The sequence below is a fragment of the Typha latifolia genome, chromosome 5 (genome assembly GCF_019914945.1).
Source record: "Typha latifolia isolate L0001 chromosome 5, TyphaL0001v2, whole genome shotgun sequence".
Taxonomy (NCBI): domain Eukaryota; kingdom Viridiplantae; phylum Streptophyta; class Magnoliopsida; order Poales; family Typhaceae; genus Typha; species Typha latifolia.
In genome coordinates this window covers 2,151,466-2,256,401 of record NC_133090.1, presented here as the reverse complement: position 1 = coordinate 2,256,401, position 104,936 = coordinate 2,151,466, and the positions used below count along the sequence as shown (strand labels likewise).

Below are 104,936 nucleotides of genomic sequence, written 5' to 3'. Positions count from 1 at the left end.
AATTGTTAGCCTCACGATAGATATAGTAAACAAACAAAAAATGTTAAGCAGATAACAACTGTCTACAATCATCGATGATGGAAGATATGGACCATGGTGCATCATGCACACTATTAATAATATTAACCAGAACTAAGAGTCTATCTTGATCTATAAGTGAGTGATCCAACGATTCTAAATACAAACCAAAGCCTCTCTGAGGCCGCAGCTTCAACAACGAACAATTAAGAATATTCTCTTCAACGATTGTCGGTTATAATTGGGGAGCCTAGTGGAGAGAGCAAGATGAAGCCCACCTCATCAAGCTCGTTGGGGCCTAAATATGAACCGTTAGTGTTTAGTTTGAGGAAGCCCAACGTAGGGGGCTCCCAATGAATAAAGCGGAGGCTATAGGGGTTTGTTTGCTTCGGTGGTGCCAGTTACTCAAAATACTCATAGGCTAATGACTTTTTTTCCATATGATCTTCGACTATTCTTTTATAGAGTTAAAGAGAATGCTATTTCAATAGTTCCATATTTTCCACAGTAAAACAACAATTGTCGTAAAAATAAGATGTCGATTTTGGAGCAATAGCAAAGCTTTCTTGGTGAGCTAGGACCTCTCAGCCCAGTTGGGATCCGGCGGTACAATAGGCCAAAGGTCACCAAGACCACTCCAAAGGGTCTGAGCGAATGAGCACATGAAAAATAAGTGGTAGCTGGATTCAACCTCTCTCCCATAGATGGGGCAATTCTTATGGGAACCCTATCCCAGCCGACTTAGAGTGAGTCTAATTAGGAGTCTATTCTAACAGAATTTTCATAGGGACTCTTAGCTTCTAGAATGCTTTCTAACCCTTTCGTCGTGGTAGAGGGGGTTGCTATGCGCATGAGTAATGGTCGTCACAATTTAGATATAGAACAAAATTTTAGTCAAACTAAGAGACAATAAAATACTTCATTTTAATCTCCATCTCCTCTCTCCTCTCTCTCTCTCTCTCTCTCTCTCTCTCTCTCTATATATATATATATATATATATATAAACAGAAGCGAGGGAGGGCAATCATTTGGTTGTCATGACATAATTGAACTATTTCCGAGTACGGCTACAATCTATTGGAATGGCGGCTGTCCCTCTCTCACCCCCTAATAAAAGATCCAAATAAATCCTATCACTAAAAAAAAAGAGAAGGAAAAAAAGAACAAGAAAAGAAACAAAAGAAAAAAAAAATTAAAGCCGACCATAAATGTGATGCACGAGTTGGGCGCATTAAATGGTCATGCCGTCCATATACACGTGTGCTCCAACTTCAGCAGTAGATGGGTGTTTAGTGCCCAAATTCCACTTTGCGAGCACTAAATGTGATGTTCTTTCTTGCCTAATATTTTTGCTCTCATTTGATTTGATGTAACACATTAGATTTTCTTTAAAACTATAACATGATTAGAGAGAAAATATTATAAGTTTGTAGGTTTAGTGACAAAAGTTACACTTTATCCTCTATAATCTTCTTCCTCTTTATTTTCTTTCTTCTTCTTCGATCATGAGATTGAGATTGAGATTAAGATTGAGATTGATTTGCTGTTTTATAATGAGTACATATAATCTCTTTATTTTCTTTCTCTTCTTTTCGATCACGAGATTAAAATTGATTTGTTGTCTTATAACGAGTTCATATAATCTCTTTATTTTCTCTCTTCTTCTTCTTACGATCATGAGATTGAGATTGAGATTGAGATTGATTTGCTGTTCTATAACAGAGTCCAAATTATACGAACGACAATGATACACCAATAACTGCGTACTAACAATTTTACTTTTGCTACCAAACTCAAGAGCTATCATTGACATTAATGCGAGGGGCGGCAGCAATCTTGGTATATCGTTATTTGGCAATGAAGATGACGTGCATTAATGAATAGTATTAATGACAAGAATGTCTCTTTTATTTTAACAATAATCACATCAGTGCATTTGAATCTTATCTTCAGTGATGATTGCGAAGACCACTGAAAAGAGTATTGTAGACCTTTTGTGTAGAATATTTTTTTTATAGGACTAAGAACTTTTTATATTAAGGAGATGACTGATTTAAGATGGTAAACGTATTGATCGACAAATATTTGTTGAGTAAAGTCTTGAGAGAATTGACTCCAGACCCAACTTGCAGTCTTCGTGGGCCAAACTATCCACTCCTTTGATCCCCCACAAATATATATATTTTTTTTTTTTAAAATTTTGTATGCTTTTTTGTTTATTTAAAGGTGGAAAAAAGCATGAAAGATGTGAAAGGCCTCAGAGAGTGGAGGCTTAGATTCCCCCTTTCTTTTAGTGCTTTCCTCGTAAAGAATGCCTTTTGACTTTTATATTTTTTTATTAGAAAAAAAAAGCCTATAGGATGATCATTAATTTTATTTTAAATGAGAGATATTTTAAAAAATGTTCGTTACTAACACTATATAAACAAAACATCTTACTCCAAAGAATATACATATGCACCGCTTGTTAGCTAACATTAGTTTCATCTCCATAGAAACTTAAAATAAATAAAGGTGACGAGATTAATTTTAACAAGAAGGACAACAAGGGCGGCACGGGGGAGCAGCAATGTATATAATTCTCTAATAGATAAGAAGAAGAAAGCCTGTCGTAGTTAAATTCTCTAATAGATAAGAAGAAAAAAGTCTGTCGTAGTTAGTAGGAAAGAAACTCTCTAAGATGGGGAGGGAAAAAAAACGTCCATATTGGAAAACATAGATCAATCATGTATATAATTAGAATTGCATAATAAAATTCGCTTAAAGTTGAGCTAACGATAACCCTAATAACTTAATTGTCACAGTCCTAATCCTGTCAGATACTATTTAGCATGCATACGTTATAATTTTAAGTCATTAGCCTGATTCTACGGGAAGAGGTTGACTTAAATACAATAATAATAATAAATAGAACAATAATAGGATATAATAAATGTGTGGGTGCAAACGTGGAGTCAAGTGAAATTTGAGAACAAACCCTAGATTTCCCATCTGCCGACACATGATACTCTAAAATAACTTGGAAAAAGTAGTGCATTGGAAATGTTGAAATTCTTCCTATTCTTTTGACGGAATATTATTCCTACTTAGAAATGTCTTGTTGTAGTCTCATATTAATAAGTTTTTATTTTATTTTTATTTTTATTTTTTACAAAACGTGATAACGTAAATAATATCATAATTAAATCGATGTCTGAAATTTGAACTCGAAAACGCACATAAAATAAACGTTCTCTAGTCCTATCCTGGCATCTTATAAGATTTCTAATTAAGGTCAATATTGTATCAATATATATGTTAGACATGGAATATAAGGGTGACAATTTTTTACTTTCTGGGTATACAAAGTTAAAGATTTATAATTAAAGTCAATATTCTTGTAAATCTGAGTACTTATTATAACTCATTTAATCCCTTTTATCCTATTCATTCAACGAGTTACGCAACCATTTAATTAATAAATAAGTTATATTCATGTTAACTTGACTCAGATATTATTATTATTGATATAAAGATCGTTAAACCAATTAAACCGTTGACTTCTTGTGAGATAATATGGTGCCATAATGTTGGATAAGGTCGATCTATTCCCACCTGGTATCTCTTAGAAAGTAAAAGTAGTAGGTGTGCAACGGAAGAGTTCAAAAAGGTTACAAGAACAATCAACACAAGCCTTTTTTTTTTCCCCAGCTAAATTTAATTCAAGAGGCCAAATGGCTCCACGTAAGTACGTACAAGAATCAAATATATTGATCGAACCATTTCAAGCCTTAAACAGACCCTTATTTTCCAAAATAAATTCGAACGAAATCTTTGGCTCCTCGAATCTCAAATTGGTAAGATTAGATATTTCTTGTTTGATAAAAATAATTTATCCTCTATGAACTAAATTATACCGAAGGGCAAAATGGTAATTTTCGGCACGAGTATATCTATCTATCTATCTATCTATCTATCTATCTATCTATCTACTTATATATAATATATATTGCATGCCACGTACTCCTATTGGGGGAACCACTAAGTTGGACCCACCTATGACTTTGGTCCTCGTCTCTTGACGTCATGGCTTTTGCCATAATAACAATATGTGATTACATTACTAATTAATGGTCGGAGACCATTCAAATATGAATTTATATGGCTAATAGCCCAATACCAATTCCGGCTATCTCCACCTCCAATATTCCGGCTTCGAATATTATTTTTATTTTTCCACTACTTTCTTTGGTCAAATTGCGAATGGCCTATATCTTTGAACAAGACCAAACCACTACTACATCATCTCCCTCTCTATATATATAGACTATCGATCCCTCACCCAGTATAATTAATCAAACCTCCCTCCTCTTCATTCTTACCTTTCATCGTCTCTCTCTCTCTCTCTCTCTCCATGCAAGGTTTGAGTTGGCTCATGGGGATCCTCCTCGCTCTCCTCCCCCTCTTCCTCTACTTCTCCATCTCTATCCTTTGGCAATCTCCCATTAGTTTGCGGCGCCGCCTTCGGGCGAACGGCTTCTATGGCCCCCCTCCTTCTTTTCCGTTAGGTAATCTGATTGAGATGAGCAGCTGTTACAAGCAAGATGAAGGAGCTGCATCTTGTTCATCGGGCATTAGCCATGATATCCACTCCTCGGTGTTCCCCTACTTCGCTCGATGGCGGAAAAGTTTCGGTAAGTATCGTATGTTTCGTTCGTCGACATGGCCAGATGTAAAGGAAGTAGTGTTGCATAACTTGTGCAATATAAATATATCTATATCTATATATATGCAGGAAAGATCTTTGTCTACTGGCTGGGAACCGAGCCATTCTTGTACATCGCCGACCCCGAGTTTCTGAAAATGATAAGTTCGTCGGTTACCGCTAAGAGATGGGGGAAGCCCGAGGTGTTCAAGCGCGATCGCAAGCCGATGTTCGGAAAAGGGCTTGTGATGGTTGAAGGTGATGACTGGCATCACCATAGACACATCATTGCACCTGCATTCTCTATGACAAATTTGAACGTACGTAAGCCCCTCATTAATTAATTACCTAGTGATCAATGGGAAGACTAAGTTTAGATGCATAACATGCATGCATGCAGGCCATGATATCCCTAATGGAGGAATCCACCACCAAGATGCTGGATGGGTGGAGCAAGAATGCAGCATTAGGGCAAAATGAAGTAGATGTGGAGAGAGACATCATCAAGAATGCAGCTGAGATCATCGCCAAGACTAGCTTTGGCATCAACGAGGATAAGGGGAAGAAGGTGTATGAGAAGCTACAGGCCATGCAAGCCATGCTCTTCAAGACCAATCGCTTGGTTGGAGTTCCTTTCAGCAAGTTTCTGTACGCTAAGCAAACTTACAAAGCGTGGAAGCTCGGCGAAGAGATCGACGGGCTTCTCCTCGCGATCATCGAGTCCAGGAAACAAGGAGATAGCAGCAGCATACAGCAGCAAGACCTCCTCGGCTTCCTCCTCGCCGGAAATCAAGAGAAGCTGACGACTCGCGAGCTCGTCGACGAGTGCAAGACCTTCTTCTTCGGCGGCCACGAGACCACCGGTCTCGCCCTGTCGTGGACGCTTCTCATGTTAGCCCTTCACCCAGAATGGCAAACAGCTCTCAGGGAGGAGATCATTGAGATAACAAAAGATGAAGGAGCTCTCAACACCACCACCATGCTATCGAAACTTACTAAGGTAACGTAAGACACATATGATGTCAATTTAATTCAGTTACCAATCACTCTCTCTCTCTCTCTCTCTCTCTCTCTCTCTCTCTCTCTCTCTCTCTCTCTCTCTCTCTTCTCTCTCTCTCTCTCTCTCTCTCTCTCTCTCTCTCTCTCTCTCTCTCTCTCTCTCTCTCTCTCTCTCTCTCTCTCTCTCTCTCTCTCTCTCTCTCTCTCTCTCTCTCTCTCTCTCTCTCTCTCTATATATATATATATATATATATATATCATCAATTTATGATAAAATTAATCAATCATCCAGATGGGGTGGGTGCTGAACGAAATGCTGCGATTGTACTCCCCTGCACCAAACGCACAACGGCAGGCAAGAGAAGCGATCAAGATCGGAGAAGACATAGTGATACCCAAGGGGACGAACATATGGGTCGATGTGGTCGGCATGCACCATGACCCGGAGTTATGGGGTGAGGACGCGAACGAGTTCAAGCCTGAGAGGTGGTTCAAAGAAGGGCTCTACGGAGGGTGCAAGCATAGGATGGGATTCTTGCCGTTTGGATTTGGAGGAAGGATGTGCGTGGGGAAAAACCTAACCTTGATCGAGTACAAGGTCGTGCTTAGCTTAATCCTTCGCCGCTTCGCCTTGTCGGTGTCGCCGCACTACAAGCATTCGCCGAGAATCATGTTGTCCCTTAGGCCTTCAAGTGGAATTCAGCTTGTCCTTCATCCTATTGAAGGCTAGGGTTTAGGCTTTAAATGGTCATCACATATCTACCTATCTATCCACCTATCTATCTATATGCTGATGGTCTATATATATATATATAGAGAGAGAGAGAGAGAGAGAGAGAGAGAGAGAGAGAGAGAGAGAGAGAGAAGCTTGGTAAGATAATTAATGTGGCTGATATGGCTGACCTTGTATATATATATATATATATAGATGGGGTGTCTTGTGTATACGATCGACAGAGAGCAAATAATAATACATGCATGAGTTAGATAAATTAAACAAAACTTTGTATATTATTCGCTTAAAAGAATCGTCTATAACTTCTGATTATTTTGCCAATTCTACCTATCAACTTTACAATGGGATGGTCCAGTGAACAGTGTGTTGCAAAATTCCAATTAAAGCAGTGACCCAGACCCAGGTGGCTAATCTAACATCATCTCAGACGTGATGATCCATTCGTTAGGCTAATATTACAATGCTCAGATGGTTAAAAAGACACGTATTGTACCCTCTTCTGTCGTAAGCCTCGATATGACTCCGATCTTGTCAGATGTAAAGTCTATGCCAACCTATTCTTCGCACATAATTATCACTCTCGTAAAATTATCGGATTGCAAATTTATATTTGGGTATTTACAAATCACATCCCCCCGTTCACACTCGTTATTGGCTATTTTATAATCTGATCGATTATTTTTTTTTTCTATAGTTCTTGTATAATACTCTTTTATTATTTTAACTAACTAATATTAATTAAATTACTAAAATATCTACACTATTATTTTTACTTTTCTCTCCTCTTGTCTTTGTCTCGAAGAAGGGATAAATAATTTAAGTATTTATAAATTATTTTATATTATTATAACGAAATATTCTAATGATGGTATACATTTAAATTAACGGAGAGTGTAAATAAAAATTATAAAAATAAAGTAGAAATAAGGTTATAAAAACCTTAAAAACAAAATGTAAATTATAAAATAAATAAAATATACCATATGATTTGTAAAATATCATTAATATTGTAAGCATGCAGTTGATGAAGGTTTGCCAAATATCAACCCTAGTATTCTGACGTACCGTAGGCCAATAAAATCATGTGATGATATATATTAATATACCCTAACGAAGATTTTATGGGCGGCTTGCTGATCACACCAACTCAATTCAAATTCTCTCAGCCTTAGTCTCATAGACTTTGAGGTCATATATATCTGGCGCGCGCGCGTGTGCTGTGAACCGTTCCGTCCTAATCTTTTTCTCATGGTCAACGATTTATTTCCGAGGGAATAAATTAGACCTGATTGTCATCTGGCGAAAGTCGAGAGGAAGAAGGAATGTTTCAGGACGCGTGCATCTTATGCTCATTACTAGCTTTGATTATATTCTTTGTATGGTTTCTTCTCCAAGTTTAGAAGGATTGACGACCAAAATTAAGTGAGGTAACCCAAGAAGATTGTTATATTTATCCTTTCACATTATTTCGTTGCCACTTTCCAATGGACCATGCCAATTTTCCAAACTGTTGTTTCCTTCTCTCTTCCTTTGTTTGTCGGCTCTTCTTCTTCTCAGATATATATATATATAATATGACTTCAGCAGTACCTCCATTTAAAACTGTTTTTTCCTTGTTTAGTTCAAAAGCAAGAAGATTAATCTTACCCGTAAACAAATATATAAAAGTATATTATACACACAATATACATATATATATATATAGTAAACTAGGAAATTCTTCAAAAATAGTAAACGACTAAACCCAGATAAACCAATTCGAGCCAATGAACTCCCGTGAGGCGATCTGATCAGTAGCTTCCCTCCACCTGAACAACTAATGATTGGTTTTTTTTGGGGTAATGGCACCAACACACTATTCATCTAAATAAGTTCTCTTTCGTGTTACGATAGATGTACATAATTAGAGATTGATCTCCTACTCTTCCACCTCGAAAACCTGATCTTTTATAAGAGGATCTGATTCTGAGTCGAGGTTAAAGAGTCTCCCAAATCGTCCTCAGCCTCCTTCACTTTGAGTTCATGCACAATGAGGCTCCCAGCACCGAGCTTGATAAGCTCATGCACAACCTTAAAACTGTCGACCCCCTGAGCTTCACCGAATTCATCTGCAGATAGGCCGCGGTCGACCGCCCTGCGTCATGCACATCTTGCTCATCTCTTATCAGGTAACATGTGCTTGGAAAGGAGAGGAATGAAGAAATTTTATTTAGAATATTAGAGCAGAAAGCAATGAAGGATTTATTGAAAAATAATAAAAAATCTAATATTAGTTAAGTTATCCCATCATTATAAGTGGGGATGATAAGATCATCAACTATGTCAGCCGATGAAGTATTATTCTTATAATTTAGGAGGTTAATGTGTACTAAAAAAATTCATGAAGTCATTGTAAAAATAGGTGATAATTCAAGAGGGTGAAAAAAATTTATCCCTATTAAATAACCATATTTTAAGAAAAACAAGTATTAGATGTCAAAACCAAGTTAGTATGCATTTTTTTATTAGAAAACTCAAAACACAAGTCAAAGGTAAATTAAATAATATTATGTAGGTGTACTTCATCTACTAAAATGTATTTTGGTTCATTGATATATTTTCTCATAAGTTCCCAAAGCAATTTGTACTTTAAGAACCACTTTAATTTAAAATTCAACCTATCTAATCATAATATCACTAAACCGATTTACAACCAAACAACAGGTTTTTAACTCTGTTCAAGCTTAAGAAATGAACATAGCTAACCAGAGTTAAGAGTTATACCACATCCAAATGTCACCTAAAGAAAAATAAATGGAATACAAACACCAACACCTTTCAACTCAATGGCTTCACAAATCATTGAGAGAATCGATTCAGAACAGTAAGCAACTCAATGGCTTCACAAATCATTCATCAGACGGATACAGCTAGTCCATCTATAGGTCCACAAGTCACGATCTTTAAGAATGAATGCTACAACCGTCAATTAAGAAAAATTCCAATAAAGATTAACAGATGAAACCGAAAACCACACCCATAAATTGAATCATTCAAATGCTGTACAAGCTTATGTCTACCAGCAAAGATGATGTATACCTCAGATGCCTGTGTAAAGGAAAACATCTTACAGGACAGAGGAAGAAGCTTTTTTCCAATTCTCTTGCCAGATAGACTTATTACGGTTGCTGCAACCGCCTCTTCAATATATACATCCATATGAAGGCTGTGATGAAGATTACAAAGCTGAGACATCCATCGCTTGAAGATTTAGTGTCAGGTAATAAGGTAAACAAGAAAGATGAATTTCAAAAGATGACAAAAATAACTTATATGATGATTTTTCAAACTTTCTGTTTCATCAGAGCAATCAATCACCTTGGTTTTACCCCAACCCGTAAGATGATTTCTCTGTTTTTATCGTCCCCCACTCTTTTTTGTTTCTAGCGCTGAACCATCTTTAAGTGCTTCTCGAGCTTCATTTTCCATTCCTTGGGCAAAAAGGGCAGCAGCCTGGAGATAAAATGCAGTTGGCCAAGTTGGAGAAATGACTAGTGCCTGCGTGGCATCAGTCAGTGCTAGCTGTGGCATATCATTCATCAAGTAAGACAAGCAGCGGCGAGCAAAAATAGTTGGAGATACCATAGTTCCGACTTCAATGAACTGCCAGTCACAAAAACCATCAAACCACCAAATTAGAAAAATGTTTAAGATAACATGTCAAAGTGCAGATAATGCATAAGCACACAGATATATAGCTTATTGATGCCAAATGAATAATAGCAAAAAGAACTAAACAGTCCATTGAGTCCAGTCAAGAACTATTAGTTCAGTGTCACAATTAATAATAAACCCAAGAACTTGTTTGAAACAATATATGCATGAAAAGGTAAGAACATGATAATGTAGAGGCAAAAGCTTAAAATTGTTAGAAGTTAAAATTATCAAGTATAATAGTTCACCAGGATGCCACAAAATACGGTACTTCATGGCACTTCCCAAGTTGACAAGTCTGCAACATTACATAATGCAGGTACCATTTCCCATTTCAATAGTTATTTCAAGTTTCTAGCAGCAACTCATCTCCAAGGAGAAAAAGAAGTTATAATACAAGAGTCAAAATGCACCTCCTGTCTAATTTCAAACTAGGCGAGGAAATGGATTAACATGGACAAGTGGAAGGCACAAGATATAAATCTAACACTAGGTTCAACATATAACTTATAGTCAAAAGACTCAAAAGTAGCTTCATTTTGACAATGACGACCTCGAGTCAACTATGTGGAAAAACAACTTTTATGGTAAAGTTGATGACTTCCTAGTAGGGTATGTAATAGTTATTTATTAAAGGTATGATCCACATAACAATCAATATAAGCAAGAATCACTGAACATAAGGTGACCTGGGAGTAGCACTCAATTGCAGTACTAAAATCTTTCTGCCTAAATGAAGTATCACCCTTCTTCTTTGAGTTCAATGTTTCTTGCATTTGACTGGTCCACATCTGAAAAGACAGCTGCAAAATGACAAAGGAAGTATCAATAATTCAATATATGAAGACAGGTGACCACTACTTAAATGCATTTGTTACATCCTAGCAGATGGTCAGAAAATCAATTGTACAAGTACAAAATGGCAATATGATTATGCTCCTTGAATGATTTGAAAAAGGTACTTAAATTTCCTGCATGAGTGGAACTTTGAAATGCGTCCCAATATTCTTAATTTTGTCTAATATACTCGGGAACCTTCTCATGTCACCTTGAAGCTTACAGTAGACCAAGCATCATTGTAGGCCATGTCAAATCACAATTTAAAGTGCAACATAATCCAAGTTAAGGAATAGAAAAGGAGGGAAATTTTTGGTTCCTTTTCTTGAAAGTCAGTAGAAACATGAGAGGATAATGTATGTAGGATCTAAGAAGGGCCAGGTACAGATGCAACATGAATAAGAGAAACAACTGAAGCGAATTCTGGTCTTTATCACCAAATGATTCATAAAGGTTAAGTTCCTAATTCCTTGGAGGTAAGTTCATAAGAAAATCCATGCATATACATGCAGAATTTTCAGCTTATATAGAAAGATATTGCATCTACAGAGGCCTCAAGATGGAAGATTATTCACAAACCTCATTTGCTGTCCCTTCATCATCTTTATAACCAACCTTCTCTAGAATCTCATGTATAGCTGTTAAATCCATTCTAGAACAAGCTTCACCAAGTGGAGAAAGAGAGAGCGACTCCAATGAGAGCGCATTGCCATGTGGCATATCCATCAAAACATAAGAAGGAACCTACACAGTCACACCAATTGCTTTTGAAGTTAACAAGCAGAAAGATGCAATTGTAAATAATTCATTGTCTCAATATTTCATTAAAAAAGGAAATAGTCAAGTAGTGCTGGTAGCTTTATTATCATATAGAAATCTGATATAACGTGGAATTTAAAAAGAAATGTCGTTAAAAAAAATCACTGGTGATGAATAATCCAATAACAGTGGGCTTTATTCTAAAGGATACACTGTTGCCATGTTACAAGCTAAGGACATAGTGGTCATCTCACCACATAGGATAGGTAAATGAGGTAACTCCTGTTTAGAAGAGGGGTTCGAAAAGCAATACCAACAGTGATTTGCAAAGGGAACCCTCTAAACAAACAAGAATTGTATGGAAGCAGATGTGGAACCACATGGAACTTACATCAAAGTAACGGAGAAACCAGCTTGTAGTAGCTATCTTCTCTTATTTAAAGCACAGACTAAATTTCCACTATTCTAAGGTTTCTATTTCCATCTACCCTTTTTTACTTTGTGACTTCTGAGCAATTTCTTCAAAATCTCCCAATATTCATATGATGAGAGAGACTCAGAGGTGATCTACAACAAGAGTGCTTGAAGATCATAACTTGATATGTCTCATATTTCTAGCCTCAGATTAGCGGCCATGAGAACAGAAATTTAGTTGAAGATGAGAAGCTCAGTTCGATTTGTGGTTTTGATGTTGTCAGTTATAATAAATCTCATTCTATATTTTGGTTCTAGATTTTTATCAACAGAGTGGATTCTCAAATTATAGTTCAGATAGATTTCTGGATCCAATTTCCAACTATACTGATAGGATCTCTCTTTAATTTGTTTCTGGATTTCTGCCTTCACAACTGTGTAGCATGATGACAGCATGCAATTAGCGTTTTAATATCAAAATGAGGTAAATGCACTGCAAAATTTTGTAATCAGCGCCCGATTATCGTTGATACAGGGGTAAGGACCACTATAATCTATGGATACTATATGGAGTCCGGAATCTGGTCATTTACTGCTAACTCTGGTGAGTGTGGAATATAAATAAAGCCGTTGGTGGCAAGAATCACATATTACATGGATCAGCGATAACTATTACATTGAAGTAAGACTGTCAACTACACAAGCCAGAACGACCAATCCTGATTCCAGTTTGGCGCATATTATGAGCCATATCTGCCTGAATCATCAATTGTTCTCCGTTATCAGTTCTTTGAGCTTCTGATCCTTGACTAACTGCCTCTATAAGTAATGTTCTATACACATGAAATTCTGATAATTAAATATTAGAATGGTTATATCATAGCTAAGGAGTAGGCAATTAATTAACAAGTTATCCACTCCAAAGAATGAATAGAACAAGTAAAAGAAGGTACAAGTGCATAAAGCTACACATTTGGGGACTGTGTAGGCTGCCTACACTGTCAAGCTGAAAAAGGGAGGATAAACTCACCTCAAGCTCCTTCTGCAGGGAAGTCAAAGCAAGCACCAAGGACCTTACATTAGGCCGTTCTCTCTGCTCATACTGCAGGCACCTTGAAGCTAAGCGTACTAGTTCTGTTCCATCCTCATTTGAAAACTGTCCTTCCAAGCAGGAGTCTGTCAGCATATTGAAATTGCGATTTCTTATCAAGTCAAGGGCCTGCAAAGAAATAGTAAGTGCATTAGGTGCATGAATAATGCAGGCAGACAAAATATATTCCTGTAGGAAGTCCAAAACAAGAAAGTTCACAGTGGTAATTACCACAATGAATGCATTATTTCTCTTGGGAAGAGAGAGAATGTCTCAACAATAACCAGGACAATGACAGCATTTATATACTCCTAATTCAAATTGCAGCCCTTGCCTGAATAGAATGATATGAAGCACTCCAAAGCACCCACCACCACTACTATGCACACTCACTAGTCACTCCATCTGTTATTGACTAACAAGACACAGACATCCTATACTTGGTTTGATCCATGAATCATGAGTAAAGAAAACCAAACAAACTTACATGACTAGGAGGAATATGCTTTCCACTAAGAACGTCAAGCAACAATGTACCAAAGCTGTATATGACGCTTTCAGGTGTAACCCTTCCTATAAGAGAAGAAAAGAGCCAAAGACACCACAGTAGAAAGTAAGTAGTGTCCACCAATTTTAAGCAAATGCATATGCTTCCTCAATGCACAAGATCTTTCTTTTCAAAAGATACTTACCAGTCCTCATATATTCAGGTGGTGTAAATGCCAAGTTTGTGCTATAACTTTTTCCATCGCGACTGTTCTTCATTAAGCCAAAACACGAAAGCCTAGGATTACATTCCTGCAGAACATAACTCCCACTAAGACAAGGTAAAATGCAACAAGAACAACAACAACAACAAAACGATAAGATGATACTGATAACTGGCATCCAACTCACATCATCGAATAAAACTCTATAAGCATTAAGGTCGTGATAGAGAGCCCGCCCCTTGCTAGTGCAATATTCCAACGCCTCTGCCAGATAGAGCACCACCCTTAGTCTCATAGGCCATTTCATTGGTTGAGTTTCCCCTGCAAAATGAAGAATATCAATGCATAAAACAATGAAGTCATGCCTTAAGTGCATGTGTAGGGTGAGGACTGAGGAACAAAAGGGATGCTACACATCAGATAGTTACACCGATATCTGAGAATAAGAAACATTGGCCAAAGAACAAAGCAGACATAGTGGTTTCAGGAGATGTGCATGTAAACAAACATACATACATAATACACGCATACATAAGAGACTTGCTGTGCTTTTCCAAAGTCAAAAAACTTCACAATTATACAGTACCGCATGGCTTCAAACCTTGAATATCAGTAAGTTTAAAGAACTCAACTATAATCATGTACTAAATAAGAAGAATAAAGGTATTCTTTTACGGACATTGGGTTTGACGTTATTAACTTATATTGACGGATTTGAGCAAACAATTAGGCCCCGAAAATAGTATTCATTCAAGTCTTGAAGCATGGCTTTATTTCCAGAAAAACATGCCATTTCCAGATTAAAGGATGAAAAAGCACACTGTATAAAAGATTACGGCTGGAATAGTTCATTTTTTTCGGAGCCAGTGCTCAGCTTGGTTTGAGTACAGCAGAGACCAACACTTGAGTTGGATTTTAAGACTCAGCTCCTAAATGAGCGAAACTTGAACAGGTGGTCTAGACCGTTTGCATAGGCTAGTTAAATTGGCTCGCTTTAACAAGACAAGCTAGTACTCTGATGTCCCAGCCCAAGCTAGGGTGTTGAGCAAAGTTGAGTGAACTTCTATTTGCCAAGCAGATCTTGAGCAGCATAGTTTTTCAGTCGACTTTGCTCATTTGCAGCCACATGAAAGATCTAACTTTTTTGAAGAAAAGATGGCATATTATTCGGCTTTTGGAATTTAGGATGATTGAAGTAGCATAAGAAGTATATCAATTATATCAGCCTTTAACAGTTTAACTTACAGTGGAAAAGGTGCTTCGCAAGTGTGTCATTGGGCATATATTCTGCCACAAGCAACCTCTCTTCACCTTCACAGCAACAGCCAAGTAAGTTTGACAATCTATAATTCCGAAGCTGACCCACAGATTTTGCTTCTTCCTACATTAAGAAAGCAAGCCAGTACACAAGTGTTAGTTTTAACACATGTGAAAAACCAGTTTATGATCAAAATGATCCTCCATCTCCAATAAATTATGCAATGATTTTCAATAGGGAGCAAATATACTATTAATATGTGCTCCCTTTGGTTTCAGAAGAAAGCCCTTTGCCATTTTGTGGCATGTCAGTAATTACACAAATCTCTTCTCACCCCAACAAGAAGAACATGTTAATTAAGTGAATGAGACCAACAAGGGAAAAAAATCAACACCAACTCAGGATAACTCAAATCCCCACTCAATCATAGCATCTTTCATATTTAGGCCAATTATTAAGAACTTACTGATAGTCAATAAAGAAACTTACATGGAAGTTGATCTTCTTTAATTCGAACTTCTAGTAGCAATATGACACCAATTAATATTTTCTATTCTTTTCCTAATTTGTCTAAATCTTATTCCTACTTCCATGCTGCACTGACATATACTAACATAGTTACACATACTACCCAAGCCAAAGGATTAAGAACTTACTGATAGTCAATAAAGAAACTTACGTGGAAGTTGATCTTCTTTAATTCAAACTTCTAGTAGCAATAGGACACCAATTAATATTTTCTATTCTTTTCCTAATTTGTCTAAATCTGATTCCTACTTCTATGCTGCACTGACATATACTAACATAGTTACACATACTACCCAAGCCAAAGGATTAAGAACTTACTGATAGTCAATAAAGAAACTTATGTGGAAGTTGATCTTCTTTAATTCGAACTTCTAGTAGCAATATGACACCAATTAATATTTTCTATTCTTTTCCTAATTAAATCTGATTCCTACTTCTATGCTACACATACTACCCAAGCCAAAGGTGTAGCAGTTTGGCATTTGATATGATGCCATCTCATATTTAGCATTATTAACCTTTATTTCCAAATTAGAACGAAAGAACCTTTTGCCTACTCACTGCTAGAAAGCATGATTCACAATTAAAAATGACAAAATTTACCATAAAAAGCAGTTGTTATCTTTTCTCCATATAAACTCGTAGACAATAAGTGACAATACTAACTTCAAGCATTCATTGTTAGAACAAACCAATGCTACTTTCCAGTAAAGGGATTTCCAAAAATAATTTAACAAGTGATAAGCAAACATTATACCAAGAACTGGCGCGAATCAGGCCACGCCATCCTATTAAACCGCTTCACGGCTATCCTCCTCTGCGCGTCCAATTTCCCTTTGTAAACGACATTTGGGGCCTTCTCCCCGTGCTCCGACACTATATTCTCGACAGCGAAACCCGAAGTAGCCAATTTGAGCTGCTCAAGAGAGAATTCCTGGAAGGATGGCAAGTCGTACGTCTCACCCTTCTCCTCTATCTCTACAAAAAGATACCACCATCAACTCCCACAGATTTTTTTTTTACCTATTAATTCCCCATCAATAGTAACTCCCAAGTTCCAATTACTCACCAACATCAGGAGCTTCAAGAACTGACCCCTTGAACTGTGATCCCCAACAGCAAGAAGTGATCTTTGACACCCGAGAACCCATCCCGTCCAGATCCAAGCTCCGCTAGATCTCCAGCTCGATAGATTGCTACCAAGGAACGAAGCCAACGAGATTTACCTCGTCACGCTGCTCGATCGAATCGAAGAAGACGTTGTTTCAGGATCCGAAGGAACCCTAGAGTGACAGATCGGATCTGGCCTTGGGCATTCATCAGCGTTATTCTGGAAAAAGAGGGAAAAAAAAAGAATTACTCGGTAGAGTTATTTTATACCGACATGCCGTCCTTTCGAGCCCTAGAATTATCATTAATCCATTATTCTACCCGGCTATTGGTTGTCATCTTTAGTTTAATCGATTTCGTATTCGCACCGCTGTAGGATAGTGGAGATCTTATTCAGGAACAGTGGAATGAGAGAGGTTTAAGAAATGCTTTGGACTGGAGCCTGGAGGACTCGGAGTCGTCCTCGCGCCGCCGTTGCGGTGACTCGGTGGAGTGGTTAGGGGACTTGGTGGTGTTCGACTCCGAGTCGTCGCAGCGAGTTTTACGGGGTTTATTCTGGTATAATTTATTGTTCTCGTTATTTATCCGTGGGGTTTATTCCCATTTTACCGACACTATGCAATTAATAGTAGTTAATGATCGACGGGCCCATGCCAACAGCTGGCTGGATTTTCTTTTTACTTATTCCAACGCTATATTTTGAGTTTAATCATAATAAACACTTGTTAAATTTAAAGCAGATATAATAGAGAATATTTTTTATTCAAAAAAATAAAAATAAAATATCTAAATTATCCCTCCTTTCTATGAGGAATGAGGATACTTGTCTACTCTCTCTTTCATATCTCTCTCTTGCTTTTGTCATTTTCCTCTCATTCTTACAAATGCCTCTCCTCTATTCCTCTCTCTCCCGCTTTCACATTCTCTAGTCTTAGTCTCAGCCTTTCTTTGCAAGCATGCTATCTTCACCTTTTCCTTCTCCTTCCTTTCATCTTTTTTTTTTAACTTCCTTCCTCTTCTTTCCTCCAATAGAGGAGGAAATATCTCTCTTATTTTGAGTGGTAATACAACATTACCGCGCTATTGTGATGACAGCCATGCTCGTGGAGTAAAGGTCAGAGTGAGAGGAGAGGTCGATAAGAGGTTAGACAGCACTATCGACTATGATTGATCTCTAAGTGTTTTGATTGGAGAATGATCGAAGAATGAGAGGAGGCAATAGAGGGCTGACGACGATGACGAGGTTCGCGCCGATGGTTAGGGCACATGGCGTCCCATGGCACCTAATTAAACCATGTCAGCCCTAATTTTTCTTTTGTTTGATAGTAAAAGCATTTTAATTTTTATATCTACAATTAACTTAGCTAACGTCTATAATTAACTTCTTTTATAAGTACATATAAGGTAAACTGTAAATGATAATAAAAGTAAAATACATGATATTTTGATTAAATTTTTTAGATAATAAGTTGGTAAGCTAAACATAACCTAAATAAAAAGGCCTAGTATTTTTAATAAAAAATATTGAATAACTCAATAATTATATAAGAATTCAAATCCATGAACTCAGTGATGAGCTAATCAAATCACCACTAATTCTCTACATTTTATTCAATAGAGAGTGTTAAATTTAATAAGAGGACAACTCATACCTTTTTCTTTTAATTCTTGCTGCATAGGAATCAGTTTAGTATTTCTCACTCATTCTCTCTCTCTTTATAATTATATCATATTCATTTCTGTATATCTATTTTATTAGATTAATGTGGATCTAAAAATACCAACACGATATGGCTATAATATTTTTCAGTCTATAAACTGAACAATCTTCTCTCGTATTCTTAATTTTTCACGAGGTGTCTATTCTTCAATGAATTAATTATTATTTCAATAGATATATGGTTATTTGCAATAAATTTGTTAGTTAGTGATTTAAAAAAATCTAAAAAGTCTAGAAAAAATAAATAAATATAGTTTAATTACACTGTCTTTGTACTTGGGACTCAATATCACTTTGTCCTCTATACTATAAAAACGTATAATATCTTCCTAGACTTTTAACAAGCTATAATCCCTTAGATATCATTAGCAGATGTCCTAAAATGATATTTCTATTCCTTTATTGTTAGAGAAAATATTATGGAATTACCTATCTACCCTTATTTGCTACCGAATTCTTCGTATTTTCTTCCTTATCATCCAATCTTCTACTTCCTATCTCATCCCATCTTCCTTTCTTCCCCTACTTCCTCTCATTTTCTTCTTCTTCTTCTTCTTTAATCCGCCACTTTATCCTCCATATAGAACTTCCCTCTTAATTTGAAGGATGTCAAGGTATAACTCATGCATCAAAGAATACACAAGATGCTAGATATGTGAGATATTTGGTGTTACTGTTGCCTTGTTATAATTCACGTGGAGAAATGGATTGGGAAAGAAGAGTAAAATACCTCTTAAGAAAGGAGATGAGGGGAAAATTATCTTAAAAATATATGTTAATCTTTATAAGGATAAATTCATCTATCTAAAATAATATAATGTTCACATGCTTTAGAGTATTTCTATGATTTTATTGTACATAGGGCAAAATGTAATTAAGCCTTTATTTTTTTTAAACAAAGGAATAGAAGAATGTTTAGATAAACCAGACTAAAACAGCACCAAGAAGTATTAAAAATGAACAAAGTCCACTTAGTTTGGCCATATTCTTAGCCGAGTTAGCAGCTACATTGTATACTTCACAAAAAGCATCTACATTCATATATGAATAAAGGAATGTTAGTAGTAAGTAAGGTTAATTAAAATAACCATGTCTATTGAATCAAGCTCCACTCTTGTTGCCATCCTAAGCGGCTCCAAAGCTCGAACTGCACAAAGAGGGACTCCATCAGAAGATACCTCGCTCCACTTTGTTGGGCCAGTGGATCAAAGGATCTATCAGCATTTGCCATTAGAAGATAGCTTTTGAAAGCTATTCTAGAATAAGTCAATGAAGTCTCGAATAAGTCGCCGTTGCATGAGAGGTCACCGACTTCACTAGCACGTGGGCTCGTCACATTCACGTGCTCTTTCTATTAGCAGAGGAAAGAAAATATCCTTCCGGTGATAGTATCCTTCTCTCTACTTCTTCCTCTTCTTCTTCTTCTTCTTCTTCCTCTTCCCGGTTCCAAACCCTAATCAAGAACTCCTCCTTCAATGGGGAAATCCCTTCCTCGCGCCGTCGAGAAGGGCATCACACCAAACCCCTCCTCCTCCTCGTCCTCTGTCGTCCCCCAAGCTCCCGTCTTCCACCCCACGGAAGCTGAATTCAGGGACCCCCTCCTCTACATCTCGCAAATCCGCCCTATGGCGGAGCCGTTCGGCCTCTGCCTCATCGTCCCCCCGGAATCTTGGTCCCCTCCCTTCTCCCTCGATCTCTCCTCCTTCTCCTTCCCCACGAAGTCCCAACCCATCCACCGCCTCCAGTCCCGGCCCCCCTCCTGCGACCCAGACACCTTCCGCCTCGACTACGCCCGCTTCCTTGGCCGGCGGGGAGACCTCAAGCGCCGCGGCAACGTCGTCTTCGACGGCGCCCCCCTCGATCTGTGCCGCCTCTTCCATGCTGTCAAGCGCTTCGGTGGTTATGATTCCGTCTCCAATGCCAAGCGGTGGGGCGACGTTTCCCTCCTCGTGCGCCCGGGGAAGAATAGAAAGATCTCCGAGTGCTCGAAACACGTTTTGTCCCAGCTCTATTGGGAGCATCTCTATGACTACGAGGCATATATCAAGAATATGCCTGCTAGGAAGAGGAGAAAGAAGAGATCTCATAGGCTGCATAAGGCAGTAGATGTAATTAATGAAGAGGAATTGGATCAGATTTGTGAGCAGTGCAAGAGTGGATTGCATGGGGATGTCATGCTTCTTTGCGATAGGTGCGACAGGGGGTGGCATTTGTACTGTTTGTCACCGCCGTTGGACAGCGTGCCAGCAGGGAATTGGTACTGCTTAGAGTGTGTGAATTCTGACAAGGATAGCTTTGGCTTTGTGCCACGGAAGAGCTGCTCATTGGAGTTATTTAGGCGAATGGATGAGAGGGCAAGGAGGAAGTGGTTCGGGCAGAAGAGGGCCACACGGGTTCAGATTGAGAAGCAGTTTTGGGAGATTGTGGAAGGGAGGGCTGGCGAAGTGGAGGTTATGTATGGGAGTGATTTGGATACTTCGGTGTTTGGAAGTGGGTTTCCTCATTTGGATAAGTCGGTGCCATCCTCAGTTGATTCCAAGGTGTGGAGAGAGTATTGTGATAGCCCGTGGAATCTCAATAACCTGCCAAAATTACCAGGGTCAATGCTTAGGGCTGTTAAAGAGAATATTGCTGGTGTCATGGTTCCTTGGCTTTATGTTGGAATGCTGTTTTCATCCTTTTGTTGGCATGTCGAGGATCATTGTTTTTATTCAATGAATTATTTACACTGGTACGCTGTCTACACTCATATGCTATTTCTTGTTCTATTTGCTCTTAACAATTGGCTACATTATAAACATTACCTTGCGATGACTAATTCCTTGAGGTCGTAAGAACCTGTTGTTTACAGAAGATAGTTCTATGCACTAAGAACTTTAAACCTTAATTCTTCTTTCTAGCACAATATTTGGTGAGGCCTTTGTATTATGCATTATTAGTTGCCTACAAATTATATGGGTGGATGAAGACGTTTTGTTGGAAAATTTTCCTACCATTGCTAACCACAAAATATTTCGGTCTTTGGAGCAATACCTGAGTTAGAAATTTCTTTTAGATTTTCTGCATACTCTATATGAACTAGTTTCCAATAACATCAATAGACTGCCACAAGGATTGTGGATCAGAAGTTCTTGAGTCAGTAATTTTTCTTTGATGTTCAGTCATTGACCTCCACATATTTAAAAAAGGGATACACTGGCCACTTGCATGACACATGCCACTAGCCCTCAAGATAGCATCCCTCCATCACTGATCCCATGCAGGGAGGGAGGGAGGGAGGGAGGGAAAGGGAGGCTACTCACCATGCCGCGGAGCCACCACCACCGATGACCTCTTATCGTCAAGCTGTCATCGTTGCCATTGCTCTCTTCTCATTGTTGTGCCTATGCTCATGCCTTAGCAACAGATGGAAAAGACAATAGGTTAAACGGGTTGAAACAGTTAGATCTGCAAAGCGGATGCAACTTAAAGCAGCAGATATCATCTTCTCTATTTTTTTTTACTAGGGCATGGTTGGTGATGAGGAAAGATCGGTTGATGATGAGGAAAGATCGGTTGATGATGAGAACAAAAGTAGTTGGCGATGAGGAGAGAGGAGCGGTGACACCTAGGACCGCTACACACTGATGGTTCTCTGATAGGAGGGGTGCTGTGCAATAATCCTCGTGCACATGGCGGTTAAGTGCCACACAACAATTCTCAACAATGCTTAAGCTAATCGGTTCTGTTAAGAATGCAATCACCAAGCTTATAAGGATATATTGTGTAAGGTTTTACAAAACTGTAGGCGATAGATGGGCGAACAAGGGATCATATAATTAGAGAAGAAGTTAAAACTAATATGTACAATCTAATAATATACTAATGCATTCTTGTTAAGAACTATAGTAAGCTATTAGAATCTACTAATTAATCAACATGTATAGTATTTTTGAATTTCAGAGTCAATCTATACACTAAAATATAATACGAGATGCTAAGACAGTCACATAAGACGGACCTACGTGAAGCCTATTTATATTCCATCTAAGACGGGAGCCAAGGCGTTAAGGTGGTAGTTTTTAAAAATAAAGACAACATGTTATAGATGACTGCATAGGTGATAATACTAATTTCATCTTAGATATCTCAAGATGGTTGAAGAACTTAGCTTTCCATTTCATATTTAATGTGTCATTTTTTGTTTCACCAAGATATTTCCTTAGGAATAGTTGATTCTAGGGTTGTATTTTGAAGTGATATGAAATATAGTGACAACAAGAAATTCTTTCTCTCTTTGAATTAAAAAAGTTCAGCCATACTAGATAACTTAGCTAATAAATTCATTGAAATAAGCTAACTTGTGATTAAGACTGCTTCAAGTGTTAGGGATCCTCTTCTGGTGGCTTCTTGTGTACTTTTTTTTCCTGAATATGAGAAGTAAGAGTACCTTTCTTGACACATTTAAGATTTTGATTGATATTTTGAAAGATGGTTATGGATTGCGGGCAGTTACCTCACCGCATAGCGCCTAGGTGGAAGGTGGGCCAAGGCGGTCTAGTATCTTTAATTTATAAATATTAAAATTAATCATAAATAGAATATATAATAAATTATTAATATAGTATATTTACAAGTTTTAATAGTGCACTACACGAATATAGTATACTAATGTAGTATATAAAAATTACTAATATAATATATATATATATTTTAATATATACTATTATATATACAAAAAGTAAAAAATAATACCTTCACTTGCTCTTTCCTCTCCCCTATGTCTCAGTACTCTTTTCTTTCTACTAATGATGAGACAAACCTATTTAGTCCATGTGACACCTTCTCTCACATCCCCATTTTCTTTTCACTTACATGTCATACTCTTTCTCCCAACTCTTCCTCATGGCAAAAAACCACCATGAGAACTTTCATATATTTCCCCTCTTCCTTCTTTTCCGCTTCACTTCCTCTCTTAAACCAAGAATGCCTCCACCTCTACTAGTGAGAAACAAGCTCTTGACCTCACTGAAGGAAGTATAAAGAGAGACAGAGAAGAGTGAGAGTGAAATAATGAGAGAGAGAGAAAGTCATAGGCGGTGACTGTCAGTTGGGGTGTGAAAAGAGAGTGAGATTGTGCGTGTGAGAGAGAAATCGTACCTTCTTTATATTGTCGCTGCTTCGCCGTCGCTTGCTGCCGATTGAGAGAGGAGGTTGGGTTAGGGTTCAAATCATGGGAAGAGGAACATATGGGGGATTAGGAATTTTTTTCAAAGGTTAGTTATCAAACTTGCCACCCGTACTAGACCTGCTAGCCTGGTTAGATCCAAGTATCTAACTTGTTTATTCCATCAAAGCGAGTTGCTTAGCCTGCCAAGGATGCCAAGTCAGTCCAAATGTTGTTACATCGCCTCATTGCGTTATGCAGGGCTATCGGTGCTCTCTGCCCCGCCAAGGCAGCTGTGATGGCTGCCTTTTAATACACTGATCTGATTATGCTTAATGTACTATGATATGGATATATCATTGATACAAAGTATTAAGTGTTATATGCTTCTTTCATTTTTCACTTATTTATAATAAAAAGTAAAATAATGCAGGGACTATTCCTTTTGTGGACAATTGGTGTTATATATATTGGCTATAGTTCCTACTTCCTACTTACCTTGTATCCTCAAACCAATTTTAAAGTCTGAATTGTTCTGAGAAAATTCATTTGTATTCAATGGATCATAAAAACAGTGTTTTGAAAGGCGCCTAAGGTGGGCAGCCGTCTGAGCGGGTGGTGTGCCAATAGCTTGCAAACCTGGAATATGGCCGGGAAATGGTGGATGGGCTTCCCACTAAAGATTCCGAGAGAGGTTGAGGTGGGTGAGAGAGGAATAGGGAAGTAAAGGAGAAGAAGTGAGAGAGGTTTGATGTAGTTGAAGAGAGAAAAGCACGAGAGGATGGGAGATGGAGTAAAGCACCAAAGTGAAAGAAATGGAGATTAGAGAGAGGGGTGGCAGGTGTGGAGAAAGGGAGTAGGTATGGAGAAGAGGGTAGGTGGGGAGAAGATGTGTCATCTATCTCTATCACTAGTGAAAAGAAAAGAGTTTTGAGATATGATGGGACATGAGAGAGTAAGTGGGCAAGTTATCTTCTAAAAGGACATTTTTATTTTACTCTTGTACTAATGTTTGATTTCACCTCACTACCTATCGTCTTTTCTATTTTTTTGATAATCATCTAGACATCTACTATTGTTCTAATATCCTTGATGAGCATATTAGTATATTATCATACTGTTACACATTATGGTTGTGAGTTTTATATAGTTGTAAATTGATCATATTATTTATTATTTTGGTATAGTGCATTATTAAAAAAAATTATATATATATTCTATTAATATATATTATATATAATTATTTTTAACTTTTATATATTAAAAATATTAGACTATCTTGCATTATATTATATATTATATATAATTATTTTTAATTTTTTATTATTTAATTATTAGACTGTCTGCTCGCTTTCTGTTTGAGGGTTGTGTGGTGGGGTGACTGCTTGCAATCCGCGGCCGCTTTTCAAAACATAGAACAAAAATATAACAGCTAAGTTTTTTTTTCCCAGGGAAATCTAAAAGATATCTTAGTAAACTTGAAGGTATGTAAACTTAAAATTTTCAAATTAAAGCAATTACCTATATTGTAGAAATTTTCCTATTTCCATGTAAATTGGGACTGCGAATTAAGTGTTAGACCATAACGTGGACTTTTGTCATTATACAAGATGTAACTTGTAACTGAATGTGACTCAACCAAGTTTCGAGTTTTCTTTAACCTAGATCCTATTGATTATCCTAATCTTTACCCCTATATTGTTGATAGCAAGAAATAAGGAGAACAAGAAAACCCTAGTTTCATCATCTGATTCTGCTTTAATTATAAAGAAGTAGAGAATTTATCATTTTTGCATCATTTTTCCTGCTGAATTCGAAGTGTTCCAATTTTATTGCATAGACTTTGTACTGGTAATTTCAGCATCAATCCAAAGATTTATTTCATTTTCCATGACTTTGCCTTCTTCTAATCTCGTTATTGCTACTGTATAGTTTTCAGACTACTTTGGTGCGTTATTATTAGTTTTAATCATATTCCAGTCTTTTTAACAAGATGTCCGCATCTGTTATCAAAAGGTGTAACAGGCTGGTGAATTTTAACTTTATCTGTGTGCCAGTGGTACTGTTATTTTTAAGATTCACTTAATTGGTTGACATCTACAAGAAAAGATATATTTGTTAGATTATTGTATACTATTTTTCTTGAAATTTTCTATGAATTGGTTGGAACTTGTAGTAATGTACTGATCTTCTGAAAAAGCTTCTTATAAATTTGTAAAAATAGCATGATATTTCTGGGCACCTATTCATCTAGTAGTAAGAGTTCACATTGAAGGACGAATTCCGACCTTCCATTATTGTGATGCAACTTGTAAAGGAATTGAAACCCTAGGGGTGTTTTTTCTTTGCAAGAACTGTAGTCTCTCTGGTAATATTTTTTCTGCAGTATAACCTTTTGTTTTAATATTTGCAGCTAATATAGCATTCCTTTTGTTAACCTTGGTGTTCATAGATTTGCTCTGGGTATTTGTGATAAGCTTGAATTATGTCTGTAGTGCTAACTAGTAGTTTATGGTGGCATAGAGTGGATACCACATAAATTGTTGATCCACATGCATCGATCACTTGGCTCATGAAGGTTCTCTTGTTATAACAAGGAATAGACACACCAAATGATTTTTCCAAATGCTGAATCAATCACTGCTTTTCAAGCAACCTAATTGCCTTTGTCTTCTGTTCTCTAAGTGAACAAAAGCTATTTCTAGCTGTTAGTAACTGCTTTACGTAGTTACCACTCATGATGGCCGTACTGCTGAAGAAACAAGGATTTAAGTGGTGCTGATGCACCTTGCATTGGTGGTTTGTCGTGGCATCACATGAAGAATACTAGGCCATGCTGGTCTTCTTATTTCATGCCGATACCTTGCTGACGCAGTTTGTGCAAGGCGGAACATTTATCCATGGAGTACAGTACTCTAATATCTATAATAGTACAGCTGACCTGAGATGTGTCCATCTACAAGTGGCAGATCATCATATGTACTTAGAAAGGAAGCTGTTGTGCTCCCACAAATTGGTTTGATTTTGCTTTAATTTTTTATTTTTGGAGATGTTCAGAAATCATAATTGAAGTTGATCATAATTATTTATGTCTTCTCCTCTTGATTCACGCCCTCTACTGTTGGTATTCTGGCTTGTAACTTTGTATTGCCTGATTGTTCTTGGAGTGGTTGATGTGATAGCTGCAACTTTTGTCAGTATCTTCTGGCCATGTTATGTGATTGTTCAGGGCTTGCAGATATGTATGTTGGAGGTTTTTTATGTAGTGTGAATAGCCGAATGTTCACCTTCATTGTTCATTATGTAATTTCAGGGGTGAGCCAAAGTGTTGGTACGGGGTACCTGGTAGTGAAGCGAATGCTTTTGAGCAGGTATTTTGTTTATATATATTAGTTTAATACTTTAATATCGATACTCTCCTTCATACATACATATATACACACATACATACATATACACACACACACACACACACACACATATATATATATATATATATATATATATATACAGGCATTGAAGCCAATGCTTCTGGATGTGGGTGTAGAAAGTTATTAGATGATCAGTAGGTATTATAGTCGCAGATCATCCGAATTTATGATTGAGGACTAATTCTGGCTTTGCTTTACTGTTGGCACTTTTGCTTGCTAGAACATGACTGAGAACTTCATTTGAATTTTTGTTTCATCTTTCTAGGTGATGCGAAATGCCCTTCCGGATCTATTTGATGCTCAACCGGATTTACTCTTTCAGCTTGTCACAATGCTTAATCCATCTGTTTTTCAAGAACATGGCGTTCCAGTTTATAACCTTCTGCAGGTTAATAGCAAGTTTGTAGTGTTTTAAAGCATTTCTGTTATATATATATATATACATATGTATATATTTTTCAGTTGTGAGCTGTTTGTAAAATGACGAGTTCAATTGAAATTCTTTTGATGCCCCACTAAAAGAATTTAGTGGATATTGTTATGCAGTCTCTTACAGACTAATACAGAATCATTATCAAATCAGATGCAGTTATTCTATGCTTTACTTTTTGTGGGAGTATCTGAGTGGTTGATCCAGACTTGAAGTTTCAGATGTTGAGATACATTATCTGTTATGATTAATTAAGTGTCTTTCTTTCTCAGGAGCCTGGCAACTTTGTGATTACTTTTCCTAGATCCTTCCATTGCGGTTTCAACTTTGGTAGTTATTTTCTTTGAGCATACTTCCTTTAATATATACCTTCTACTTCATGCTGAGAAGGCTTAAGATCTCTTGCTGATTTTCAGGTTTAAATTGTGCTGAGGCTGTCAATTTTGCTCCTGCTGATTGGCTTCCTCATGGTGGAGTTGGAGCTGAATTATACCGTCAGTATCACAAGGCGCCTGTTTTGTCCCATGAAGAGCTTCTTCTTGTGGTTGCAAAGGTTCATAACTTACTATTATTGTTTGAATATCATTCTCCTTTTTGCCAGTATTGGTGAGTACTAAGACTTATTATCTTGGGGGGTATTTGGTGACCCAAAAATTTACGAGAGTAACCGATTAAAACTCTAGTAATTAGGTTTTCAGAGTTTGCAATTTCCAAGACCTGTTTGGTGACAAAATAGAGTAACAGAAAACTCTATTTTTACCCAAAAAAATGCTGAAATTTTAGGGTTAAAAAATAATCTGTTATGATCTGTGCAGTTCTTTACAAAACTCATTGAGAAGAACTCTCCGCCGAATACTCCTCTCTGGCTCTCCCTGATACTCCACCGCACTCCACCATAACTCCCACCCATCATCTACTTTGTCGGGCGTAGGTTGTGGTAAACTTCAGCTTTGAGATGATTGCGTTTATTATTTGCTTCATCGTCCTTGTTGTCCCCTCTCCTCCCTCAACTTTCTCACAGGCATTGAGCCTTTGCTCTCGTCCTTTGCTACCCATAACTCTGCCTTCGATTCACTCGGGAAACCCACCACTTACCTCTTCTCTCACATTCCCAAATCCAATTAACTCATCCACAACTTCGCTTTCCATCGACATCCCCATCTCCGCAAGTCGGCAATCCTTATAGCCTCTAACTATGAGGGTAACTGAAAGCCCTCTCTTTTCCGTCCAATATTTTTTTCCACTGCTATGAGTTCTGAGAGATAGTCAATGCCAAGATCTAGGATGCCTCAACCATGAAGGTTGTTGCCTGGTGGAAAGCAATACAAAGGCACTAAAAGTTTCCGGTGCTCTAGAGCTGCTGGTTTAGATGGCAAATGGATGTGAAATTATCCAATAATTTATGAAAAACAGGTCCTCCGAATTGACCTTCTTCTTCCAACGATTTGAACTAAAGCAAAACTCCTTTTGATTTTTTTACGGGCAATAAGGTGACATTAATTGCTGAGCTCTACCATGAGCTCGTCTGATAGAATTATTGGCCTACCTATCTTTTAAGAATCTTTAAAGATTTTAAAGAGTGCAAGTGACCAAGTCTTAATGTCAGTTGTGATGGAGAACAAGGGCTTAGAAAGAATGGGGTGGGGTTGGGATGTGAGCGAAGGTGGAGTGTTGAGGGGTGGAGACTCATTGGGTTCTCTGAAATTGCCAAACATCTATTAAAGTGATTACTTTATGAATTATTCCTAGCGTACTCACTTAGATGGACATTCAAATTCTGTAGTTTTTGGATACTCTGGACTCTAAATGCAGAGCATCCAAATAGGCCCTTGTTTGCTTTTGAGAGTAATTTCTTTGGTACTTGTATTAGTCAGATTTAAGTCACTTTAGTCCATCAGGCTAAAGTGCGGAAATACGTATACTTAAGAGCACTCATGTCCTGTATAATTTGTATGCCTAAGATTGATAGAACAAGACGAAAGAACATATAAATGAATATGTGAAAGAAATGTTTATGGATAATTACTGATTAGAAGTTATTAACCCTATATCGGCTCATGAGTTCTGACATATCAGTAAGGGTTGAAGGCGACATATTGCCTAACTTTCTCATCTGAGAATGTTGAAAAGAAGAAAATGATAGAGGTAGCTGTTCCTCCCAGATTCCTCTTTCCTAAAACAGTAGTTTACAAATATATTTTCCTAATACTAAAAATGTTGCTCAATATTCTAGTCCCGAATCTTCATTATTTGACTTGTATCTATAAAAGAACGAGTTTCCTTGTGTTGTCTGCCTCAAGTTATTAGTTGGATACTCAAATGTTCTTTTGTTGACTAGAACAACCTTAATATGATCATTGCATACATTTAATTTTGGACTTCTAATCCCTCATACTTTGGGGATATCCTTTTGTAACTTGCACGCCTCAGCAACAATGTTTTGAAAAAGCACATGCAGTATGCAAGCGGTCACCCCACTGCATAGTGCATAAGCGGTATGCAGGCGCATACATGGTCTAGTATTTTAATATATATATATATATATAATTTTTTTTGTAATAATCTAATATATGTAAAATGTACTATATAAGCAACATGATCACACACTATTACACTAAATCAAATAATCAAATAAGTAAATCCCATAACTTGACGCATGTTTTACACTAATTCACAAATTACTCCTATTCGTATTGATTTATACTAATTCCAATAATCAACTCAGTAAATTACAGTAACATAATCCAATTTCACACTAAATTCACACTAACCAAATTAATGTGCAAAGGAGGGTGCGGTAGAAGGGAATGGTCGCAATGTGGCAGTGGTGTGGAGCAAGAGAGGCAGAGAAGAAGGTGGAGGTGGCAGTGAGTGAGGAGGGTGTGCAGAGAAAGAGAAAGTGAGTTGGTTTGATAGAGAAATAGGGGGAGAAAATGAGAAGATGAAGGTGGAGGTGGAAATGGGTGCGAGGGTATGCAGACTGCAGAAAAACAGAGGGTGAGGGTGAGGGGTTCTGGAAGATAAAGATAGGGAGAGAAGGAGGAGGTGACAGTGGGTAAGGTGGAGAGAGAGAGATAGGCCACTAACCATAGCCGTTGGGTCGATGACCGCACATCGGTGAGAGCAAGAGAGTCACCAAGTGGAAGATGAGGTATTGGCATTAGGGATGTTGCTATTTGTGTGCGATCGGTGTGAGTTGGTTGTCCTTTTCCCCCTCTAACTAATAGCTTATCCAACTGCCTCCGCCTTGGCGGACTGCCAAAACCTGATAATGCAGCCCAGCAGTGTTGTTGGGCTTCAAAAGTTCACTGCAGGGTCGCCGCCTATGCGGCCGCAAAAAAATGCTTTTTAATACACTGCTCACTGCTCAGCAACAACTAGCTACTACTGGAACAGAGGATAACATGTTATCATTTCTTGATCTTCCCCGCTTGTGTGAAATAGATATTACAGATTTCTAGCATAATCTGCTTAAGTCATGTTCGGAAACCTTCATTGCCTCACAATATCTAGATACCATCGATATTACATATTTATGTACATTTGCAACCATTAACCTAAGCCTGGTTTTTGTTGCCATAGTCTGTTGCTATGAGGATTTCTGCATCTTCAATTCTTCAATAAGGTCATTGGGTCAGTTCTTTAATTTTTTGTTAACATTTTCTCTTAACCAATGAAATGTTGCAACCTATTACTAAGAATACATATTTCAAATACTGGTGCTTTTACTAATTTGAGTAATTTTGTTTCAAATTTAAGCGCTTGCATTAGAAAGTAAGGTTGTGATTCTTAGGTTTGTAATCCTTTTAGCTCTTCTCCCACTTTCTCTTCTTAGAGAGTGTATTACTATGACATACATCCATTTTCCTTGCTACCAACAGTTGATTGCTGACTAATTAATAGATTACTTCAGCTCACAAACCTTAGGTTATTTATGCTCCTGAATTGTATTAGATCTGAAGATTTTCAATATGAAGATGCATAGACATTTACATGGAGGACACATCAACCATTTCCTGTATTCAGTTCAATTCAATTAGGTTTCATCCTGCTCTTCTGGAAATCCTTATCTGCTAACTGATCCTTGCTTTATTATTGTCTTATGATCTGCCCCTTGAAGTGAGAGAGGTGCATGGTTTCTCAAAAGCATTTGCCTACTTTCTGGATATGTGTGTGTTTTTTATTATTATAAATCATACATGCTTGGTCATGGGTCATGCTGTCTTTTTGAAGATATATTAAGCCACTTCTTTTAAGTTTTGTAGGTTCTACATGATATCTATTTTATGAATTCCTGACACTGTTGTGTCGCCTTGTTTCTCAAAGCACTAAATCTTCTGATCAATTTGTCATTTTATCTGGGCAGAATGGTTGTGATGCTAAAGCATTGCCTTACCTTAAGGGAGAAATGCACAGAATATTTACAAGGGAGGAAAGGTGTAGAGAGGAACTATGGCTTAATGGCATTGTTAGATCAAGCTTGATGTCTCCAAAGAAACATCCAGATGATGTTGGCAGTGAAGAGGTAGCCTTTTCGTTTTCTCGTCCTTTGATCTTAATTCGTGGTTGATTACTGATGTGGTTCAAAAACAATATTTTGTAGGATCCAACGTGTATTATTTGCCTGCAATATTTGTATCTTTCAGCTATTACGTGTTGCTGTAGGCCATCTGCTTATGTTTGTCTTGAGGTTTGTTTTGTGGAACTTCGCTCATTATGTGCATAATAATTAATAAGTGCTTCTTTTTGTTCTTTTGTTTTGTTTAATTAGTGCCCCTCATTTTATTGCAATCTTTACTCATATTAATCTACTATTCATTTTACAAGCATCTAGAATGCAACTCAAAATTTTGAACAAATGCTGGAGAACATATGATTAAATGTAGGTTAAATGAATTCATCAATACATATAACAAAAGCAGTATATGATCATAAAGGTCTTCTATTAAGATATAAGCAAGATTAAATCCTGTTCAACTTAAATTTAACAAACCAGCAAGTCTAAAAATCTATAACAAAAGATGACCAAAGTGAACAACTGATCGATTATTAGACTTAGGTTAATCCAAGAGCGGGCTAATGATAGGTTGGATCTCACCCAATGTCAAGGAGAGTGTGTAGCATGGAACCCGATTTTTGCTAATCTCGATCCAGGGCTGAAACTAGTCTATTGACGGGCTTCGGCTGGTCCTGCCCGATATCGGAACTCATGGTCAGATATGGGTTGAATTCGACCCATATTCAACTCGGGGACATCAATAATTGATGTCCCCCGCCCACCTGTTCCCCTCCCCCTCCTCTCTCTCTGTCCTCTCTTCTCTCTCTTCTCTCTTTTTTCTCTCATTCTCTACTCTCCTATCGAATCCACCGGCACCCGAATAGATCCTCCATGACCCCGACGTTCGATGATGTCCTCCGACGACTTTGGGTGAGTATTATTTTGTTTTTGTTTCTTTTTTCTTTTTTCTCTCTTCCGGCGACCTTCGGCGAGCCTCCTTACCTTACTCTCTATTCCTCTCTCTCTCTCACTGTTATTGCAGCAGAAAAATCTTCTGTCACTGTTGCTGCAGCGGAAAAATCTGCAGCAGTAACAATCAGGGAGGGAAAGAGATAAGAGAAAGAGAGGAAGAGAGAGCGTGTGGATTTGTGGGTTGCGACAATAAGAGGGAGAGGTAAGGAGAGAGAGAAAGAGAGTAGAAGAGAATGGAGAGATAAGAAATGGAGAAAAAGAAATATGCTTAGGGCTGTGGCAGTAAGAGGGAGACAGAAGGAGAAAAAATGGATAAAAAATAAAATAAAAAGAGAGTTGTGGGCTGCGATAGTAAGAGGGAGAGGGAGGAAGAGAGGGTACGAGAAGGGAGAGAGAGAGAGGAAAGGGAGAAAAAATAAAAAGAGAGTTGTTGGCTATGGCCGTAAGAGGGAGAGGGAAGGAGAGAGAGAGAGAGAGAGAGGAAGAGAATGGACTAAGAGAGAAGTAAGAAAAAATTAAATCAAAAAGCAAATAAAATTTGCCTTGCGGTAGTAAGAGAGTGGGAGGAAGAGATAGGGTTTCATTTTTTTAAATTTAGAACTATTTTATCTTTCATTTTGATTTTTGTTTAGGTTTATTTACACTGAAAATTAAAATGACTCCAAAAAAGAAGTCACTAGGAAGAATGGAATCCTTGTTTTTATTATGATCACCTATGAGACAACGTAAAAGATTTCCCAGGCTACGATTGCCAACCTCTGTCTGACTGTCAGTTTGAGGATGATAGGCTGTTGAAAATATCAGTTTTGTGCTTATCATATGCCACAAATTTTCAGAAGTAACTCATAAATCGAACATCTCGAATTGACACAATAGTTTTACGTAAACCATATAATTTGATCAGATGGTCAAAATAGAGTTTCGCAATGTTTGAAGGGTTAGAGGTTTTAGCGCGTGGAATGATACGAGGCATTTTAGAAAAATGATCTATCACTATAAATATAAAGTCGTGTTTGTGAAAAGTACGTGGTAAACCAAGTACAAAATCTATACTCACATCTTGCCTTGGGCGGTTTGGTATAGAAAGTGGACTGTATAGGCCAGTATTTTGTTTGCGATGTTTGGCCAATTGACAAGTACGACATTGACTGATTATTTTAGCTACACCACGTTTGAGACTCGACAAATAAAATTGGCATTCCACTTCTTCAATGGTTTTATCTAGCCCAAAATGTGCTGAAAGACCACCTGTGTGAATTTTCTAAACTAAGAAATCACCTACAAATGTACGAGGTATGTAAAGTTTGTTGGCCTTGAATAGATAACCATCTTGGAGGGAGTAGTCGTTTGGAGATACATTCTCATTATTTGACAAAGTAAGGTAGGCTTTTGATATGAATCTGGTCAGATCAGATTGTATCATGAAGATATTGAGCTTGATGGATCTCATTTTTATTTTTTAATTGATTCATGCTTATATAAGTCTTTAAGGAAAGTCTAGTTAAGTCATGTAAGTCTAAAAGGTAAGTCTTTAAAACAAATCTAATTAAGTCAAATAAATCTTTAAGACAAGTCTAATTAAGTCAAGTAAACCTTTAAGACTGTGACGAATGGAAGAACCCACTTGTATTCACATTAGGAATGAGTATAAATACATGATTGAGGTATATTGTCCCTCAGGTACATGATAAGAGTATATACATTAACACCCCCTTTCAAACTCAAGGTGGATCAAACACAAGGAGTTTGCTAACTAGATATCTAAAGCGTGGAGTGGGATGCAATTTGGTGAAGAAATTTGCTATTTGCTCCATAGATGATATATGTGGAAGACTAATAGTGCCAGCTAAAAACTGATGTCGAACAAAGTGACAATCTACCTCAATATGTTTTGTTCTCTCATGAAATACATGATTGCTTGCTATTTGTATAGCACTCCTGTTATCACAATAAAGAGCAGTGGGTGTAGGAGTTGCTATGCCAATATCTCCCAATAGACGGCGAAGGTGAATGATTTCCTTAGAAGTAGTGGACATGGCTCTATATTCGCTTCAGTGCTAGAGAGAGAGATAATATCTTGCTTCTTGCTCCGCCACGATATAAGAGAGTCACCAAGGAATACACAGAATCCAGTAGTAGAACGACGAGTGGTAGGATCACCAGCCCAATCAGCATCAGAATAAGTACGAAGAACAAGAGATGAATGAACAGACATCAATAGAGAGCGAGTAACAGTCCCCCGCACATATCTGAGAATCCGGAGTAGTGCTGCATAATGAGTAGATCGAGGAGCCGCCACAAACTGACTAACTATACTCACAGTATGAGAAATATTTGGCCTAGTGATGCATAAATACACAAGTTGTCCAACATAGAAGTGTATCAAATGTCCGATCATCAGATATAGCTGCCCTGCTAATCAAATCAGAAAAATACTTTTGTTGAGATACAAGTATACCTCTCTCACTATGAGCAATCTCAAGACCAAGAAAATAACACAGGTGACCTAAGTCCTTCATCTGAAAGTGCTGAGACATGTTTCTATAGAGACTTGATAGTAGCTGAATCATCACTTGTAATAATCATGTCATCTACATAGAGTAGTAGAATAACACGTCCCTGCGGAGAAACACACGTAAACATAGAGTGATCATGATCACTCTCAACAAAACCAACCTCTGTCATTGCTCGACGAAACCGCTCAAACCAAGCACGGGGTGCTTGCTTGAGACCATAGATGGCACGCCGAAGTCGACAAACATGGGACAAAGGAACAGATAATCCCGGTGGAGGCTGCACATAAACTGTTTCTGCCAAATCACCATGAAGAAAAGCATTTTTTACATCCATTTGATACAAAGGCCAGCGACGAATGGCAGCTACCGCAAGAAGAGTACGAACAATAGTCATCTGAGCCACAAGGGCAAATGTCTCCTCATAATCAATGCCATACTCTTGGGTGAAACCTCTAGCAACAAGACGAGTTTTATATCTTTCAATAGATCCATCAGGTCATCTCTTGATTTTGTAAACCCATTTACAACTAACAGGTTCAATGCCACTTGGTAGAGGAACAACATCCCATGTCTGAGTATGTGCAAAAGCCTGAAACTCATTCATAGCATGTTGCCACTCAGGATGGACAACAACCTCCTGATAAGAATTAGGCTCATGATCTGCGTGAAGAGCTGTCAAAAAGGTGTGGAACTCAGAAGAATAGCATGCAACATCAATAAATCCATATCTCTGAGGAGAACGATGCTCACGTTGAGATCGGCGAGGACCCACAGTACCAGCTGGAGGAGAAGGTGTAGGAGGTGGAGCCGAAAATGAAATAGGAGGAACATGAGGAGGAGAAGATGAAGGAGGTACATGAATAACTTGTCGAGAGTATACCTGAGTGATAGGACGACAAGGGAGAGAATCACTAGGACATCCAACAAGAAGCTCCTCAGGAGAATTTGAAGTGGGCACTGTCTCAAGAGGAGACTGAGGAATAGATGTCGAAGCTGGAGGCTCAAGAAAAGTGAGGTCCTCAGACTCATGAGAGTAATAAGGAATATTCTCTAGAAAAGAGACATGACGAGCAATCCGCATTCGACGAGTCAAAGGGTCATATCATCTATAACCTTTGTGTTCAGAACTATATCCGAGAAGAACACATTGCACAGATCGAGCGGACAACTTGTCATACTCATGAGCAGGTAGCAAAACAAAGCAAGTACATCCAAAGAGACGAAGAATACTATAATCTGGTTTAATAGATAAAAGAACCTCATGAGGAGAGCGATCTTGTAGGAGAGGAGAAGGCAAGGTTAACAGAGGTCAAGAGAGCTTCTGCCCAGAAAGAACGAGGGATAGATGAACTAAGAATGAGAGCACGCGTAGTCTCTAAAATATGACGATGTTTTCGTTCTGCTACACCATTTTGTTCATGAGTGTAGGGACAAGACTGTTGAAAAATGGTGCCATGAGAATGGAGAATGGAACACATAGCAGTAGAGGTGTACTCTCGAGCACAGTCAGACCTGAAAACCTTAATGTGTTTGTGAAACTGAGTGTGAATCATAGATGTAAAAATTTGATAAATTTGGGGAATCTCAGAGCGATGACGAATGAGATAAACCCAAGTATATCTAGAAAAGTCATCAATGAAACTCACATAATACAAATATCCACACCTAGAAGATAAAGGTGCAGGGCCCCATATATCAGAATGAACAAGATCAAAAGATGAACTGCTTTTACTATTACTTGAAGAAAAAGACGTTGGCTGAGTGATCTGTTGGAGAAGCAGATGTAGTGGCCACTGGATTATGTAAAAGACGACTGAGGAGCTGACTCTGTTGCGCCAGTGTTTGCTCAATTTGCTGAAGACGATTTGATGGAGCAGTATGCAAGACAGGAATGGTGGAAGGCATCTTAGAAGAAACAATAGTAGCCATAGATGCCGTCGGACGTAGACGACTCTTTTGTTTGTGGTTCTTGCGTTTCTCAGGATACAATTCCCAACATGTCTCAATCAGATGTCCCGGCTTATGACAATGAGAACACTGAGGATGAGAGCGAGAGCAGTTTGAGCGAGAGTAATTAGCAGAAGCAACAGCAAGAACCTGTTCCACCCCGGTCGAAGGGAAAGCCACTGGTGGAGCACATCGAGACTGAACAGTACGTAGTCGAGTCTCCTCGGCAACTAGCTCAGCCACAGCTGACTCTAAACTTGGCAAAGTGCCACGATGAACCAAAGTTCCTGCCAAAGGAGCAAACTCCGGGCGAAGAGGATACAGAAATTTGTACAACTGGCGACACTCTCTAAAGGTCTCATAGGTGTTGGCAAATTGCAAAGGAAAATTAGAAGGCTCCAATGCCTACAACTCATGCCAAAAGTCTCGCATATGACTATAAAACTGTTGGATGGATCGTTCACCCTGCTGAGCTGTTTGAGCACTGGACAGAAGGTGATACTCCCGAGCACCACTAGATTCGACAAAACGAGATCGAAGGTGGCACCAAAGATCAGCTGCAGTGATAAATCGGATAAAATCCGGACGAAGTGCTTTGTTAATAGAGGCAATCAAATATGCCCGAACACGACGATCACGAGCCTTCCAAGTAGCATACTCTTTGGAGTCATCGGAAGGTATAATACTAGATTTGTCAAGATGAATTGAGAGGTCACGTCCATCAAGTGCACTCTCTACTGTAGCACACCAATATGGCCAATCAGCAGCGGTTACAAGCATAAAATCAGCGGAAGAAGGAAGATAATCACGGACTGTATCAGAATTAGCCATTGAAAAATAGTAGCAACAGATTCAAGTTGCAAGTTTAATCAATTAATCCTTTGCTGGCTCAGACTTCAAGCATGACCAAATTGAGATGAATTGATCTAATCAATTATTTCTTAGATAGGATTGAGATGAATTGAATCAAGTAGCAAGTTTAATCAATTAACCCTTTGCTAGATCAGACTTCGAGCAAGAACAAATTGAGATGAATTGATCTAATCAATTATTTCTCAGATAGGGATTGATTCACCTTGCGTTGAGTCCTAAAGGCGCCCAACCTGTAACGATCGCCGTCGCCGGAGTTGGAGGAAGCGCCGGAGTTGGCAAGCCTCTCCGATCAGAAGCTTCTAGCCTGAAGGAAGAGTCGGCGGCGTTGATAGAGATCTAGAGAAGGGGCGGAATCGACGGAAAGGGGCCGGAGTCGACGGATTTGCCAGCGGTGTCGATGGAGACCTTGGAGCTGCCACTCGAGCTCGCGACAATCGATGGCAGCGAGGCGTCGAAGGCCAGGAGACGCCGCTCCTCTGCGGAATCGACGGAAAGGGGCTGGAGTCGACGGATTTGCTGGCGGCGTCGATGGAGATCTTGGAGCTGCCACTCGAGTTCGCGACGATCGATGGCAGCGAGGCATCGAAGGAAATGAGTGTGATCCATCGACTGGAGAGATTGATTGGCTACGAGTTCACGAAGAAGGTTAGAGATGGTAACCTAGTGTGGGCTCTGTTACCATGTGACGAATGGAAGAACACACTTGTATTCACATTGAGAATGAGTATAAATACATGGTTGAGGTATATTGTCCCTTAGGTACATGATAAGAGTATATACATTAACAAAGACAAATCTAATTAAGTCAAATAAATCTTTAATATAAGTCTAATTAAGTCAAGTAAACCTTTAAGATAAATCTAATTAAGTTATGTAAGCTTTTAAGACAAATTCTACTTCGAGCCGTGTAAGCCTTTAATGTTAATCCTACTAGGACTCATTGTACCGACCTTGTATATAAAGGGGTTGGGTTGCTTTTTGTTAAAGCATTGAAACATTGAAATATTGAGAAATTATTTTAGCCTTGAGTTTATCTTAGGAGTAAGTAAAATAATCTAGGAGTAGAAATAAATTAATCATAGCCGTTTATTTTTCTAGGAGTAGATCTAACTTAGAATTATAATTCTACCTCCAAATCTTAGCTACTATCAGCTCCACGAGCCACCGTATTCTACGGCCGTCCACCACCACCCTTTGTCGTCCGCCACTCTCCAATGACGGCCGCAACATTGGATAATTACCAATATGTCAAGTTCTGATATTCTTCCACTATTTTAATTTTAACTTGCAATACGTGGAGTAACTCCTGATATAACAATAAAAAGATCATATGGTAGGTCACAAATTGGGATTTTGGGACGTAAAAAGGAGAGGGATCAGGTTTTTCTCGCTTTTGACTGCGAAAACGAGGGTTAGACGAAGCTTGACGACTATCAAATATATCAAAAAATGTTATGCAGCATGAGAAATGTCTGTGTCTCGTTGCAAGGCTCAATTTTAGTTTTGGTGATTATTTCAGGGCCTTGGCTTGTCATATGAGTACCCCAAGCACCGATTCACGTGAAACCAATGCCATTAGAATCCGAACTCATGAGGTTACAACCCATAAAAATATCATAATTTTATTACGTCAAACTTTTCAGATCTGGTTCATAACTGCTTCTCTAAAATTAGGCATGAGGCATAATCTTCTTTTAGCTTGTCAAATCCCGTGATAGTGATACTTGTGATGGAAAGAAGATTGATCCTTTGACTGAGCGCATCAGTTGCCTTTTTTTTCTAACTCCGGCCCTATGTTTTAGAACAAAAGTGTATTCCTGTAAAAACTCAATCCAGCGACCATGCTGAGCATTGAGCTTCGTTTTAGAGTTGAGATATTGGAGGGCTTTATGGTCAGAGTATAGCACAAATATATTCGGGAGTAAATAATGATGTTAGTAGCGAGGAGCTTGAATAACTGTATAAAATTCCTTGTCATATGTGGAATACCTTTGTTTTGCCTCATTTAACTTTTTCACTAAAATAGGTAACATGATGACGTTCTTGACTAAGGACGCCACCTATCCCAATTCCTAAGGCATCATACTCTACTTCAAAAGCTTTAGAGAAATCAGGAAGGCGCATAACATGAGCTTTTGTCATTCTCCTCTTGATCTCCTGAAAGGCTTTATTTGCAGATCGAGACCATTGAAAGTCATCTTTTTTGAGGCAATTAGTAATTGGGAATATGATTGTACTGACTTGCGAATAAAATGTCGATAGAATGTATCAGGTCCATGAAAACTATGAACATCTTGAATGTTCTGGGGTTTAGGCCAATCAACAATTGCTTTGATTTTTTGCGGGTCAGCGCATGTTCCTTTGGGTGAAACCACAAATCCTACAAAAACAACTCGATCTATAAGAAATGAGCAACCTTCTTGTTATCATAGAGGCTTGAAGTGTGGAGAGCGAGGCAGACTTGACGCGAATAATCTAAATGTTGTCTCTTTGAGTGGCTATAAATTAGAATGTCACTAAAGTACAGTACTAGAAATTTGCCTATGAATGGTTGGAGCACTTGTATCATAACTCTTATAAATGTGCTTGGAGCATTAGAGAGCCCAAAAAGTGCTACCAATCATTCATACAAACCTTCCTTGGTTTTAAACACAGTTTCCCAATCATCTCCTGGACAGATTCTGATTTGGCGGTAACCACTTTGGAAAGCAATACTTCACTGTTATCCTATTGATAGCATGACTATCGATGCACATGTGCCACGAACCATCCCTTTTTGGAGTAAGTAAAGTAGGGATAACACATGGACTTAAGCTCTCACGAACAAATCCTTTATTTAACTGCTCATTTACTTGTTGTAATTCAGCATGTTCAGTAAGACTCATTCGATAATGAGGTAAATTAGGAGATCTTCGGAGAAAACAGCTTGAAATTCTGCCAAAAGATGAGCTACTTCTTCAGAAGGTGGACTAATGGTGTGATTCTCCACTTTGCGCGCCAATAAGGCAAAAACGATGGATTCTTGGTTTGCCTCTGCAAATTCTTTGGGATCTATGATGTGTAAAACCTTTTGAGTAATAGCGTTCTCTTTGTTATCGTTATTAGCTAGTTTGGGGTGCATAGGATTAATTTTTATTTTTGTACCCTAAAAAAAAGAAAGAACACGAATTCGATCGGGCAAAAATGGTCACATCTCAATCAAACAACCATAGACGACCCAAGATAATATGCCCCACATCCATTGGCAAAATGTCACACCGAATATCTTCTTTGTATGAAAAAAATTGGATGGGAACAAGACAATGCTCATTAATGGAAATAGAGGAGGCGTTGTTCCAAGATACTTTGTAAGGATTTAGATGAGTAGATTTTAATCCTAGATGGGACACTACACTAGAAGAGACCATATTAATGCAGTTTCCATTATCGATGATTACCTTGTAGTCTTTAATCCCGCATTTAATGTAGGTGCAAAAATTATGTTGCGACGCCAATCATCAATATCCCTTGGTAGAGTCAACGCGCATCCTGACAACCCCAACGGGATGCAAAGGCACGTTCCTCATCACTATCATGTATAACATCAGGGTCCGGTTCATAAATTTGTTCATCGCCATCGTCTTCTTCAACTACATTTTCCTATCCCCAGAGTATAAGGCCTTATAGCCTTACTAGGACAATGCATGGAAACCCAACCTATTTGTTTACATCTATAGCACCGATGAATATCGGTGGTAGGTATAGTGTCATTCAAATGTCCTTTCCCTTTATCCTAGTTGATCGATAGCGGATTGAGGCTATTTCTAGGAAGAGATGTTGCAGCTTGGGTTTGAGGCTTTTAGCTCCATTTGGGGCAAAATTAAAAGGAGTTCGACTCACGGAACGCCTTGATAGTTGTTGCTTGGCGATCATTTCATAGTTTAATGCAAAAGTGTAAGCTTGATTTAATGTGGTTACTTCTCGAAAAATTAATTCACGCCTAATATATTTGTTGAGGCCGTGCCTGAAATGAATTAAGGTCATCCTTTCATCTTCTACGATGTTGCACTTTAATATGTACTCCTCAAATTGAGACATATAATTGCTTGCAGATCTTGTCCCTTTCCTAAGATTATTCCACTAGTCCAATAAGTCACTGTGATAAGAATTGGGCAAATATTTTTCTTTTATTTTCTTTCGTTTCTACCCAATCAGTCATCGGGGGTTGATTTCTTCAGATTAAAATTTGTTCGCTAATTTGCCAAAAAAAATAAGCCTCATTTGGGCAAATATGACTTTTTGATCTTCAGACAAGTTATACCACAGGAATAAGTGGTCCATTTTGCGAATCCAATTGGTGAACATCGTTGGATCCACCCGTCCATCAAATGTAGGAGCATCTATTGTAATATTTTTCATTATTTGATCCTCAGGGTCTTTATATTCTTCGTAAGTTGTGGTGTTTCTAAATCTTTTGTTAACATTTGGTTCCATAGTTTCATATTGATATTGACATTGTTGTAGAAATTAGTTTAGAACTCTTTCTTGATAAGATTGATTATGATCACATCGTGGGATGTCAAAGTCGGGATTGACATGCGTAGCTCATGGAAGCTTTTGTATCGTTCCCATTTCTAGGCTTGTCATAACAAGTTTCAAAAGGCTCATGACAGGTGTTGATATCATCAAGTTTGGTGGCATATTTATCAAAGGATTCCTGATTGAATCTTCGAATATCATCCATGGTGCTAGGTTTCATAACAAAATGGGATTGAAAATTGAAAACTACCCGACCACTACTAAGGTTCATGCAAAAAGATTTTTTGGAATAATAATGCAAAGTGAAATGCAATAACTACTACGAATAATATAATGATATGATAAGAATTCCACACTTAACTTCAATCCAATAGTGCATGCCTCGCAATCGAAACGGTAACCTATATGTTTAGATTTTTCCCTCTAATCAAGCTAGTTACCCCATTAATATTGAGTTTAGTGTGTTTCAGCAGAAATGTAAAGCAAAGGTTTTTATTTCTAGTGGTACTCAGTTATGCTATCACATATTTTGACACAAAAATTAGGACGAGCTATTAAAGATGATTAGGTTACACTTTGACAAGGAAGGATGTTACCTATTCTAGCGAATTCTCTGGAGAGCATGTCGTGACTGATAGGTGGGTCAACGTTGGGCAGCGGTAGCAGCAGCACTAGGAGAAGCTACGGTGGTGGCAGTGATTAAGGTGACGGTGAAGACCGGTGACTGACAGGGAGGCTAGTGGTAGTAGAGGCGTGATGGTGACGACGACAGTTGGAGGGGCGCCAGTGGTGGCAGCAAGTGGGTAATAGTGACTGACAAGGAGATCATTACCATTGGAAGGGTACATGGTGACAGTGGCAGTGGAGACCATGGTGGTGACGATGGTAGTGGAGTCCGCGGTGGTGACAACAATAGTGAGGTGGAAGGCTATTGTCGTCGATCGTAGCAGCAGAGGCTGACTGGGAGGTGATACCGGTGCTGGAGATGCCAGTGGCGATGAAAAGAAAGCGGTGTTAGGTGGGCCGAGAGCGACGACGATGGTGGTGCGGTAGAGTGATGACCGGTGGACAGAGGCTTCCTAGCAGTGGTGTTGATCGTACGAATGGAGGCCCACAATAGGTGGTCGACGAGGCATTGATTAATGCAGTGGTGACCGACAGATGGAGTTGGCAAGGCAGCGGTGCTGCCGGCTGAAGGAAGGGTAGCTGATAAGAGATGAATGGTTGTGGGGTGCAGTGACGTTGTTGTCGATGAACATCTCGGCGAGTTGGCATTGTCGAAGAACTCGACGGAGTGGCATCAAGGTGGGTAGCTCTGCTCGGAGGAAGGGATTAATGGCGGCTGTGGGAATGGAGGAAGAATGGGAGGTATGGAATGAGATCTAATGGGAAGAGAAACATGGATCGGGTTGATTGGTTAACTGGGTTTATTGGTTTAACAGGTTGGGTTAAGTGGGTCAGTGAGTTTTTGGGCTTTGGGATGATGGATTTTGGTTATTGGGTTGAGTTGGGGTTTGGTTGAGTCAAGGTTGATGGGTGGGTTAGTGGGTTTGGTTTTGGGTTGGAATTGATTTGGAGGGAAAAGAGAAATTTTGAAGGTTTGGTTGTTTGGGACATTCCGATAAAATAGGAAATTAAGAAAACAATTGAGATAATTAAGGAAAAGCAATCTTTAAATTTGAATCTTGAAATTTTGAAATTCAAAATGCAGAGAGAAAAGGAAACAGTAAATTGAATTTTGGATTTTCTTTTTCAAACAAGACGTTCTCCTTTTTTTCTTATCTACAATGAAAAGAGAGGTTGATTTATTGAATAACATAGCAACTCTCTTTTGATGATTTTCGAGTCCCACGTGGAGATTCCACGGTGATGATGGATTCTTCCTGTCCCTCACTAATGGTGTTATCTTTGTGCGATTCGGATTCGGAACTTGTTGTGCTCCTTGTGCATCGGATGTCATAGCTCTCCGGTGTTTGTGGGACGATCAGGCAAAAAATAAATGCGGTGTAGTGTAGAATTTTTAGCTCTAATACCAAAAATAATGTAGAACAAGAGTTTCAATGGAGAAAAGAAATGTCAATAGAATCCACTAATGGGTTGTTGGAATCCACCAGCAAAGGAAAAGTTGATAATCTCAAAATGTCAAAAGTATTCATTAAACTCCAAGTGATAATGTAACATGCCTTTATATAAGCAAACCCTAAAAAAAGGGCAAAAGACTAAAAAAGCCTCTTAAACGAAAGACTAAAATACTCATGTGAAATCTCTCCCTCACAACTCGTCGCCCAACCAAAACGTCACTGGATGGGCTGCCCTCTAGCATCTGCATGAGTACACGTGCCTAAATGTGGTGTCCGTGCCATTGCTCCGTAGGTATATGAGCCTAGATTGCAACCAAGAAGGTAGATGCCTTATCCAACTGGGGTGTTTAGGGCAAGTTGATTGATTTTCCCATGGCGAAGAATTTGGTACCAATATCTAGACGATTGATGTTTGATTGAAAACCAGTTATTGAAGTTTGACAATTCTTTGGAGCCTTTTCGTTCGAGCCGTCCTTAGGCCAGTGCCATATCATAGGCAAATGCCTCAATTGTGCTGACCATGATGATGATGATGATATTTTGATTTAGCAGACCAAGCACTTGAAAAGTATTTAATACATTCATAACAAAGGTTATTGAGAAGATAAATGTGTGAAGTGTCTCATGCTCTTCTTCAACTATTTCCTTGTTAGCACACAAAGCATGCCGGAGAGTCTCTGTTCCAATTTTATGCATACGAATGCCATTAGTTAAACTAATATTTTCCTAAAACTGGAGAATGATCTCATAAATTTTTTTAACTAAACGTACAAACATGTTCTTATGAAACTTAATATGGAAATAGATTGTTTCCATTCAAAATGTCAGATATTTGACATTTGAACATTTTGGACACTTAACACAATTTATCTGCATGAATCCAAGAAGTGCCATGGTTAGGTTCCTTTGCTGACATAAGCATCACAACTCCAAATCAGATTGTCGAGGAGTGCCTTCTTGGATATTGTCAACGTCCAACAAAGGGAGCATTACATTCTGTAGCCTTCCAAATTCTGTACTTTCCTAAATAGGCCAATCTTTACTTGATAATAAGATTGTTTAACTCATGGTCTCTGGTTCTAGATAGTTACTAAGATTAGGTAGTTGAAAACATGCATTTACTTCCTTTCATTTTTTGTTTTCAGCACTGGAAGCGTCTTTGTGAATGTAGTCCCAACAACCTTCATCTTCTTTACCGTCACAATCTTGCAGAGCTGGGTGATTTGGTCTGTATTAGCTCTCTCACCGCAGAGGCTAAATTTTCTGAGGTGGCTACAAAGATTGAATTTTCTCAATGGCGCCATTTACTTCCTAATGAATCAGGTGCAAAGGTAAGAAAGTTGAACATTTTCTCCGTATGTCTGCTTCTACTTGGCTGATGGCTCATAATGTTGTGACTGGTAAGAGTTGCTATGCAGTTCTTGATTGTAAAGTGACATTGTTCATGCAGTTGCGCATAACTTTTATTAGTTCTTAATGAAGTTCTTATTATTTAATGACCTAATTTTCAAGAGGATTGGAAGATATAATGGTTCAGTTGTGGTTGAAGGCTTGCAGCGGGAGCAAAACTCCAAAATAGTGGATGAGTGGATCTGGCAATCCCAAACTTCATTTGACATCATTTACAATATATATAATAAACTTTAGGATACAAGACTTCATTTTTTAAGAATTTTAGGTAAAAATTCTGACCATAATGATTTCAAAATTCACTATCGTGATGCTATATAGGAGTATTTTGAGAAAAGTTGGTGCTAAGTAAGATCGAGTGTACTGGATGAAGTTCTGCACTAGCATCTATGAATGGTAAGGTATTAGGAAATATGGAATGCAATATCATGATCTTTACGAAATGTGATATCATTATCATGATTCCCATATGGATTGTGAACTCCTTGAACCAGAGAACTAGGCTGAAAGATTTGGCCTTGGATAGTCGCTATTAGTGAACTAGTAGTATCTTTCATTGTCTGGTTAAGTTCATGTGTACGCATTGGTTTCAAATCTTATCTCTTGGATATCAAGAACTTGCGAAGTAGCAGACACTTCATAGAAGAACTTTCTTTAATTGTTTTTTTTTTTGGGTGTTCTTCCAATTTGTTATCAGCTCTTCTTGCTTTGGATAATGTGATTTTACTCAAATTCAGGTTAAAGGTGGTCGCATATCTTATGCACAACTAGCGGAAGATTGGCTTTCAAAATCTTACCAAATTCTTGAGATGCCATTCTCGGATGCTGCTTATAATACTGCCCTAAAGGAAGCTGAGCAATTTCTTTGGGCCAATCATGAGATGGACCCTGTATTTTTCTTTAATTATTATTATGTATTCCATTTAGACAAGTTTTGACCAATTGATTTCATGCCATGACATATTCTCTTTGGTGCTGCATGTGACAGGTACGTGATATGTCATACAGGTTGATCAAAACTCAGAAGTGGGCATCTAATGTAAAAAATTGCCTGTCCAAAATAGATGACTGCATTCATTCTAAGAACAAGCATACTGCGAAAGTATCGTGTTATGAGGTTGAGGAATTGCTGAGTGTTAATCCTGTTCCCTGCTGTGAGCCTGGACTTACGAAATTGAAAGTCAGTACATGTAGATTCCTGTAGCTCAGTTCTGTGCATGCAGCAAAACTAATTTTTAACTTTTTAATCTTTTTATTTACCTTGCAGGCCCATGTGGAGGAGGCAAGTAAGCTTGTTAGCGAAATAAAGTCTGCTCTTTCATCTTGCTTATGTGTAAGTGACCTATTGCAAAATGTTCTCAAGGAAAATTTACTGCTGGAAATCTTTGAGAGGGTAGATCAAAACTGACATAGGAGGATATAGAAAGTGAAAATATGATAACATTTTGATTTAATGGATAACCTTACGAAATAAAGTTCAATGTAGGAAGATAATTCATATAGTTGATTCCAAATTGTTGAGACTAACTCAATAAAGATTTATTGCTGTTGTATGCAATATTATTTAAATATTACATAAAAATACTCCGACAGCATTATGTTAATGTCTTATTCTATATAAATGTGATGTAAAGTTAATACAGTTAAATTTTGTGTTAAAGTTCCATTATGTGCTATTAGTCTTTGTATTGTTCTGTGAACTAGTTCAATCTACATTCCTCTTTTCTGATCATATATAGTATAATGTCACAGATTTATGCTCTTCGTTTTGGAGTCAGTTATAGAATTGCTGATTCTAGTTTCTTTTTGACATCTCTACTCCAGATTGACAAATTGGAAGAATTGTACTCCAGAGCTGCTGAATTTCCCATTAATCTAAGAGAAACGGAAATATTGGCAAATGAGCTTTCTTCTGCAAAGGTACAGTTTCCTAATAAAAATATTTAAATTGGGAATAATCTGTCTCTTTTCCTGGATGCTGCTGGTGTATTTCTAGTAGAGTTTGAAGTTGGTCGTTTGTTTGAAGTACTTGTATGACCATTTGCTGATTATAGCATAATTAAATAAGAATAAATGGTTTTGAAAGAGTGATTTAAGTGAATGCTAAGTTCAAGACAGTTCAGTCACCACTGTGTTATATTTCTAGGAATATCATCAGAGAAGATTGGATTTGGTTGATTCGTAGAATTGAAATAAGAGGGCAATAAATTAGAAGAAAAATAATGGCCGACTTGGATTCTTTCACAATACGTTTCTTTATGCGCTATTTTTCATTCTTTCGTTGTGTCCAATGTTTTGGGATCTTAAACTATTCTACCGCAGATTTGGTTGAAAAATGCTTCTGCATGCCTGTCAGAGAAAAAGCCAGATGTCCTTGAAATCAGTGTCCTGAGCACGCTGACATCAGAGGTGCAGTTATTGTAGCAAGCTCCTACTCTTCTATTTTCTGAAGTACATTATTTCCATGTTTTTGAAGTATCTGGCAGTTGTCATCTTTTCTGTAATTGACATAATCATGAAATTTAACAGATGCTACAGCTTCATGTTCATCTTCCGGAGATGCATTTGCTTTCAAACTTATGTAGAGAAGCTGACTCATGGAAAATACGGTGTGAAGAGTACCTAAAACGCCCCCATAGATTAAAGGTTGTGATCTTTACTTGTTTGCTACCACCTTTTAGCTTTTTGCAAGAAGTACCTGTATTAAGCTTCAAAATGGTATTTTTTTTGGCCTTCCAAATCTGCAGGAACTTGAAGATTTTCTGCGGGATGCTGCTATTTTGACATTTAGAATTCCAGAGCTGAATCTCCTGAGGCAATACCACCGAGATGCATGTTCCTGGATTTGCCATGCTAATGATCTTGTGCAAAACATTGAGGGACGGGAAGACTACACAAACATTGTTAAAGAACTATATAGTGTCCTGAATGATGGGGAATCACTAAGATTACAAGGCATAAGTTGTTGAAATTTTTTATTTATTCCTGAAATTGTTGGTAGAAAAGATTAAAATTCTTCTCTAGATTATTATTGTCCAAAAAATATTCTTCCTCTTAACATCTGTTTCTTGTTGATATAGTTGATGAGGTGCCTTTGGTCAAGGAAGAACTAAAGAAGTCAATTTGCAGAAAGAAAGCATTGGAGGTATTACTCTTCTTTTTTATGCAAAATTTTCATTTATTTCCCTTTACCTTGTTTAATATGTTTTGCTTTTCGGTGTTCCGTTCTGTTCTCTTTCTGTTGCTTGAAGATGCTCTTGATATTTTATGTTTTTAAGCTCCAGTATGCGGCATGCTTATTCTCTAAGAATCTCTTTAGGAAACATGTGTACATAAAGTTGCTCATCTCTGGATCTATTTAAATTAACTCTTCAGTTATATGGTTTATGATTCTTAATTTCTTACTGACTTTGTGATGACTCTTTGGTCTTTTGTCTTTGCTAATTTAACAATTTGATTATGCAATTGCTAACAGGCACGCTCTACTCGTATGCCATTGGAGACAATCCAGCAAGTGGTGACAGAGGCTTCATTGTAAGTTTTCGATATTGTGGATTGGTGGTCAATCTTGAGATCTGTTTAATGATGAATTATGAGCTTTGATACCTCACCCTGATTCCCATGCCAGATTAAAAATTAATGAGGAGCTTTTGTTCATCGAGATGTCTAGAGTGCTTAAGGCAGCCATTTCTTGGGAAGAAAAGGCTAGAGTTATTTTTGGTCATGCATCTTACATGTCTGAATTTGAGACCCTCATACGGTATACCACTGACTGTTGAATGTTTTATTCTGTTTATGCTGTAGTGTAGTATCTTTTTGTTCATTAATGCAATAATTTCAGGTCTTCAGAAGAGATATTTGCTACCCTCCCTTCTCTCGTGAATATAGTGGATGCAGTATCAGTAACTCAGTCATGGATGCATAAATCTCAGCCATACTTGGAGCACAATTTATGTGGTAGGAGAAGAACTGGGCTTTTCCTGAAAGTAGACGACTTAAAGGTTTATATTGCCTCACCAAATCATCTCATCACTTTTCCAATTATTTCTTTCTGATGTACAATATTTTATCTGATTATGCAGGAATTGATTGCTCAATCTAAATGTCTGAAGGTTATTTTAGACATTCCACAAAGACTTGAAATCATTTTAAAGGAACTCCATGGATGGGAGCATGATGCACTTAGTTTATTAGAAGATTCAAAATGTTTGTTGCATATGCATGATGCTGGTGTCTTAATTGACACTTGTCTTCCAAATAAAATTGAGGAACTACTTGGTAAAGTTAATGTGGCAATAGAAGTTGCACTGTCTCTTGGTTTCGAATTTGAGGAGTTACCTAAACTACGAGATACATCTTTGATGTTGAAATGGATCTCAAGAGCCTTGTCTTTCTGGTTCAGGGTTCCGTTGCTCATGGTATGTAATTTATTCATACTTTCACATAGCAGCTGCCAGATGTATTTCTTCTTACCTTAAATTATGTCATGTGCTCTTTTCTTCACTATTGTTCTTGCTATTCTGATCATCTGATGTTGATCTAAGGTGTACCCTGGTTTATCATATACTACATTTATGAATATTCTTTAGATGACACATCTTCTGCTATTGAGTTCAACCATGAATGGTAAAACTGCTAGTTCATTGGAACTTTGAGCATGTACTACTCTATATATATTTCTGCGTAAGAGTTTGCAGTCATTTAAATCATCCATTGTCACAGTGGAATTTTTAAAGCATCTGCTGAAAAGATGTAGGGTGTTTGCTATACCAAAAATAATGCAAAAGAATGTTATACAAGATTAGAGTAGTTGGCATGATCTTTCTATCAATAAGTTGCTTTACTGACAATTTCACGTCCTTGTTCCAGACATTGACAGATTTCCTCTTCTTTGAAGGATGGAAAATAATTGGCCATCAATAATTTTGTATTGTTCAAACATATTTTGAAATGCATGTCACTGACTGACTGACTGTACAAATGAGATTTGACTTGGTGTGGATGTTCCAACTTCCAAGCATAACTTCATGTACTCATTTTTTCAGTCATGCGCCATGATGCCATCTTCCAGTTATTTCACTCCATTTAGCTGTCAAATGTAGAATTAATTGTATTATTCCTAGGTGAGGCTTTTGTAAATGAAGTTTATGTATGTCAAATTGCTTACACACAGGGAGGTATCTATTTTGATTTTTGAGTAATCATTTGGACATTACGACGCATTACTCACATGCTTCTTTTTGCATGATTGCAACATTGAATTGTACTGGCCATCAAAAATTGAGATTGTCAACTTGCCTTTACAGTGCAGTTCTGTGTTTTGATTGCATTGTAGTGGAACAGTCATGTAATCTTTCTCTATCAATGTGTTATTGTTCTTCAATTGTGCCCTCTCTATTCTTTATCTTGATTTCAAATTTCCCTTATTAGTTTACAGATAATAACTTCCTTCTGAATGACTTGAACTACAGGAGTAGCTGGGATTTAGTTATCTGTACTTCTTTTGTTTTTAGTTATATCACTGCATTTTGACAAAGATTATTTCAATATTACTGTACGTCATATTTATTTCGATCTTTTTGATATATTGTGATGATGGATCATTGATTTCTTTGCTACCTTATTTCTCTCTGTAAGTAGAATTTTCCGTTCTATCATCTCGTTTCTTCTTGATTGCTTAGGTGATATGGTATGCAATCTTTGGATTCTAGTTCTACCCATATTTTTCTCATTATTTTATAATTTATATTAATGTCTACAACTTGTTATCCCCTTTTCCTTGGCCATGTGAATCACTACCAGTGACATGATTATTCTTTGTTTACATTACCAGTGAAAACATAGATCCATATGCATAGTATCCTCATTGGATTGCAAGATATATGTGCCAATCATAGTTTTTACTCAGAAGATCCATGGCTGCTTATATTAAATAATTTTTGACCTTATGCAGGAGGTTGATAGCTTGCTTGAAGAAGTTGATCATCTTCCAGCCGAACTTACTGCTAGTAATTTAGCTAGGAAGTTGTTCGGAGGAACAAGTTGGCTTAAAAATGCACTCATCCTAATTCCAGATCCTCAAATCTGTAAAAGATGCAAATTGGAGGATCTAGACAATGCCTTAGGAGAAAATCAGGTTTGTTCATTTTGAATTTCCCTGTGAATTTTCAGGGGTCCGGAAAACTAACTTATTACTTCACAACATATGAATTAATGTTGCAGGAGATTGTTATCATGTATCCTATGGTGGTTTCCATTCTTCTGAATGCCATTGAGAAACACAAGTTAGTTTCTAGTTCCCTATGCATATTCTCTATTTAGTAAGAATTTTTTTGCAAATTTCAAGTCTTGACTTATTTATCTGCCTCAAATTGGCTTTATATATGTAGCTATAATAAGTGCTTGTTTGGAAACTAACTATATTATAGATAGCTGATTTCTAATTCTTGATGAACACTTCTTTGGATTTACTTCTATTAGTTTTTCGCAAGGTTTGATGAATCGGGATCGGGATCGGCCTTCCGAAAAAACAATACGTATCGGCTAGATTGGCCATATTGGTCGCCTAAATCGGATTAGACTTTTTAATTATTTAAAATGTAGAAAACTTCTAAAAATTTAGAAAGAATTATAAAAAATAAGAAAAATAAAGAAAGAAAAATCATGGTATAGTGAAAACTGAAAAGAAGAAGAGATTAAAAAGAGAGTGAGTTGGAAGAAAACCAAACAAAAAAAAGAAAAACTATGGTGCAGTAAAGAAAGAAGAAAAGAGAAGAAAAAAAGAGTGGAAGAGATGAAAAAGCTGAGAGAAAAATAAAGAAATAAAATTAAAAAATTAGACACTAACGACGGGCTAGATTTCTCCTTAAGAGAAACAATGACTATATAGTAAGGAGAGAAAAAGAGAAAAAAAAGTGAGAGAAAGAGAAAAAGAGAGAGCGAGAAGAAAGAGGGAAAGAGAGAAAGAGATAGAAAGAGTTCGGATCGGGTTTAGCCGAACCCCATTCGGGATCCGGCAAACCATGGTTTTTCGTAATTCATAAATTTTTGTGTGAGGCTTTAGATGAGTGGGTTTTATCTAGGGTTGTGACTGGATGAGACTTGAGCTGGACTCTCTCAACTCCAATCTGGACTTATTCATGTAAGTTTTGGGCAGGTATAGACATGATTTGGACCTCATTGGAGTCTATTAGACTATAAAATATAAAAAACACTGTTATCTAAAAGCTTAAGTTTTTAGAGTAATTAATGAGTTAATATGTTATCGAGCCCAGAGATTATGGGTTCAAATCTCGTCATGCTCATTTTTGTTTGAAAATATAAAATTCTATTTATTTAGATTAAATTCACTTTTTGGGCCTATTAAAATATTTTAGCTCAGAAGTGAGGGGGAGTATTAGAATGTAAAATGTATAAGTCACCGATCTTTAATAGCTTAAGCTTTTAGAGTAATTAGTAAGTTAATGGAGTTAATTAAGAAATGTGTTGTCTGAATGTAAAAACCTTCTAACGATGTCATTGGTGTCATGTTGATCTCAAACCACATATTTCTTGGTTCTTAATTTCTAGATTTATTAGTTCATTCTCTTAGTAAATTGGAAATCTCCTTTTAGGTCCGTTTTTAGAGATTTGGCTTTTTGTTTCATGATACCTATTTCTCAGCATAACTGCTGGTTTGACTATATGAATAAGATATTGATTGTACTTGGAATTAATATAGAATAAAAAAAGAAATGAAAATCCATTGAGGTGGATTGGTGGTGTTCCTAGAGGGGATGGACCTAGAACTTGTAATAGCAAACAAAAGTTAGGTTTAGTTATAGAGGATCTTTTATGTGAGAATCAATTATGATGGTTTGAATGTGTCACATTGCACCAGTATGATGGAGTGTTTTTAGTCAAATAGAAGATTCCTTGGTTGGACAAGAACCAAAACTAGCATGATCAGTAACAGAGGATGTGATAATGCTTGATTTGAGGCAGGCTCTTGCACATAGAAATGAATGGAGAAAGATTATCCATGTGACCTACTCCAAATTGTTGGGACTAAAGGCTTTGGTTGTTATCATTTTTGGAAGGTTAAATCTAGTTGATTATCTTTTAGCAGAGTTTGTTAAAACATTACTCTGTGATAATTTTCTCTCATACATGATAACACTTAATTAGGTATTCAAGAAACAAACTTCCGTGAGTACGTGTTTGATGTATCATAGGCAGATTGAGAAGTTGTTCTATAGGGTTCAGTTGAACTGCATAAAATAACACCTTAAGACGGATCAATCACTTGACATGGTTCTAAATAGAAGTTGACTGCTGCTGTACAGTCGAATGGAAGCTATCATGACCAGCTTATTTTATATTAGCTTCAGGCATTTTCTTTTCACTGTAGCCTTTTGCATTCTCCTTATATGTAACACCATATTTCATTTTCCAGATCCTGGATAGAGCAGTGCCACTCTTTCTTTGCATTGCCTGGCCAACAGTCTTGGGCTTTTCTATCAAAACTCAAGGTACGTTTATTGCCACTACTTTTGATATTAAAGGTCATCTTGTTTATTTTCTATATTTGTAGTATTTCAGTCACCAATTCCATAGAGTTCGGAAGCTATGTCAGTCCTTCAGTGTGTGCTTTGAGAGTTCTGACATTAAAGGTTGTTTTCAACTTTAGACCTCTCATAGCTAAATATCATCACATACTCAATTTCTATTTGCAAATAAAGCTCTTCCAGTTTATTTCTATACCACATTTCAAGTTAAAAAAGGGAGATTTACATTTTGACTGCATAACTACAAGCCCATATCACTTAACATCCCTCAAGAATTTTTTATAACAATTTGACCCCTTCACTGTCATATTTCAGCAAATTAGTCCTTCCTTTAATCTTCGGTTAAGATTTAATTTTATGGAAATAACTAGTGTGACGAGCACATGACTTCTAATTATATTTTATTCACAGAAGTGCCCTTACCTTCTTTCTTCTCTCAGTCGCATTCTTCTATCATTAGCCCCAAATCCCTATCTTTTATCATCTCTTCATCATCTTCTTCCTCTGACCTAATTTTAATACCGTATCTCTTCACCATATCCATCATTTATCACCGTTTTACTTATTTTATTCTCTAACCCAATCCCAAAATCAGCATCTTCTTCTTCCTCCATCCTTTTTTCCTCCATTTCTAGATCATCTCTTTCTTCTCTCCTACAAAACTTGGTTCTTTTTCTTTGCCTCCATCTTTCCATCAGCTGTGTTCTCAGATCTAATCCTAAATCCCATTTCATATTTTTCCTCCATCTCTTTCACATCTTCATTCTCTAAATTGTTCCTAAAAGGCTAAAACCAATCTCGTCTTCCTCTTCTCAGTTAAGCTCGTTAAGTTTAAAAAAGAAATTCAGTTTGTTTTATTAATAGTGTTAAGGGCTTCATGATATTTGATAGTTGAGGGGGTTCAAATTGTACGGAGAAAGTTTTCAAGGGTTGCTAACTGATAATACCATATGTTGAGGAGGTCAAATCGTAACTCTCCCTTAAAGAAATTATTTATCATCTACTGTTCCCATGATTGTCAATCTTAATGTAGGGAACATGCTCAAAATGGTATAGCATAGATCCTGGGAACATTTTTAGCAGAAACACATATGCTATACTTGATCTCTTCACATGGCTTCTATAACTTAAAAGTTGGGCCCATGAAGTGTTATATCTTATATTCATGGCTCTTGTAGCTCACTCCATACTGAGGCAAAAGCTTCACTACTATATGTTATGGTGCTCGTGTGAGAATCAATCTCTGCTTATATGTGAGAAATTTTGTTTCATGGTTCTGCTGTGGATGTTTTTTGAAATAGTTGGTGTTGTTGGCCTCTGATTCTATTGTTTTGAGACTTAATGTACTGGAATCCTCCTTTCTCATTTCCAAGCATTAGATCCTCATATAAAGTTTCATTTATTAATTGAAGGTGGGTCTATCATAAGCGAGCCAAATCTATGGAGATCCTTTTTTTTTGCCTTTCTTTTTTTTTTGCGTGATTTTTGAACTTTCTTTTCTTCTTATGCATTCTTCATTAGGTACATGAAGTCTAATTTGTAACTATCTCGTCATTCCTCATTAAGCTACCTGCCGGAAGCTAACTCTTATGCATAATAATCGCTTGAGATTCATTTGAGATTATGGAGTGAAATAAATATTTTCTTTGTTGATAGCACTTTGATTTCAAGTCAGAATCTTTGCTCCAGAACTAGGTAAAATCATCTTTTTATTTACAATACTGTTGATAATGGTTTTGTGTATTGTTTTATTGCCGATGTTTCTCTTTGGTATGCTAACCTTTTCAAGCTTGGAACGTAGTCAAATTACTGAACGATGGTGAGCTAACATGATTTCTGTATGTGAAAAAGTTGTCTATCATATGGAAATCTAGTTACAAAGGGCATAATACTCCACGCACTGCAATAACCTCAAGTACTAACTAATCTTTGCATGGAAATTGGTTGATGCCTATGGTATCACGCCTTTAAAGCTAGTAAAAGATAGTATTTTTCCCCCAAGTTTGATCTTTGGTTAATTTGACAATTTATAATGTATGACAGCTACGATTGGTATAAGTATCTGAATGTTTTTCAATCCCTTTTAACTGGTGTTATCCTCATCTACCTGAAAAATGGATGCCAGTATGCCACCAATAAAGTCTCCTGTTTTTATGCTTTAATTGTTAGCCATTTGATTCCTTTTCAGTTTTCTTCATTTCCACAAGAATATATTTGTTATGAATCCCCTCTATAACCACCAGTATGAATTGATTACTGTTCGAAGTATACTAGGTGGTGAAAATGCATTATTGACTTTGATTGAAAATGCCAACTCTATGTTTCTCATAATATTTGCCTCTGAAAGATTACATTGACCTTTGCAAATATTTTCTTGTGAAATATGCTCATCCTTCATTTCATGGCAGGAAAGTGGCCAAGCTGATGCTCTTGATTGTCTTGAGATGGAGAAGATAATCTTAGAGGTTGAAAAGATTGACAAATGGAAGTTGCGGTGTCATGACCTTATGCAGTCATCTGTTGGTGATATTGGTGCTCTGTCCATTGAGCTTGTAAAAGTGGGTTATCTTAATTTCTATCCTATTCCTGGTAAGAAATTCTTTCTGGAACTTAGATTTCTTAATTATGCATTGTCAGATCAAAAGATCTCTGGATAAGGCTCTGTGCATATATGCTGGATCAAGGGCTTGTATGACAAGAACCTTTGGTGTATGCTGTCCGAATGATTTAGACGATGAAAAAGTATATACATGCCTGACATGTGAGGATCGGTAAGATAACTTCGTCAGCATGGCAATTCTGTTATCTGCAAATTGATTTTTCTTTCAAGCTGCAATTTTGTGCAGTGACTGTAACACACATATTCTACATGTTTCGAATCACAGAATATCTTGTTCTGGTACATATGTATCTTGCGTTTCTGGAAATGTATCGTAATACTAACCTTGATTTGCTGATCAATTTGGAGAAGTTTAACTAGAATTTAAACTAGTAGTCCGTTTTAATTATGTCCTGATGATTAACTATGATAACTGCACTGTGGCTACTGATTAGTAATTTATTTAGATATATTTGGATTATTTTAGACTTTGAATGGTTTTGATTGATTTAAGTGTGACATCGGCAGGTATCATTTCTCATGCGGAGAGCCACCACTTGCTATTGCAGGAGAGGCAAATGAATACGTGTGTTCGTTTTGCCTCTATGTAGAAAGTGGAGATGCATCACTTAATGGAATACAAACATCGGTAAGTTCTTTGAAATCCTAAACTAGTTGCAAAGAGGTGTTTGTAATATCTGTATCTCTGAATTGCTGCAGATATGCAGTGGGAATCGTCCTGAATTTAACTCATTCATTGAGCTCCTATCTGTTGCAGATGGTTTCTGTACTAGGTAATGAAAATATTGATGTATTTGATGTCTACAGTGCATCAATAACTGCCGCTTTTCTACTATGTATTAATGTTTCAAGCAATGATGGTCGTGCCACGGCACTTGCTTGCCGTGCCATAAGAGAGGGAGAGAAAAACGTAAGGGACTACTCACCTTCGCCGTCGCCGCTCATCGAGTCACCATTCGCCTGAGTTTGCACCCCCATCGGGTGTCCTAGAGAGAGAGAATGTTCTTTTGTATGTGACACGCATGCTATGACACATATATGTTTAGTTTATATGCACACATACACAGATATATTTATAGGGTTTTTTACATACTTTACTAATCGATATTTAGAAAGTAGAAACTTTTGGTACTTTTATAAATGTGACAATAAAGATATGAAGTATCAGATTTGATCTACATTATTTAAAGTATTCAAAGATGCCACTCAAAGAAGATAAAATAATATTACTTTTAGCCTCACAGAATGTCATAATGTTCTTTGGACATTGGGACCTATATTTTAAATATACTTTGAAAAACATCATTTTATTTAGCATATTTGCAATTTGACTTCATTTGTTTTTCAGATATGCTTCTAAATGTCATATCAAGTTGTCATTAATAATATTGGTAAATAGTAATGTAACTTCTTTTGACTAAAATACCCTTCTTCCTCTTCTTCAGCTTTTGTTAAAAGAAAAAATATAAAGGGCATTATTGTCAATTAATGAATATATAAAGCAAGGTTCCCAGTATCGGGATCGGGATCGGGATCGGTATCGGCCGTCCAGAAAAACGATACGTATCGGCCGTATCGGCCGTTCGTATCGGATCAGACTATTTTTTAATTATATAAAATTCTAAATATTATTTTAAAATGCAGAAAAATTTAGAAAAAATGACAAAAAATAAGAAAACAAAAATTACTCACATATGAAGTCTAAAAACTTAAAAAAATGTATTAACTTACTCAAAATTTAAAACTTTGTTGAATACCGAGCTGGTTCTCGTAAATTTCTATAGTTTTCATCATCATAATCACCATAAGTTTGTAAATATTGATGTCTGAGACCTGATGCTCCAAAAAGTAATTTCATCATACTAGTCATATTGTATGGATCTTGTTGTGTGACTTGCGTTTGAGGAGGATAATAACCAGCATTTGGATCTTGTGCCTGAGAATACTGAGGATAATAACTAGCATATGGATCTTGTGATGGCTCCAAACAATAAATACTCGATGTACTATAATCATAGGAACCAAAATGCATCTCATGACGACGTCGCTGATATGTATATATATCCTCAGTTTCTTTGTCTTCACTCCTTATGCCTCCTTGACTTTCTTCAACAAATGTAGATGGAACGATCTCACCACCATATGTATCATCATGACTATGACTAGTATTAGTAGGTATACTATCTCTCGCTGCTGAATGACTTGTACCAGCCTCTGCCCTCGTCGTGGTCTCTCCCAATATTTCATCTAACCATGGGTTATCTCTGTCATCTAATAACCTGTCTTCTATTTCTGATCCATGGAGTCAAGGGGTCTTCTTCATCAAAAATATGATTTAAATCAATCAGTTGTTCATTTTCTGCCTTCTTAAATTTCTCTCCCTCAATCTCATATTATAATGACAAAAAACTAACCTCTCCAATCTTTTCATTGTCAATCGGTTGCGTGGTTTTGTGTGGATTAAGGAAAAAGTAGTCCAATTTCTTTCACACTGTGATGAAGACACGGTTTGACTTAAAATCTTCTTTGCTATTGGCGTCAAATTTGTTGCCTCCTCCCATCCATAAATAGACCACCATTCAGCTGGAGTGTTATGAGATATAGCTGCAGCAACTTTAGCAGTACTGAATTTCCCAGCTCTCAATCTATATCTCTCCATCTGAAATCAGAAATATATTATTAGCTTATTGATTATATTGAAAGTTAAAACTTGAAACAAATAATAATAAAATTATTTAATTGAATCATAACTCACTTCTTTATCGCACAGGATTTGTTTATGAATATCGAGCTCAAGCTTGCTGATTACCTTTCTAACCCCCAATAAGACTTCACTATCATTATTGACATTTTTAGAGAATTGAAATCTTTGATTAAGAAAATACCCTGTAGAAATTTAAAATTTGTAAGCATTCAAATTTTTAAATATTCATAAATAAAAATAAATTAAAACTTAAAACTTAAAAGCATGCTTACCAGCAGCGCGTATATCTCTATATAGTTGTTTGTTCCATCTAGAATCAATCATCTTCCACCACTTCCTATAACTTTGGCCCATATTTTTTTTTATTGATTCTTTAGCTATGTCCATTGCCTCATATAAGAAACCCATCTCAGACTTGTCATCACTGTCTACAAGTCTTAATACTTTGACAAGAGGCTCAAATACTGCGGTGACAATATTATCCCAAAATGTATTTCCAAGAGCCATATTTTTCAAAGTTTCACCTAAAGATTTATCTTTAGGTTTCATATTCTTAATTTTCATAGACCACTCCTGTGATGTAAACATCCGCATAATATCATCCTTATAGCGCATGATGCTCTCCAAGGCTAAAAAATGAGTGGCAAATCTAGTGACGCCGGGTCTGATGATCTCCCTACCACCAGTCATCTGCCTGAGTAAATTAAGAACCCAACCATGGTTATATATAAAATTTGTTAACCTCTGATCTTCACATATGGCCATGTCAATTTCAGACTCTTTTGCAATATCCTCTAACATCAGATCAATACAATGTGCAGCACATGACGTCCAATATAAATGAGGTCTTTTAATCATCAGTAAATTTCCATCAGCTTTATAATTTGCCCCATTATCAGTAACCACTTGGACTACTCTTTTTCACCGATTTTTTGTACCACCTCATCCATCAACTAACAAATATAATCTGCATTTTTGAAATGAGCAGTAGCATCCACAAACTTCAAAAATATTATCCCCATGCCAGAGTACACTAAGAAATTAATTATATTTCTTATGTTTTGTGTACTCCAACCATCATACATCAGTGTACAACCAAATTCATCCCAATATCGTTTAAATGTCTCAATATAAGTATAAAGTTCATCTACCTCTAAGTCAAGATATTTAGTAGCAATATCATTTGAACTAGGAGGCGAAACACCATGCCCTACTAATTGTATAGCATCCACCATAGTGTGATAGTAAGGACTATCAGCTACATTGAAAGGAATATGGTTGTAGAAGAAAAATTTAGAGATAGCCCTACCAATGTGTTTCTTTGCATTTTTAATTCCTTTGAGAGCTATCTTGATTGAAGTCTGTGTACGACCCTTTTTTTTTTAAGATATGTATCCATTGGTCCAATATTTTCAGACTCTGCTGTAACACTAGGAGTCCTATGGGTAGAACTGCTGCTCCCGTATTCTCTCTCTCCTCGTATATTAACTGATCTAGATCTCTGAAAGTTACCACCAGTGCTTCTTCTCATCTCTTCCTCTTCTCTATGCATATTTCTGCTCTCTTTCATTGGCCCTCCTCATCTGTTAGTCCTCCGCATCCTCATCACTTTGCTCACTTGCTATCATCATCAATGTGTACAGGATTATGCATCAATTCTTCTCGAATCATTGACTCTCTTTGTTGTGCCGATTGTTTATCCTTCTTTTTGCCAATTAAATGAGCCAACATCTACTTTCTAACTTCCAAAGACACTTGAGTGCAAGCTGCTACATTTCCTTGTTTTCTAGCTAAATGTTCTTTCAAACGGCTGACACCACCACTCATTTCCTTTCCACACCAGTTGCATTTAACGCGCCTTTTATCTTGTTCAAGTGCTGCAATGTTGCCACCCAATGTCGGTATCATATGACTTCTCTTTTGGAGCCATTGATATTTTAGCTCTGCAATTAAAAAACATAAATAAAAATTAAAATATAATATAATCTCTGCTGCAGCAGCAGTAGAGAAGTCTCTGTTGCAGCATTGCTGCTGAGCTGCTGCTGCTGCAGCTCACAGCAGCTGCAGCAATGCTGCTGTGAGCTGCTGCAGGTGCAGGTGCACCTGCTACACAATGGAAAAAAAAAAAAACTTACCGAAGGTCGCCGGAGATTGAGGTCGTCGGAGAACGTCGCCGGAGGTCGAGATCACCGGAGAGATGGAGATCTACTCACTATTCAGTCACCAGTGAGAAAGAGAGTAAGAGATCCGTGAGAAAGAGAGAAAGAAAGAAAAGAGAGAAAGAAAGAAAAGAGAGAAAGAGAGGAAAAGAGAGAAAGAGAGAGAGAGAGAAAAGGGAGAGAGGCAGGTGGGGGGTGGGGACATCAATTATTGATGTCCCCCGGGTCGGATTCGGGTCGGATCCAACCCGTTTCGGTCGGGATCGGCCAAAACAGCTGAAACCGCAGCCGAAACTGGGAACCTTGATATAAAGATTATTCCAATGGACTATGCATTAAGTTTTTCTTAAAAAAACTTGGAAAAGGAGTTGAAACGAAATTATGTGAATAAAAGGGGGTTTTCATAATAAGGGTAAAATGCAGGTGTAGTTTTAAAAGCAACAACATAGGTGGTGTGGTGGTGGGTAAACCTACTATGGTTGGACAACATATTGGCTGCATAAGTAGGACCATGTATCCATATCTGTTTGCATATAGACCTCTTATGCACTGCATATTCATGTGTCTGCATATGCATAACTGTTAATATACTTGATTGATCAGAGGATTATATGATGATCATGTTCTTGGATAGTTTTGGATGAAGATAATTCTCCATATGCTGTATAGCTAATCTTTTAACATATTTATTAGTATATTATTGAAAGAATGGGTAAAATATTATGTATTTAGACTAGTATGAATAATTTTATAATATTTATTGATAGATCACATAGGTACCCACCTATGTGACCAACATACCATGTATGTGGCCTATGCGCTATGCGGTCACATCCTGTGGGTGCCTTGTACAATAAATGTATGTAGTAAAGATAAACTCTTATGATATTCTAGGAGGATTTGTAGTGGCATTTTTGATAGACCATCTAAAAATGATATTCCGGTGAATGCCAAGTATGATATTTCACAACTTTTGGCATTTTTGGAATATTGCCAATATTTTTTTGATTAATTATGATATTCTGAAGAATGCTTAGTTAATTTTTGATATGTTGGGGTAGTGATATGTAGAAAACGCTATATGTATATGATTGTGTATATATTCATGTTTGGGTCATGGGAACAAACTCTCCAGTGAAGGTTTTTTGGGCTACATCATACCTTCTCCAAATCATGCGTTGGTAGGAACCTCATGCCTTGGGATACCCTTTGAATTGCAATATGTTAACATAATGTGCCTACTTTCCATCGAAAAGTTATTTTGTTAGATAGCAGGACTATTTACTTTTGTATCTTTTTTTTTTCCTTATTTTCTTTTTCTTTTTTGCAGGATTGAGGAATTGGATTTGGTAGAAGAAATTGTTAAACAAGCTCAGAAATGCAAGTCATACTTGACGCAAATAGTGGATTGTGCTATTTCTTACCATGGTAAAGATCTGGGTATTATCTCAGAAAGCCTTTTTCTTGCTTTGAAGGTGACTTTTTTTTCTCATGCTCCCTCACATATTCTACTTTTCTTTTTTTTATACTGTCTGCTTTGTGATAGACCTACAAATAGTTGAATGTTTTCTTAGCTCGTATGTGCTTCTGGTTTGTGAATGTCATTCTATAGGCAATGGCGATTGCTGGAGTATATGATAAGCAAGACAGTTGCAACCTTGAGTCAGCATTGACTAGAAATTCATGGAAAATCAGAATCAAGAAATTGCTGAAGGGTTCTAGAAAACCAAACATCCAACAAATTCAGCATCTTGAGAAGGAGGTATAAAGTCTACTTGTTAGTGCATGGTCTAGTTCCTAGTGCACGCTGTATTTAGTCTTAATTGTCTTTTGCAAACATATGAGATCACAATTTTTAGAAATAGATATTTAGAAGACAGATTCTCATCAAATAATTGATAATATTGGGATCATGCTATTCTGCTTGTCTTAGTTGGAGCTTTACAATATGACCAGACATTTGGTTGACCTTTCTTTTGCCTTTCATGAAATCTTTGAAGTTTTGTATTTCTCATTGTTTCTTTTTATTACAATAATGCAACTACCCATTCCGGCGATTTGATCTGTCCTATGCAGCTAATTGTAGTCATATCTTCATCTTCTGTTTAGTATTGAGGGGGTTTGCATGGTCCTTGATGGTTGATGCGGTTAAATTGTTAACTGAATAAGATAACTTTCTGGATTCCATTGAAATTCTTCAAAAAAACTTTAGTATATGTCAATCCAGTGCTTGTTTGGTTGTAATAATGTATTTGTTGATTGTTCATAAACTTTTGAAGCTTATCCATGCTGATGTTGCAGGGTTCAGCTTTAGGTATACCATCTGAAGACCATTTCATGGTGGAAATTACTAAAGTAAGGCAGATTTGTCTGCGGTGGTTAGAGAATGTTAAAAAGGTAAAAATAAAAGAGCTAAATCTTGATGCCAGAAAAACTTCATCAGATAAACATCTAGTCATCTAGATTTGACTAATACATGCCGTTATTCAGGCTATATCCGATTCAGGGGAACTTGCTCTAAGTAAAGTGTATGAACTTATTAGTGAAGGTGAAGATTTGCCTTGCCTTTTCGGAAAGGAATTGAAGGTATACATATTGATGCTAGAACTGTTTTTAGAATTTCCTAGTCATCTGGTCTGATCTTTTTTCCCTTCTGTGCAGCTATTAAGAGCTCGTAGCATTCTTTATTGCATTTGCCGGAAGCCTTATGATCAGAGGGCCATGATTGCTTGTGACCAGTGTGACGAGTGGTACCACTTTGATTGCATTAATTTGTATGAGTCTGCTCCAAAGACGTTCTTTTGTCCTGCATGCCACCCTGTTAATGGAGAGCTCATATCGCTTCCAAGTTCAGCATCCCTAGAAGAAAGGTAGAGCTTTTTCTGGTTTCATGTAAGTTTGTCGTTATAATTTTTTTTAGTTTAGTTCTGTAAAATAAGTTTTGGCATCTAGTGGAGAACTGATTGTTAGGGGTGTAAAGAAGTCAAGTTCAAGCAAGCTGTACTCAGCCTACAAGTAACTCAGCTCGAGCTTGGCTTGGTCTTATATAGAGCCTGCTCAAGTTTGAGTCACTAACTTCCTCTTCACCAAGACGCAAAGATGATGATGCTTGGAGGGAGATGTTACAACCAAATAGAGTTTTAAGGAGAGAGCGAGGCAGGTTTGACAGTTGTCTCTGAATGACTCGAAGATGAGAAAAGGCAGTGACAATAGGCAACGATGGCCAACATGGCAAATCTTGCAGCACCCAAGGGTCTCCATTGCATAGCAGCGCACAGAGACGGTAGAAAAACGAGTAGTTGAAGAGATAGGGAGAGATGATGTTGTTAAACATGGAAAGGTGGGTAAGGGATATAGTGTTTTGTGGGTTCCCAGGAGGACAAATTTTGAGCAGTTATGATTTCTTATCTTTTTTCTGTTGATTAGAGTGGTTGCTCTTGCACCTAGTAAAAGGTTTTCGAGCAAGGCGGCAAGTTTTACTGTATGAGCTATTAGCTACCTAAGTTATATGAGGTAAAGATTTTATGTATGACCTAGGCTTACTGACAACATACTGGTGAGGGACCCAGAGAGGCAGAGACTAATGATTGCTTCCACATGGTTGCATTTGATTCCGTGCTTCTCTGTATTCACACATGTTCTTATATGTTAATATATTATACCTTCTGAATAGTTAAGACATACCAAGGCTTTTTTTAGCTGAGTTTGAGCAACCTGAGCTCAACTTGATTAGCAGAAGAGCTAAAAAAATTGGCTCTAGTTGGATCCTAGCTGAGCTCCAGAGGCTTGTTCCCATTGACATCCTCAAAACTCTGTAATCTATATTTCTGGATGCAAACCACCACATTGAACATAATGCAAAAGGCATGGCCAACTAACTTGAGCATGATCTATTCATCTAATTGATAGTGAGCTACTCCATGTTTAATCATTTACTTCTATGTTGATATGGTGTTAAATAGATAAAGCCTAGAAGAACTTGAGAACTTGTGCTGAAAGTTTAAGAGGCCCAAGAAACAAGGATAATATTGTAGGTTACCTGCATTTCCATCTTGCAAAAGAGTTAATCAGGAACACAACATTTTCTTATGATTATTAAAGTAGGTATTAATGCTTTAGTTTGTTTATAGGAGTACTATTTGGTTTAAATGCTTGATGTGGAATTGTAGATAATTAACTAATTTTTTATCTACAGTTTGAAGATTGTGTTGTATGGCCCTCACATTGGGACGCCTGTTTCATAGATTGAAAATTGTAGTTCTTCTGCTATTTCTCTTGGATGCCCAAGATGATCTTTCTTGCTTCAATAAATGCATTTTGCAGATTAAGGACTGATGAAGAACCTCGTACACCTCCAGCCTGCTATAATGAATCAAGTAGTGATGAATCAAAAAGAAAACAACTCAAGGACATTATTCCTACCTCACAGAAAAAGGTGCAAGTAAGAATTGATTTGGTTGAGCTTTTGAGATGTTATGGTGAAATTGATATTTTGTGGAGAGAGAACAAAAGGCCTCTCCAAAGAACAGCTAGAAGGCGTAAATTTGAGGGCATTTCTTGAACTTTTTTTCAACATGTAATGATGTAAATGCATAAACTCCTTTCTTTTTTTAGTTCCATTATTTATTCTTTTTGCCATTGATATGTCAGTGGTTTGATCAACAATAAGATATTAAGTTGTAAATTCACCTTGTCTTCACTTATTTTAGACTAGGCATTTATTTACATGGGCACTCCTACATGAAGGACTTTATTTAACTGTATATATTTGACTAGTATGCCGATTTATTTGTTGAAGAATTATCTCTATCTTAGTCGTCCATGTAACTAGTAGTATCAAGGGGGGAAAGAAAAGTCCTCCTTTCCTTTTATTTCCGTCTTGGTGCTCTTAGTACCCCATCCATTCCTGTTCTTCATTGCTTACAATCCTTGACCTTCTGCATATTCTGTGGTATTCCTTCATTGATAGGTGATGCTGTCTTGTTGGTAGCTTAGCTTCTTATTTTTCACTAGCATTTGAGCATTATTATGGGTTGTTTCAGTTGATATTTTTGGCCTTCCCTGCACATGCATTAGTAGAGGGTGCTCATGTGTTGTAGCCAAATTAGTTGATATTCTTCACAAGAAGAATTCTTAAGGTTATAAATCAAGTTATCTATGTGACAGCTCTGAAGATGACCATGATTATCAGGTACTTATGCACTATATGCTTTAGTTATTATTTAATCTTATTTTCTGTAATCATGTCAGCTATGTTGCAGGCCGATTTGACTCCATTTAAAATACAAGGTGGATGATTCGGGCATTGAAAATGAATATAGATTGCTTTCTGCTATTTTGTTCACTGTTCCTTATTTTGTGTCTCACTTATGCTGCTTCTTCCCTTTCTTTTGTTAATTTTGTATGCATAGGTTTCTGGACCTATCAACTAGTTGTGTTTTTTGTGATATTTCTTACCCTGTTATTACTGAATTTTCCATTCAACTTCAAGTCTATATGTAGTCTCTTCAGCTGGAACAAGGTGCTCTTAAGATAGATCTTTTGTCTGGCTAGCACTGGTGCTACGGCTTGAAAATAAATGTGGTATGGAAGAAAAAGAAGATGCGGATTCCACTTTAATTTCAGTTGGACTCTAGCTAAATGTCAATATATGTTTTGTTTTATAGAGCTCATTTCTTACTCTGTTGAAAGCTACTTGGCATCTTGAATATTCTCACCATGATCTCTTTGTTTCCCAAGCATTTAATTTTGATTCCTGATTGTTATTTTCAAAGTGGGACACGTTGTTTCTCACTTTCTTGTTCCCTGTTACATTCTTAACTTGGAGAAAGCAACTTGTTTAACACTAATGTGTCACAAGAATTGAATGTATCATCTCTTTGCTATGTTCTTCAATGCATCTTCTATTTTGTCAAACCACTTGATAGACAGAAGAAAGAGAAAGCAAGCAAGAAAGCAAGCAAGCACTCTCTCAATTTTCTGTGCCGGTTGTGAAGTACATCTTTTATTGCAAATTATTCACTACGTCTTACCAGTTTTTGTGCACCTCTCTTTCAAACTTCTCTTGGAACTCTTGATGCTCTTTTATTTTGTATTTATGTTATATTTTATAGTCTGTCTTCTTTTTTCCATTGTCTATTGTCCGGAGGCTAAGTGGCTCGGAAATTATGGGGCAGCTTTACACACGTCACGGCTGCAGTCTAAGCATTTTGCACCATCTTAAATTTTTATGCCTTCATAGTATCAATTGCTTTGCCAACGAGGAAAGGCTACATACTTGGTGGTTAACAGCAGAATCTCTTTTTATTATTTTTTTCTTTTTTGCTTCTCTGACAGGCCTTAGAAAAAGAAAATTATAGGATTCTTTGGGGCGAAAATATATGTTAGATACTTGTCAGTTTTTCATCGAATTAGCCCTCCGATTAAAATATATGTTAGATACTAGTGCATTTCTAAACTTAAATACATACTTAAATGTGTATTTAAACAAATTTGGTCTTTTAAAATTATTAAGTTCTGGGGAGAAATATTTCTATATGATTTGCTTTTCTGTTCTGCTTAGTGATTTGTATTTGGAACCTATCAGAATCGAAAAAAAACTATTTATACAAAAAAAAAATTAAGACTTAATAATATTTTTAGAAATTTTTAATTTTTTATATAGCCTGTCAGCCATTTATATTTTGGAAATCGCCGTCCTAGTTTGGTTTCGTATTTAATACTTCGATGTGAATTAGACACGTGGTTAATTATTTTTGGCAGACTTAAAATAGTGTAAAAAAATCTAATACTTATTGTGATACAGTGGTGTAGGCGTGAAGGTGGGGCCAGGGCTTTTGGTTGGAGAGTTGGAATAGATGGAGGAGACCCACATGAAGGTGCAGGAGGGTGCACAAGGACTTTAGCACAGTGGTTTGGCATAGGGACGAATGCCCCATATCAAGTCTGGGTAGTTGTAATGCCTTGACCTTCTTCTTTTGATTCAAACATTTCACATGGCCGTGCCTTGGGTTTATTATAGTGTGAGTTGGAAGTTTAAAAAAAAAAAAAAAAAAAAAAAGGTTTCCACTCCCCTTTTTTAATGTGATTATTTGAAAGAAAGTAAATAGTCTTGTTTCAGTCTGTTTGTTTCTTCTCTTCTTTTACCCCGAGTTCCCTCTTTTTCGTTTTAGGACTTAATAATAAAGTCGACATGCCGATAGTTTATTTTGCAAAGCGAATATGTTGTTCGGAAAAGAAGAACACGTCTATAATGAAGTGGCTGTCGTTCTCCTTTTGAGTTCTGCTTTATGGTTTAGATACTTGTTTCTTTTTCCCTTGGAACAAAGGGTCTTTTAGTTACGTGGTGCTCCAATCTACCCTTGCAGGTAGTAGTGAACAAAAGATCTTTTTATTATTATTATTATTATTATTATTATTTTCCAAGTTTCATTTGCTTTATTTTTTCTCCCTCCCCTCCCTAATTAGTTAACCGGAAGAAATGAAAATAACCTTTCTGTTAAGAACAACGAAGGGCATTATATGAGATGCAATGTCAATTCCATTGATGTGTTGTGTTCGCATTCTTCCTATCAATGCTGTTCTCTGATTGCAACTCCTGCTGACCTTGGTTGGGTGTATATCTCTTCTTCTTATGTCATATCAATGATATTAAAACGCGTCTTACATCATCAGTTCACCATCTATAGAAATTTATGTTATATTATCTGGTCTAGTTTCATTCTTTGCACATGCATGTCTATTTCTTCTGCTAGCTACTGACCTAATTATTTATTCTGGTAGTACTGCACTACCTTAACCTTCATTTTAGATAAGAGTTTGGTTCCAAAAGTTGTGAATTTTTATTTGTTCTACTGATTGGAACTAGAAAATCTCATCGTTTTTGTTGTAGACGACGAAAGGCGAAGAAGAAATGAGATGACATGCATAATACGTAGAGATTATAGAAAAAAAAATGGTTATATGCTTGTTTACTGCTGCTCAAAAGTTATTTCTTTGCTTCCTTCTTGCTTTGTTCTTCTGTTCTTGGGATATAGTGACAAGAAGAATATGAAGGTCGAGCTAGTTTTGGTAGCTTGCTTGGAAGGAATACAACTGGGAAAAAAGAAAAGTTAACACCCTCCATTATGTTCATGGTTTCTAGAATCAGGACTTAGGACCACTTTTGACAAATGACAAATGGGTGAGGGCCATTATTGGTGACGAATGACCGAAATGCCCCCAGAGATAGAAACAGGATAGAAACAAATTCAAAGGTTTAGAATTCATATAAGCTTATATATATATATATATATATATATATATATATATATATATTATTCAGAATAGTTCAGCAGTTGTTGTTTTATTTTTCCAATCATCTAGCACTTTATTATCTATTAGATGGCGTGAATCCTCGTACAGGATATAAATGTCCCATTTCATTGACCGAAATGAATGAGATGTACTCCATCTTGGCCATTTGATTGGCTGCAACTGAGACATGATGCATGGCATGACTCCAATGCATGCCAATCGTGTCAGATTACTCAAGACAGAGATACCAAGCAATCCATGTGGAAAAAACTTTGTTTATGTGTTGGTCCACGAAGATTAGTGCATCATAGGGTAGATGAGCTATTCCCATTTCCCTTGTTCTATTATTATATAAATTGGTTCAATCTGTGGGTCTCCAAGTTAAATTGTAGGTTTATATTAGCATATTTTAAATAATATATTTATAGTTCTAAAAAGTATCTATTAAAGCAATATAATTATATTTCTTCTTTTATTTAGCCATTATTTGCTAATATTTTGATAACTGTGGTTATTAGAGTACTATTTTTTTGAGAGAGAAATGATAATTTATTAGTATCCCAATTAAATTGGTGGTGTTGGGATTCGAATTGAAATGCTTATATAATATGAACTCATTTGACCATCTAAACATTGTCCCATACTATCAAGACAAATTTTCTATTAGTTCTAAAATTCCCACTTCAGATTTATTACACCTAAATCTTAATTGGGTTTAGATTTTAAAAACCAAGACATTTGATTAGATTGCCATGTATAGTTCAATAAGGCCTTGTTTGCTTTGAGTTTAGGATGTTCTTCCGAACTGATTCAGGGATTTTTAAACTGATTTAGTAATTAAATATTTTTTATTTATTTTTATATCTAATCAAATTTACTCTTCAATAAATTAAGATTAAAAAATGAGACCAATTTATCGAGTTTGAGGCTTAGTCTCAAACCAAACAAGGCCTCTAACAAGGTTTCAAACAAAATAAAAAATAAAATCAGATGAGAGGTTCTCCTCATTGTCAATGGCCTTCTTCTTCTCAACTCTCTAAGCTGCCTTGGTTGATAAAGGGAAGAATCTTTTCCTCTTCCCCTATGAGTATTTTTTTTCACCTTTCCTCCTCTTATCCTCTCTTTTTTTCTCTTCTCTATGTTTGTTTCCTACCATCCTAGCTTGCTCTTTGAGGAAGATCATTCTCTTCTCCTCCCTTCTCCTCCCTTCTCCTCCCTTCTCCCTTTGACTTTCTCTCTCTTATTCGATAATTGCCATCACTATTGCTGGCATGGCCATTGCCACGGTCATTGTCTTCTCTTCTCCCTTTGTTTTTGTATTTTTTAATTCTTTTATTAACTTATGTAGGATGTGTGGTGGTCTATTATAGGGTCACGCATATTGAGTATTCTTGTGGTCTCAATAGAGTTATATAATTATAACCCTTTTGCACTTGTATTCTTAACAATCAATTTTTGAGTCCATCAAATCTCTTGTTATGATTCTTTTGTGGTGTTGCCGCTACTAGTAAAGTAGAGACTTACTTTTTAAAATTGTCACTCTACTTTCTTCGCTTCTAATTATGCATTAATATTTATAATTATTATTATATATTTATGCTTGTTATTTTTTTTAACCAAGTGTGAGATTTATGTTCAAGGCTGTTGCCCTATCTCCCTTTTATCTATTTGTGTATCAAGTAATAACTCCGGTCAATAAAAAAAAACTAAATTCTTAGTGGACCAAAATAAAAAGGACACTTAATTAAGAGGGGGGATTTTCTGGTAATTTTACTAGCAGTAGCATCTTGTAGTCGGCTCCAAATTCCCGGCACCTCCCAAGAAGAGCAACATCAACTCCATGTATAATGTATTGCGACTCTTCACCATCCCAAACCTCTTTCCCTCCTCTTCTTCCTACCTTATAAATTTGGCTTCATGGCTTTCCACAACCTCTGCACCTTTTCAGACTAAACTGCAGTTAATTAACTTTATATATACATATATATATATAGAGAGAGAGAGAGAGAGAGAAGAGTAAGAGAAGAGAGCATCGATTCCATGGGCAGCTGATGGATAATTCCAAAGGGATCGCATTGATCTTTCGATAATCATAATCGCGAATGATCAATGCGATTCCGTTGGAATTTTCCATCAGTTGCCATTTCTTCCTCCAGTTCTTCCCGGTATGTGTTTCTATACTTTGAAATGATACAATATGAATCATGATATGCTCGTTTCTTCTTTTTTTATACTTTTCTTCTGGTAATTATAATCATATATATTCCTGCGTCATGTTAGTAAGTCTTCAAATAAAAGGAAAGCTTTCCTTATGTTTAGCTCTTCAAATAAAAGGGAAGTTTTTGTAGCTAAAACTTTTACATGATTGATATTTTATTTCTATTATTTTTTTATAATTGGTATTATGCTTTTGGTGGATTCTTTTGTGCACGAAATGAAAAAAAAAATAATTCGACAACATTAGAGGCTAAATAATATACAAGAGGATCTGACAATATTTCGACCCACATACAAATATACAATCATACCCCAGCGGATGCTCTAATTAGATTCCGTAAGAAAATTTAATCCGTAGGTCAATTGGCTTCACTAATATTTCACTTTTGGTGGAGTCTTTAAGGAATTTTTAGAAAAAAAATAACCTTCTTGTTTATGTATTTTGATATAATTTTTTTTATCACTTTGTTGCATCATGATCTGAATCGCACCCAAAATACAAAGAGAAAAAAAAAATTATCCCGAGTGGAATCCAATTCTGTCTAATCCTGAGTTCCTGATCCGGGGTGAGGACTTTTTGGGCATTTCGGCTTGGATTTCGTTGCAAAAAAAGAAAAAAAAAAGGAAAAAAGAGTGAATAGAAAGTCTTTTCAGAATAAAGACAAAACAGGAGTGGTTATCTGGCAGGGGGGATGTAGGGTTTTGCCGAAGGAAGAGAAAGATGATGAAGAAAAACTTGCGAAGAGGAAGAAGCAACATGAATTCGACCTCCAAAGTAAGAAACAATGACCTAGTTAATTTGATACGTTTGAAAAAAAAAATTTCTTACCTTTTTGGTTGATCTTATTGTGATATGTGTTCTTTGGATGGGATGTCAGGAGAGGGAGGGAGGAGAGGGAGGGAGGAGAGGGAAAAGAAGGGAAAGAATTTGTAAGCGGGAAAAATCTAAGATGAAGGTGGTCTATTGCTCATCTAACTTTAGATTTGATTTGGCTTTTTATTTGTTTCTTTAAATGTCTAGTTATAGATTCTTTTGAATTAAACTATAAGTTGACTACTTTATGGGGACCTTTTGTTTTGTTTTTTTTTCTTTGCTTCCTGTTGTTAATTTAATGCGCTAAAAGTAGGCATTTTGTTCTATTAGGCAGCATTGAAGTAATATCACGTATACTTAATTGAGGGGCACTTTCTAGCTCCTGCCTAGATTGCTATTTTCCTTATTGATATGGTCTTATGTTACTTGATTTAGTGGATCTAGTTAAAGCTATTTAAGTTATAGGGAGGAAAAAAAAGGAGTGGAAATAGTCTTGGCATATTATTGCAATACTTCAATTCTTCTAATCTGTGATGGTGCCACAGAAATGATGGGGAACTTGCGATACAGAAGTTCATTTGCTATTATCATATGAAAGGCTTCTCTCGCTGTAAATTTTCCATGATTACTTCTATCCTTGGGTGTCTTCTTGTGCTTTAGAAGTACTGGTATAGGCTTTCATTCTTTAGCCACTATTCGGCATCTTTGGTTAAATTCTCATTTTGTAGTTCAGAAGCTATCCTGTAAATATCTAAATTGCAAATACAGAATGAAACTTTTTCTTCAGGTACTTATTCACATACATTTAGCTCTCATGGATTGCAAAGCTACATTTTCACTTTCTTGCCAATGAAACACGGCACTTTTTCATACGTTCCAGATGGATTACAAAACTAAACCTGTCATCTTATTGAAGTCTGTGGATCTTCATGATGCTGCACATGCTTCGGCATTAATTTTGCAGTCACCACACCAGGCATGTGCTTGCATTCTAAGAAGTCTTAGTATGTTTCATCAGACCTTTAATTTTATCCACCAGTGTTGATTTGTCAAGTGGGTAATTATCTGCTAACTATGGTTATTTATGTGCGATTTAGAGCTGATAACTGGTAACACATAATAATGGTTAAGGGGATTGAATGATAGAAATTTTTTAGTGCAAGCAAGCCTCTATTTTAACAGGTGAGATTCCCATGATCAGCTAAATTTGTCTTCTAATTAAGCGAGAACTGTTTTTAACTAGATAAATGTGCATAATTTATGAAGCTAAAAAATTGGCTCCTATATTAATTGTGAGAAATTTTTGGCATAGTTATCTCTGCTTATTCTGTGACCCTCTGAGATCAATGGTTGAGTGTGGGTTTCCTATCAACAGTATTCAGTTTCTTGATATGGTTATCCTGAAATCTGAACATCTTTGATGCCCTTTGTATTATTAATTTAGAAGTATAAAAGAAGTTATTATATATGCTTTGACAAGGAAGATGTTACTTGAAAATCCAGCATGGAACTAGCAGTAGCAACCATAGAGGAGCCTTTTGTAACATTTTCACCTTTATTTTAAACAAAGAACAAGGGGCCTGTCTTTCACTTTGAGACAGTGCTTTTTAGTGGTCAATATCAGGCTTATGGACCTTAATATGCTATTTTTCTTCACCTACCATAAGTCTCCCCTTTTTGTTCACACTTGTATACATCATGAGAATAATGAAGTTTTACCCTTTTTGTTCACACTTGTATACATTGTGAGAATAATGAAGTTTTCTTTGATTTTAGTGTCTTTTTATTAAGCTGTTCTTTAGGTAATTTTTTAGATTTGTGATAGTCGTATCAATGCTCATGGAGCATGTAGCACTGAAAGACATTTTGGATTGATTTTTTTTTTTGTCTTCATCCAGATAGACATTTTGGATTGATTTAAGGTTGGGAAGAAGAAGCTGAAGACCAAGTTATCAGCCTAAGCAAAGGCCAAAGAGCACAAGCAAAGTAGATCGACAAATAATTCTTGAGAAGAGTACTTGAAACAGGTTAAAGATGAATGCATCCTGTTTACCTCTAGTGGCTTGAATTCAACTGGTTTTCATCTTTTTGTACTGAGAATAGGTGCATCAGTTGTGAATTATCTTCTTGTTCTTTTGTTTTTCGACTGGTCACTCTGATGCTGTTTGAACTTGAACTTATTTTATGACTTACCATGTGTGATTCTTCCTTGTTATTCATTAACAGTTTCTTGAAGAAGTTCAAAAGAAACTAAAAGATCATATAAGCATAATCATCTTTCACAATTAATGAGGTAACCATTACTAATAGCTAATCATATTGCAGTCAAGGCTAGTTTTGAGGCAGAGGTCATGGAATAACAACCACCTCTTTTCCTTCTGCAGCTTTTGCTCCCCAGGACTAAGAAATTGGCCCATGGTATCTTTCTTGCTTGTCCTGTTGGTAGAATATTGTTCATCTATTATCAACAGGTAGAGCTGAATTCGGCTCACTAAAGTTTGAACCTGGAAGCTTATGATGATGGCTGACATGCACAACTGTTGAGATATTTTCTTGAAGAGGGATTGTGATGGATCACAAATCCAGGAATTGTGGGGCTGTTTAATAATATTCAGGATAAGATTGGGTTGCCTCAGCAACCATGATGCATTTATATATTCAATTGCCAAAGTAGCAGGGGCATGATAGAGATATCCATTTGATCTATATTGATATTGACATGCATAAATGTTCTATTTAGGAAGAAGTATGCAATTTGCTCAAATATATTAGATGAAATATTGATCATGCTGCTACTCCTTGCGTACCAGAATTATGATTTGTTGTTTTAGAGGGTGCATATTCTCTAGGGTTATCTTGAGAAAATAGAATTATCCTTTAATTGGTTTTATAAATCTTGAACCAATATTATACATAAAATGTAATATATTCATGATAAACACCAAAAAATGTGTGTTGGAAATGTATTCTCATTTTTATGGACCAAGTCAAAATGCTAATAAGATTAAATTTTTATTTTTAGATAGAAATATCATTATTTATAAGTTTTTAGATGAAATTTTGATTAGATTGAAGTAAGTATGTCTTAATTTTTCTTTCTGTCGCATATAAAAAGTTGATCAGATTAACTTCTTATATATTAGAAGAAAATGTTGACTTGGTTAGCATTTTTTATTCTTATATAAAACGCTGATAAATTTAATATTTTAAAGATAGCTATAGTGAAACATACAATTTTAATATCAAGTTTGAGATAGATCTATTTTGGTCAAAAGAATAAGTTTGGAAGAGGGGTAGTTTTGTCAAAAACTCTCATAATAGCACCTGGAATAGAATGAAGAGTTTTCTATTACTCCTACATGGTGGGACTCCTAAATTATCAATATTTGTTTCAATATATTATCCTCAAATTGTATGAGAGCTATATTCAAGAGATTACTACATAAGCACGAACTCACGAGCCTAATCACTAAATCTGTTAAATATAGGGTGTCATTTATAAAATTTTATTAATTATAGAGAAAAATTAAACTCTTTAAAAATAAATCAGAGCACAGATTTCCAGCATAACAGAACTAAATCAAGCTTCCAAATATATTAAAATCGCATCTAAATACCAAATTAAAAAAAAATAAATCTAGAAATATTCTTAAATTTTACCCAAAAAATAATAACTTAACACATCATATTAGGAAAAAGAGATAAAAATAATTTATAAAATATAAAACTGTTATTGTAAATATAAGAAATATTTTTATTTTTCGTCCTATCTTGACAAGTGCTGTTTAAGTTAAACTTAACTTGGCTTGGATATTAATTTTTTTTTTAAACAAAGTGAAGGTGGGGAGAGAGGAACTCATTTGTAATATAGTCACAATATAGGGTGTTTTCTTGTAAATTTTTCTAAATTTTATCCACTATTTGTTATTTATTATCCTCTATTGCTTTCTCTCGTATATCACGCCGCACTCGTTCTGCTTCACCTACTGGTGCTTCTCTCTCCCCCCCCCCCCCCCTCTCTCGCGTCGATCGCATCTATCGAGAAGGTTTAGCCGTGCCTCCCGTTCGCCATCCTCCTCCATTCTCTTCTTGAGCTCCGAGAGATTCAAGGCATTGCGTAAAGGCGAAAACTTTTTTTACAACCCTCTGCGTCACGGCACCGTTCCAGCTCTGCGACTTATTGTTCTCCTTCCATTCGAAATCCAGGGTTTTTTTTTTTTTTTGTTGCGAAACCCTAAGCTTATTTCCTTGATTTCTTGCGGAAGGCTCTTTTTTCCGGTTCTCATTTTTGTTTTGTGCGAGTATTCTTGCTAGTGTGTCTATTTAGGGTTTATTTGGGGGCGAAGATAGGAGATTCGGTGTCTGCACGTGAAAATATCTGTTTTTTAGTCCTTGAACTCCGTGTTCTTTGGGGTTCACATTGCTAAAGATCATAGATTTGACGTAAAAAGACCGTCTTTTTTGAAATTTTCCATTTTAAGCTCTTGATTCTACTCCATTTCCTTGTATTTGTTATTTTTATAACCCTAGAGCTTAAATTGTGACGAAAGGGGCCATATTTTTTCAAATTTTCCATATTAGAGCTTCAGTTTTCTTTCTAGTCCTTTTAGTAGCTGTAAACTCTTTACCCCATGAATGGATGGGAGGGAAGGGATAGTAACCTCGGGGTCCGATCTTTCTTCGTATTATATCCAGCACAGAGGAGCAGGTGGGTCTGTTGCTGGATTACAGGCCGGGATACATGGAGTTCATTCAGGTATTCATCATGTGCCTAATCCAAGCTCAAGCTTTACCATTCAAACTCCACATTTTGGAGGAGGGTCGATAGGATCCGTGTTTCAAATGGAGTCCCAGCATAACATCAATGCTGGAGGGCTGGTTGGAATTAATCAGGAAGAGCCTGTTAAGAGAAAGAGGGGGAGGCCTCGCAAGTATCGGCCGGATGGAACCATGCTTTCACCATTGTCATTGACTCCTCCAGTGTCAGGTTCGGGCTTGGTTTCTGGGGCTGCATCATTGTCTCCATCGCATAAACGGGGTAGAGGGCGGCCTCCTGGAACAGGGAGAAAGCAGCAATTGGCTTCACTTGGTGAGCTACCACACTCTTATGTTTTGAATTGCTTGGAGACAGAATTCTCTTTTTATCAACTTCAGATGTTATGTCTAGTTGAAATCTTATAATTTGCCTCTCTTCAGAATAATGATGCTATACAATGTTTCTAAATATCTAGCTTGATCTGGCTCCTGATCTATTGATAGATGGAGAATCCAATTCGTGGCAATTTAGGAATTTTAACAGGCATAATATCTCCATGTACAGAACAAGTGCCTAAAAGTGTGAAGGACTTACTTTTTTGGGAGCACTTCAGTTTCAGCTCTCTGGCATGATGAAATTGCAAAGTTGATATGCCCTGTGTATGTTTATTCTTAGCATTAGGGACTTCATGGAGCTTTGTCCTTAGGTCTACTGAAGGTACTGGACCAAGACAGGCTATTAGGTTATTTATCCCCCTGACAATTGACATGCTATATCAGGTCAGTGAAACCGATATTTCTTTTGTCTGTCTCCGAAGGAGCTGTCAATGACATATTTTAGATTCTTTTTAGCGACACCATATACCCTGTCTAGGGCATGTCAGAGCTGAACATTTTATATCCTCTGTTTTCTACCTCAGCTTGTCTTCTTTTACAATAATGAGGACATTGACAAACTGATAACGATGAATAAATAGTTTACTTAAGCTTGTTCAGCTATATCTGATAATACTACCTAGGCTTTGAACCTCTTTTCCTCTTGATCCATATATTTGATGGCATCATCAATTGGCATGATGATTTGAGATTTTTTTACACATCAATAATAGTTTGAATATTATGTACATGTTTTAATGTTGATTAATTGTTTCCTCTGGATCCATTTGTGAAATTTTTGTCACTACATATGTCATTGTTATGCATACTTGCTTCTAAATATAGATGCATACGATGGTAATTTCCTTTCAATCCTAATGGCTTACTTATGAGAATATATAAACATGTAACACCATATGGCTGATTTTTTATTAGGGGAATGGGTTGCTGGCTCAGCTGGAATGGGATTTACTCCACATATTATCACTGTTCCACCGAGAGAGGTAAGACATGCCTAATAATTTATATGAGATCAAAAGGTGATAGCTTATATTTAGTTGTACTGCATTATGCTGGCACTTGTTTTCTCTGATATTCCAATGGGAGCTCATAATTGTTACATTAGTGTATCTCATAGGGTCTTTTGGACCTAAAAGGATATGTCTAGGTACAGATAAGAAAATGAGGAACATTATTGGTATATATAGCGCAGGAGGTGGTATAAAAATGTAGTAGTCCTCTCACTTTTGGTTTCCATGAGCTTTTTTGGCTTCTCCATTTTGTCTCTATTTCTCTTCTACTCCTCTTTTTGTCTTCCCCTAATACTATTCTTCCATGATTGTGTTTGTTATTCTGCCTATATTTTCCAAAAAGTTTGAGAAAATGGTGATAGATATTATTATAGGAGCTAAGGTAGAGGAGGTTATGTGTAACCTAGAAGTGCGTCTCACTGAGTTTGGATTGTACAGTATATGTGCTTACCTAGTGTTCACATTGCATGGTAACCTGCTCGTCTCAAGGCGCCTTAAGAAAAAGACCCTCACACAGCTGACTCATTGCTCTTGCATATTTACATTCTTATATGTCAGCTTAGCCCATCAAAATCTTATCTCTGACCTGAATTATCCACTGTTGGATGCTATAAAAGTAGGATTTTGCTTAAAGTATGGACCTGCTTGTGTGTTCCTTATTTACTAACATTGTCAACTTTGAAATCTAACCGGTCTTGGTCCATTTCTATTATTTGTGTAGTGGTCCATTATTTTCTGCTTGAAGTTGAATAGTGCAATAGTTTATAGCACGAAGAAAGATTATATTACTGCGCAGCCCTTTACTGCACTCGGGCTGCTTTGAGTTGTTATGTATCATTGTGAGCCGGAATATTCAATGATAACAGTTTCTTAGACCTGCCTTTGCAAGAAGTGTAGAAGTTACATGGCCTAACTAATTTTAAACATGTTAGCTACTATAAGTCTTGGTTGTTTTGGAGATGTAAGGAGGGGATTTGCAAGCTCTGTTGGTTGGATTCTTTTCTTTTCTTGGAAGATGGTAGATGGGTTCGTTCATTTATTGTTCTTCTTTTCTTTTCCCCTGCATACAACTTCATTCAATATTATGACACTTTGTTTTATTCTTACAAAAGAATATTCTGAATATTTTGGATTTTAGGTATTCAGATATTCACAATTAGTTATTGTATTGCCCTGACCCTTACACTTGATGGATCTTTTCAGTCGGTTAGCCACAATGGTAATATACTAATATTTGTGTTTCCTTGTTCTTGCGCAGGATATTGCAGCCAGGATAATGTCCTTCTCACAACAGGGCCCAAGGGCTGTCTGTATCCTGTCAGCATATGGGGCCGTCTCCACAGTGGCTCTCCATCAATCTTCAACATCTGGTGGCATAGTTACTTATGAGGTAGTATCAAATAGGTCCTTAATTTCTTGGTGGCATAGTTGAGGATCATCTGGTGGATTGTTACTTGCTGTTATCTTTCTTATCTCATAGAATCCATGTAAAATGTTGTTAAAATTCTTGACAACTTGAAGAGTATATGTTATCTCATTATAGTTTAATATGTTAATTAACTTACTCCTAACATTTATATATAACACAAGGTTCCAAAAATCGGTATCGGGATCGGGATCGGCCGTCCAGAAAAACGATACGTATCGGTCATATCGGCCGCCTGTATCGGATCGGACTATTTTAATTAAATAAAATTCTAAATATTATTAAAAATGTTGAGAAATTTCTAAAAAAATTAGAAAAAATTATAAGAAATAATAATTGCTCACATATAAGGCGTAAAAAATAAAAATTTCTCTTCCTCCCTCTCTTCTTTTCTATCATGTTGCCTGCAGCAGGCTGCTGTAGGTCGAAACCAGCTATAGCCGATCTCGATCCGTTTCGGCCAATCCCACTCGGGATCGGCCGAAACTAGAATCCTTGATATAACCATGGAGATTGACCTCCTGTTTGAACAATGCCATCATCCTCAATAGGAACAAAACAGATATGATACTTGCTTCAATTTCTTCATCGAATTTGGTTTCAAGAGAGTATCATCTTACCATGTTTGTTACACGATAGATTGTTCATAATGTTGTACATATTATCTGTAGGCTCTTTATTTAAACATTTGATTCTGTAACTTTTTTCTTCTCTGCTTCAGTATTAGATACTCTGTAGTAGGACTACTGTTCTTCCTTTTAGCCTGTAGGGCCTATATCTGGGAGTTATGGAGCTGCATGGTCAGCTTTAATGCTCTGGCGAACCCAATTGATTGCCACTGTGATGAAGGCCTATTTGTTAGATGCGTACAATGCACGTAAAGGATTTAACTTTTGTGCAGGATTCAGAAACGTTAATTAGTTCAATAAACCTAGCTGATGGCTGTGAAGGTTGAACAAGCGTTGACATTAGAAAGTGGAGTAGCACATCACTGATGCTCTTCTGTCATTGGTGCTGCAGGGTCATTTTGAAATCCTATGCTTGTCTGGCTCTTATCTGTTGACTGACAGTGGCAGCTCACGTACCCGAAGCGGAGGTCTAAGTATATCCCTCTCCGGTTCTGATGGTCGTGTTATTGGAGGTGGCGTTGGTGGGGTACTAATTGCCGCCAGCACTGTCCAGGTAATTGATTTTCAACTTTGCTAAGCTCTGAATACTGAGTGCGCTGACCTGTAGTCTTTATTATCAACTAGAATTTTCTATATTTGGTTCTGCATGAACATTATCTAGTAGCATCTCCTAACACATTCCTTTCTTGCATATATTTCTTTGATGCGAGTTTCAATCTAGTGCTCAGGGCACTGCATCTAGTATAATGTTTGGGCAGTAGTTGTGCTATGAGCACATCACTCTTATAGTGTCTTGTACTGTTGTACATCAACGTCGAAGTATCAATGGGAGGGACCATTTTATAGCGTTTCATTGGTTCCTTTATATGATTTTCTTCTCTAAAGGAACTTTCGGTTTCATTGGTTTTCTAAACAATTATGGTGGATAATTTTAACCATTGGTAATTCTTGTAGATGTCATGCCAGGGACCTCCCTTCCTAATTTGCTTTAGCCAGGATTTTAGTATGTTGTATGTTACATTATGAATTGGTCATGAAGTTTTCTGTCCTTTGAGCCTTTGACATTTAGGATGCGCTAGCCTGCTTCATATTGATGGGGCAAAAGCTTGCTGATGGTTGTGTTCGAGCCCCTTTAATCTGTGTTACTTCCACATTTTGTGTTGTGCCTGTTGGTAGGTTATTGAAAAGAACCACCATCAGCTATCATCTATTCTTTTCCTAGTTAAGGTTTTGATCCTCCTTGCCCTTGGATGTAAAGCGCCTTTTAAAACCTCCTACTATATGTTGTTCAATTGACTCATAAAGTCATCTCTCTTTCTCTGGAACACCTTTTAAAATCCTCCTATTTCTGCAAACATGCATCAGCTGTTCAAGTGCACTCTGAAACTGTGCCTAATAGTGATGACTAAGTTAACTGGCAGTTCTGTAGCTCTGTTGCTGTTGCAACTCAAGAGGTTGCTGCCCTTTGAATACCTCATGTGATTTTCCTTTCCTTGTACAGCTCTTTAATGGTTCAAGCTTATGGTTATTGTGCCCAGGTGATAGTGGGTAGCTTTATTTACGGAGGAACAAAAATGAAGAACAAGCATAAGAATGGCGAAGAATCAGGTGTTCATTCTGACCTTTTCAGAAAGCAAGACACTCAGATCAATCCTGCACCAGATCAAGATCTAGCCCCTTCTTCAGTCAGTGGAGGATGGCCTGGTTCGACACAAATTGACTCAAGATCTTCCAACATCGATATAAACTTGACTCGAGGTTAAATGTTGCCATGATAGAGTTGGCAGTGTGAATATGCTCTTAGAGAGAAGGGTGACTTTGGTTAGCTTACAACCATTACTGTCATTAATTTGCACGACATTTTTGTACCAGCACATGTGACTGAAAGAAGATGGTCATCAGATCCCTTTGCTTTCTTTTCTTTCTTTATTTTTCATTCTATTATCAATGTCCCTGAAGTCAGCAGGAGTATCAGTAAAGGATAATGGTGGTTACTTGCCTTATGGAACATTTCTTTGTTTTCTTGACAACTCTTCTAGATCTTATAAATTTGAAACAATACTACCCTTGTGATTTTTCCTCTTGGTAGTATGGTGCCTCCTGATGTGCACCATTTACTAGTTATTGTATAGTTTAGTTGTGTTGTTAACTTGTTATGGGTTTTTGAAGTAGGAAATAGCTGCATCTTTATTTGCAAGTAGCACATTCTTACTTGTTACGGGTTTTCCATGGCTGTCTTTTCCCATCACCAGGGTCAAAGCTGCAAGACTAATGCCTGAGATGACAATGAGGGAAGCAACGACCTAATTCTGTTTTGAGATTTGTTCCAAATCTCTGATCTGAGTGCTCAGATCGAATAATACTCTGGTTGCTGTTTAGATGAATTATCTAAATAGTTCGCTCCTTTAGGAATACAGCTAAGCAAAACTCCTTATAGTTTTGAATTACTTAATTATTGAAGCTAGTATTTGAGAAGGAATAAAGCGATTAAGAAGAAAGCTTACAGTTCAAAGATTTATATGCTGAAGACCTATTGAATAGAAGAAGAAATGATCAAGGTCAGAGTGAACTAATGAAGAACATCATACTATGCTTTGACATGCCCAATAAATGAGTTTTCGTCCATTTTCTCGCTGCTGAGACATTGAATTCAATTTCAACATATAGAAATATCAATACAGAAGCTAGAAAGATTGATATATTCCAGACTGACTGATGCCAATGCTGATTGTTTACTCCTAGTCTTATACCTATTAGAAGACAAACTCCTATCACCAACAAATCGACACAAGTTTCATGAGAACAACAAATTACGAAGTTTATTACAAACAACAAACTACTAAATAAAGGGAACAGTTACCACAATCAAACCACCGTTCTTTAGAGCATACTATCTGTTTTTGCTGGCAGCCGCCGGAAGTAGTTTATCAGAACTGAAGGCATCCTGTACCGGAATCTTGGGTGCCTCATGGTGTAAAACCCGGCGAGTGCCGCCAGAACCTGGAACGGCGTCACATACAGCACGATTGCTGCTATCAGACAGAACAACACAAATATCGTCGTGGCCCGTGGATCCCTCCAGCTCACAAGAGCTTGGATCCTTTCTCCTTGTGTTGCTATATCACCCACCACTGTTTGCATCCTGCCTGCAACACTCCTCAATCTATCATACCTTGCCCTTATCAGCTCCGCACTCCTACTCGAAGGGAATGTGTCAAACTCCTCATCAAGCTCATCTGGATGCACAGCTTCTGCATGGGAGATCTTTATATTCATGTGCGGAGGATAGTGAGGGCGAAACCGATAGTTCCAAATACCTATAAGGGACATATACAGGAATACTGTTGGAAGTATCAGCTCAGGGAAGCACACAAGCATGGTGAATAGAACATGCACCAGGACAGTTGTGATAGGATTCCTCCATGCGCAGACATTTCCGAACCACTTGCCAGCTGCAAACAAGCCCGAGAAGACGGACATTAGTCTGAAAAAGTTTGCTTTGCTGCGGCGCATGCTCCACAGGTGAAAATCTACATCAGACAAGTATTCGACGACTTCCTTCCGCAGCGGTGGCTCCATTCGGCTCAAACGAGCAGCGACAATCTGCACGGCTTGAACACGGAGCATATCAAACTGTATCATGGTTAACGGGCGTATGTAATGCATCTTGGGCAGCAGAGGCCTTGTGTATGTGTACATCATGTTGACCAGTGATGTTGATGAGAACCTTATAGCGAGGTGAAGTTCACCCATCTTCTTGACACCTGAATTCTGTAGAACTATGAGTGGGTAAGAGTGTGTGTACACTCTTCCAGTTTCAAGTGTGGAGAGACGAATGCGAACTTTGCCTATCTTGGCATCTTTCTTGCCATTTGCATCCTTTTCACCAATCTGGCAATTGTCAAAAACTCCGATGGTCAGGACAGTAGCTGGATCGTAGACTTCCCATGTGTACTGCTCATTGTATCTTGGGCATAGGCTGTTGATGATTGTACGAGTACGTACCCACTTCTTACCATACTTGGCAACACAGTAGGTATCAGATGTACCCTTTCCATCTCTTGTTTTCATAGGATGAAGCCCGGCAGCATTAAGGATACCAAGCTCAAGCAAACCAATTGATGGCTTCCATAACTGCTTTGCCGCTGGTCTAAGGTCACTGCTGTAGTGCGTAGATTCGTCGAGCACATGATATCCTCCATCCAGGCAGATGCGTACATGAATACGGCTGGAGAATTTGTCTTTCTTTAACTGATCCACATCAACTGCAACTGGTTTCTCGAGATTATACCATCGGCTGTGGATAATATGGTCGTCAGCTCGCTTTTCAATACTTCCAAGTGGAATAGTAACACGACCGATCACCTCGTCTTTATTAGGCCCTACACGGTCTTCGGCAGAAAGAATGAGGTGATCCTCGAATGGCTCAGCAGCCACGAACATGAGATCGTCGTTCCAGACAGGGTTGAGTGTTCGAGCCTGAACTGTTTTTGTTCTCAGGCACTGGTTTCCTATCTGCACTTTGACATGCACATCTGGGAAGCGAGTCTTGTCAGATGCTATGATATCTTGTGCTTCGATGATGTTGACACGTACATACCACAGTCTTGGTGCATGGTAGACTTTAGACCGGATATGCATGCTCATTGCAGAGGCATCAACACTCATCGCACTATCTGAATGCACTGCATCTGGGAAAGCTTCATCAGCCTGGGTGCCAATCCAGATTGCAAGCATTAACTCACCCTTTGCTTTCTCGCCTTTCTTGTCCTCAAGACGGTACCACTCTGGAGCCAATGGACTATCAGGTGGCACACGCATTGGCACATCGTTCAAATCAAAGCGTATGAGCCCAACGAGATCATCCTTTGCCAGACTTTTGTCTCTGATCACAACTTCAAGGACTGATGCCTGCATCCGTTCTCTGGAGAAAGCAAAAACTTCATGCCATTCTGGGTTCTGCTTCTTCTCAAAGTGCTTAGTGGTTCCCTTATAATTACCAACTTTCACTTCAACAAATGGATTTATGCTTCCAGTGATATCCATGGCTGGTAAATCTCGTGCCTTAGCCACACGGACGTAAAGGTAGTGCATTTGCTCCACGAGATCATATGTACTAGTACGTTTCTCTGCACCAATTACCCTGCCATTAACAATCTGACCGCCACCAAGGAATGGCCTTGTTTCTTTGAGTGCATAATCCAGTGGTTGCTGCGAGGATGCTGATGAGTACATCCTTACCATCTTAGGCGGCTCAGATTTCATCTCATCAGTCGAATATTTCACTGGTTGCTCACTAACTCCAGATGCAGTATGGTGCTGATGATGGACATCTTTTGGTATACTGTGGAAGGTATGTCTTGATTCAGGATTAGACTTTGGGATTTCGGATGGCATTTGATGCACTTGACTTGGAGGAGGATTATTTGGAAAAGGATCAATAGCTGGAAGAGGATTGGAAGGTTTAACTGAAGGGTCATCAGTAAGAAATACTTTCAGGCCAAGCTCTCCTTTCGCATGTGAAAGAATTGCACGTCTTTCTAGTGGATAATGCATGGCAGCAGCATCAGAAAAGGGGACGAAAGAGGTTCCTGCAAGGCGGACCTTGCCAAGAAAGGACTTGGAGTGTGTGGTTTTGTTCATGTTGTACACATGGGCTTCAACAGCAAGGTTGGGAAGATAGGCAGGATCAGATACATTGAAGTAGAAGCGCTCATTCCAGACTGGGTTAAGGTCTTTTTCCTTGGCAGTGGTGCGGAACTTTTGCCCATCAAAATGAACCTCAACAAAAGTACTAGCAGAATCCTGCCCATCCTTGGGCAGGAGGTCATGCGCACTGATAACTTCGACACCTACCTTATAACTGCTCATCTCTGCTAAACACAAATGCTCCTTGGATAAGGAGTTCTACCTATAGGAAAGAGTTAGATTTGGCATTAGCTGAATTATTTAATTTATGAACAAAGATCGCAGTTTTTAAAGAGTGCCAACATAGACCATCATCTACAAATGCGAAAACTTGCATCAGAACATGATAAGAAGGACAATAAAGCTCATTATGAAGCTTGAGATAGAACTACAAGTTTATATAGAAATATTCAACTCAAAACAAATCTTAAACAATGTAAAACCCTAAAGTAGAAAAAACTTACAGTCTGATAATTTAGAACAGAACGACCATCGTAATTGAAAAAAACATAGATCCGTAATAGAAAAAAATACCCAATGCACATTGGAGTGAGAATATTCTCGTGAGTCTTTGAATAGAATTATATGAACAATGAAAGTCCTAAGTTCTTAGGGGACCAGGTTGTTATCTGGTATATGCGAAAGGACTAAGATAAGTTTACTTTGTAAGAAGTTTCCATAGGATTTCTATTAATACTTTTTTTCCTATTTTGCCAGGTTTGCAATGTGATGTATCTTACATACACATCCTCCTGTCTAATCTTGATCAGTGCAACAGAGAAAGGCATCCCTTGACCAAGAAAGGGGTATTAGATTTCTTAATCTGTACAAGGATATGCATCTCTGAGTCAGACGTCGTGTGTTTAACTGAGGAAGTTATTTCTTCAAAATGAAAACATGATGTAAATTAGAATGACTATATAAGTCAGAAGAGTTTGCACCAAAGATCGCAATAAATACCAGAATGAGTACCCTCAACAATGACCTCTGATACCTACACTTTGATAAATACCTCTATCTTGTGAGACAAGGAGTTCTCACAAATGAATACTATCATAGATATTTCAAAAGTAGAGCAATACAAATGGAAAGCCTAATGAGGTAAATAACTCATAAGAAACAGAAACAAAGAATCCATGGAAGGCCAGGGAAAAAGTGACTACAAGATTCCTCATACAGACTATAGGTGTAAAAGCAAAAGATTTAGTTAGCGACTATTTGGCTAATATGTAGTTGTTATACGACATCACTCTTGCCTACAAAAAAGAAAGATCTATAGCACTATAACAATTATTTTTGAAATTATAGGTGTTTATTATTTGTTCCACCAAATAAGCTTTAGTTTTTTCATCTTCAAAGTGTTGGATGCTTGAAATTCACAAACTTAGAAGGGTGTTACAATCTATCAATAGGCATCTAACTACCGACCAACTTGATATTGCGAGACAAGGTCATTTTTTCTTTGTGATGTACAATCAAGTAGAAGCCCCTAGCCGGAGGATAGAATATGTTTCACATAGTAAGTTAAAGAGTATAAAACATGTTTGCCAGAAAATTTTCATATAATCAAGCGTTGAAGCTAACGCATACCTGAAGGTAAAGAGAAGAAAAAAGACTCCCGCTGAGATATAGTAGCAGAGTTAAGTATAAGATTTATAACTTTTACATCTCCGGAAACTTTATGCAGAGAGATAGGAAGTATCAAACTGTCAAAAATATGAAGGGGATTTAAGTTTGTATGTCTTCCTAACCGGAGTAGCACAATTGATCTTCTCCTACTATAATGATGTTTATATACTAAGAGAACAAGGTCAGGGTACGAGAAACCACTCCAAATTCAACTAAATAAACAACAATTGCTACAAATAAATCAGAGAACAGAAAGAAGGCACCAAGATCCATCCACTAGAAGTTCCAGGTAAAGATGGGAAAAACGAAATTCTGTACTAGATCACGAGCTCATCCATCTACATAAGCAATATAAATCCACCGGATCCAAGCCTCATTGCACAAGAAGAGATCAAATCCATCCGCAACCCCAATAAACCAAGGAAACGCCAAATAAATCGGATCATTCAAGAAGTAGAATCTAAAACGACAACCGAATCAAAATGCGAGTTTCCTCACCTCAGGATCGTAAAACCTCCTTCACAGCTTCTAATTGGAGTGCGGATCTCAATCCTCGGTCAACCTATCGATCTTTACCTTCAAATGAAAGCGCTCGAGAAGTGAAGCGGGAGAGGAACCATCATAAACCTTTAAAAATGAGAGCTTGCAGTGGAAATCTTAATGACCATTGAGTTTTCTTCTTCTATTCTACTCTTCTCTTTTACTTCGTCTCCGCCTTCCTCGTCTTCGTGTTACTTGTACTAACAGCAACTATATATATATATATATATTTTTTTTTTTCATATATACACCTAAACGATGTCATATTTACAATTAGGGCATTATTAAATTTTTTTCATACTCCACCTTTTCGACCAAAACTTATAGAAATAATTATTCTATTTATATTTTTATATAATATAGGAGGTAAATTGAAACAAAGTCAACTAACGCATTCTTATCTTTTATTGTCAGATGACTTAAAAACTAAAAAGATACCGTAATTTTTTTTGAATAAAAAAGAGGAGGGAATGAGCACATAAACGAAGGGCGACGTGGATTGGGTACGACGAAATGGAATTAAAGTAATAAATTAAGAAAAGGAATAAGGGCAATTTGGTAAATAAAGCAGAAGGAGACTCGGTTGACTGCCGCACTCGTCGCCGAATCCAACGGGGAGGAAGCAACTCTGAGACCGACTTCTTGGTCCAGCGTGCCGAGAAGTACAAAGAATAAAGAAAAGAAGTCTGAGGGTCCTTGGATCAATGGCCAGTCAATATTATTCCATTGCTTTGGAAAAATATTTTTAAAAGTAATTTGGATCTGGTGGATAAGGAGAGTCTTCAAAGATACAATAGAATTAGTGGGGTGGTTTAGTGATTGAGATCTATGATCTCGTGATTAGATGTGTCATAAGTTAGATTTTCTTGCGTAAATATTAGGATTGATATTTATTTAGTGCTTTTATTAGATGTTATATGGGTATGATTTAAATTTATTATGATTTGTTTTTAAGGGTGATTTGCTTTATGGTTCAACTTAGATATTGGGGGTATTAATTTCTTTGTCTAAGTTATGATTAGTCTATGAAATCACTATCTATCAAAGAAAAAAAAAAGAAAGGGAGATGTTGAAAATTAAAAAAAAAATTGATAAATGCTTAGTCTTTGATAAATATTATAAGCACAACATCTCCTTTTTGGCGTTTTGGTTGTACAATTAGTGGAGAGATTTATAAATAATTAGTAATAATAATGTGATATTAAAAGAGCAAAATATGCAAATAACATGGCAGCTTGTACCAATCGACATTATTAATCCATTAAGAGGTGTCACAGTATAAATGCTTAATTATATTTTTGACTCTCTGAACTATGACTTACATTATTTGGACACTTCTAATAAAAGGATTAACAAAATTAGTAGGCAAAAGTATCCATTCTCATCCCTCTCCATATAATTTTGTTTATGGTTGAAGGCAATTTTTGCTAACAAAAATGACTATCTTCTTAAACTTTATTCTGCATTAATATGCGGCTAAGCCCTTTTAAAAGTTTTAACTGAACTACAAGTCTACAACTATACAAATATAAATAACTTAAATAATTTTATTTTTAAAAATATTCAGATAGAAAGTTTAGAATGAAGTATTGATAAAAATATATTTATGAAGAAAAAGTAATTTTTGTTCAAACTTTCTAGATAAAAATATATGGATATCAATAACTTGGTTGAAAGTTTAAGAAAAGCCCGTGTGCTCAATAATATGGGTATGGACTAGACAGGGTTAGAAGTCAGTACAGTACTAGGCTGAGATAGAATGGGCCAAACCTAAGTCTGAGTACAACCCACTGGTCCATGAGTACCCCTAGTTCAGGGGTCAGTGATAAAAAAATTCATAGGGTACAATATTTTGTCCAAATATAAGAGTTAAAAAGTATTTACCCAAGTTTTCTTTCTTCTCTGTTTGATCTTCTTTCCCACTCTTCCTATATCTCTGTTTAAAATAAAAATAAAAATAAAAACAAGACAAACAAAATTAGGAGACCCTAAAACAGTGAGAGATCACACGCTTCACTCCACCGGCAAAGATTTCAACAATACATTCAGAATTAGTGATACACTATACTATCAAAGAAAAACTTGATCCTGGTGGAGATTAAGCAAACCATTGTGGACAATATTTTCGTGCTAGGAAAGTTTAAAAGCATTCCTTCTGCATATCATCACTTTTAATTAATTGTAAGAAAGATAATATACCTATCCTAGCATCCAGGAATATACCACAATGATTAGCAAATATAACAGTCAGAGATGAAAAGAACACCGTATGTACAACATCTAGCGAGATAGTTGAGCAAATCAAATTTCCAAATCTTCCAGCTAAAAGAACTACAAAGCATTCTTCCAGTTGATACATCATCATCATCCAATATCAGCATTGAATACTTTCAAATTATCCTCCACAAGTAGCACCAAAAATAATGAAGAGTGATTGAAGCTATCAAGCCTCACAAAGGTAAACATTACATACCATCACCAAATTCAAATGTTTACATAACAGAACTGCAGTTCATTGTCAAGATAAACTACGCACAAACTAAAAAGAAATGCAATTGGATATTGCTTGTGCAGGTAACAAAGGACTGCTATTGCTAAGCTAGTCAGACTTCAGAAATTCAAAATACAAAACTAAACATGATCCTTCAATAGAAAGTTCTTCAAGCCTCCTCATAGTCACCTTCCTCTTCATCCTCATACTCACCTTCCTCATCAGCTGTTGCGTCCTGATACTGCTGGTACTCTGAAACAAGATCATTCATGTTGCTCTCTGCCTCTGTAAACTCCATTTCATCCATCCCTTCTCCAGTGTACCAATGCAAGAAAGCTTTCCTCCTGAACATGGCTGTGAACTGTTCACTGACACGGCGGAACATCTCCTGGATTGAGGTCGAGTTGCCAATGAATGTCGATGCCATCTTCAGCCCTGTCGGAGGGATGTCACAGACAGTGGACTTGACGTTGTTGGGGATCCACTCGACAAAGTAGGATGAATTCTTGTTCTGCACATTGATCATTTGCTCATCAACCTCCTTGGTGCTCATCTTACCACGGAACATTGCAGATGCAGTGAGGTAGCGGCCATGACGAGGATCTGCGGCACACATCATGTTTTTGGCATCCCACATTTGTTGGGTGAGTTCAGGTACAGTGAGGGCTCGATACTGCTGTGACCCACGGGATGTGAGGGGGGCAAATCCGACCATGAAAAAGTGGAGACGAGGGAAAGGGATAAGGTTCACTGCAAGCTTCCTGAGGTCAGAGTTCAGCTGACCAGGGAACCGCAAGCAGCAAGTAACTCCACTCATGGTAGCTGATATAAGGTGGTTGAGATCACCAACTGCCATTCAGCAAAATAAACATTAGTAGCTGCTCAGAGACAATGCTGATTGAAAATGAAGTAAACTAAAGAAGAATTAAGGGGAGATACTTACAGCTTGGAGTGGTGAGCTTAAGCGTACGGAAGCATATATCATACAAGGCTTCATTATCCAGCACCATGCACTCATCAGCATTTTCGACCAGCTGGTGAACTGAGAGTGTAGCATTGTAAGGTTCAACAACTGTGTCTGACACCTTTGGTGACGGAAAGACAGAAAATGTGAGCATCATGCGATCTGGGTATTCTTCCCGTATCTTTGATATGAGCAATGTGCCCATGCCTGAACCAGTTCCACCTCCAAGTGAATGGCACACCTGGAAACCTGGAAGACGCAAAATAGAAAGAAACATCAGTAACAAATTAATACAATTAAGTTTCTAGAATTTATGCTCAGTATGTTCATCAGAAAAGCTTATAGCAACAAAAGTGCAACTAATATATGGCAGCAGGGAAGTCAAAATAATCAAGCAGCTTAAACTCCGCTCATGAATGTGATCCAAGATGATCACTCAACTCAGGCTCAAAATTTTTTCGATCTGAGCTATTGATCAGATGTCATCTTGGCCAACCTTGGCTCAATAAGGCTCGAATATTAGTGTAGATGTACTAACTGTCAGGATATTCAGCTAAAGTTTAATCAACTATAACTCTGACAAAAAATACAAGGACTCCTTCCTTCCCAGCAACCTTTTCCCCATTTCAGCAGAGACCCACGATATCTTGCGCGGAACATTCTTCTTACCATTGTTTTTAGCGCTTCCGACACCATCGCCGGCATCAAGTTTACTCTCAATAACAGCACTCCCCTTAACCAATCTCCCTCTACCTCAGTTGCTCCCTTCATCACAGCTTTTCTCTAATATTAAACCCCATTGCCACTATCTCAGGGCTGCCTCTGTCTCCTTCCTCCCTCTCTGTGCCGGAGAAGAAGCCAATTGTGGAGGAAAAGGAGCTCGAGCTCGGCTCGACTCGAATTAAGCTTGCCTTGAAAAACGAGCCAAGCTAGATCGATTAAAATTGTTTACAACCCTAATGTCAGACATGAAAACGATCAAACGACAGGAAGGAAACTACACATTACATTAGTAACGTGTAAGTACTCTGATATCATATTAAATGGCCCTAGATAGAATTAGTGTAGATGAAGTACAAATTTGTTGAACTTTCTGCAGTCACATTTGTAAGCTCACAAACATCAAAATTAGAAGATTATCCATTCACTATTATATTTTTGCAGAAGTGAAAGAATCTACAAGAATAATGTCAGATTACTGGATTTCAAATTGGAAAAAATTAAAAAATGCACACAGAAAGAACACAATTTTCCCAGTTTTAAACGAAGTTTGAAACTTTACCATAAATAAAAGGCAAACGTCAAAATTATCAGTAGGCACCCAAAAACAAAAACAAAAAAACGAAACAGAAACGAACACTTCCAACCCAAAATGAATAGAAGTCTCACCCTGCAAGCAATCACAGTTCTCGGCCTCCTTCCTGACGACATCGAGGACGGCATCGATGAGCTCGGCGCCCTCGGTGTAGTGCCCCTTGGCCCAGTTATTACCGGCGCCGGATTGGCCGAAGACGAAGTTGTCAGGGCGAAAGATCTGGCCATATGGGCCAGATCGGACGCTGTCCATCGTCCCGGGCTCCAGATCCATCAGCACGGCGCGGGGAACGAACCGGCCGCAACTCGCCTCGGTATAGTAGACGTTGATCCGCTCGAGCTGGAGCTCCGAGTCGCCGCCATAGCGGCCGGTCGCATCGATCCCGTGCTCGGCGCAGACCACCTCCCAGAACTTCGCGCCGATCTGGTTGCCGCATTGGCCGCCCTGGATGTGGAGGATCTCTCGCATCTCGAAGCTAGCCGGACGGCGACGACACTAGGGCGGGGGAGCGAGTCTAGATCTGGGAGAGAAGAACAAGAGTGTTATAGCGGAACAAGTAAAGAGGATATATTGTTATTATATAAAAGGCGGGGCAGAAGGAGCTAACAGTCATCCCACGCCGTTTGTTGAGTGATTGAGGTTTCTGGACGGCGCCGAGGGGTTTGAGTAACGGGCGTTTGGTATTTTGGGGGGAGTTTTGAATTTTGAAATCATTTTAATTGAGATGGGTCCACTGGAAGCTGTTAAATTCCCTCGAACTCGTGCTAGGCACGTGGAGAGTGCGGTGTTTCGGTGGACCATGCTTTAGCTCAGGGATGTGGCACGTGATCGACTCCATTTCTCGTTACTTGGTACATGGAAAATTGACAGATCGGACAAAGTTAGCCATGTTTGATTGCCAGACATATAAATATAAATATATATATATATATTATATATATATAATCTCATTATTTTTAGAAAATTTTGCATATAACACACTATATCATAATAAAATTGTGATTTTTATATTATATTTTTACTAACGAATATGTATAAAAAATATTCGATTGTTAAATCTGTTAGTAAACTTAACTAAACCTCTGAATTTAATTAACCATACTAATAAAATTATAAAAATATTCTCAATCAAATCATACTAAAGGTATTTTAATTATTTTAAAAATAAAATATTTTTATTTAATAGAATCTACAATGTTAGTTCAAATTTAACACAGATTATTTTCTATATATATTTTACTAAATTATAATGCTCAACTTATAAATAATAATATATAAGGTGTAGACTATAATTTCATAAAAAGCAAGATATAAAATTTCTTTTATTTTAAAATATATGTCAACTATGTAATGTCTATCTTCATAATGACGCACATAAACTGGGACTCAAATCCAGGGGATAATCTGAATCCAATTACACCAATACGCATTATGAATACAAGAAACTCTAATAAATACTTTGAAACACCAATTCGTTCAAACAACCAGCGTAAGCTATTTGAGTGTCCAAAGCCCAATTATATTGGAACGCAGAAGAAATGACATTAATATGAACATGCCACACAATCCCTTAGTTATGCGATGTCTGCACCTCCACAACTTCTGTGCAAGCAACTTTTGTACAGCCAACAAGATTAAAAGGAAAGGGAAACCAAAAAAAAAGTTCAAGAAAGTCAAACTAGTTATTTGTAGGTATATCTGGTGAATTTACAGTGTCAACAATTACGACGAAAGGGCTAGCTCTTCTGCCCAGGCCAACGGCGACCCCTTAAGAAGGGCAGCTGTTGACAAATCGATTCCATCCTCTAGAACAGCGGCAATGATTTGCATTGATGGCCTCTTGGAATGGTCAGGCTCGAGGCAGAGGCTCGCGGCGCGGCATATAACAGCTAGGTCGTCCTCTTTGACATTTTCGAGTTCAGGGTCCACTAGCTTGCTCATCCCATCCGGATGCTGAAGATATTCCATAGCCTGCAACAGGTAGAAGGAAGATGGTCCAAGAAAAAGATCATTCACCAATGCATTTTAAAGAAAATTTTGAAGTCAATACAGTTTTCCAGAATCTCCAAGAATTTCAGTTATAGAATTATTTCTACACTGTTAAGTAGAGATCTTGTTGCAGAAAGATTGATGTTCGCAATACTAACAAAAGCTACTGGGTTAATTAAAATCCTACAATATTACGACATGCAGAAATAAGTCGTTCTGATATGGATCTACTTTTGTCCATTATGTTAGTTTCAGCCAATTAGTTAACCAGATGCATCATTTCTTTCCTGAGAGATGTATGATTCAAATGGCAGAAGGAGATGATTGCTTACCCATTCGACCAGATTCCCTCTATCTTTGCAATATGGAGGCCTTCCACTGATTATTTCCAGTAAAATCACTCCAAAAGAAAACGTGTTCCTTTGGATATCTGAATGACTATGCTGTAAAGAATCCATGTAACTATGGAAAGAACCTCCATTTGCAATGTAACCAGAGGTCTTTGCAGGTTTTGATAATATCATCTTCCAGCTTTCGAAATCAACCAACTGCAAAGGAAAAATTAGTTAGTTTCTCTCAAAAAGAAAAAAATGTAAGTAAGCAAGAAAGATCAAACCTCATAAGGACAAGAATTAAAAACTCGCTTGGGGCGAGAACAGCACATGGCTTGTATACAGTGTGCTCAGACACTAGATGACAATGTAAAGAAGAGAATCAAGTACGATGTACATGCATCTCTTTCTGAAATTAAGATTTCAACATAGAACCAAAGATATTTGTAATATGGGTGAGGAGAATAAGGATAAATGTGGTGCTAGTGGAAAAAGAGAAACTTTAGGAGATATAGGACAGCAACATGTACAACTAAAATTATAACTTGTCATAATAAATTTCAATTATTTGGTTTTGCTTTAGTGGGACTATAAATCGATATGATAAAACCTTTTGATTGCTTGCCAGAATATACAATGTGTTTAGAAGATTCAAGAGGAGTACATATATTAATAGTTAATTATCTACAAAGAATAAGAGACATTTTAAGTTTTAACATACATACAGTTGCTCAAGTAGAAATGAATTAAACAATTAACAGTCATGCCTCCACCATAGGATTACAGACTATTCTGTGGACTTTGAAGAATTTTGACATCACTAAGTAGCTTAAGAAGTTCTTCCGATTGTTGTTGTTGTTGGTCAACAACATATGTAGAAACAGAGGGCAGCATTGCCAACACAAGATGTTAGGTAGAAAAGTCAGCACTTTCCAGCGGAAGGCAATCAGCAAGTCAATCTATTGACAGGGTATGTAGTCATCCATACTTATGAAGCTATAATTAGGACCAATAGGAACATATATTCGCACCACAGTGTGAATGCTGATTCAGGAAACTAGCACTCCTACTGTTATAGCAATCATTGGTGAAACTTACTTGAAGAATGAAAATGGTAGATTCTAAATTTTATAAGATAATACCTTTGGAGTGAAATCTTCAGCAATATATACTGCATTTGAATTCAGTTCAGCTATTGTGAATGGGGGTTGCAACTCTGTATGTAAGTACCTCAGCCCTCGAGCAATACCTATAGCTATTTTCATGCGTCTGAGCCAGGATAACTGGGATCCCTCACCATCTAAAAATAAAAAATTAATAGTATCTGAGATTCAAACCTGTGTGACAGTATCCAATCATAATAAGGAAATATCAGACTGGAAACTTTGACTTACAATGAAGGTGCTCATACAAAGTTCCATTAGATGCATATTCAAAGATCAACATCCTTGTGAATGTCTCCTTTTCTTTGCAATAACCAAGCAACTTGGCTACATTTTCATGATTTAACCTCGCCATATCAGCCACCTGCAAGCACACAGTCTCATATACTTTCTATAGAACGCCTTTTGACTAAAATCATCATGATAAACAAATTACTTTGGTCTGAAAGAAGAACTCGAGGTAGCTCGTCCACAGGTCCCGTGGAATGCATAGTGATATGACAGCAATTTCAGGGCCATCTTTCATAGTTCCTTTATAGACTATACTATCAGGAGATGACCCAATTATGTTACTAAAATCTTCACAAGCTACTTCAAGTTCTTTCCTACTTAGCCGTACCATATTTTTAAGCTTGTCACCATCTGTTGGCAGCACAAATTTACAGGGTTCATTATTATTAATGCCATGAGGCCATTAAATTTGATAAATAAATATAGCAAAAAAGATAATCTTAGAACTACCAATAGATATTTCTCTCTGATTGTGCCCATTCATATTTCTCTTCCAAGGGATTTTTGCAATGGGCTCTATTTTGCAACTTTTGGCAGTGGTAGCAGCAGCAGTGATTATAAAAACAAGAACAACAACTCCTGTAGTGATTTCTAGAATTAGAAGCCATTCTGGTTGATGTAGATTTTGGTTTTTATGCCATTCATTAGGTGGTGTATCTGTCCCCTTGCCTACTTGCCGGGTCCCTGCAGAACCACCGAAATCACAATGCAATAAGAGATGCCATTAGAGATTGTTTCACACCACACTAAAGGAAATGAAAGTAATAGATAAAATCAGTTACAATGCAATATCTAGATGCAAAATTAAAGATGAATAAGGTAATAAAACTCAAAAGGATCTCTTTGAAGGATGACTAGTAGTGATGCAAGGGGTGCAGTGTTCATTTAATGTGATAAAAGTTCTGAAGGTACCATTACAAAGTTGAGAAGAACGCTGCAAGACAGAATATTCATCTTTAAAGCAGTTCCCTTGAAAGCTTGACCTGTAAATAGAATGAAGGAAGCTAATGAACTTTAGAATATATATAAGATGCACCTGTTATGCAAGTCATTTACCTTGGAAGATATTTTAGGCAAGCTGGTATTTTCCCAACTAAAAAATTATAGGAGAAATCTCCTACTCTCAACAGAGGCAACTGGCAAAAGCCCACGCCACTATTTTGTGATGCAGACCTATGTCAATGTCAAACAAAGATCAAATTCACTGACCAAAAGTAAAGATCAAATTCACTTTAATGCAACAAAACAACATCAAAAATGATATCCAAGAGTTGATACTTGAGACAATTACCCCTGCTATTCTTTAAAAAAACATCATCGTTGTAAGAAGAAAAGGAGGCATATATTTAAATAATAATCATTGTTAAAGCATTTCTGAAGAACATATATTGGGGCTATAATCACAGTTTCAGGTTGAGTTCTTGGAACCACTAAATGTCACGAGGAAGAGTACCTCAGGCCTCTCACATCTACTATTGCCTCTCAGTGTTAAGAAAAACAGCTAGACCTGCTCTTTTGGAGGCAGGAAATTAGATCATTGTTTTCAGGATTAAGAATATCATGGCTCTAGCAAGAGCTAAACAAGATATTTTTTATCTCAAAAAGATATATAGATAAAATCACTTACGTGCCACTTGTGATAGGAGCAAAACTTGCATTGCTGCTGCCTGGGATTGGACCATTAAGTTTGTTCCTGTCCAACCGTAGCTCGATGAGGTTCCCAAGCTTACCCACCTCAGATGGTATATTACCAGTCAACCCATTGAAGCGAAGATTTCTATTGGAAAAAAAGTGGAATGAGATGAACTCAGAAAACCAAATAAGCACCCAACCCAAAGAAAGCAGCAATTAAGTAACTCTAGAAATATCCACTTCCTACATTTTGGTTATGCTGCTTAATTCGCCAAGCTCAGAAGGAATAGGACCTGTAAGCCGATTCGCGCTCAAATCCAAAATAGTAAGATTCTTCAGCATACCAATTTGTTTAGGGATTGTCCCAAGAAGCAAATTTTTATCCAAATAACTGCGGCACAACCATGTGTCAACCATACTCACAAATCTCAAGCATTCATTAGAACATAGCATCAAATATACATACAGCTCTTGCAAGGAACTCAGCTGTCCAATTTCTGGCGCAAGAAATCCTTTCAACGAAGAGCTAGAAAGATTTCTACACAATCCAAATCCGACTTCCAAATTTTAGATTACAATCATACTCTATATCAGTGTGAGCATAACATCTAAAAATAAAAATAAAAACGAGCAGCTAAAAGTAGCAATCAAATCTATCAAAATTATCCAGGCGACCTGGGACTAAAGAGCATTTCTTACAAAGATATCACCCGATCCCGAGAAGCAGAGCAGATCACACCATACCAGCTGCAAGGATTCGCATCTCGGGTACTCCAATCAGACAGAATTGAGAGAGGGTCTTCAAAAATAGCTAGCTTGACCGCCGCGAGCGCCGAAACTGCTAAAATCCAAGCAACCCAAATTACAAACCGACTTCAAGAACCCGAAAAAAAAAGAAAAAAAAAAGCAAGTAAACAATTGGCCCACATACAAAAGCTTCAACAGAGTGGAGCATCCACAAGAGGAACAACGTACCCTCATCAGTTAAAAAGGACTGAGATGGCACGGCAAGGAGAAGAAGCAGTGGAAACCCAAGTAATCTCTTTATATCCATAACCAAAGGAAGAAAGAAATAAAAAAACTAAGAAGAGATCAAGGAAGTGGAGGAGACGGGGAGGAAGAAGGATGACCCAAGAGAGGAAAGCTTGATGGGGAGACGAGGAACCACATGGGTGATGGAGTTGGAGTTGGTGGGCAAGGAGTGTGGAGTGGTAGAAAGAGGAAGACCAAAGCGAGAGCTCTGGCTTTAAATTTATATATGCTGGAACGAGAGTGAGGAATGCTTTTATAATATTTAGTCTCACACTCTCATAGTCTCTCTGAGTCTCGTATATAGATATAGTAAATGGAAGGGGACGGAAGGGACGGTGGAGCACCGTCTTCTTTTTCTTCTTCTTCTTCTATTTTCTTTTCTTTTGAATTAAATACATTTAAATCCTATGTACTTTGTACTACGACGGTTCTTTTCCAAAATTGGTACCCACCGTCCTTCGAGTTTTTTTTTTTTTTTTTCTTTGGACCAAACTTACTAGTTATTGTTACTATCTTTATATTTTATTTATCTAAACAAATTAACCCCATACTTAATACTAGCTCCGAGTAAAATACTGATAAGTTAATATTTTATTTTTAAATAAAAATATTAAAAAGTTTATTTTTCAGAAAACGCTTGCATTTTATGTTCAGAAAACGCTATGAGTTGAGTATTTTATCTTAAAGAACTTCAAAAAATATTAAAGTAAAATTTAAATAAAATACCATCTTTTTTTTATGAGCCAAAGTTACGACTATCTTTATCTATCTTATTTAGTATTTTTAATAATAAAATATTTAACTTTTCAGTATTTTATGTATGTCATTTTTTCTAGTAAATCGCTGAATATGTTCAGCATTTTTTCTTTCAATAAAAATATTAATCAGATTAGCGTTTTACTTTGGGCTGAATAAAACGCTTAATAGTTTAGCGTTTTATTTAGAGCTACAGTGAAATATATTAAGCTTGAAATATAAACAATTTCGATAAACAAAATTAAAATAGGGTCTAGTTTGGTCAAAAACTACCTTCTAGTTTCAAAACTATTTATTAAATTATTATAATTTTTTCCCAGTAAATAATTATGTGAATTTTTATAAGTAAATCGCTTTCATTGAAAACTATTTATAAAGTCTGCTCAACTAGAATACTACTTCTAGTATAATAAAATAATTTTGTAAAAATTGAAGGCATATTATATATATGGTTGACTAGAAAGTGATTTACTAAATTGATGCAGTGTTTATGTACTATAACAAATAGAGTACTTTTAAATTAATAATAGTAGATTGATGAAAAACTCAAAACAAACTAGAAAAGTAGAGAAATCATTGATTTTGATTGAAAATTTTAACATTCCCAGCTTAATTAAATGTTCAAGAGGATTATTGATTAAAAAAAGGGTCAATTTCTTCCAAAGCATAGGAGTAAAATGTTATATTTATAGCTTATATGAATATTAACATTAGTTAAGTCTAAGATATTTAAAGAATTTTACCATAATAAAGAATGTATTCTTGAGAAAAATCCAGCTTTAACTCAACAATCGATCTCTTTTCCTTAAATATGAACTTAAAAAAATATTTTTTTATCTAAATTATATATGAAAAGTAAACGTGTGTAGGGCTATTTTTGAAGCAAACATGATTATGGCTAGATGATAGCATGGGAATTATATAACATTCTAATATTTGGATTAGTCCAAAATTTTAAGTTTAACACATTAAATACATAATTATGAACCAATTATTGCACGTAAACCTATTATAGCTTATTTTAGTTACATGAAAGCATTAGCTAGTGAACAAATAGGAAGGGTTTGGAATTAGTTATACAAATGTGTTTTTAGTTTTAAAATTGACATATAAAGAACAAACTTCAATAGATTGGCTAATTAGACAACATAGAGAAAAGAGCCAAATTTAACAAATAATAGATAGTTAAACCTACCTTAGTCATCTAGGCGTTTAATTTGAGACTAAGCTCTGAACTCGATTAGTTAGTCTTAATTTTTTGAAAAGTAAATTTAATTAGATATGAAAAGTACAAAATAGTGTTTGATTATTGAACCGGTCGAAAGGTCCCTAAATCAATTCACAGGAGAATTCTAAACTCAAAGCAAACAAGGCCCTAGGGTGTACCTCCTATGCATATTAAAATATTGATCACAAGCATTAGATAGTCTAGATCGTGCTCAATCTAATTTATATTCATTTTTAGATATGATCGAGAACATTTGATGTATGTGATTGATACGCTTATGCACATCTAAGGCATATACTAGTCGAAATAAATCCCTAGCTCCTTAGTCACATATATATATATACAAATAGAGTATGTTCTTTGGTTTAATAAGATGAGCTATTTTACATGGATGATATTCAAATGATAAATAACTAATAATTTTATGTGTACTTGGGATATGGTTTTAATTTTTTTTTTATCTTCGATAGTAACAAAGCATTTTGTAACCCTATTAATCTATAAAATCATATCCTTCTTACAAAAATTAATTTAATTTTTTTATCAATAATTTAATATTTTTAGGAGATCGAAGAGTGAGACTAGCCATCCTCGATAAATGGGTTAGACAAGCGATCCAACTCTCCTACAAAAACGAAGCAGAGTAATCTACCGACTCAGAATTTAAACTTACGATCTCTTAGTTTAAAAGATGAACTCCAATTATTTACACTAGTGGTTGGGCTATTTCAATCAATCAAATAACTCAAAGTGGATTTGAAGTCCTTAATGAAAGATGTCCTGCGAGACCATGTCTTAGGTACAAATAAATTGAATGAATTGGTGGGTGATTGCATTAAAATTTCTTAATTTGCAAGACTACCAACCTAACACCACAGAATGGGGTCTCATTGCCATTTACTAGTAAAGCATTACAAGCTAACTATCTTTCCTCTCCCAAGTAGTATTCGTGGCATAGCCTTGTAGTGGGGAATTCCTCCTCCTTTTTGGAATGCTTAATAATGGTGAGGTGGGTGCATGTGATGTGAGCATAGTCCCCAGAGCTCTTATGTTGCTTTTGTACTCCAATATTGATTGCTATACGAATAAAAATCCTTTTAAATCTGAGTATATAATAATAGATTTTAAATAGTTGGTACCTCTCTGCTACGATTAAGAAGGTTATAGGATCAACTTCAATTTTAAGTAATTATTTAAAAATTTAGTGTGCAGATCTTGCTTGGCTGTACAGTAATATATATATATCTTTTGGTCTATAATCTTAAAAAAAAAAGAGTTATTTACATTGTTTTTCACCCAATTAAGAGGAAAAATCTTTTTTTTTTGTGCTAAATGTTTGTTCTAAAATAAATAAAAAATGTGACATAATTGTCCTTGACAAAAGGTGATAGTACACCAGCAATATCTCACTTTCCAGCTTCTATGATGAAAGGCATGCATAAAAAAGCCAAGGGCCCTCTTCCCCTTTATCTATTGAAATTACTTCACACTTCCATGTGCTTCCTTCTTGTTCTTGATGCTGCCCCCCTGAAGGGGCTATCTTCCTAAGCTTCTTTGTAAGGGATGGTCCCCCATTATACCATCATCACCTTCTACTTTGTATTGAGAAAAAGAAAGAAAGAAAGAAAGTTAGATAGCTTGTTCCTTTCACTGATGAATTAATTAATTACAATTAGCACTAATGGAACAACCTCTAAGAAAGAAATGGAGACAGAGACAAGAGACAGAGACAAGAGACAGAGATGGATCAAAATCTCTCATCACCTCCTTATCTCACTTGAAGTAATGAAGTAATCAAGTAACCTAACTTCTAAATCATAAGACCAACCCAAAATGCCAGTTTTAGAGATAGAGACGCATCAAAATCCTTGGTCTTAATCTAATTAAAATATAAAATATAACAATTATCGTTATCTAATAAGATGTCTTGGTTTCG

At 37.0% G+C, this 104,936-nt stretch overlaps 7 protein-coding genes and 1 long non-coding RNA gene across 13 annotated transcripts; 4 read left to right on the top strand and 4 right to left on the bottom strand.

Moving 5' to 3' along the window:
* The first annotated feature begins 4,302 nt into the window (after window positions 1-4,302).
* LOC140789255 (cytokinin hydroxylase) lies at window positions 4,303-6,704 on the top strand. Its single transcript, XM_073138882.1, has 4 exons — window positions 4,303-4,692; window positions 4,794-5,023; window positions 5,104-5,703; window positions 5,995-6,704. The coding sequence occupies exons 1-4, from the start codon at window positions 4,413-4,415 to the stop codon at window positions 6,430-6,432; spliced, it is 1,548 nt and encodes a 515-aa protein (XP_072994983.1). The 5' UTR covers window positions 4,303-4,412; the 3' UTR covers window positions 6,433-6,704.
* A 2,549-nt stretch (window positions 6,705-9,253) lies between these two features.
* On the bottom strand, window positions 9,254-17,156 carry LOC140788174 (probable serine/threonine-protein kinase BSK3). 4 transcript variants are annotated; one of them, XM_073137325.1, is made up of 11 exons: window positions 16,797-17,156; window positions 16,485-16,705; window positions 15,187-15,322; window positions 14,129-14,262; window positions 13,924-14,029; window positions 13,719-13,804; window positions 13,172-13,360; window positions 11,548-11,712; window positions 10,821-10,934; window positions 9,796-10,080; window positions 9,254-9,663 (listed from the first exon to the last, which is right to left on the bottom strand). In XM_073137325.1, exons 1-10 carry the CDS (start codon window positions 16,876-16,878, stop codon window positions 9,835-9,837), a joined length of 1,479 nt encoding a protein of 492 aa, XP_072993426.1. In that variant the 5' UTR covers window positions 16,879-17,156; the 3' UTR covers window positions 9,254-9,663; window positions 9,796-9,834. The 4 variants fall into 4 exon arrangements, with proteins under 4 accessions (XP_072993426.1, XP_072993427.1, XP_072993425.1 ...); XM_073137326.1 differs by having other exon boundaries at window positions 9,254-9,643; XM_073137324.1 differs by having other exon boundaries at window positions 9,254-10,080.
* A 2,795-nt stretch (window positions 17,157-19,951) lies between these two features.
* LOC140788173 (lysine-specific demethylase JMJ17) lies at window positions 19,952-67,166 on the top strand. Its single transcript, XM_073137323.1, has 33 exons — window positions 19,952-21,288; window positions 27,017-27,074; window positions 27,400-27,522; window positions 27,837-27,894; window positions 27,981-28,117; window positions 31,931-32,089; window positions 32,168-32,254; window positions 46,115-46,300; window positions 47,117-47,269; window positions 47,368-47,559; window positions 47,647-47,712; window positions 48,204-48,299; window positions 48,702-48,788; window positions 48,909-49,025; window positions 49,127-49,334; window positions 49,460-49,524; window positions 49,855-49,913; window positions 50,008-50,139; window positions 50,221-50,380; window positions 50,462-50,797; window positions 52,333-52,515; window positions 52,602-52,663; window positions 54,814-54,889; window positions 57,334-57,483; window positions 57,563-57,696; window positions 58,053-58,173; window positions 58,245-58,318; window positions 63,739-63,883; window positions 64,021-64,170; window positions 64,710-64,805; window positions 64,899-64,994; window positions 65,070-65,278; window positions 66,732-67,166. The coding sequence occupies exons 1-33, from the start codon at window positions 20,033-20,035 to the stop codon at window positions 66,967-66,969; spliced, it is 5,469 nt and encodes a 1,822-aa protein (XP_072993424.1). The 5' UTR covers window positions 19,952-20,032; the 3' UTR covers window positions 66,970-67,166.
* A 5,385-nt stretch (window positions 67,167-72,551) lies between these two features.
* Window positions 72,552-75,953, top strand: LOC140788957 (uncharacterized). Its single transcript, XR_012109118.1, has 2 exons — window positions 72,552-72,868; window positions 75,633-75,953. It is a non-coding gene; the product is annotated as an uncharacterized lncRNA (long non-coding RNA).
* Window positions 75,954-77,699: 1,746 nt separating this feature from the next.
* LOC140788956 (AT-hook motif nuclear-localized protein 11-like) lies at window positions 77,700-84,023 on the top strand. Its single transcript, XM_073138505.1, has 5 exons — window positions 77,700-78,823; window positions 79,801-79,868; window positions 81,154-81,285; window positions 82,342-82,503; window positions 83,489-84,023. The coding sequence occupies exons 1-5, from the start codon at window positions 78,370-78,372 to the stop codon at window positions 83,711-83,713; spliced, it is 1,041 nt and encodes a 346-aa protein (XP_072994606.1). The 5' UTR covers window positions 77,700-78,369; the 3' UTR covers window positions 83,714-84,023.
* A 564-nt stretch (window positions 84,024-84,587) lies between these two features.
* Window positions 84,588-90,000, bottom strand: LOC140788094 (multiple C2 domain and transmembrane region protein 7-like). The gene is made up of 2 exons (XM_073137209.1): window positions 89,766-90,000; window positions 84,588-87,861 (listed from the first exon to the last, which is right to left on the bottom strand). The coding sequence occupies exon 2, from the start codon at window positions 87,819-87,821 to the stop codon at window positions 84,831-84,833; it is 2,991 nt and encodes a 996-aa protein (XP_072993310.1). The 5' UTR covers window positions 87,822-87,861; window positions 89,766-90,000; the 3' UTR covers window positions 84,588-84,830.
* A 2,241-nt stretch (window positions 90,001-92,241) lies between these two features.
* On the bottom strand, window positions 92,242-95,131 carry LOC140789236 (tubulin beta-2 chain). Its single transcript, XM_073138844.1, has 3 exons — window positions 94,652-95,131; window positions 93,242-93,511; window positions 92,242-93,147 (listed from the first exon to the last, which is right to left on the bottom strand). Exons 1-3 carry the CDS (start codon window positions 95,043-95,045, stop codon window positions 92,468-92,470), a joined length of 1,344 nt encoding a protein of 447 aa, XP_072994945.1. The 5' UTR covers window positions 95,046-95,131; the 3' UTR covers window positions 92,242-92,467.
* A 943-nt stretch (window positions 95,132-96,074) lies between these two features.
* On the bottom strand, window positions 96,075-101,294 carry LOC140789891 (probable LRR receptor-like serine/threonine-protein kinase At1g63430). Of its 3 annotated transcripts, none has more exons than XM_073139783.1 (13): window positions 100,916-101,294; window positions 100,684-100,822; window positions 100,451-100,522; window positions 100,232-100,375; window positions 99,980-100,129; window positions 99,409-99,525; window positions 99,265-99,335; window positions 98,803-99,036; window positions 98,498-98,703; window positions 98,293-98,425; window positions 98,041-98,198; window positions 96,899-97,114; window positions 96,075-96,548 (listed from the first exon to the last, which is right to left on the bottom strand). In XM_073139783.1, the coding sequence occupies exons 4-13, from the start codon at window positions 100,324-100,326 to the stop codon at window positions 96,300-96,302; spliced, it is 1,629 nt and encodes a 542-aa protein (XP_072995884.1). In that variant the 5' UTR covers window positions 100,327-100,375; window positions 100,451-100,522; window positions 100,684-100,822; window positions 100,916-101,294; the 3' UTR covers window positions 96,075-96,299. The 3 variants fall into 3 exon arrangements, with proteins under 3 accessions (XP_072995884.1, XP_072995883.1, XP_072995885.1); XM_073139782.1 differs by having other exon boundaries at window positions 100,960-101,294; XM_073139784.1 differs by lacking the exon at window positions 100,916-101,294 and having other exon boundaries at window positions 100,729-100,813.
* Window positions 101,295-104,936: the final 3,642 nt, after the last annotated feature.

What these genes read in the sequence shown, in the direction of transcription:
- LOC140789255 (XM_073138882.1), top strand. Translation starts at nt 4,413, where the DNA reads ATGCAAGGTTTGAGTTGGCTCATGGGGATCCTCCTCGCTCTCCTCCCC. An exon ending in TCGATGGCGGAAAAGTTTCG is followed by an intron (nt 4,693 to 4,793) that starts GTAAGTATCGTA and finishes ATATATATGCAG; the next exon opens with GAAAGATCTTTGTCTACTGG. An exon ending in TCTCTATGACAAATTTGAAC is followed by an intron (nt 5,024 to 5,103) that starts GTACGTAAGCCC and finishes GCATGCATGCAG; the next exon opens with GCCATGATATCCCTAATGGA.
- LOC140788174 (XM_073137324.1), bottom strand. Translation starts at nt 16,878, where the DNA reads ATGGGTTCTCGGGTGTCAAAGATCACTTCTTGCTGTTGGGGATCACAG. An exon ending in ATAGAGTTTTATTCGATGAT is followed by an intron (nt 14,030 to 14,128) that starts GTGAGTTGGATG and finishes TATGTTCTGCAG; the next exon opens with GAATGTAATCCTAGGCTTTC. An exon ending in AGCATATTCCTCCTAGTCAT is followed by an intron (nt 13,361 to 13,718) that starts GTAAGTTTGTTT and finishes ATTTCTTTGCAG; the next exon opens with GCCCTTGACTTGATAAGAAA.
- LOC140788173 (XM_073137323.1), top strand. Translation starts at nt 20,033, where the DNA reads ATGGGGAAATCCCTTCCTCGCGCCGTCGAGAAGGGCATCACACCAAAC. An exon ending in AAGCGAATGCTTTTGAGCAG is followed by an intron (nt 27,075 to 27,399) that starts GTATTTTGTTTA and finishes TCATCTTTCTAG; the next exon opens with GTGATGCGAAATGCCCTTCC. An exon ending in AATGCCATTGAGAAACACAA is followed by an intron (nt 52,664 to 54,813) that starts GTTAGTTTCTAG and finishes TTCATTTTCCAG; the next exon opens with ATCCTGGATAGAGCAGTGCC.
- LOC140788956 (XM_073138505.1), top strand. Translation starts at nt 78,370, where the DNA reads ATGGATGGGAGGGAAGGGATAGTAACCTCGGGGTCCGATCTTTCTTCG. An exon ending in GCAGCAATTGGCTTCACTTG is followed by an intron (nt 78,824 to 79,800) that starts GTGAGCTACCAC and finishes ATTTTTTATTAG; the next exon opens with GGGAATGGGTTGCTGGCTCA. An exon ending in TTGCCGCCAGCACTGTCCAG is followed by an intron (nt 82,504 to 83,488) that starts GTAATTGATTTT and finishes TATTGTGCCCAG; the next exon opens with GTGATAGTGGGTAGCTTTAT.
- LOC140788094 (XM_073137209.1), bottom strand. Translation starts at nt 87,821, where the DNA reads ATGAGCAGTTATAAGGTAGGTGTCGAAGTTATCAGTGCGCATGACCTC.
- LOC140789236 (XM_073138844.1), bottom strand. Translation starts at nt 95,045, where the DNA reads ATGCGAGAGATCCTCCACATCCAGGGCGGCCAATGCGGCAACCAGATC. An exon ending in GAACTGTGATTGCTTGCAGG is followed by an intron (nt 93,512 to 94,651) that starts GTGAGACTTCTA and finishes TGCGTCTTCCAG; the next exon opens with GTTTCCAGGTGTGCCATTCA. An exon ending in TAAGCTCACCACTCCAAGCT is followed by an intron (nt 93,148 to 93,241) that starts GTAAGTATCTCC and finishes GCTGAATGGCAG; the next exon opens with TTGGTGATCTCAACCACCTT.
- LOC140789891 (XM_073139782.1), bottom strand. Translation starts at nt 101,038, where the DNA reads ATGGATATAAAGAGATTACTTGGGTTTCCACTGCTTCTTCTCCTTGCC. An exon ending in AGTTCTTCTTTCAGACCAAA is followed by an intron (nt 98,426 to 98,497) that starts GTAATTTGTTTA and finishes GTGTGCTTGCAG; the next exon opens with GTGGCTGATATGGCGAGGTT. An exon ending in GAGGGAATCTGGTCGAATGG is followed by an intron (nt 96,549 to 96,898) that starts GTAAGCAATCAT and finishes TACCTGTTGCAG; the next exon opens with GCTATGGAATATCTTCAGCA.